Source organism: Mustelus asterias, chromosome 5 (genome assembly GCF_964213995.1).
Source record: "Mustelus asterias chromosome 5, sMusAst1.hap1.1, whole genome shotgun sequence".
Lineage (NCBI taxonomy): Eukaryota > Metazoa > Chordata > Chondrichthyes > Carcharhiniformes > Triakidae > Mustelus > Mustelus asterias.
In genome coordinates, this window is record NC_135805.1 from 73,614,578 (window position 1) to 73,758,756 (window position 144,179).

At 41.9% G+C, this 144,179-nt stretch overlaps 2 protein-coding genes across 2 annotated transcripts in view; both read left to right on the top strand.

Moving 5' to 3' along the window:
- Positions 1 to 5,041: 5,041 nt before the first annotated feature.
- rnf217 (ring finger protein 217) lies at positions 5,042 to 117,182 on the top strand. Its single transcript, XM_078212809.1, has 6 exons — positions 5,042 to 5,734; positions 65,061 to 65,294; positions 75,165 to 75,329; positions 84,929 to 85,130; positions 95,665 to 95,736; positions 116,887 to 117,182. Exons 1-6 carry the CDS (start codon positions 5,132 to 5,134, stop codon positions 116,958 to 116,960), a joined length of 1,350 nt encoding a protein of 449 aa, XP_078068935.1. The 5' UTR covers positions 5,042 to 5,131; the 3' UTR covers positions 116,961 to 117,182.
- A 17,708-nt stretch (positions 117,183 to 134,890) lies between these two features.
- LOC144494121 (uncharacterized) overlaps positions 134,891 to 144,179 on the top strand; it is a 13,322-nt gene continuing 4,033 nt past the window's right edge. Inside the window, exons 1-2 of the mRNA XM_078213710.1 lie at positions 134,891 to 134,963; positions 137,518 to 137,632. Of these exons, the coding sequence (XP_078069836.1) occupies positions 134,910 to 134,963; positions 137,518 to 137,632 (169 nt within the window). The 5' untranslated portion in view covers positions 134,891 to 134,909. The remainder of the gene's footprint in view (positions 134,964 to 137,517; positions 137,633 to 144,179) is intronic.

Genomic DNA, 144,179 nt, shown 5'->3' on the forward strand with positions numbered 1-144,179 from the left:
TTGCTTTCTTGAATTTCCATCGAGGTTTCCTTGTATTTTTGATGAGTGATCATTTCAGACCAATAAGGATAAGTAATGATCAGTGATGACTGTGTGGAATGTCATCAGGAGCCTTGCATGAATGATACTAATGTGATCAAGCAGATGTCATGGGAGGTAACCTTCCACTGAGTGGAAGATACAATGCTGCTTGACATCATGGAGTTAGATGCCCAACTTTGTAACCAACTGCTATTTTTATTTTTTGGCAGGTACAGGTTTCAGGACCAAGCTGCTCCCCATCCCACATTTTCACTTGTTAGTAGATGGGCCTAAGTCTTGCTCTCAAGATGCACTTATCATGATGATGGCTTTCTGTGCTTTTGTTATCATGAAAGACAGTACGAATCTGAGGTAGGAAGTGTGTTTGTTGAAGAGGTCCATGCTACAGAAGTACAGTGCAAATATAGGTTATATTGCCTTTAATTTTGTTGAATAAACGAAGCTTACTTTTTTAAAAATTTAGAAGCATTGGCTGAAATTCTGTGAAGTAACAGTAAAAATGCCAACATCTGGTGTAATGGCTTAGGCACGGCAGAAGTACACATCTACATTAGTGATCCCCTTTCCTAGTACCTTAAAAATTTATTGTGTCTAGGAGGTCACAAATACAGCTTGCAAGCAGACTCAAGGGCACTCATAAGGCAATGAATGGGCTTCATTGATCTTTTTCATCAACTTGTGGTAGAATGTATTGGGGGTTGGCGGTGGACCAGGGGCTGGGGGGTGGAGCGGGGGATGGTTGTGCGTAGCTATTACATCATCCACCGTTATTCAACAACTGTTGAGCGTCTATATTTTCCCTTTCAAAAAAAGTGTAATACAGGAAATAATAATAGTGAGTACATTACAAGTCAATATCAGCATCAGCAGCTGTGAGACAGAACTTTCCTTCCTAGTTTTTAACTTCAATTTGACATTTTATAAAAGATCCTCATAGAAATTAATCCTGAAAGTCTGTGGGAGTTAAGTACGGGTTGTCCTGTTCTTAATAAAACAATTGGCCTTTGTTAATTGAATTATCAGTTCCAGAAATGTAACAGTTCACAAAATGCCATTGCTTCAATGAGTTCATATTCCAATTTGCATTTTCACAGGGCTGTCCCTTGATTCCATCCACCTAGTCACCACTACACTTAAACAAGCTAGATCTTACATAGTTTGGTTCCAGTGTAGAATGAAAGGGTCTTGAAAGCAAGGGCAGTTAATCACACACTACCCTGACTTCTCCTTCATGGTCTGAGAGTCTGAGGATTTTTATTTTGGATTTTGTCACCTGAACCTGAATTAAAAATTCTTCTGTCTGCCACAACAATTCAAGCAGGTTTTGATTTGATTTGATTTATTATTGTCACATGTATTGGTATACAGTGGAAAGTATTGTTTCTTGCATGCTTACAGACAAAGCATACCACACATAGAGAAGGAAAGGAGAGAGTGCAGAATGTGTGTTACAGTTATTGTTAGGGTGTAGAGAAAGATCAACTTAATACGAGGTAGGTCCATTCAAAAATCTGATGGCAGCAGGGTAGAAGCTGTCCTTGAGTCGGTTGGTACATGCTCTTGGACTTTTGTATCTTTTTCCTGATGGAAAAAGGTGGAAGAGAGTATGTTTGGGGTGCGTGGGATCCTTGATTATGCTAGTTGCTTTTCCGAGGGAGCGAGAAGTGTAAACAGAGTCAATGGATGGGAGGCTGGTTTGTGTGATGGACTGGGCTTCATTCATCACCCTTTGTAGTTTTTTGCGGTCTTAGACAGAGCAGGAGCCATACCAAGCTGTGATACAACCGGAAAGAATGCTTTTTATGGTGCATCTGTAAAAGCTGGTGAGGGTCGTAGCAGACATGCCAAATTTCCTTAGCCTCCTGAGAGAGTAGAGGCATTGGTAGTCTTTCTTAACTATAGCATTGGCATGGAGGGACCAGGAAAGATTGTTGGTGATCTGGACGCCTAGAAATTTGAAGCTCTCGACCATTTCCACTTTGGCTCCATTAATGGTCCATAGACATAAGAACATAAGAACATAAGATATAGGAGCAGGAGTAGGCCATCTAGCCCCTCTAGCCTGCCCCGCCATTCAATAAGATCATGGCTGATCTGAAGTGGATCAGTTCCACTTACCCACCTGATCCCTATAACCCCTAATTCCCTTACCGATCAGGAATCCATCTATCCGTGATTTAAACATATTCAACGAGGTAGCCTCCACCACTTCAGTGGGCAGAGAATTCCAGAGATTCACCACCCTCTGAGAGAAGAAGTTCCTCCTCAACTCTGTCCTAAACTGACCCCCCTTTATTTTGAGGCTGTGCCCTCTAGCTTTAGCTTCCTTTTTAAGTGGAAAGAATCTCTCCACCTCTACCCTATCCAGCCCCTTCATTATCTTATAGGTCTCTATAAGATCCCCCCTCAGCCTTCTAAATTCCAATGAGTACAAACCCAATCTGCTCAGTCTCTCCTCATAATCAACACCCCTCATCTCTGGTATCAACCTGGTGAACCTTCTCTGCACTCCCTCCAAGGCCAATATATCCTTCCGCAAATAAGGGGACCAATACTGCACACAGTATTCCAGCTGCGGCCTCACCAATGCCCTGTACAGATGCAGCAAGACATCTCTGCTTTTATATTCTATCCCCCTTGCGATATAGGCCAACATCCCATTTGCCTTCTTGATCACCTGTTGCACCTGCAGACTGGGTTTTTGCATCTCATGCACAAGGACCCCCAGGTTCCTTTACACAGTAGCATGTTGCAATTTTTTTCCATTTAGATAATAATCCAATTTGCTATTATTTCCTCCAAAGTGAATATCCTCGCATTTGTCAACGTTATACTCCATCTGCCAGATCCTCGCCCACTCACTCAGCCTGTCCAAATCTCTCTGCAGACCTTCTACGCCCTCCACACGATTCACTTTTCCACTTATCTTTGTGTCGTCTGCAAACTTTGTTACCCTACACTCAGTCCCCTCCTCCAGATCGTCTATATAAATGGTAAATATTTGGTGCCCCAGTACCGATCCCTGCGGCACGCCACTAGTTACCATCTGCCAACCAGAAAAGCACCCATTTATTTCAACTCTCTGCTTCCTGTCGGATAGCCAATCCCCAATCCACGCTAACACCCTACCCCCAACTCCGTGTGACCCAATCTTCTTCAGCAACCTTTTGTGAGGCACCTTATCAAACGCCAGACAGGGGCTCCTGTCCTCCACTATGCTTCCTGAAGTTGATAACTATCTCCTTCATTTTGTTGACATTGAGGAAGAGATTATTGTCGTCCCACCAGTTCACCAATTCTCTATCTCTTTCCTGTACTCCGTCTCATCATTGTTTGAAATCCAACCCACTACGGTGGTGTCATCAACAAACTTGAAAATTTAGTTGGAGGAATTTGGCCACACAGTAACAGGTGTATAGGAGTGTAGTAAGGGGCTGAGAACACAGCCTTGTGGGGCACTGCTGTTAAGGATGATTGTGGAGGTGGTGTTGTTGCCTATTCTTACTGATTGCAGTCTGTGGGTTATCAACCTCATGACACCAGCATCACCAATCAAAGGGTTTCTGGCTGGATGTTTTCCCCCAGAAGAATGTGACATGTGCTCAAGACTACTGTATGCAACATTGACCTACTTTTCCTTGTCATTTTGTGGATTTCTCTGCTGCATGCCTGTTTCACCAGAGAAAGTCATAAATATCGACCATCAACATATCGACTATCATGGGAGAGCTCCTGGGCTTGGTTAAATTTGCAGTGATCTGTCTTATGACTTTGGTATTGGCTGGGCAGTGACTTTTGGGCCACTTACTTACATTTTGATTTCCACTCAATCTGATGGCTTTAGGGTTCTTAACTTGCAGTGACCAGGGGTACTCTGGGGTGACCAGGGCAGCACGGTAGCATAGTGGTTAGCACTGCTGCTTCACAGCTCCAGGGACCTGGGTTCGATTCCCGGCTTGGGTCACTGTCTGTGTGGAGTTTGCACATTCTCCTCGTGTCTGAGTGGGTTTCCTCCGGGTGCTCCGGTTTCCTCCCACAGTCCAAAGATGTGCGGGTTAGGTTGATTGGCTATGCTAAAAAAAATTGCCCTTTGTGTTCTGAGATGCATAGGTTAGAGGGATTAGTGGGTAAATATGTAGGGATATGAGGGTAAGGCCTGGGTGGGTTTGTGGTCGATGCAGACTCGATGGGCCGAATGGCCTCTTTCTGTACTGTAGGGTTTCTATGATTCTATGATTTCTTCACCTTACCTCAGAATTCTGACTTAGTTTATCAATAGATAGTTTAAGCAATCAGTCCAAAGATGTGTGGGTTAGGTTGATTGGCCATGCTAAATTGCCCATTAGTGTCCTGGGATGTGTAGGTTAGAGGGATTAGTGGGGTAAATGTGTGGGGGAGTGGGGGTAAGGCCAAGGTAGGATTGTTGTCGTGCAGACTCGATGGGCTGAATGGCCTCCTTCTGCACTGTAGGGTTTCTATGATTCTAAGAATATTATCATGTATCCATTAATATTTGTTTGGAGAGATCCTAATTCTATCCCCCATCAGCTGCAAAATAATTGTGGTGCTCCTTTTAAAAAATGCTGGTGGCAATATATCAAAGTGGATACCCGCTGTATCCGTTCAACGAACGCCACCACATCGTTCCTTCCAGAGATTTTGTTCGAGCAGGTTTACCCTGATAATTACGGTAAGTGAAAGCTGGGCCTGTCTATCAGGGTAAATACAGTAAGCGCTGAACTCGACACAGCTGAAATGAAACCGACTTTGTTGTGAAAGTATGAATCTGGGAGATACATAACCTGAGCGCTAAGTTGAAGAGAGCTCCGGATGTTTTGGACTTGTCTTTAAACCGACCTTTTGCAAATCGGGCATGGAACAGAAGTGCCGTGAAAGCATGTAGTTACAGGAAAGGGAGAGGCGACATTGCCGAGATGTTACATGTTAAAACAAAATAGCAGCACAGTCCTCCCTCTCTGACACACACAGAGAGAGAGAAAAACACACACATGAAGTGTGAGTGGATTGTGTAAAGAGAGAGTAGGACCCGGAAGCAGATGCAGGACTGGTGTTGTTTGGAGCTGTGCCTATGGGATTGAAGTCGGGAATGGAAGATGAGAATGTGAGAGATGGGGGGGACACGCTTGCGTGCAGCGAGGATGAGGACGCGGCGGGCGGGAGCGGGCAGGCGATGGAACGTGGTCCGGATGGAACGGGGAGGGAGAATGTTGCGGGCGGCCAGCAGGACAATGGGGAACGTTCCAGCTGCCTGGCGCCAGCTGCCCCGCAGCAGCAACAGCCGGGCTCGGAATGCTCGCAGCACGTCTACTGCACCGTCTACTGTGTGGAGAACGAGAATTACCAGCGCTCGGCGCTGCCAGACCAGACCGGGGGGCAACGGGTGGATGAGCCCCCTGACTCGGGCCGGGCCACACCGACTGCCTCGAGTGGACAGACGGGTCGAGATGCCACCCCGTCCCCGGCGGGTTTCGGACTCCCCACCCGGGAACCTTTTACTATCTCCCGGCAGATCGACCTGAATTCGGTGGTGGGGACCCCTTACCCCGGAGAGTATAGGCATTTTATTATTTTGACTTGCCGAGTTTGCCTGGATGACAAACCCATCCGACCACTTCCATGTTGCAAGAAGGCTGTGTGCGAGGAGTGCTTGAAGAGATATCTTAGCAATCAGGTAATTCCCATCCGTCACGCTTGGCAGAGCAGTAACTTTAGGTGTTCCCTTTAGCGCAGACAATGCAAGAAACCATAACCCGACAGGGACTGATACTGAAACCTTGATTGCTACATGAAGTTTCACAACTCGCATTCATAATTCATGCAGGCTATCTTATGTTCTTGTTCACTGTTAACAGGATTTAAATTCGATTGTTGACCTTTGGGAGCACTTTTGATTTCTGACACGATATAAATGTTTTTGTTTGGAACCTCTAATAGCGAAAAACAGCAGTGCTTCCTCTTTTTTTTTTACGGTTGGGAATGTTATGAAACTTATTCAGGGCATCTGTAATCAACAAACGTTAGCTGACGTTCTGCGACTCGTTAATGTTTATCAGCTTAAATTGAATTGGGGAAGTCTTTTATGTACGCAATTACTGAGGTCTGTCAGGGATCAGTGCGTTTACTTCAAAAAAAGGCAGCGTAATCTTCGTGTTTCTCATATATTACAGATTAACTTCAAATAAAATTAGGATGCATTTTTAAACTCAATATCTGACTTGAACGAGCTTGTTTCCTCAGAACGCTGAATTTGGGATAAGAAAAGGGGAAGTCAGACTTTTTTTGAGATGAGGATACTTATTAGGATATGGAATACATTTGAGTTCAAATCAAAGTTATGTTTGGAACGAATTGGATAAATCGTTGAAGAAATATATTAAAGGGTTCGGTGAAAAAAGAGCAGAAAGATAGACTCAAGTGCATAATTCTAATGGAGAGCAGGCATCATGATGTTTTAAGATCCTGAAACTAGACCCCAGTCTATGAGTCAAAGGTGAAACATTAAACTTGAGCGACGCAAGCAGTCTGCTTATAATTGCAATGGTTTACTTTTGATTTGTATGGATGGTATCCTCTTTCACATTCATCATCTTTGTTTTTCATTTTAACCTATGATTTATTTTATTTGCTGTCCAAAAAAATACTTTCAAAGATAAAGGTCAGAAAACATAATCAGCCCATTTAAACTAATGTGTTGGCTGTGGTCCTCTGAAGATAAATGACCATGCATTTGTAGTTAATTGATTGCATATCTGTCAAAAGAATGTTTATCATCCGAATGCCTCGATATAAACCAGTTGGTTGCAGGTCATAGACTGTAAGTGGATTTGATGTGTAAAAATGGGAATTATAGCTCTTACAGAAAAATGGGAATTATAGCTCTTACAGAAAAATGGGAATTATAGCTCTTGCAGAAAATTTTATTTTGTTAAGATTTAAATACTTTATTATAGAGTGGTTGGAGTATAGAAGGTGGCTGTTCAGCCCATCGTGTCTGTGCTGGCTCTCTGAGAACAACTTGGCTAGTTCCAGTCTGCTGCCTTTTCCCCTTTAGCCTTACCAGTGTTTTCACTTTAAATTTCCTTTTTTGAAAGCCATGATTGAATGTGCCTCCACTATTCTCTCAGGCAGTCCATTCTGAATCTTGACCACTTGCTGCATAAAAGGGTTTTTTCTCATTTCACCTCTGGTCCATTTGCCAATCACGTTTATAATTAGTATCTTCTGGTTATTAACCCTTCCACCAATGGAAATAGTTTCTCCCTATCTACTATGTCCAGACTCTTCACAATTTTGAATGCTTCTATCAAATCGCCCCTCGGCCCTGTCTTTAAGGTGCGTGATCTTAATTTTTCTAATCTATCTATATAACTGAAGTTCCCCATTCCCAGAACCATTCTTGTAAATCTTTTCTGCAACCTGTCCAGTGCCTTCACATACTTCCTAAAAGTGTGATGAATAGACCTGGATGCGATAATCCAGTTGAGGCCAAACCAGAGTTTTATACAGGTTTATCATCCCTTCCTTGCTTTTGTATTCCATGCCTATTTATAAAACCTAGGATTCCGAATGCTTTATTAACAAGCTTCTCAACCTGTCCTGCCACCTTCAACAATTGATGCATAATGCTCCCAGGTCCCTCGGCTCCTGCACCCTGTTTAACATTGTATGCTTTATATTATATTGCCCCTCCTTGTTCTTCTACCAAAATCTATTGCATCACATTTCTAAATTGCAATTCAAATTAATGTCTGTATCTCAGCATCAAAAGGGCTCCACTACATTTTGAAAATAATAGGGACCTTTGATTTTCTTTATTTATCCTGTCAATCTAATTATTCAAATAATGTTTTACCTTGTTTTGGCAGTAATATGATTTACTGTAACCTGTTCTTCAGTTTTATTGATTTGTAAAATTGAGATGTGTCGAGCACAAACTGTTAGATTGGTAACATGGAAAAATCATATTCATTTTTTGTGATTTTGTAATATGCTCCACTGGAAACTAATTCAATAAGTCATGGTGTTCGGGTAAGAAATATTTGGTCAGTAAGGCTCTACCGTAAGCATCAGGCCAAAGGAACAACCCTGGTTCAATGAAGAATGTAGAAGAGCTTTCTAAGAACAGCATCAGGCATACTTAAGATTCTCGCCTAAGGATGCCACAACGCCAAACTATATGCATGCTAAACAGCAGAAGTAGTATTCCATAGATGGGGTTAAACGATCTCACAACCAAAGAATCAGATCAAAACTCTGACAACTGAATCTGGCAGGACTAGTGTAGTGGAGAAATGAACAACTAACTGGAGGAGGAGGCTCGACAAACAACCCCATCCTCCATGATGAGGAAGCACAGCACAAGGCTATTTGAGATCCCTCAGATGCTGAAGCTCTGACTGAGAAGTGCCCAATGACTCTTGTGCCACATAGATGCCAGGCAATGACCCTTTCCAACAAGAGAATCTAACCATCTTCTTCCTTTGAAATTCAGTAGCAATCCCATTCACTGTCTCGGTGCAGCTTGAGTTGATAAGTGGCAAATAACAGTTGCATACACCAATGCCTGGCAATGACCACCTCCAACCACACAGAATCTAACTACCTCCCAATGAATTGCATTCTGGCATTACAATTAACCAGAAACTGAACTGGATTAGCCATATAAATACTGTGCCTATAAAAGCAGGCCAAGGACTGGGAATTCTGAAGATGTAACTTGCCTCTTGAGCCCCCAAAGCCTGCCCACCCTTGTGCAAGGCCCAAGTCAGGAGTGTGATGGAGTGAGTACTCTCCCACTTGTCTAGATGAGTGCAGCTCCAACAACACTCCGAAGGCTTGACTCCAGGACAAAGCAACCTGCCTGATTAGCACCCCATCCATCACCTTCAGCATTGATTCCCTCCATTACCGTTACAGTAATATGTACCATTTACAAAGTGCACTGTAGTAACTCAACAAGTCTTCTTTAACAACATCTTGCAAATTTACAGCTTTTACGAAGAAGGGCAAGGGCAACAGATACCTGGGAACACCACTATCTGCAATTCTCCAGTGACACACCTTCCTGACTTGGAATTGTATCACTGTTCCTTCACTGTAGTTGGGTCAAGATCCTGGAACTCCCTCCTTACCAGCACTATGGGAGTACCTACATCACATGGACTGTCGCAGTTCAAGAAAATTACATGTCACCACCTGATTGGCAATAAATTTAAAAACGGATGTAGCGATTCAGGAAGTTGACTCACCATCACCTTCTCAAAGGCAGTTGGGGATGGGCAATGAATGTTGGCCTTGTCAGTGAGGCTCATATCTACTCCACAAATTCCAAATCGGTAAAGTTTTGAAGAGGATGTAAGATGTAGCAATGAAGCGAGCAAAATTCTGGTTATTGTCTAGTCAGTGGTGTTGGGAAAAGTCGGTAAATATAAAAATTCATGAGACAAGCTGGATGGTGCAATGGGTTAGCCCATATCTATGCACTCTGGAATGAGTTAGTATCTTCTGGCTGTAAGAATCCTATCGAAGTGAGTTTAAAAATACCTATTCCAGTTCCTAGTACATGTAGATTTGACAACACGCAACTCAACCTAAACTGGCAAACATACTCAAAAGGTAGGAGGCATTCTTCTGAGTTTGGAGTTGAGACATTGTTGTCAAGAGTTTTATTCTGGTCACCGTGCTATATCTGATAAGAGAGTAATGTTAAAACTAACTGCCAGAAATGGAAGAAATGTCTTTTGCCCTTTCAATCCAAAGCTGGTACCGGAACTGAGAGGCTATACTTGTCAAGAAAGACTGAATAGGCTGGGACTCTTTTCACCAGAAAGGAGAAGGTTGAGGGGTGACGTAATAGAGGTCTTTACAATCATGAAGGAGTTTGATAAAGTAGACAGGTAACTGATGTGTCCATTCATGGGGGAATCAAAAAGAAGGTTCATAAATATAAGATAAATCCAATAAGGAATTCGGATGAAGCATCTTTTACTCAAAGTGTGGTAAGAATAAGGAATGTATTGCCACAAGGAAATGAGGTTGAGACCAATAGCATTGATACATTTATTGATACGTTTTGATGCTGAAATCAGCACATGCATCACAGAAGTGGCAGTTATTAAGTGCAAGCTGAGTAAGGAGAATAGGACAACAACCTGACTGCGAATCTATCAACTGTGCGTCCTCAGCACACACCATCTGCGCTGGTAGACATGACCACCACATGTTAGGCAGGAGAAAAGGCTGAACAGTTTCCACCTTTTGCTGTCTCAGATGTATTTTTGGCATCCCTTGGTAGGATAAGGTCATGTACTCCGACATCTTTTGAGTGTGCCAATTCCATCATCATACACTCATTACTAGGCCAACGACATCGTCATTGGCTCAAACACATCCATCAGATGGATGATAACTGTATACTAAAGACTTTCTGTATGGTAAAATGACCACTGCGTCATGGCTTCCTGGATGTCCATACCTCCGCTGCAAGAACACAGACTGAGCTGTGACGAAGGCGAACATTGACAACTGGGAGACAGTCACTGAGGGTCATGACCTCTGGAGACTGTTTTGAAGAGCATTAAAAATACCGAAGTCTGAAAATACATACCAACCAACTGAAGAACAGCTTCTTCCCTATAGCCATCAGACTTTTGAAGGGTCCAATCTCACATTTAAGTTGATCTTTCTCGTCACCCTGTTGGTAACTGCAACATTATATCCTGCATTCTATCCTTTTCTTCTCCCCTACATACTCTATGAATGGTATGTTTTTGGCTGCAGCAATATGTTTCACTGTATCCCAATACATGCAACAATAACAAATCAATCAAATTATTGGGTGAGATCACTGATTTTGTATGTGTTTGCGTAAGCATGTACATGAGTTTATGCTACCAGGATAAGAGACTGTACTACATATGGGGCCACCTGCCCTGGGGGTTTTGATCAGGTAGCACATATCAGAAGTAGGCCAGCCAGCATAGCAAATGTTTGTCTTGCAGTTAAATTTGTAACTTTGAATGTTGTTCATTCGGTTTGAGATGTAACAACAAGCAGAAAAGGATAGTTCAGCTGGCTGAGAAGAAGGCCCAAAGAAAACAAAGATCAGCAAATCTTGCACCTATGACAAATGCAGCAGAGAATACCATGCCGGTGTGGGGCTACCGAGCCGCGCCAGGCGATGCTTAACCCTGAGTTGAAAACCGTGGCATACATACAGAAGACTGCTGTATTTAAGGAAAAGCTACAAAAGGGCCAACAAAAGCAGTAGAAATACTGAGTGGATTAGGTAAAGTCGAGTGGAATGAAGTTTTTATGGTGACTAAATATAGACACAGACCATGTGTGCCACATGATCTGTTTTTTTTAATGTAAGTTCTACATAGTTCACCTTTTTTAATTTTAGTTATTATGGGGGCAATTTTCCAACCTCGCCATGGCTTGCGCAGATCGCGTCGATCCAGGAAAATAGCATGCGGGCCTAAAAATCGGTTTCGTACCTGGCACCAAACAGTTTACAATCATCCCGCTCCCTTTCTAATGGTGCAAACCTCTGATCAGGAGTCTGATTTAACATATTTAAAACAGCATTTAAATATGCTTAGCCTATTAGACGCTGGATTCTCCCAGCTCCCCAGTTCTTCTACCTTGAGGTACGGTGCCAGAATGACGAGAATCACCACTGGCATAGCGGAGACCAAGTGTGTTGACCATGCCGGGGGTCTCAGAGGCCGTTGAAGCCTTCGGGTCGGTTGGGGGCATGGCTGGACAGTGCCCACCAGGCTCTGCCAGTGTGCCAAGGGCAGTGCCAAAGGGGTGGGGCTTGATTGGGAATGGGTCTATGATTGGGAGGGGGGGCGCACTTAATGATGGAGGAACATGTCAGGGGTCAGGCAGGGAGACTCATGGGGAGACCCCCAGTGCTGCAATCTGTGTTGGGGAGGGGTTGGGGGGAACATGCGCCAATGAGGTGGGGGATGTCAAGGGGATCTCCCAGTGCACTGTGATTGGGGCGTCCTTGCAAAACAGCAGCCGATTTTGGTCTGGAGCGCACATGATGCTCTGGAATGGATTTCTGCAGTATTCTCTTCTCTTCTCTTCCTTCCCCCCCCCCCCCCCCTCTACTCTTCCGGGGACCATATCCCTCTATTCCCATCCAATTCATGTATTTGTCAAGATGCCCCTTAAAAGTCGCTTTCGTATCTGCTTCCACTGCCTCCCCAGGCAGCGAGTTCCAGGCATTTAGTACATAGAAGAATTGTATCAGTGGAAAATTGCAGTCCAATAAGTTATCCAAGTTCTAAGTGAATAGTAATTGTTTTTATGCAAAAAACAAATGCCCCCACATTGGCAACCCATTTGTTACTGTGCTGCCAAGCAGCTGCAATCTGTCACTTACAGGCATTGATCTGAATGACAGTCCAGCTGTCTGTACTCGGCTTTAAAAGAGAACTCTGGAATTTGATGAGAATGAATGAATTATTATTTATGTGACGTTAATGATTAAAGTACTCAAGTTAGAAATGATTGGTTATTCTTTTCTCTCACTTGATTTAAATGAAAAAGACTGAACAGTTTTCTCTCTTCTGTCTGCCTCCATTTGATTTATCCTTCGGAGAAGAGACTGAATTTATAATTTAGATTCCAGAAAAGTGATCTGTTGCTCTGATAGTTATATATGACCTCAAAAGCTCACTGTGGAACGCCAGCTAATAAGTTATTAACTAATGTGTTGTTCCAAAATTCCCAAATTCATTTACAAGGTCTTTTGCAGCAGGACTTTTTGATTTTTCACAAGATTGTGTCAAAGTTTCAATCTCTTTGCCAGGATCACAGCAGAATTCCAGAATGTGCGACCTGTAGCCCAGTGACATTTTATTTAAAGTTCAGTAGCAAGTAACTTCAGAAACCTAGCAACATGACATCCGTTTTCTACATTGATGATCTGGTGGCACCAGCTTGTACTGCCTCATTCATATTCTCCAATTTGCTCAGAAAAGGGTGTGAACATAAATCCAGCAATTGAGGGTCAGTCAGTTTAGTATCTGTGGTGGGAAAGCTTTTGGAAATAATGGTGTGGAATAAAATTAATAGTCAAGTAGATTTATTATGGAAAACCAGCATGGATTGGTTAAGGGAAAATAATGTTGACCAAACTTGCTGAGTTTTTTTAATGACTTAATGGAGAGGATTGATGGGGGTAATGATCTTGATGTGGTATATTTGAACTTCCAGAATGCATTTGACAAAGTGTTGCTCAGCAGATTCGTGAACAAAGTTAGAGTCCATGGAATAAAAGGGACAGTGGCAACATGGATGCTAAATTAGCTGAGTGACAGGAAATAGTGTAGTGGTGACCAGCTAGTTCCGATGAGTCATTTTGGATTTAATGTCAACTCTCTTCCTCTGCAAGGAGATGCTGCAAGACCAGCTGAGTTCTTCCAGCACTTTCTGCTTTTATTTATAGTGGATGAAGGTTTATAGTGGAGTTCCTCAGGCTTCAGGGTTAGGACAACTGCTCTTCCTGATGTAAATTAATGACTTAGACCTTGGTATACAGGGTGCAATTTCAAAGATCATATACTTTCTTCACCCTATAGAGGGTGGTGGGGGCCTGGAATGCGCTGCCAGGCAAGGTGGTGGAGGCGGACACACTGGGAACGTTTAAGACTTATTTAGATAGCCATATGAACGGAGTGGGAATGGAGGATACAAAAGAATGGTCTAGTTTGTACCAGGGAGCGGCATGGGCTTGGAGGGCCGAAGGGCCTGTTCCTGTGCTATATTGTTCTTTGTTCTTTATAGTAGACAGGCTTTGGGGAGTCAGGTGATGAGTTTCTCTCTGCAGAATTCACAGCCTCTAACCTGCTTAATATTGTAGCCATAGTATTTATATAGTTGGTCTTCAATTTCTGGTCAATGGAATGCCCAGGATGTTGCTAATGGGGCTTCAGTGATGGTAGTGCCGTTGAATGTCAAGGCGAGATGGTTTGATTCTCTCTTGTTGGAGATGGTCATTGCCTGGCAACTTGTGTGGCATGAATGATACTGGATTCTCTAATGCTTAACAAGTGCCGTTTTTTTGATCTGCAGAGATAAATATGCACACAAGTCAAACTGAGAAAAGACCAGTTCCTCTATCAAAGCACACTCTTGTGACAGGTTAACTCTTTTTTGTCGTAACATCTAGTTCTATTTGAAAACCAGGGTGTTTTGCCCCTTCATTGTTAAATTATTCCATAATGTTTATCACTCTCCCCTCTCTCTCTCTCTCTTCCTCTCTCTCTCTCTTCTCCCCCCCCCCCCCCCCCTTAACTTTTTCCTCATTTCCATTTGTGGCTAATCACTTCCTTTCTTGACATAAAATTTGTTTTTACATCATAGGACAATTCGATGAACTCATGGCCCCATTGGAGAGCCTCATTCACTGGGAATGCAAATTAGGAATTCAGGAGCACATGCTCTACGTGTGTGCATCCTAATTAATTAATTTGCATTGACTTTATAAAATTACCCTATTTAACATTTTACATAGTTGGAGGGAGTTACACTTTAATGTTTTTCCAAGCAGCCGGAAATCTGGGGGGAAAAAAGAGCTCTGATCTTTTTTTCCCAGATCTCCAGCTTTATATCTGGGATCAGTCTTGTTGTTCTTGTCCTGCATCCCTTCTGATTTGCCTTTTTGTGGCACGATGGCCATAACTGAATCCAGTATCCTAAATGTCCTCTAACTAATAACAAGAAGCAAAAATGGAGAACTCCCATTTATAGAGTGAATTTCACAACTTCAGGACATTCTAAAAGACACTCATGAAGTGTCATGAGCTTTAAGGGTAGTCACTATTTTAATGTCAGAAAAGTATTGAGGACTACCCTCCATTGGAGACTTGTGCTCTAATGTACTTTTCTAGCTTTGATTGCCCTGCTACATAGTCTGGATATTTGAAAGTGGCATGACTATTACTATCCCCAGAACGCTTCTAACACAGAATTATCACTCTGATTTTTCTTTTTACCTTTTTGTATAATATCAGTGTTTACATTCCCGTGTGTCTACTTAATTGCATAACTGATTGAAAATGCTCTGCCTCAGAGGTAATGTTTTCCTTAGTTTGTTCTTCTGGCAGACCAGAAAACCACTGATGCGTTGCATTGATTTACTAATTATGATGTACTATTTTCATCATCACTGTCTAGCCGATAATGTCACATGGTGGTTTGCTTCTAGAGTGTTGAATCTACTCCATTTTCATTCCGTTGAACCTTGTTTCCTATGTTTTTAAAACCAAGTTATTATCCAGCCCCATATTCTTCCCTGGATATCAACAATTGTTGTTTTAATTGGGACTATATCACGTGATAAATTAATCAAAGTTTTCTGAAAGTGCAGATCAGATGTATGAAAAATTTTTTAAAACTGCAGAAGTTGAAAAATTGTAATGAAGGTAGAAAATACTATAAATGTACAATTCTGTCAGCAACTTTAAAAAAGCAAAAGAAATGTTATGTTGAGCCCCCTCTTCAGTCTAATCTGGAAAACTAGCCTTGAGGAGAATGGTGTAAAAGTTCAAAAAGATGTTAACAGGAAATGGATAGACAAGTTGCAGATGAAATTTAAGGCAGAGAAGTGTGAAGTATTTCATTTTTGTAAGAAGAATGCAGAGAGACAATTTGGGTGAAATTCTAAAGGAGATGCAGGAGCAGTGGAAGCTGGGTGCATAGATCATGGAAGATAACAGGAAGGTCGAGAGTGCGGTCAATGAAGCATGTAGCACCCTAGACTTTTATAATTAGAGGCATAGAGTGCGAATCAAGAAATTATGTTAAACCTGTATAAAACGCTGGTTTGGCCTGAAGTGTGTCCAGTTCTTGGCATCACATTTTAGGAAGGATATAAGAGCAATAGAGAGGGTGCAAATAGATTCACTAGAATAGTTCCAAGAATGAGGAACTTGTCCTCTTTGGAGAGGAGAAGGTTGAGAGGAGATTTGATAGAAGTGTTCAAAATCGTGAGGAGTCTGGGCAGAGTGGTTGGGACAAAGCTGTTCCCAGTGCTCGAAGGATCAAGAACCATAGGGCACAGATTTAAAGTAATTGGCAAAAGACATGAGGCAAGATTTTTTCACTCAGCGAGTGGTTAGAATCTAGAATGCACTGCCTGAGGGTGTGGTGGACGTAGAGTTAATTGAGGCTTTCAAAAGGGAATTGGATCATTGCTTGAAAAGGAAAAAATTCGTAGGGCTACGGGGAAAAGATAGGGCGAGGCATTAGGTAAATTTCTCCTACAGAGAGGGCCATGACTGGCTGAATGCTCTCCTGTTTTGCAACCATCTATAGAAACTAGGAGCACCAGTAGGCCATTCAACCCTTCAAGCCTGCTCTGTCAAGGATACAGCCATGGCTGACCCTTGATCTCAATGCCATATTCCTGTTTTCTCCCCATAACCTTTGATGCAATTAAAATCTTTTTTTATAAAACTATCTCTTTTTGAATGCATTCAGTGACTTGGCCTCCATAACCTTCTGTGGTAGAGAATTCCACAGGTTCACTTCCCTTTGAGTAAAGAAATATTTCCTTACTTTAGTCCTAAATGGTCTACCCCGTATCCTGAGATTGTTCTCCTAATTCTTGATTTCCCCAACCAGGGAAAACATCCTAGTCTGCCCAGACCTGTTAGAATTTTATGCATTTCAATCAGATCTCCTCTCATCCTTCAAAACTCTGGTTCAACTAGGCCTGTATTCACTAATCATTCCTCGTAGGACAATCCCGCCAATCCAATATTAGCCTCGTGAACATCTGCACTCTATGACCAGTATATCCTTTCCTAGATAGGGCAGCCAAAATTGCACACAGTATTCCAGATGTGGTCTCACCAAGGCCATGTATAACTGAGGTAAGACATCTACTTCTGAACTCGAATCATCTTGCAATAAAGGCCAACATGCCATTTGCCTTCCTAAATGCTTGCAACACCTGCCTCTTTACTTTCATTGACTGGTATACAAGGACATCCAGATCCCTTTGTACATCCACACTTCCCAATATATCAGCATTTAAATAATCCTTTCAGCTTTTCACATTTGCTCTGCCCAAGACCGCAAGGAACTACAAAAGGTCGTGAATGTAGCCCAATCCATCACAGAAACCAGCCTCCCATCCATTAACTCTGTCTACACTTCCTGCTGCCTCGGCAAAGCAGCCAGCATAATTAAGGACCCCACACACCCCAGACATTCTCTCTTCCACCTTCTTCCTTCAGGAAAAAGATACAAAAGTCTGAGGTCACGTACCAACCAACTCAAGAACAGCTTCTTCCCTGCTGCTGTCAGACTTTTGAATGGACTTGCCTTGCATTAAGTTGACCTTTCTCTACACTCTAGCTATGACTGTAACACTACATTCTGTACTCTCTCGCTTCCTTCTCTATGAACGGTATGTTTTGTCTGTATAACGCGCAAGAAACAATACTTTTCACTATGTTAATAAATGTGACAATAATAAATCAAGTCAAAATGTTTAAGTTGGCATTTAGCTGCATCTGCCATGTGTTTGACCACTCACTTAACTTGTCCAAATCAACTTGAAGCCTCCTTGCACCCTCTTCACAACTCAATTCCCCCCAATTTTGGATTATCAGCAAATTTGGAAATGTTACATTTGGTTCCCTCATCCAGGCTATATATCTATATATTGTAAACAGCTGGAGCCCAAGCACTGATCCTTATGGTACCCCATTAGTCACTGCCTGCTACTCCAAAAAAAATGATATTACCCCCCAATCTGTGTTTCCTGTCTGTCAACCAATTCTCAATCCCATGTGCTTTAATTTTGCCCACTGACCTCTTGTGAGAGACCTTATCAAAAAGCCTTCTGAAAGTCCAAATACATCTCATGCATTGGTTCACCCTTATCTATTCTGCTAGTTACATCCTCAGAATAAACTCTTGTAGATTTGTTAAGCATGATTTGCCTTTCACGAATCCATGCTGGCTTTGTCCAATCCTGTTAATGCTTTCCAAATGTCCTGTTATCATGTCATTTAGACTGTAGCATCTTTCCCACTACTGACGTCAGGTTAATTATTATTCTATAATGACGAAAACATTTTGTGAGCAGCAAAGGGATGTTAAAGTGCTGGAGGTTGACAAGTCCTGCCCTAGATTATGTGCATAAGTCCTGTAGTGACAGGACTTGATTCTCATCATTTATGAATAATATTTAGCGTGGAATCTAACCTCTTTACGCCCCGCTGCAGGTGTGTGTGTGTTTTATTTAGCGATATTAGAATATATATATTAGAGAACATACTGATGAATATATTTTTTAAAGAATGGAAGAGCAATTGTTTTCCTGCATCAGCTTATAATTGCGATAAAGCTGTCAAATTCCCTTAATTTACATTCCCTATCGGAGCTGTGACCAGATTTGTAAGTTTTATTTAGATAAGTTAAAGTTTTAAAGTATTTATTAAATCCACCTACCCCATTTGGTTCCATAATCCTTTGATTTTTGTTAGGCAATGGTACTATCTGTCTCAGTCATGAAATTTGTAATTGGCCTGGCCTCGCCTCAACAGGTTTTGAGAGAAGAGTTCCAGATTTCTACTGCCCTTTGTGTGGAGAAGTGCTTCTTGACATCAGCACTGATGGCCCAACTCTAATTTTAAGGTTATGCCCCTTTGCTCTGGACTCCCCACCAGAGGAAGTAGATTTTCTGTATCTACCGTATCAACTCCTTTAACAATCATAAATGGTTCAATTGGGTAACCACTTAATCTTCTATATTCAAGTGGAATATAAATTCAATCTAGGCAACCTATCCACATAATTTAACTCTTTTGGCCCTAATAGCCCCCTGATAAATCTGTGCTGTGCTGTTCTTGAAATCTTCTGGATGCAGCCTAACCAGAGCTGTATACAACCCGTTCGCTTAATTTCTACCCCTTGTACTCCAGCCTCATTGAGGTAAAGGTAACATTCATTAGCCTTTTAATTTTTTGTACTGTCCACTAGCTTTTAGTGATTTCTGAACTTGGATCCCTCAATCTCTCTGCTCCTGCACAGTTCCCAGATCCTGACCATTGAAAAATAATAACTCTGGTTTATCTTTCTTGGGTCAAAATGGATCACCTCACATTTGCCTATAGTGAACTCCATCTATCACAATTTTACCCACTTTCATCTATTTTATCAGAAAACTTTGTTATATGGCTTTATCTACCTTCATTTGAGTCCTTTATAAATAGAGTAAAAGCTGGGTCCTTGATGGGGGGTATTTAAGGGCATGTGGTGGTTGGCATTAGTCATTACATCCTGCCAATTTGACTACATAGCCTTGTTGATATGGTGGTTAGAAAGCGTAAGGGATACTTGCCTTTTGTAAATGGGGGAATTAAATACAGGAACAAGAAGTCATGTTAAATTCTTACAAATCCTGGTTGGACGTCCATTGGTCATAAATTTGAAATTTAATAATCAGCAAAAGAACTAGTAGTGAAGTGAGAAATTTCTTTTGCATTCCAACTTTTGGCAACTTTCTTAAAGGCTGTTGGAATCTGATTCGATAGGAACTTTTAAAAGGCAATTGGACATGTACTTGAAGGAGACTGAATTGGGGAGTTCTTGAGAAAAGCACTGTGCTGTCGAACTAACTTAGACAGCTCTTTCAAAGATTTGATACAGGCATGACCAGTTGAATGATCACCTGTGCTGTAAGCTTCCAGGGCTTTAATAGACTGTCAATTTCAGAATGCGAATGTTACCATGTTGTATTGGTTGAGATGCCCTCATCTTTATGAGTGAATTCTTATAAAGGATGCCTTGAACACCATTATTATCCCATATCCTTTTGTTCCATATACATACACTTTTCCACTTTTATATTTGAGGTAAGCTTTTCCATTAACTATTACAAAGTCTCTACATTGTTGATAGATTTGCACCATCTGTGTAAAAGAGGAAAATGCAGCTTTTTCATGTAGTTCAAATACTCCTTTTACTATCTTCCCTTTTACTGGGTCATCTATTTTGAAATTAAGAATATGTTGTTACAATATCTTTGGAATATGAGCTTGTGCTGAACAGCATGGCTATCTTGAATGCATGCTCCTTTTGAAAATTGGAAAGAACAGCACAAGCTGTTGACTCCCAGATGTTTTAGTTTCTCATGTGTCATCATTTGAGGAATTCGTTCATCTTCAAAGTTCTGAGCAATAACATACCAGTCAGGATATCAGATGAGGAAAGTGATCATTTGAGACATGCTTAATCAACTCTTCAAACAATAAGGCTCCAGTGAGGTGGAGTCAAATGCCTTAAATGTTGCTTGGCAACGTTTAAGGCACTTCAGCCCTCCACCTCACTGGAACCTATTGGATCTGGATATTGCCTGTCAGTTAGCTTCAGCACATCTGCAACTACAAACTAGTCACCTCCGGACCTTGTGCAACTTGGTGCTGCTGCTCGAGGAAGAAGCCATTTCCAGAGGCGATTAGCTGTTAATCTTTGGTTCTTAAGGACCTTTGAATTCATTTAGAAGTTACTTGCTAAAATCTGATTTTGCTTGTGTTCATTTCCCTTCACAGTGTGGCCTGGGTGATCCAAAATGCTTCTGATCAAGGGTATATAAACAACGGAGAGAAATTATTGGTCCTGGTGCTTCTCCTGTTACTGCGCCCACTGACCACATTATGTAACAAATAATTGAATTTAAATCCGTTTGATAACTCTGTTCTGAAATTTCATTTTCTTCGTGCAGACAATACCAATTTTGTTATAATTGAATATACTATGTTAAAGAGAATGTATGTGCATTAAATAGCAATGATTGAGCAATCTTCCCGTCAAAATACACTGCACCATATTCATTTTCATGCTCTGTGTAAAAGTCTTTCCGGAAATCATTTGACCAGCTAAATCTTTCCCTTTCCATCATCTGACTCAGAAGATAGTGAATGACTGTCCATCTCTCATACCTCTGTAGTTTGGAGTTAAGAGCCATCCTTCCATGCAGAGACGCACATACCACAGAATCTGAAAAGTGGGTAACCTATTACTGCACAGATGGAGGCCATTTGACCAATTGGGTCTGGACAGGCTTTTTCTCAAATGTATGTCCTCGTGCTCTCAACCCATGAGCCATTGAAAACCATAGTTTTCTCTATCTAAACCGTACGTGATTTTAAAGTACATCTATCAAATCTCCTCTTAACCTTTTCTGCTCTAAGGAGAACAACCTCAGCTTCTCTCGCTGTAATCTCTCATCCCTTTCAAAAGCACAACCGGCAAAGAGACCAAACTATATCTACCAAAACAAATTAGGAGTAGTAAGAGGAGTTGCAAGAAAAAGCAAACCTAAGGATTGGGAGCAGTTTAGATTTCAGCAGTGGAGGACAAGAGATTGATTTAGATGGGGAAAAATAAAGTATATGGGTAAACGTACAAGGAACATAGAAGTGAAATGTAAAATCTATCAGTTATGTAAAAACAAAAAGATGAGTGAAGACAAATATAGGTCTGTTACAGTTTAAAACAGGAGAATTGATAATGGCAGAGCAATTAAACAATAACCTTAGTTCTGTCTTTACAGAAGAAGAGACAAATAACTTCCCAGAAACGCTAGGAAATCAAGGGTCTAGTGAGATGGAGATATTGAAGGAAATTAGTAATCGTAAAGATGTAGTGCTGGAGAAATTAATGGGACTGAAAGCTGATAAATCCCCAGGGCCTGATCATCTACATCCTAGTGTACTTAAGGAGGTGATCATGGAACTAGTGAATGCGTTGGTTGTCATCATCCAAAATTCTGGAATAGTCCTAGGAGATTGGAGAGTGGCAAATGTAACCCCACTATTTGAAAAAATGGAGGGAGGGAGGAAATGGAGAATTGCAGACTGGTTAGCCAAACCTCAGAAGTAGGGAAAATGCTAGAGTCTAAAGGTGTGATAACAGGACACTTAGAAAATATCAACAGGATTAGATAAAGTCAACATGGATTTATGAAAGACAGATCATGTTTGACAAACCTACTGGAGTTTTTTTTTAGGATTAAACTAGTAGAATAGATGAGAGAACCAGTGAATATGATGTATTTGTATTTTCAGAAAGCCTTTGATAAACTTCCACATAAGAGATTAGTGTACATACTAATATGTACACTAATACAGTGTACCGTATTGCTGGATAGTACAGTAGCATGGATTGAGAATTGGTTAGCGACAGAAACAGAGGAAGAATTAATGGATCTTTTTTGGAGTGGAAGGTAGTGACTAGTGGGGTACCACAGAGATCAGTGCTTGGGCCCCAGCTATTCATAATATAAATCAATGATTTGGTTATTAGTTAAATAGTGATAGAGATTGGGAAATGTTGATGTACAACACCAGACACTGAAAGCCAGCGTGTAGGTGCAGCGAACATAAAGAAGGCAAATGGTGTGTTGGCCTTCATTGCAAGAGGACAGGAGTAAAGATGTCTTACTGCAGCTGTACTTCGGTTTTACAGGGCGTTGGTGTGACCACAGCTGGATTATTGCATGCAGTTTTGGTCTCAACTAAGAAAGGGTATACTTTCTATAGAGGGAGTGTAGCAAAGGTTCATCAGACTGATATCTGGGATGGTAGGATTGTCATTTTGAGGAGAGATTGGGTCAACTAAGCCTGTATTCACTGTAGTTTAGAAGAATGAGAAGGGATCTCATTGTAATATATAAACTTCTTACTGGCTGGACAGACTGGATGCAAGGGTGATGTTTCCTCTGGCTGGGGGAATCTAGAACAAGGGGTCACAGTCACAGGTTACGGGATAAGTATTCACACAGAGGGTGGTGAAACCTGTGGAATTATCTACCACAAGGTGTCATGGGGTGGGAGAGGGTTGGAGTATGATGTTGAGATAGAGGATCAGTCACTATCACACTGACTGATGGAGCAGGCTGGAAGGGCCAAACAGCTTACTCCTATTTTCTATGGTTCTACGGGACCGTTCTAGTAAATCTCTACTGTAACCTCTCCAAAATTTTCACTTCAGTCTTGAAGTTTGGTGCTCAGAGTGGGTTGAACTGGTGTTTTCTATCGTTGGAATGACTTCCTGACTTTTGCACTCCATTCACCCCACTCCCTCTAAACTGCTGACTACCTGACTTCCTTTTCTGGTCCCCAATCCAACTGAAGTAGTTTAAAAAGTGCACTGTTCTTTCCGTATTCAAAACTCCTTCCCGAAAGAAAACTCTGCTCTTCTGTCCTCACAGATTCCCTCTGTATCTCCGATGTCCCTTTTCTCTGAACTTGTTGCTTCCCTTGTCCATCCTTCGTTCAAGTCTGTTTTCGAATCTCTGTCAGGGTTTTGCCACCACCACAACACAAACTGTTCCTGACATCTTCTGTGAATGTGACCAAGTGGCATCATCTAGCCTTGGTCTTACTGCAGCTTTTGGACATTGTCCCACCAGTACATCCTTTCTCTAATTTGTTTTCAGTACCATCCAGCTCAGTGAGATTTCCCTCACTTGGTCGCAGTTTTATTTATTTGATTGTAGTCAGAGCCTCTCCAACAATGTTCTTCTCTACATGCTAACTTTCACATGTATGTTGATACAGTTCACCTAGCTCTACTCTCTCAACCAACTCTCACAACAACTCTATTGCCTGTGTAATGCTGAAACTGAAACATGTCAGTCAAGCGCAGCTCCCCACATTATGGTGCTCTGCCGCTCACACTCACTTATCGTTGACTGAGCAAATGAGTGGGAGGTGGGCAAAATAAGAATTCGCTTTGGAATGACGATGCACGGCGTCAGCTTTTTATACAAGAAAAGAAGGACTTGAGCCTGGGCTTCCCCTAACCCCCAGGCCCTGTTATTTTAATAGTGTACACATCCCCTGCCCCCCATACCCTCTTTTAAACCCTGTACACAAGCATTGCTGATTTTGTACAAATATGGGTACGATTCTACAACAAAATGTCACAGTATTGTTAAAGCTGTGTGCCCACAGAAGGCTAATTGTAAATGGTCTCACAAAAGCAGCAGATAATTTGAACTTGGGTATGTGTTATTTATGGCATTAATATGCCGTAAACTCTGTTCTTTGTGGCTCAGTGGTACCATTCTTGTCTCTGAGTTAGACACGTCTTTAAGTTCTTCTCCAGGGACTTGAGCACATGATAATGTTTGGACAGAGAAAAAAGATGGATTGAAACCCCCAATTCTCTTTTCCTTCTGTCTGTAATCCGTACAGTTTAATTTTGACAAGGCTGATGTGTGTTCCCAAACCCTGTCAGTGTGTGGTCAATTTAAAAATCACCAGCAGCAGAATTGCATGGATTTAGGTATTATTTATTCTCATATTCACCCTGAAAGGACTATGGCTACGTAAGTGGCACAAAAAATGCCCAAGAAAGATACAATTTAGAAGATAGTACTCTTCTACAAGTATTAAAATCAAAATAGTTATCAGTTCATGTGTCTTAGTCCAGTGAAGGGGGCAGCATTTCCCACTCTGGAATTGAAATTAAGTTCAGGTGTCTGATGATTAACTGCAGGGTTCCTTCAAAATAAAGACTGTTCAGCAGGTTGTGCAGACATGTCCTGATGACTATTGTGAGCAGAGATCTAATTTCTTACAAATGATCCTGCAACTGTTCAAAATCGGTTGGAGAAGGCCTTTAAAATCAAAGGATTAGGCAAGATGACACATCCTCTTGTTGCAATTGTGATGTTAGCACTGGTGGTCTGTGGATTGCCTGATGTCTCTTTTCTGCGCAAAAGGATACCAAATTCAGATGAAAATTTTGAGCATATGCTGAATGGCCATTGGTACACAACGGAAGGCAAGTGATAGACTTTCTTAGTGAAGGAGTTTTAATCATGCAGTCAAAAAACATTGATTTGTAGATATTGGGGAATGTTTACAGCCATGAAGCCAAAATTTACAACCTGGTTTCAACCGTGGCTCAGTTGGAAACACTTATTTGCTTCTGTGTCAGCAGGTTATAGGTTCTTGAGCACAGCAATCTCAGCTGATGCGCTGGTACAATACTGAGGGAGTGCTGCTCTATCAAAGCTGCTGTCAGGTCCCATTACCTGGAAGTAGAAAGTCCCATGCCACTAATTTGAAGAAGAGCAGGAGAGTTATCTCTGGTACAAAAACAGAAAATGCTGGAAAATCTCAGTAGGTCGGATAGCATAGAGAGAAAATAGAGCTAACGTTTCGAGTCTGGATGTCCCTTCGTCATCTCTGACAAAGGGTCATCCAGATGCAAAACATTGGCTCTATTCTCTCTCCACAGATACCGTCTGACCTGCTGGGACTTGTCGTCATTTTCTGCTTTTGTTTCCGATTCCAGCGTCCGCAGTATTTTGCTTTTATCTCAGAGTTATCTCTGGTGTCATGGTAATATTTATCCCTCAATCACCATCACTAAAACAGATTATCTGGTCATTATCGCATTTGTGGGAGTTTGTTGTGTGCAAATTGACTGCCATATTTATTTACATTGAAACAGTAGCCGGTACTTAATGGACTGCAAAGCATTTTGAGATGCCTTGTCGTCATAAAAGGCACAATATAATCTTCCTGGTATAAAATGGTGATTGGGGCTTCAGAACCAGTGCTGACAGGGTAGATTTTGTATATCACTGATCCTGGTGCTGAACCTTGTGATGGGAGCAGAACCCGTGGTGTCATGCATTAGAGCTCTAGTTGCTCTTTAACAAGTGGTTAATGGGTAGAATTGGGGAGTCATGAAGGGCAGAGGGTTATTAAAATTGGCCCAATTGTATGTAAAGTGCTTGCAATGTTTGAGAGCTATGAGCAGCTGTCGTATACAAATTATTGTTCAGTTAAATATGCGTCATTGCTTTTGTGTTGCTGTCAATGCCCTGGAACCTGCCCTGAAATGTAAACGGGCAGGTTCTACAGGATCAGCAGCCAAGATAGGTTTCACAGCACCAACAGTTAAGACAGATAAGACAGTTCTGAAGCAATTCCTTGAAATACGAATGAGATATTGGTCACCATTGTTGTTTATCCAGGGCTGTAATAATTTTTAATTCAAATATAGGGGCGGCACGGTAGCACAGTGGTTAGCACTGCTGCTTCACAGCTCCAGGGACCTGGGTTCGATTCCCGGCTTGGGTCACTGTCTGTGTGGAGTTTGCACATTCTCCTCGTGTCTGCGTGGGTTTCCTCCGGGTGCTCCGGTTTCCTCCCACAGTCCAAAGATGTGCGGGGTAGGTTGATTGGCCATGCTAAAAATTGCCCCTTAGTGTCTTGGGATGCGTAGATTAGAGGGATTAGCGGGTAAAATATGTAGGGATATGGGGGTAGGGCCTGGGTGGGATTGTGGTCGGTGCAGACTCGATGGGCCGAATGGCCTCTTTCTGTACTGTAGGGATTCTATTCTATGATAGCTCAGGGAAACAAACATACTGCACCCTTGTTCTGAATTTAAGCTCATAAACTGACTATGGAGATCAGCGATTTTTAAAAAAAAATTCTTTTAACATTTAACACAGTTGACCACATCCTCCTCCTCCTCCCAACACCTTTCCATTGTTATTCAGCTGGGTGGAACTGCAGTCACTTGTTTCCATTCTTGCTTTTCCAAATGTAACCAGAGATTTACCTGCCATGTATTCTCTTCCCGCACTCTTGCCTCTTGTGTCCCTGAAGGATCTATCCTTGTCCCAACCTATTTCTCATCTGCATGGTGCCCCTCGCTGACCTTATTGGAGAACATGCCAGTTTTCACATGTATGCTGACAGTCTCAGCTCTACTTCACCACCACCTCTCTCAACCTCCTGAATTGTCAGACTGCTCAGCCAATGACCAGTACCGGAGGAGCAAAAATTTCCTCCAGCTTCATTTTGTGAAGACCAAAGCCAATAAGGTTGAACCAGACTGTTCATAACCTTGGTGTCATACTTGACCCCACAATGAACTTCTGACCATGTATCTGCACCAACACAAATACTGCCTATTTCTGCCTCAACTTATTTGCTGTGGAAACCCTCTTCGTGCCTTTCTAATGTCTAACCCAGTTATTCTAACACTCCCCTGGCAGGTGTCCCATAAGAACATAAGAAATAGGAGCAGGAGTAGGCCATCTAGCCCCTCGAGCCTGCCCCGCCATTCAATAAGATCATGGCTGATCTGAAGTGGATCAGTTCCACTTACCCGCCTGATCCCTATAACCCCTAATTCCCTTACCAATCAGGAATCCATCTATCCGTGATTTAAACATATTCAACGAGGTAGCCTCCACCACTTCAGTGGGCAGAGAATTCCAGAGATTCACCACCCTCTGAGAGAAGAAGTTCGTCCTCAACTCTGTCCTAAACTGACCCCCCTTTATTTTGAGGCTGTGCCCTCTAGTTCTAGTTTCCTTTCTAAGTGGAAAGAATCTCTCCATCTCTACCCTATCCAGCCCCTTCATTATCTTATAGGTCTCTATAAGATCCCCCCTCAGCCTTCTAAATTCCAACGAGTACAAACCCAATCTGCTCAGTCTCTCCTCATAATCAACACCCCTCATCTCTGGTATCAACCTGGTGAACCTTCTCTGCACTCCCTCCAAGGCCAATATATCTTTCCGCAAATAAGGGGACCAATACTGCACACAGTATTCCAGCTGCGGCCTCACCAATGCCCTGTACAGATGCAGCAAGACATCTCTGCTTTTTACCTTATGGTTTACCTTCTGTGAGCATGAGATTATCTCTGCTGCCTGTATCCAAACTAACACTGAGTTCTTCCATGAGCTCACTGATCTACATTAGCTGCTGGTTAAGTTGCACCTCTATTTTAGTATCCCACCCTTCTTTTCAAATTCCTTCATGTCTCTGCCTCTCCCTATCTTCTTCACCCTCACAACCCTCTGAGGTAACCTCTAGTTCTGACCCTTTGAAAATCTCAATTTTAATTTCTCCACCATTACTGGCTGTGTCTTTAGCTCCTTGGGCCCTAAGCACTAAATACCCTCTTTGCCCCTCCACTTTGCTTCCTTTCTTTCAAAATGCTCCTTAAAACCTTTCACTTTGACCAAGTTTTTGGCCATCTGCCCCAAGATCTCCTTGTGTAATTCTGTCGTATTTTGTTTTATAATGCTCCGTTCTGTTGTATAATAATCTAGTATGTAATTACAAGTAGTTTTTCTAGCTCTTCAACCTTTTTTTTTTGTCTTGTCCATTTCTCCTCTCTTCGTTAAGAATTGTTTTTACTTTTCATGGAATGTGTGTATCAATGGCTAGGCCAGCATTTATTGCCCATCCCTAATTGCTCTCAAGAAGGTGGTGGTGAGCTGCCTTCTTGAAATACTGCAGTCCATGTGATGTAGGTACACCCACAGTGCTGTTAGGAAAGGAGTTCCAGGATTTTAACCCAGTCACAGTGAAGGAATGGAAAGATGGTGTGTGGCTTGGAGGGGCAGGTCGTGGTGTTCGCGTGCTGTCCTTATCCTTCTAGGTGGTAGAGGTCACAGGTTTGGAAGTTTTGGCGGTAGAGCCTTGGTGAGTTGCTACAGTGCATTTTGTAATTTGTACACACTGTTGCCACTGTGGGTCAGTGGTGGAAGAGTGGATGTTGAAAGTGGTGGATGGGATGCCAAAGAAGTGGGCTGCATTGTCCTAGATGGTGTTGACCTTGTGACGTTGGAGCTGTGCATCATTACACATGTTGTGGAGTTGGACTGGGTAGGCACAGTAAGGAGTCTCTCAACACCAGGTTAAAGTCCAACAGGTTTATTTAGTAGCACGAGCCTTTGGAGCGCTGCCCCTTCAGGTGAGTGCAGGATTTGTTTCACAAACAGGGCATCATATAGACACAAACTTAATTACAAGATAATGGTTAGAATGCAAGTCTTAATAGGTAATCAAGTCTTTACAGGTGCAGACAATGTGAGTGGAGAGAGGGTTAAGCACAGGTTAAACACAGGTTAAATAGGTGTGAATTGTCTCCAGCCAGGACAGTTAGTGAGATCCAACTACGACAACAGATGAATGGACACCGCTGGACAGTCACCAGGCAGGAGTGTTCCCTTCCTGTTGGGGAACACTTCAGCAGTCAAGGGCATTCAGCCTCTGATCTTCGGGTAAGCATTCTCCAAGGCTGCCTTCATGACACAGGACAACGCAGAATTGCTTAGGAGAAACTAATAGCCAAGTTCCGCACACATGAGGACGGCCTCAACCGGGATCTTGGGTTCATGTCACACTATCTGTAACCCCCATGACTTGCCTGGGCTTGCAAAATCTCACTAACTGTCCTGGCTGGAGACAATTCACACCTCTTTAACCTGTGCTTAACGCTCTCTCCACTCACATTGTCTGCACCTGTAAAGACTTGATTACCTGTTAAGACTCGCATTCCAACCATTATCTTGCAATTGAGTTTGAATGCCCTGTTTATGAAACAAATCCTGCACTCACCTGATGAAGGGGCACCATCAATACACAGTAATCTGTAACAGCTGGCTAATTTCTCCTTCCTAACACGGACACTAAGGCAAACTGTAGAACTGCCACTGTTACCTCAGCTGAAATCAGCAACTCTACATAGACCAGCAACATGTTGGTCAATATAACTCAGCTGTTTCATTATTAATCTTGTTGAGATATTGCAGAGCCCCTATCTGATCCCGAGTATTGTCAATATAGTAATATGTGATTACTTTAAATGCCATGTTGAGTATCTGTCTTTGTACATGTTATCTTGATTTCACTGCAGAAACCAGTCATTCCTTTTAACAACAAAACTGATGCCAATTTTCTTATTGATTTTCCTGACTGAGCATTTTTTTTCTTGCTGTTCTTTCTTCGAGTAAAGCCGAACAGTGGTCAAATGGCTCCTGATTGTCTCTGGGTTAATACTGGCATGACTGATCTTGACATCTGAATTGTTGATGGTAGTTGTACCAGGGAGCATTTTGGGGCCAAATTCAGTTATTTTCTAGAAGCCATGGCCTTTTGTTTTTGCGCTGTGCTTACTGAGACTTTCAGCCCTAGTAATTTATTATTCAGACTTTTTATAATTATTTCCCTATATTTCGAGAGAGAATTTGGACAGAAATTTGTTACTATAAATGAGATATTGGTCACCATCATTGTTTATCCAGGGCTGTAATAATTAAATAGCATTGCCGTAGAAACTTAACAAGCAGTTTCATTGGAGCGCAGGAATCAACAGAGTTCATTCCCGTACCATTCCTCATTGCTGGTGTCGGAACGAGTAGGACAATGTTTTTAGAAAAAATTCTTGGCTCTGCCAGTCACTTGTTTGAGGTACTTCATTATTGTAAAATTGTACAGTTTAAACACAAATGATTTACAAGAATGGTTTCGGGATGAGGAACTTCAATTAAGATGATAGATTGGAGAAGTTAGGGCTGGTGTCACAGAATCCCTGCAGTGCAGAAGGAGGCCATTCAACCCATCGAATCTGTACTGACTCTCTGACATAGAGTCCTTGGAGGAAAGAAGATTGGGGAGATTTGATAAGAGGTACTCAAAATCATTGAGGATCTAGATGGAGTAAATAAGGAGAAACTGTTTCAGTTGGTGGAAGGGTTGAAAACCAGAGGACACTAGTTTAATATGAAAGGCAGACGACCTAAAGGTGACATGAGGAAAAACCTGTTTTATGCAACAAGTGGATTTGATCTGGAGTGCATTACTTGAGATTGTGACAGAGGCAGATTCAATCATGGCTTTCAAAGAACAAAGAACAGTACAGCACAGGAAGCAGGCCCTTCGGCCCTCCGAGCCTGTGCCGCTCATTGGTCCAACACAATTCGTTTGTATCCCTCCATTCCCAGACTGCTCATGCGACTATCCAGGCAAGTCTTAAATGATACCAGCGTGTCTGCCTCCACCACCCTACTTGGCAGCGCATTCCAGGCCCCCACCACTCTGTGTAAAAAAAAAACGTCCCTCTGATATCTGAGTTATACCTCTCACCTTGAGCCCGTGACCCCTCATGATCGTCACCTCTGACCTGGGAAAAAGCTTCCCACTGTTCACCCTATCTATACCCTTCATAATTTTGTACACCTCTATTAGGTCTCCCCTCATTCTCCGTCTTTCCAAGGAGAACAAGCCCAGTTTACCCAATCTCTCCTCATAGCTAAGACCCTCCATACCAGGCAACATCCTGGTAAACCTTCTCTGCACTCTCTGTAAAGCCTCCACGTCCTTCTGGTAGTGCGGTGACCAGAACTGGACGCAGTACTCCAAATGTGGCCTAACCAGCGTTCTATACAGCTGCAACATCAGACTCCAGCTTTTATACTCTATACCCCATCCTATACCATATGCCTTCTTCACCACCTTCTCCATCTGTGCTGCCACCTTCAAGGATTTGTGGACTTGCACACCTAGGTCCCTCTGTGTTTCTATACTCTTGATGGCTCTGCCATTTATTGTATAACTCCCCCCTACATTAGTTCTTCCAAAATGCATCACTTTGAATTTATCTGGATTAAATTCCATCTGCCATTTCTCCGCCCAATTTTCCCGCCTATCTATATCCTGCTGTATTGTCCGCTATCCGCAAGTCCAGCCATCTTCGTGTCATCCGCAAACTTGCTGATAACACCAGTTACACCTTCTTCCAAATCATTTATATATATCACAAATAGCAGAGGTCCCAGTACAGAGCCCTGCGGAACACCACTGGTCACAGACCTCCAGCCGGAAAAAGACCCTTCAACCGCTACCCTCTGTCTCCTGTGGCCAAGCCAGTTTTCTACCCACCTAGCCACCTCTCCTTGTATCCCATGAGCTTTAACCTTCTTAACCAACCTGCCATGAGGGACTTTGTCAAATGCCTTACTGAAATCCATACAGACGACATCCACGGCCCTTCCTTCGTCAACCGTTTTTGTCACTTCCTCAAAAAACTCCACCAAATTTGTAAGGCACGACCTCCCTCTTACAAAACCATACTGTCTGTCACTAATGAGATTGTTCCGTTCTAAATGCGCATACATCCTGTCTCTAAGAATCCTCTCCAACAAGTTCCCCACTACGGACGTCAAGCTCACTGGCCTATAATTACCCGGATTATCCCTGCTACTCTTCTTAAATAACGGTACCACATTCGCTATCCTCCAATCCTCAGGGACCTCACCTGTGTCCAATGAAGAGACAAAGATTTCCGTCAGAGGCCCAGCAATTACATCTCTTGTCTCCCTGAGCAGTCTAGGATAGATGCCAACAGGTCCTGGGGATTTGTCAGTTTTAATGTTACCGAAAAAACCTAACACTTCCTCCCTTGTAATGGAGATTCTCTCTAACGGGTCAACACCTCCCTCTAAGACACTCCCAGTCAACAAGTCCTTTGTGAATACCAATGCAAAGTATTCATTTAGGATCTCCCCTATTCCCTTGGGTTCTAAGCATAATTCCACTCCTTTGTCCCTGAGAGGTCTGACTTTTTCCCTGACAACTCTTTTTTGTTCCTAACATATGAATAGAATGCCTTAGGATTCTCCTTAATCCTGTCTGCCAAGAACATTTTGTGACCTCTTTTGGCCCTTCTAACTCCCCGTTTGAGTTCTTTCCTACTCTCTCTGTATTCCTCCAGAGCTCCATCTGTTTTCAGTTGCCTGGACCTAACGTACGCCTCTCTTTTCTTTTTGACCAGATCTTCAATTTCCCTGGTTATCCACGGCTCTCGAATCCTACCTTTCCTATCCTTCATTTTTACAGGCACATGTCTGTCCTGCAGCCTTATCAACTGTTCCTTAAAAGACTCCCACATGCCCAGATGTGGACTTACCCCCGAACAGCCTCTCCCAGTCAATGGCCACCAATTCCTGCCTAATCCGGCTATAGTTAGCCTTCCTCCAATTTAGCACCCTACCCTTAGGACAACACTCGTCCTTGTCCATTACTATCCTAAAGTTAACAGAGTTGTGGTCACTATTTGCCACATGTTCCCCTACCGAAACTTTGACAACCTGACCGGGCTCATTTCCCAGAACTAGATCCAGTATAGCCCCCTCTCTAGTTGGGCTATCTACATACTGTTCCAAGGAACCTTCCAGTACGCATTTTAGAAATTCCTCTCCGTCCAGACCCCCAGCCCTAAGCACTTTCCAGTTTATACCAGGGAAATTGAAGTCTCCCACTACAACAACCCTATTTTTTCTGCACGTATCCAGCATCTCCTGACATATCCATTCCTCCACTTCCTGTGGGCTGTTGGGTGGCCTGTAGTATACCCCCAGCATAGTGATTGCACCTTTCCTGTTTCTGAGCTCCACCCACAGCGACTCATTACATGACCCCTCTAAATTGACCACCCTCTGCACCGCTGAAATATGCTCCCTAACTAATACCGCTACTCCCCCACCTTTTTTCAAAAGGGAAATGGATCTCTTAAATCGGCCTCGCAGGTAGAGGAGGTGGTTAAGAAGGTGTATGTATGGTGTGCTGGCCTTCATCAATCGAGGGATTGAGTTTAGGAGTCGGGAGATAATGATGCAGCTTTATAAGACCCTCGTCAGACCGCACTTGGAGTACTGTGCTCAGTTCTGGTCGCCTCATTACAGGAAGGATGTGGAAATGATTGAAAGGGTGCAGGGAAGATTTACAAGGATGTTGCCTGGAATGGTTGGCATGCCTTAGGATAGGTTGAGGGAGCTCGGTCTTTTCTCCTTGGAGAGACGAAAGATGAGAGGTGACCTGATAGAGGTGTACAAGATGTTGAGAGGTATAGATTGGGTGGATTCTCGGAGGCTTTTTCCCAGGGCTGAAATGGCTGCTACGAGAGGACACGGGTTTAAGGTGCTGGGGAGTAGGTACAGAGGAGATGTCAGGGGTAAGTTTTTCACTCGGAGGGTGGTGGGTGAGTGGAATCGGCTACCATCAGTGGTGGTGGAGGCAAACTCGATCGGGTCTTTTAAGAGACTTCTGGATGAGTACATGGGACTTAATAGGATTGAGGGTTATAGGTAAGCCTATACATAAGCCTAGGTAGGTAGGGACATGACCGGCGCAACTTGTGGGCCGAAGGGCCTGTTTGTGCTGTATTTTTTCTATGTTCTATCTAACTAGAGAAGATTTGTAGAGCTACAAGGGAAAGGCGCGGGAGTAGGACTAACTGAGTTAGACTTTCAGAGAGCCGGTTTAGACGCAGGGTCGGTGGCTTTCTGTGCTGTAAGCATTCAATGATTCTTAACAACTTATCATTAAACACATCAATCCCCTGGTTGGTACTTGAGTACATGTGCAGTACTGAGTGGCGACCACAGAGCCTTCTGCTGAATGACTAATTAGCATAATTAAACAAAGAAGAAATCTACAGAAGTTGCTTTTATTTTAAATAAAGCTTTGGTTTTCATCAAATCCCTTTAGTGCAGAAGGAGGCCATTCAGCCCATTGAGACTGCTCCGACTCTGACAGGAGTGTCTTACCCAGACTCCCTACCCTGCCCTATCTCCATAACCCCTCACATTCGCCATGGCTAATCCACCTAACCGACACATCTTTGGACTGTCGGAGGAAACTGGAGCACCCAGAGGAAACCCTCGCAGACGGGGGAAAATGTGCAAACTCCACATAGATGGTCACCTGAGGCTGGAATTGAACCTGAGTCCCTGGCACTGTGAGGCAGCAGTGCTAACCACTTTGCCACCGTGCCCCCTACAATGTATTTATGCATGTGTTTTGGCTCCTCTGCAGGAAGCATAGTAGTGTTTCCAAACATTTGTCCAGAGTTAAGGTTTAGGGATAAAGAATAACATTTTAGGTTATTTTATTGAATTGCAAGCAAGGGGGTTTATATTTGAGGGAAGTAGTGGCTGCTGCCTCATTTGGATTTAAGTCACCAGCCCTATTCACTACCTTTGTTAAAAGAAAGTGTGTTTCGGGGTGCATTTACACCAAGTTTAATGTTGGACTAAATCATTTTCCATTTCACTGCAACCCCGTATGGTAGGGGATTGTCAACTAAACTGCCCCTTCTAGACCACAATATCACAGATCACCCTTCACAGTCACCTACATACCCACCAGAATCCTACCAAACCACCCCAGATGATGGGCATGATCATCTGCACCTCAAAGGATGACTGACCAACTAAAACATAAACACAGACTTTGTAGTTCAGGTAAACTCTACATTTCTCATTGTCTCAAACCACTTGTGTTGGGTATACAGGCAGTTCACCTTCACTAGTAAGGACAAGTTAATACTTTTAGTAATGTCATCAATGCATTTTGCATTGATGAATTGATGACATTAACCTTCAGGAGAATTACTTAAATGGCCTGGACAATTCGTATTTAGTCTTTGAACAAGCAGATACCTTGTGTTGCAAGCTTGGTGTTTGTTGCCTGTCAGATTTATTGTGCGATAAAGAAATGATTTTCCAGGACAACAATGCAATGTGTCAGGTGAAACAAAGGTATGTCTGCACATTTGAACAGTACATTTTGCCTGAATGATGTGCTCTCTTTCAAGATGCTCCACCAAATTTGTATCACCATGCCGACAAAGTAAAATCTGGCCAGTCCTGAGACCAGAATTTTTTTTAACCTGTCTCTGGGTTCTGTGCACTGGTAAAATATAGTTACAACTTGGTCCCCTTCACATGAGCACTGACCTTGGCTTCCAAAAGGATCTTCATTCTTGGTGAGACCTATTGAAGGAGCATCTCCAAAGCTGCCTCCAAGTCCTTCCTATGGCCATTTCTACTACCCAGTAGCACACCATATTTAAGGGTGACCAACGTGCAAACATTCTGAGTTAAGGCTGAAATTGGTTTTGGCCATGGTGAAAAGCTCTTGTGGATATGTTCAGTTTATTGACATGAATAGAACTTGCTCTTTTTAACTCTTTCCAGAAGCCCCATTTCCCGTAAGAAATTGTGTCAGAGTGTCCAAATCTAAAACTGTATTTTGTGAGCCGTTTGCAGGGCAATGTTGGTAGTGATGTGGAATATGCCATCAGCCCAACCTCTTATTTTCAGACAGGGTGATCCAGAAGGGTAGGATAAGAGGAAGCCTGGAAGGAAAGGAAAGTTCATTCTCAAAAACTATTAGCAGAAGAAAGGAAAACTAGATTAATTTTGTGTTACTATCCTAGTATTGTCAAATCTTTTAAATTATTTTCCACTGGTTTTATTTCTGATTTTCAAAAAAATGAGAGATTTTGAAACAATTACTTCCGCTGATCTCTTGCGTTGACAGAAAATGTAAGCATTCTAATTATTACCAATGGTCAAATAAAGAGAGAGGGCAGAATTTTCCTTAAGTGGTCAGAAGTCCTGACAGCAGCTGGAAATGCATGCTGGCAACTTGCATGACTGGCTGGTGGGACATCCCAATTTTTCCAGACAGCAGCTCATGAATTAACTGCCACTGGTGTTGCCATTCTGTTAGAGGATGGCTGCTTGCCCCTGAGAGCTGCTGACCCAATCAGAGAATTAGCAGCACCACCAGGAATCGTGACCACTGCTGACGAAGGGAGGGCTCTTCAGCCTACACCAAGTTGGTAGGCCACAGAAACTTTACAGAACCTTCCTGAGTAAATTGCTGGGGTTGAGGGCCTGCCTTTCCTGCTCCTGCCCCCGTTGTGCAATCATCCCATTATTTTATTCGCTGTTCATCATTTGTTATTCTTCAGCTACTGAAACAGTCCGTCTACATGTGGAGCAAGACAAATAAGAAGAGAAAATGCTGGATAAATGCTGCAGGTCTGACAGCATCTATGGGGAGAAAAACTGTAAAAGTTTTGAGCCCATACAACTTCTTGAGAACTGATGAGGGATAGAATTGGACTGAATTGTATAGGTGAAGAGGTGGGTGGAGGACGTGGGGCCAAGGTCAGGGATAAGTTGGAGCTAAGGAGTGATTGACAAAGGTGTCATGGGCACAAGACCAAGGGAGTGTTCATGGTGACATTAAGGTCGAGAGAAGTGCTAATAGCGGCCTAAAGGTAAGATAGCAAAATGTTTTAATGGAAGACTAAAGGTCAGTGCTCAGTGAAAGCAAGACGGAAGAACAAGTGACAGAAGGCCAGTGGGGTTGGGGGAGTGTTGGAATTGGGACAAACCAAGGAAACAAAAGAGGGATCTAGATGGAGGGGAACATTTACAGTCGAAAGTTGTTGAACTCAAATGTTGAGCCCAGATGGTTGTAATGTGCTGAATCGGAAAATGGGGTGGTGTTACTTTGGTTTGCATTGAGCTTGACTGCAGCTTTGCAGCAGGCCAAGGATGGGCATGTCGGCATGACAACAAGGTGTTGAGTTGAAATGGCAAGCGACTGGAAGGTTGAGGTCATGTTCGCAGATGGAGCGGTCACCCAGTTTGCATTTAGACTCCCCAATGTAGAGGAGACTGCATTGGGTGCAGTGGATACAATAGACCAACTGGAATGAGTTACAGGTACCATTCTTCCAGATTAGGTGCCTCTGCCACATCTGTTCCAATTATGTCATTTTCGAAAATCGTGCTTCTGACATGTCTGCCTTTTTCATGCACCAAGGTTCCCCCACTTCACTGTGGTTGACCGCTTTGCATTAACTCTGTTAACATTAGTTCTGTTAACCTTAAGTCTACTTCTTTTTCCATGGATGCTGCCAGACCGACCTGCTGAGTTTTTCCCAGCATTTCCTGTTTTTATTTCAGATTTCCAGCATCTGGAGTATTTTGCTTTAATTGGAGCAAGATTTGGACAATGTTGGACTGATGAGTTGCAAATATCGTTTGCGCCAGGCAATGACTATCTTAAGAGAGAACCTAACCAATCTCCTCTTGACGTTTAGCATTGCTGAATCACCCACTATCAACATCCTAGGGGTTACCATTGACCAGAAACTGAACTGAATAAGCCACATAAATATTGTGGCTACAGGAGCAGGTCAGAGGGTGGTAATTCTGTGGAGAGTAACTCTCGTCCTAACTTTGCTAAGCCTATCCTCCATCTGCCTACAAGACACAATTCAGTACTATCCTCTTGTCCGGATGAGTGCAGCTCCAGCAACACACAAGAAGCTTGACACCATTCATGACAAAGCAGCTCATTTGATTGACACCCCATCCACTGCAATAATCATTGACATTGTTGGCAACACACAGTGGCAGCAGTGTGTACTTTCTATACAAAATTCAGTGCAACAACTCACTAAGACTCCTTCACCAACACCTTCCAAACCCATGACCCCTACCACCTTGAAGGACCAGAGCAGCAGATGTATGGGAACGCCACCTGTTCCCCTCCAAGCCATACACCATCCTGACTTGGAGCTATATCGCTGTTCCTTCACTGTTGCTAGGTCAGAATTTTGGCAGTCCCTTCCCAGTAACACAGTGGGTGTTCCTATAAGACATTGAATGCAGCAACAATTCAAGAAGGCAGCACACTACCACCTTTCTGAGGGCAATTGGGGATGGGTAATAAATACTGGCCTGAACAGTGACGCCCACATTCCACAAACAACTTTTTAAAAAGCCAAGGCTGCTGCTGGAAGGCTAGTGGCATTCCCATCTGGCAGGGAGTGTGGGTGGTCAATGTACTATTGGCAAAATGCACTGGCCTGGTAAAATGGCCCTCTGGACAATTGTGGTTGCTACCCACCTCCGAGTGGCAGGAAACCTGTCCAAAACCAGTCCCACTATTTATCATTAAAATTTTCTGGCAGGACACAATTGAGGAATTAATGTGGCATGACCACCCATCCCAACCCATGCAAGCCAACAAAATCTCTGCTGAGTCTTTCTTCATTTAATCTGTTGGGCTTTTTTGTATAAAGCAAACTGAGTTGACTGTATGAGCAAGCAAGGCAATACTGATTTACAAATCTGTGAATCAGTTAAGAAACACTAAATTCACTCTTTACAGATGATTCCTTAGAAAATCACTATACTGGTGCTGCTAGATTTTGTAACATGTAGAAGTTACAGTAGGGCAATAGACCAATTGGCCCAAACAGTACTTTTTCAGTGTTTGCAAACCTCCCAAGGAAGCAAATAACTGCTGTTATATCATCATGACCCTTTTTCTTCATACATTGTCCAATCTAATTTTGAATATTGGTGTTTTTTTCTCCTGTGTACTGTTCTCAATCTCTTTTATACCTAACCTATCTAAAGACTTTTTACTCTTAAACCCTTAACTCCGAGAAGCAATCTGTTCCATCTACCTTGTTCCAGCGTTTTGTAGTTTCCAACACCTCTACCATGTCAAATACAATTCTGCTTTTACCCTTATCGTTATCAGACCGTGGCCTGGCCAGCCACCCTTCCTCTTCCTCTGCTGGCATAGATGTGGCATATTCCAGTAAGCTAAAATTTACCTTCAGTCTTTAGTTGTCAGATCTCGTGTTCATGTACCATGTCCCAACTTGGGCTGTCACAATGATGCCGCTCAACCCCAGCTAACTCGCCTGTTCTCTCACCCACTACTTGTAAATATCAAGTAGCTACTTCCATTTGATGTGTCTTGCATACCATCTTACCATGCATTCTCAGTTTTCAGAACGTGTGGGATAAAAGTTAAATGTACTGGTAAAGAATATTTATAAAGGCTACTCATTTATAGTTTTAATATGATGATGAGCTATTAAATTCAATCTCAAGTGCTGTTAAAATCTCAATACAGGTACATTTATTAGTAAATGAAATTTGGCTTATTCACTCACTATCAATCAGTAGCCCAAATTTTGTTGTTCCCTCCTTGGGTTAAATACCTCTGTTATTACAAATCACCAACCCTCTGACTCACCATGAGTAAGGCCACAGTATATCTAACAATGTGTTTATTTTGCATGTTTTGTCTATCACATTCCATTTCTTCATGAAAAAAAAACAGTTCTAATTTAAAAGCTTTCACTGAAATTTTCTATTTTCAAAAACAATTTTCTTATTTCTCAACTTTATCTCTTTCTTTCTTCCTCAAATTGGGTCAGTCTGCGCTACCTGTACGTACCTAAGAGTTCTGGTGCTGTCTTGAGCTGATTTTTAGCTGTTGTGTGGATAAACTTTGCACCATATTCCACCCTCTGAAGAACCTTTTCTGTTTGGTGCACTTCCCAGATAGGTCAGTTAAGATCTGTAATTAAAACTGTATGGGGTATTAACAGGGGAAGCTAAATTTTTACCAGTTGACTACCCAAGCATTGCTTCAACATTACCAATCTTTTTGGCCTCCAAACATGGCCTCAACATTTCCTCGTCATAATACATTTGATTCCAACAATATATTTTATAGTTAAATGAGACTTTTTGATAATAAAAGCTAACTTTTTTTGTTAGGAATTGAAAAGATTTCAGTAATTAGTGCCCAATATTTTTTTTTATTCACTCCTGGGACATGGGTGTCACTGGCTGGGCCCAGCATTTATTGCCCATCCCTAGTTGCCCTTGTTCAGAGGGTAGTTGAGAGTCAACCACATTGGCCACATGTAGGCCAGATCAGGCAAGGGTGGCAGATTTTCTTCCCTAAAGGACATTAGTGAACCAGATGGGTTTTTCCAGCAATCGGCAATGGTTTCACGGTCATCAGTAGATTCTTAATTCCAGATAATTTTTTTATTGAATTCGCGTTCCACCATCTGCCGTGGCGGGATTCGAACCTGGGTCCCCAGAACATCAGCTGAGTTTCTGGATTAATAGTCTAGCGATAATACCACTAAGTCATTGCCTGTATTATTGCTAGATATTTGTAATTTTTAAATAATTGCATTGATCCTGGTGTGATATGCAGACCATAAAAATTGTGATTATTCCTCTGCATCCCCATTTATGTTTTACTGTTTTGATTAACACTTAACAGTTGTCTTGACTCCACCTATGGTCAGTAAAAGCTGGTCTTACTTTCTCTGGCTTGGTTTACTGTTTACTCTAACTCAGTGAGGGCTTGTAATAGCATATAATTCATGTGTTGTTATATCCTGTTCACCTGACATTGCCTGATGATTCACTTGAATGTTTTTTTTTCTCAGCAGTGTCCTTTTTGATGTTGATGAAACTGTTCTATTTATACTTTTGGGTCACTTCTAAGTATGTAGACAGAATATATAATTCCAATTGGCAGTAGTCTGTAGGTACGAGAATGTTTTCAAGTTTTGAAATACTTATTTTCAAAGTTGTTGATGCATAATCACAAGAAAGGAAGATAGAAAAAATGTCTTTGCAAGGAGGTGGTTTAGAATTTGCAATTTTCTGCCGCAGACTATTGTTGAGAGGGCATAAATTATTTGATAAGATAATTAGTTACTTGAGGAATATTTAAATGTATGGGGAATAACTGATTCACTAATGTCCTTTAGAGAAGGAAACCTGCTGTCCTTCCCTGGTCTGACTTGCATGTGACTCCAGAGCCACAGCAATGTGGTTGACTTTCAAATGCCCTCTGAAATGGGCTAGCCAAGTGCAACTAGGGGTGGGCAATAAATGCCAGCCAGCCAGTGACACACTTGTCCCATGAATGATTAAAAAAAAGCATCTTTTGGTGAAATTGGATACGGTGGTTCAATTGGAGAAAAACACCAGAGCAGACTTAATGGGGACAAATAGCTTGACACTTTGCTATAATATTGAGATTCTGTGAGCAGAGTGCTGTAATAGAACAGCTGTGAAATCTCTTTGCTCAGGAATATCTTGCAAACATTGAGATGTTCTAAGTGACTTTTAAAACATCAGTACAGCTCCAAGGACTCTGGTTCTAACTTCTCAAAGGCAATGACAGCTACCATGTTGTTCATGTTATATTTGTTGCTATACATGCTAGTAGCTCAACAAATATAGAAACATGAACTCCTGGTGTTTGGGAACGCCAGTTTGAAAACTTGTGCTAGACTGGGAAATAGAAGAATGTATGAGCCTCTGAAATTTGAATTTAAAATGTTAAGCTTCTGATTAAAATTTAAGTTCATGTTACCACCAGTGTCTGTCCCACTACTCGATTAATCATAACCGGGTTTTTTGGACTTTTATAAGGATGAAGGTATTAATTCAATGTCTGTACTTCACAATTTATGTGCTGATTGCAAAGAATGCGTGTGATAGAATTTCTTTAATTTAAACACAAAATAATTAGTTTTTATTCTTCTAAAACCCACCGCAGGTAAAGATATAAAGATATTGAAAAAGGTAAACGCACACGAGCGTGCAAAATTATAAGTTCTACTGTGGAAAGTTAGCATTTTGGCCAAATTAAGATTCAACGATAAAAGGTCAAAATAGAGAGTTTACTGGTTGAGTCCTTTTGGTTTTTGTGGCTGAGGCAAACTTAGAACATAGAACATAACAGCGCAGTACAGGCCCTTCGGCCCTCGATGTTGCGCCGACCAGTGGTACCAATCTAAAGCCCCTCTAATCTACATTATTCCAATATCATCCATATGTTTATCCAATAACACTTGAACGCTCTCAACGTTGACGAGTCCACTACTGCTGCAGGCAGGGCATTCCACGCCCTTACTACTCTCTGAGTAAAGAACCTACCTCTAACATCTGTCCTATATCTCTCACCCCTCAATTTAAAGCTATGTCCCATCGTGCTAGCCAACACCATCCGAGGAAAAAGGCTCTCACTAAAATTCCAGTGGGGTTGAGGCTGATGTAAACTGCAGTTTCTGGAGACTGTCTCTTTTGAACCGTAATCTGTCTTTTCAAAACGTCAAAGATATTGGGTGGAATTTTATGAGATTTTTTTCTAAGTGTCTAGCTAGTCTGAAAATGGGAGAGTTCCAGATCCGTTTTTTGGGCGAGTTTTCACTCCAATCTTATGCACTCTGTCTCTGAAAAGATGGGCGAGTCAGTTTCTATCCAGAGAGGCTGTGGGTGGGGCTTAACCTGCCAGACAGCCTGTAGAGGGCGATATTGCGCATGTGCAGACCTTTTTATGCCGCACATGTGCATTATCAGTGGCAGAGAGAGAGCTGTCAGGCCCCTTGCTACTGCAGGCAGCCTCAACTAGCTCCGCCCCCCCCCCCCAAAATCGCCAGGGGGTGGGGGGGCACGGCCTGAGTTGCAGCCCTTGCCGCCCAGACCAATCACGGCCCTCACCTCCCTCCTCCACCGATTGCAGACAGAGCGGCAGAGGGCCCTCCATCCCCCATTGGCCCCACCCTTGGCACTACCCCCCTATTGGCCCTGCCCAGTGAGCATTGCCCATTCTCTAGGGTGGCACTCCCAATCTGGCACTGCCCCCAAGGGGCACCCCTCCCATGCACTTGGCCCCCCCCCCCCAGGGAGCTTTGTGTTGGCCTCACTGGTTCCACCAACGTGGCCAACACAACTGTTCCCTATTCATGGGGCACAGGTGTTTTCCTTGCTGGAGAGAACCTTTCCCGGCGAAACCATAAAGGCAAGTGAGCACAGACGATTGAGCGCCGGGCTCAATAATCACATGGAAATCAACATTTACATAAATTTAAATAAATTAATCAGCCTCTTGCTCATTTCCAGCGAGAGGCTGACCATGCCGGAAATCCGGATGTCGTAAGAGTGAGAGAAATTAAATTTGAAATAAACTTTTTTTGAGCAAGTTCTTCCAATTAGTAACCCTCCTGAGTCTACCCTACTCTTTTTCATTTTAGTCATACTGAAACTCCAGTACATCTGATTTCCCATCAGAACCTCCTTGAATGAACAGAATGAGTAACAACAATGCTTTGAAATTCTCAGAACTTGTCCATCTACATTTTAACTCCTGAATTATTTTTCTGTCATTGCAAATTGTGCAGCAATAAAATCTGCTGCTTGATTATATGAATCTAGTCATGTGAGAAAGATTATCATCATGTATTGTAAACCAAAGCATCTCTGTGTAGTGTGTCATATAATTAGTTGGTGACATCACCAGAAGCATTTGGGAGATTTGCCCTCTTCCTTTCTGGACTAACTGGTTAAGTAACCCATCATGTGGCAACCTCCACGTCCTCTTATCACTACTGGTAAAGCGAGCAGACCACTTTAGTAAACTACAGTGAAAGACAAAACTGGCAATGAGGTGGTTCTCCAGCTCCAGTATAGTTATCCAGTAGAAATAGTCAGAATAAACACTTCAGACCATGAGTCAAGGATCAATCTTTCAGGAGACCACTCCAACATTAATTGAATGTGGTGAATTTTACCGAAATGGGTGTTTAGCCTTGCTAAAGGTGTATATTAATTTACAAATTGATAAGAAGTACTCCAAACCATTCCTTAAGTCTCTTTACACATCGGAAACACATCAACGGTAATACTGGTTGATTAAAACAGTCGGTGGGCTCAAAGTCTCCTAGAAAATGAGCAAAGGTGTGAAAATAAGGCAGTAGGTTGTTTAAAAACAATTTCACTTTCCGGGGCTGGGGAGTTTTTTCCAGCTGCGTGCCTTCACGTGGGGGGGCTGCAATGTCATGTCCTCAAACTCAGTGAGACAGAGAGTAAGAAATGTGCTTTAGGAGTGCTCAAAAAGGAAAATGAATAATGAGATTTGTAACCAAGATTAGTCAGAATTAAAGCTGACATCTCCTGGTTTTAGCACAGATTGGTGTTTGCAAAAAAAAAAATTTAAGTCCAGGAAGAAAAGTTTTAAAGAAACAACAACAGTAATAATACAAATTAAATTGGAATAGAATAAATTGAAGGAGAAGAAAAGTTAAAGTACTGTAACTATGCTGGTGAGAAAAAGTGACACTAAGGAATCATTCAATGAGAATGTGGAACCACAGAGTACCTATGAAGAGATTTCAATATTACCTTGCTGCAAACAGAATACTGGATGGAATTAAAGTAGCAACTTTCCTGAGTGTAATAGGATGGAAAAGCTTCACTCTATTACAAAGTCTTGTCCGTCCTGCCAAACTTGATACAAAAACTGACGAGGAATTGACTAAAACCCTTGATGAATACTTCGCGCCCAAACCTTTAATCAAAGGATAGAGATTCAGATTTCATCAACGGAGCCAAGAAGAGGGTGAAAATATTCCACAATTTGCAGCCGTACTACAGAAACTATGCTAAAGAGTTCTGAGTTTGGCCCAAATAGAGTTTGGCTCACAAATAGAGAAAGCTTGCTGACAGTGTGAGAGGGAGGATAGGTGATAGAGAAGGGAAGAGCTCAGACCGAAGGTTTGAGATGTGTCTATTTTAACGCAAGGAGTGTTGTGAACAAAGTGGATGAGCTTTGAGCATGGATCACTACTTGGAAATATGATGTGGTGGCCATCACAGAGACTTGGATGACTCAGGGACAAGACTGGTTACTTCAAGTGCCGGGTTTCAGAAGGGACAGGGAGGGAGGCAAAAGAGGTGGGGGAGTGGCACTGTTGATCAGAGATAGTGTCACGGCTGCAGGGGACACCATGGAGAGATTGTCTACGGAGGTTACGAACAGGAAGGGGTCAATAACTTCACTGGGTGTTTTCTATAGGCCGCCCAATAGTAACAGGGATGTTGAGGAGCAGATAGGGAAACAGATCCTGGAAAAGTGTAATAATAACAGAGTTGTCGTAATGGGAGATTTTAATTTCCAAGATATTGATTGGAATCTCCCTAGAGTAAGGGGTGTAGATGGGGAGGAGTTTGTTAGGTGTATTCAGGAGGGTTTCTTGACACCATATGTAGATAAGCCTACAAGAAGAGAGGCTGTACTTGATTTGGGTATTGGGAAATGAACCTGGTCAGGTGTCAGATCTCTCAGTGGGAGAGCATTTTGGAGATAGTGATCATAATTCTATCTCCTTTACATTAGCATTGGAGAGAGATAGGATCAGACAAGTTAGAAAAGTGCTTAATTGGAGTAAGGGGAGTTATGAGGCTATCAGGCAGGAAATTGGAGGCTTAAATTGGAAAGAGGTTGTCTCAGGGAAATGTACGGAAAAAATGTGGCAAATTTTCAGGGAATATTTGTCTGGAGTTGTGCATAGCAATGTTCCAATGAGACAGGGAAGTTATGGTAGGTTACAGGAACCGTGGTGTACAAAGGCTGTAATGAATCTAGTCAAGAAGAAAAGAAAAGCTTACAAAAGGTTCAGGGAGCTAGGTAATGTTAGAGATCTAGAAGAGTATACGGCTAATAGGAAGGATCTTAAGGAAATTAGGAGAGCCGGAAGGGGTCATGAGAAGGCCTTGGCAGACAGGATTAAGGAAAACCCCAAGGCATTCTATCAGTATGTGAAGAGCAAGAGGATAAGACGTGAAAGAATAGGACCTATCAAGTGTGACGGTGGGAAAGTTTGTATGGGACCGGAAGAAATAGCAGAGGTACTTAATGAATACTTTACTTCAGTATTCACTATGGAAAAGGATCTTGGTGGTTGTAGTGCAGACTTGCAGCGGACTGAAAAGCTTGAGCATGTAGATATTAAGAAAGAGGATGTGTTGGAGCTTTTGGAAAGCATCAAGTTAGATAAGTCGCCGGAACCGGATGAGATGTACCCCAGGCTACTGTGGGAGGTGAGGGAGGAGATTGCTGAGCCTCTGGCGATGATCTTTGCATCATCAATGGAGACGGGAGAGGTTTTGGAGGATTGCGGATGTTGTTCCTTTAAACTAGTGAGTCTAACCTCAGTGGTTGGTAAGTTGATGGAGAAGATCCTGAGAGGCAGGATTTATGAACAATTGGAGAGGTATCATATGATTAAGAATAGTCAGCATGGCTTTGTCAAACGCAGATCATGCCTTCGGAGCCTGGTTGAATTTTTTGAGGATGTGACTAAACACATTGATGAAGGAAGAGCAGTAGATGTAGTATATATGGACTTCAGCAAGGCATTTGATAAGGTGCCCCATGCAAGGCTTATTGAGAAAGTGAGGGGGCATGGGATCCAAGGAGACATTGCTTTGTGGATTCAGAACTGGCTTGCCCACAGAAGGCAAAGAGTGGTTATAGATGGGTCATATTCTGAATGGAGGTCGGTCACCAGTGGAGTGCCCCAGGGATCTGTTCTGGGACCCATACTCTTTTTGTGATTTAAAAAAAAAAATGGCCTGGATGAGGAAGTGGAGGGATGGGTTGGTAAGTTTGCTGATGACACAAAGGTTGGAGGTGTTGTGGATAGTGTGGAGGGATGTCAGAAGTTGCAGCGAGACATTGATAGGATGCAAGACTGGGCAGAGAAGTGGCAGATGGAGTTCAACCCAGATAAGTGTGAGGTGGTTCATTTTGGCAGGTCAAATAAGCTGGCGGAATATAATAATGGTAGGACTCTTGGCAGTGTGGAAGATCAGAAGGATCTTGGGGTCCGAGTTCATAGGACGCTCAAAGCAGCTGTGCAGGTTGAGGCTGTGGTTAAGAAGGTGTACTGGCCTTCATCAATCGAGGAATTGAGTTTAGGAGTCGTGAGATAATGTTGCAGCTATATAAGACCCTGGTCAGACCACACTTGGAGTACTGTGCTCAGTTCTGGTCACCTCATTACAGGAAGGATGTGGAAGCCATAGAAAGGGTTGCGAGGAGATTTACAAGGATGTTGCCTGGGTTGGGGGGCATGCCTTATGAGGATAGGTTGAGTGAGCTTGGCCTTTTCTCCTTGGAGAGACGAAGGATGAGGGGTGACCTGATAAAGATGCATAAGATGTTGAGAGATATTGATCGAGTGGACAGTCAGAGGCTTTTTCCTAGGGCTGAAATGATTGCCACAAGAGGACACAGGTTTAAGGTGCTGGGGAGTAGGTACAGAGGAGATGTCAGGGGTAAGTTTTTCACTCAGAGGGTGGTGGGCGCGTGGAATGGGCTGCCGGCAACAGTGGTGGAGGCAGATTCGATCGGGTCTTTTAAGAGACTTTTAGATAAGTACATGGAACTTAGTATGGTAGGGGGTTATAGGTAAGCCTAGTAATTGCTAAGGTAGGGACATGTTCGGCACAGCTTTGTGGGCTTTATTGTGCTGCAGTTTTTCTATGTTTCTAACCCTCAAAGATGTTCTGAGACAGACTTCTTGGTGGACTCTAAAACAATTCAATTCAATTGCTCCCTGAAAGTGCTGTTGAGATTGCAGTGTCCATTGAATTGGCTAAAGAAGCTTCCCAAATCAGAACTAGCACCAAAATACATGAATACTCAAAAGAAAACCTCTCAACACGCACACATGCCATAGGAGTGTCTAGGTGGGGCACTCTCCACAGGAATGTTGTGTTGAGAAAATAAATGTCGTAATTGTGGCAAGAAATGGCAAACAACAAAGATGTGTTGGACCAGACAGAATCCTCAAACCTCATAGAAGGGTAAATGCAAGAAAGCACCCAAATCGAGACATCGTCTTGAAGGTTCCCAGAAAGATCCGATGTCTACGGAACTCAAAGAACTAAAACACAGTGTATTTTTGATGCAAGGCAACACACAGATTTTGGGTCTATCCAAAACTGAATGGGAATGAAATTGAATGGAAGTAGATACGGGGAGCCACTGCATCTCTTTCTTCTGAAAATCTATGTCAACAAAATCTCAAGAATGTACCATCAAAGCAGTCTAATATAATCCTGAGAACTTGCACGGAAGAGGTGGTTCTCGTGAAGAAATCTGGAAAATTGCCGTTATATGATGTGAAGGAAATTTTTCTGCACTTTTCGGAAGAGTGTAGTTGAGCACAATCAAACTAAATTGGCAAGCAATTAATCAATTGGTTGATGGAAAGAACACATTACAGGAACCATATTTGAAAATAATTGAGGGGAAGTTGATGTGCAACTTAAGATAAAACCTGATGGCTCTCCAAAACGCTCCAAGGCAAGAACTGTGCCTTCGGCTATCAAGTCAAAAATTGAAATGGAACCAAACGTGGAGTGATCGGGGTTGTAACCACGAGTGATTGGCCAACTTCAGTCGTCCCTGTCATTAAACTAAACTAGATGGCTCTATAAGAATTTGCAGTGGCAATTAAACCCAGTACTTTGTGTCAACCAGTATCCTATTCCACTGACCTTTTGATGATCTTTGGTCCATACAAAGGAATACCATCTAGCTGCGAGTCATTTGAAGAAATTTTATCAATGCAAAATTATGAGATAAAATTCAGAAACTCTGAGCAACATGCGAGTGCCGATGCTCTATGCTGTCTACCAATTTGAGACAAAGCTGAATCACAGGAGAGCTTTGTGAACATCTTGTGCTTTTCCCAGGTTGATGGGGCACCTATTACAGCTTCTCAAGTGCGAAGACGCACTTGGTCAGATCTGATGATGTGGAAGACCATGGACATAATCTTGAAAAGGATAGCATTGTATAAAGAGAGGAGGAATCCGGAATCCAAGCCATACCGAACAAGGGAACTTGAGTTAGTGGTACAAAATGGAGTACTGTTATGGGGGATCAATGTAATCATGCCTACATACTTGTGGAGTCGTATATGAAGGACATCCAGGGATCGTACGCATGAAAGAACTCAGAGTTATTTCTGGTGGTCAGGACTAGACTCTTCAATTGAAGAAAAAGTAGGACAGTGCCAGGTTGTGCTTCTCACCTCTTCAATCACTTCACCCATGGGATTGGCTCAGACAACCTTGGCAAAGAATTCAAATTGACTTTGCAGGACCAATTTAGGAGTACATGTTTCTCCTCATAGTGAATACACATTCCAAGTGGCCTGAAATCATGATGATGAAGTTGATGACTACTGAAAAGACAATCGAACGACTCGGCAAAGTATTTGCACGATTTGGCAGTCCAGAGCAATTAGTTAGTGATAACAGAACTCCGTTTACATCAAGGGACTTCATGAACTATCTCAGAAACCATAGCATATAATATATGAGAACTGCATATCTCACACTTCCACTAATGGATTGACAGAGAGGTTGTTACAGTCATTTAAAGAAAGCAATTATAGCATCGAAGATGAAGGACTGATAGCCCAAAGAGTAAACAACTTTCTCTCATTCTACAGAAACATAGCCCATGCGACAACCCAAAACTTGCTGGAAAAGTTGTTTTTAAAGAGGAAGTTGAGAACCAAATTTGATTTGCTTTTGCCACCTACCACTTCTGCCATAGTAGAGCAACAACAAAACCAAGTTACTCGCATGAACAGACATCAAAACCAAGAAGCTTTGATCAAGGAGAACGTTTTGCTGAAAAACTGCTTTTTCAAGTGACAAGTGGGCACCTGCTACAATACTCACAAAATTCTTATCTGATACAAACTGATGGTGAGAGTTTGGAGGAGGCGCACAGATCAAATCCTCACTTCAAAAAGAGCCCTGAACCTACGATCACGATTGAATCGAATGCAGATGCGAAACCACATGAACCAACAGCATCTGTAGAAGCTGAAGAAGAACCAACTTTATCAGATGTGCCTGAGTCAAATGGTGAAACTACTGAGAGCATGAAAGCAAAAACTCCTATTTACAACCTGGAAATTATCCCTCTTGTGTTCCTGATGCTTATGGCAAAATTATTTCTTTTGAAAGGAGTGGAGATGATGAAGTAAATCAAGGAGCATTGATTATGGGATATCAAGCTTGAGTTTTCAAGGCTCACAGATTATAGGAAATAAAGCTTGGGAATTAAAGTTTCAAAAATAGACGCCCTGAATAAGAATTTAATGGAGTAGGAGGCACTTCCAAATAAAGATTTTTATTAAATTAAAACTAATAATGAAAAGCATTTAATTTTGTATCATGCATACCTGGGTTTCTTGATTTTTGTTGCAAGTATCCATTTCAATTCATGAATACGAGCATTTAGCTTTGAGCGCAATCAGAAATTTGTGCCCAAAATGAAATTGGAATAGCACTGGTTAGGTTACACTTTATGCATGTGACTTTTGAAAAAACTTGACTGTAAGCTTAAATTCCTTCATGAACCAAGGCAGTCATGCAGCATATTGGAATATGATTTTTCCATTCCTTGATTTAAAAGGAGTGAAGTTTTATTAATGCAGCTAAAAGTGTGTTTATTGCCAAAAATGAGCATTTTAAGCGTACAGTCCACCATTGTTGCATAACCAGTTTTTAAAATCTCAAAAAATGGCTTTTAAAACTATTCTGAATCACTTAATACTTTGTGTGCACAAAGGCACAAGTTATACCTTTGAAAAAAAACTTTTAAAATTATATTTTTTGTATTGCCTGTTACAACCTGTGCATCAAAGAAATGGGTACAATTTGAGCACAAACCAATACAATCAGCAGAATCTTGCAATTTTGATCTGGCTGGCATGGCTAGTTCTGTGGATTTGGGTATGATTCGGGTGAATTAGATCTTCAACGAGTGTAAAAGATTACAGAAAATACAAGCATAAATGGCTTGGGGTGTAACTCACCTACATAAATTTCTCAACCTTTTGTGCTGGTTTGGCCAATATCGCACAGATTGTGTTGAAATCTAGGGGAGGAAACCAGCGGAAATAACCCTTGTCACGTAATTTTAATTAGGTTGGTAAATCCATCCAATAGAAGAATTAGTAATACAGAATATGTAACATCTACTGCTATTTGGTCTTTTTGTATTATGATCCAAGCAACTTTCTAATCAAAAACCTATCCAATTACTCATTTTGTAGTGCTGTATGATGCAAACTATTCAATGTTGTACTAATACTGTGTTCTCAGGATCAGTACAGCTGTGATTATTTTACAAAATAGGGAAGTCCAAATCACAGCTTTATGCGCATTAACTGTGTGGAAATTAAATTGAATATTTTTGTTGCAAACCTTAAAACCGCTACAAACAATACAAGAGTAAGGTACTGCGGATGCTGGGAATCCGATTTAAAAACATCATAAATGCTAGAAATACTCAGCAGGTTGGATGGCAGCATGCATTCAGAGAAAAACAGAAGTAATGTTTCAGATCTGGCTTCTGTCAAAGGGTCACCAACGAAAATGTTAACTCAGTTTCTTACTCCACGCATTCAGCCAGACCGACTTGAGTGTTTCCACCGTTTGCTGTTTTTTTTTGTTTGTCAAATAAGCCTTCTTCAAAAGTTCACCATTTTGCTCCACACTCATTACCATTGATCAAAAAATCCCAATGTATGTGTTACATATATAAACTGAATTGGCAAGTCAAGTAATTTATATTGCTCTGAAGAGTGCTAAAAACGAATGGCTCAATGTAATATTTCAAAATCATGTTTTTTTGAAAATATAATTATTGAAAGTATTAGGTATTCTATTTTCCCTTCTTATTCCCCCCATACTCCAATTATGTAAATAAAAATGGAGAGGAATTTGTATTTTCCAATAGCATTATAGTTGGCTTCAGTGTTTCATTTTGATTGGAAGGGTACATTATTCCCCACACCCACTCTCTCAAATGTGTTGAGCTGATGCAAAATTAAGATGAGTGTGTACTTGGCCTGGCTGATGGCACAGGGTCTTTATCTGATCCCTCTGGACCTTTGTCACACTGAGTGCATATAACAAAACCATATTCTCCATGTACCAGACCTGGTATTCATCTAATATATTTGTGATGACTCCTGAGGCCCTTGAGTTAAATTGTCTCCATGAAACCAGGCCAGGCTAAGGTATTCTTTCCCAACAGTGTCAGTTACCATAGTAATTAAAAGGCAAATATTTGAATGCTGCTTTCCGAAGCCTTCACTTTGCCCTATGCTTCTAATCATTGACTCAGATTTAATACAGTTGTGACCATGAAAACTTCAGTAATTTATCCAGCATCCAGAAAAATCATTTTTTCAATGAAGCTGAGAGAACCTCAGCAGTGCTCTTAAATTAGAATCAACAAATTAACTTGCATAACTTAGACATGTTTCGGTTATGATTGGATTTACTCATCAGAAATTTCTTATGGAAATGCAATATTTCAAGCCAATTCCTTGCCAGATTTAATTCCCATGATAGTTTTCCAAATAGGTACAGCAACATACTGCTCTTTAAATTTCTGTGTATTAATAAACAGTTGAAATGTGGGCGGCACGGTAGCACAGTGGTTAGCACTGCTGCGTCACAGCTCCAGGGTCCTGGGTTCGATTCCCGGCTCGGGTCACTGTGTGTGGAGTTTGCACATTCTCCTCGTGTCTGCGTGGGTTTCCTCTGGGTGCTCCGGTTTCCTCCCACAGTCCAAAGATGTGCGGGTTAGGTTGATTGGCCAGGTTAAAAATTGCCCCTTAGAGTCCTGAGATGCGTAGGTTAGAGGGATTAGTGGGTAAAAATATGTGGGGGTAGGGCCTGGGTGGGATTGTGGTCGGTGCAGACTCGATGGGCCGAATGGCCTCCTTCTGCACTGTAGGGTTTCTATGCAATTTCATAGAATCATAGAATCAAAACACTGCACTCCGACACATTGAAATAGTAATTTAGGCTCAATTTTCATGAGACATCGGGAAAGAAATTGTGTTTCCTTAATAAATCAACAAATTAATACCACATAAACTATGGATGTAATTCTCCCATCTGGGATTAAGTCCTGTGGCAGGGGCTAGAATGTGGAATGTTTTTCATGCGAGCGCTGGCACGATACCACACCATAGCTTCCAATCCGAAACTCACTAATTATGCACCCGAGCATTTAGCACTGTTCTGTTGTGGGGAAGGCATGATAGCATGAGTCCTGCCATCAGATCAGGGTGCTATATTAATAAGGTACCCAATATCAAGAAAGAAGATGGACCTCCTGGAGAAGAAGATGGACCCCAGGAACATTTTGAAGCTGGACAATGGATATCCACTGAACAGAATTAGAGCTTTACAGCATGGAAACAGGGCCTTCGGCCCAACTTGTCCATGCTGCCCCTTTTTTAACCCCCTAAGCTAGTCCCAATTGACTGCGCTTGGCCCATATCCCTCTAAACACATCTCATCCTTGTAACTATCTAAACGCTTTTTAAAAGACAAAATTGTACCCCTCTACTACTACCTCTAGTCACTCACCACCCTCTGTGAAAAAATTGCCCCTCTGGTCCCTTTTGCGTATCTCCCCTCTCACCTTAAATCTATCCCCTCTAGTTTTAGAGTCCCCTACCTTTGGGAAAAGAAATTGACTATCCAGCTGATGTACGCCCCTCATTATTTTATTGACCTCTATAAGATCACCCCTAAGCCTCCTACGGTCCAGAGAAAAAAGTCCCAGTCTATCCAGCCTCCTTATAACTCAAACTATCAAGTCCCGGTAGCATCCTCGTAAATTTTTTCTGCACTCTTTCTTGTTCAATATCCTTTCTATAACAGGGTGACCAGAGCTGTACACAGTATTCCAAGTGTGGCCTGAACAATGTCTTGTACAACTTCAACAAGACGTCCCAATTCCTGTATTCAATGTTTTGACCAATGAAACCAAGCATGCCGCCTTCACCACTCTGTCCACCTGTGACTCCACTTTCAAGGGGCTATGAACCTGTACCCCTAGATCTCTCTGTTCCATAATCTCCCAATGCCCTACCAATAACCCTGGTTCAATCGACCAAAATACATCACCTCGCATTTATCTAAATTAAACTCCAACTCCCATTCGTCAGTCCACTGGCCCAATTGATCAAGATCCCATTGCAATCCTAGATAACCTTCTTCACTGTCCACTATGCCACCAATCTTGGTGTCATCTGCAAACTTACTAACCATGCCCCCTATATTCTCATCCAGATCATTAATATAAATGACAAATAACAGTGGACCCAGCACTGATCCCTGAGGCACTCCGCTGGTCACAGGTCTCCAGTTTGAAAAACAACCCTCTACAACCACCCTCTGTCTTATGTCATCAAGCCAATTTTGTATCCATTTGGCTACCCCACCCTGGATCCCGTGAGATTTAACCTTCTGCAACAACCTACTATGTAGTACCTTGTCAAAGGCCTTGCTAAAGTCCATGAAGACAAAATTAACTGCCCTCATCTACCTTCTTGGTTACCCCTTCAAAAAACTCAATCAAATTCTGGATTCTGGAAGATCTACCTGTGATGTTCTGGAGTCCAGGTTTGTTGGTGGTTTCCATTCAACTCCATAGGCAGTCCGGGGCATTGTTCAAGTGAGTCCGAACTTCTACATGCCACATTGTTTCAGATGTGTTGTGGACCGTCAGGTTGGGAGATGCCCGTGTCAGCCATTTCGCAGGATTTGCGCATGCACAAATCCCACCGCCAGAGAGCATATGCGGTCGAGACCACACTGGAAACCCCGGAGTATTTCACTCTCCGGCGGGGTTTAGAGTAGCTCCCCACATTTGGGGAACTGGCGGGAGACCCCACTGGAGTGAAGGGGGGGCAATCGGGGGGGCCCCCCCAGGGAGTCGGGTGGGGGGGTTGTGTCCCCTGGGCATGGGCACCCTGGCAGTGCCGGCCTGTGCCCCTGGCACTGCCCAAGACGCAATGTGCCCATGCTTAGGTGGCACCTTGGCATTGCCCACTGGGCATGGGGCAGTGCCAAGGGACAGGCCTATTGTGGGCGGGGATTAGGGGCGATCTGTGAGTGGGGGTCCCGCTGCCATTCTACATGGGCCGGGGGGGTCCCGCTGCCAATCTGCATGGACGGGGGTGGGTCCCGCTGCCACTCTGCATGGACGGGGGGTCCCGCTGCCACTCTGCATGGGGATCGGTCGGGGATGGAGGGAGGCCAACGATCGGGGTGGCTGAGGTGGGGGAGTGGTGGTCTGCCTCCCGAGGGGAGAGAGGGGTGGGGGAGCTGGCCTGGGAATGGTCGGGGGGGAGCACAGTCAGGTGAGGGGGTTGGAAGTGCAGCACTGAGGGGGTCTCAGGCTGGCCAGTTATCGAGCAAAACTGCAGGCTGTCAGATTGGGACCACTGTGCACGCGCAGAGTTCCAGAACTGTCAAACTCCGGTGTGAATAGGCCCTCCCCCCTAGCTTTTAATGATATTCATGATTGTGACCTCTACATTGCACAGAGTGTGGGAGATTTGAGTCTGAATTCTCACTGAAAAAACAGTTGTGATTTACACCAGTTTTCTGCAAATTCAGCATTTAGAATTTTTTTGGGAGAATCAGGCCTTTTGTGTCTGGAAGTGTCAAAACATGCTGGGGTTTCAGTGGCAAATGGATTGAGGTTGGGGCAGGAGTTGGCAACGTTAGAGAGAAATGTAGGCAGTGAAGCAGTTATGAAGGCCAGGTGCGGCTCTATATTGAGCAGGAGGCTGTGCTTACAGATAGTGAACACAGTAAGAGTTTTAACAACACCAGGTTAAAGTCCAACAGGTTTATTTGGTAGCAAACACCATTAGCTTTCGGAGCGCTGCCCCTTCGTCAGATGGAGTGGAAATGTGAAAATGGAGTGGAAACATTTCCACTCCATCTGACGAAGGAGCAGCGCTCCGAAAGCTAATGGTGTTTGCTACCAAATAAACCTGTTGGACTTTAACCTGGTGTTGTTAAAACTCTTACTGTGTTTACCCCAGTCCAACGCCGGCATCTCCACATCTTGCAGATAGTGGCCAAGAGAAGGATGGAATCGGTGGAAGTGAGCGTGGTTTGTGGCAGGGGCTGAGTTAGTGACTTCTGTCTTCAAAATGTTTAGCTGGATGAGTTGAAATAAGGTGAGGTTTTTTTTTACTTGAGTTGTAACAAAATCCTGGATAAAAATTCTAAATTTCACAGAAACAGCCTTTATCATAGCCAACCACCTGACTCTGCGGTAGTTTTCAGAATAAACTATTCCAGGAACAGAAGTTTACTGAACCCCTCTCATCAGATATTCATTGAACCAAATAACTTAGTGTTGCTATTGTAAAATTCAGTTAGTGCTGCATTTCTTCCATGGTGATACAGTCACTGTTGGAACTGCTCAAAATTGGACGGGGGTGGTTGGGTTATTCATTCACGGAATGTGTGCATCGCTGGCAAAACCATCTCTAATTACCCTTGAACTGAGTGACTTGCTGGGCCATTTCAGAGGGCAGTTAAGAGACAACCACATTGCTGTGGGTGAGGAGATGACCTTGGTGGGAGTGGAGGATGGGGTGGGAGAATGATTGCCTCTGGCCCTTGGGCATGTATGTTCCCCTCTCTCTTTGCTTGGCACTGACCCGAGTAGCTGAAGCTGCTGGGTTTCGCAGCCGGCAACGCCCAATGCCGGCATCTCCACATCAGGGTTTCCCAGGTGGCAGGCCCTTCCCCTCTTGTAGCAAATACCAGCTTGTGGTGGGATGAGGCTCTTAAGTGGCCGGTAATTGATCTCAACAGACCCAAGAGTAAACGAGCCACAGGCCATCTCTCTGCCTCTTGTAAAATTTTAGACAGGTCGGGGGTGGGCGTATAGATGAAAACAAGGCCACCTGCTGGATTTTGCACGCTTCCCCAGCCAGTTAGCGGCCTAGGCAGTTTAGGGCATGACCACCAATAATGGAGCGATAATTTCACAGATGCTTGGAATTAGAGGAGTGCATATATCTCCAAGATTTATGGAGCTGATTTGGATTACAGATTGGAAAAGGTGAGGCCATGGAGGGATTTGCAAACAAGAATTAAAATTTTTAAAGCTCGGCATTATTTGGAGCCAGCATAGGTCAGCAAGCACAGGGGTAATGGGTAAATGGGATTTGTTGTGAGCTTGGACAAGGCAGCAGAGTTTTGGATGACTTCAAAGTTTACAGTGGTTCCTTGACTTGTTTGATTCTATCGTAAAATCTTTGACAGGTAACCACAAATGAATACTGGAAAATCGTAAGAATGTGGGGTTATAAACTTTTAAAATTTGATTTTGTTACTAATTTGCTGATCGAAATTTATTTACTGGCAGGTTACTTGGCAAAAAGTGCAATGCTGTTTTGTCTGTCTGCTTTGTCCCCGTTACATTTAGACTTGAGTTTGTGGTACTTCACCACCAAAGTCCAGCAAGTGTGTATATCAATGATGTAGTTGTTTGTTATTGGTGGCGCTGGCACTCTGTGGCAGGAGTGCTAACCATTGTGTCACCACTTTTTAACTTTCACAAATATCCCCTTTCCATTATTTTGCCCTCCAACCACCCATAAATTCCCTTTTCAGTAAAAACACATAAAATATTCCAGTAACGTTTTGATTTTTATTTCAGCATTGCCTTTTCTTGAATTGAGTCTGCTCAGAGTAGAATTTACTTTATTTGTGTTTTTGAGAATTAAGCTAGCACTGTCAAGATTCTTAAAGTATGCTGTAAAATTAGACCAGGGAAAGAATCCCATCAAAGAAGGCTTTTTAAAAAAAATTTTAGCAGGCCATGTTGGCTTCTTTATGCCTCATGTTATTACTGGCAGGAATTTCATGTTTGTAAGCACTTCCAACCATGGATGTGAACTGCTCAGGAACCAACTGATCTTTTGAAGTATTTTGATCTACTTGCGTACCATAGAGGGATCACATTCTGTGTTTGTTGTTTTTGGAAATGTGTTCCTCTTGCATGTTCCTGTGACTCTGAATTTAGTTTAAAATAGAAGCTCGTTCTGAGACACATTGTTAATCTTGTCTTTCTCTTTCAAATATTGACTTGCCTAATCTGCACTTCCAACATTCTCTGCTATAATTTCTGCTTTCTGACCTTTGTCCTTTATTTTTGAAAAAAAGCTGTCTGTTTGGACCTGCAGATTTGTATGAAAAACAATTGTTTTATTTGTTGATGGTGTGTGGGTATCACTGACCATTTTTGCCCAGCCTTAATTGCCCTCAAGAAGACAGTAGTAAGCCATCTTCTAGAACCGCTATAGTCTGTATGGTGAAGGTACACAGTAAGAAGTCTCACAATACCAAGTTAAAGTCCAACAGGTTTATTTGGTAGCACAAGCCACTAGCTTTCGGAGCGCTGCTCCTTCATCAGGTGACTCACCTGAGGAAAGAGTGCAGAGGAGACTTACCAGGATGCTGCCTGGTTTGGAGGGTAGGTCTTATGAGGAAAGGTTGAGGGAGCTGGGGCTGTTCTCTCTGGAGCGGAGGAGGCTGAGGGGAGACTTAATAGAGGTTTATAAAATGATGAAGGGGATAGATAGAGTGAACGTTCAAAGACTATTTCCTTGGGTGGATGGAGCTATTACAAGGGGGCATAACTATAGGGTTCGTGGTGGGAGATATAGGAAGGATATCAGAGGTAGGTTCTTTACACAGAGAGTGGTTGGGGTGTGGAATGGACTGCCTGCAGTGATAGTGGAGTCAGACACTTTAGGAACATTTAAGCGGTTATTGGATAGGCACATGGAGCACACCAGGATGATGGGGAGTGGGATAGCTTGATCTTGGTTTCAGATAAAGCTCGGCACAACATCGTGGGCCGAAGGGCCTGTTCTGTGCTGTACTGTTCTATGTATGCTTTTGGAGGGGAACTTGCAGGTGGTGGTGTTCCCATGCACCTGCTGTCACTAACTTCTTAGGTGTTAGAAATTGTGATTTTTGGGAGGTGGTGTCAAAGAAGCCCCTGGCTAGTTGCAGCAGTGCATCTTGTAGAGGTTACACAATGAACCACAGTGCATTGGTAGTGAGAGAGATGGAGTTGGGCTGCCAGTCAAGCAGATTGCTTTGTCCTGGATGTGTTGAGCTTTGTGGTTTGTTGGAGCTGTGCTCATCTGGATTATGCTGATTTGTGTGTTGTAGATGGCAAAAAGGCTTTGGGGAAGGCTGAAGCTGATTTCACCTTTCACACTCTCTGACCTGCACTGGGCTGGTTAAATTTCTGGTCACTGGTGACCATGAGGATGTTGATGGGTGACTCAGTGATATTAATACCACTGGGCATCAAGGGGAGGTTATTGTCATGTATTAATATTGATTCTTGATAGCTGCACTAAGCACTGTGTATTAATATGTTCATGGATTTACCGCCACCTGCAAGTTCCCCTCCAAAAACATACATCATCTTGATTTTCAAATATATAGCTTGGGTAACTGCCAGAATGAAGAAGCAGCCATGTAGTGAACACCACCTTGTAAATAAAGCTCTGCTATTTTAATCGTCTATGCTCCCTAGCGTCAATTCTTCAATGTACAGCTTAACAATTGGTGTCGGGGACTTCAAACAGCACTTGGTAGCCACTCAGGAGGAGGGAAATTACCAAAAAGTCAGGAAAAGAAGACTTGGAAGAGAAGTTCTTCACATGCGCTCCGGAAATAACTAGTGAGATGGACATGAATCACAATCCTCCACAGAGCAGTTAGAGAGCTGGGTGTGTTTAAAAAGACGTTGAAGCTCGGGTTGTTTCCTTGTTTAAAAGAAAAATCAAAAGTAGCTGCTGGCAACGCATTGCAAAGTGTGCATATGGGGAACTTCTATTAACAGGAAGATGGTGGGGTTTTCGGCATTGTGGGACCCTTGGATGAAAATGTGGTGTGATGGGGCTCCTATACTGAATGTTTTAACTATTTTGTACAGGCAAGCAAAACACCTGAAGATATTAGGGTGCCCAGTTTCCTGAACGTGATGGGAGAAAATCGTTTGATCTCCACGAAAAACGTTTGATCTACCTTTACTAAACAGACTATATTAATTCTAGAAGATGGCTTCTTGAGGGCAATTAAGGCTGGGCAAAAATGGTCAGTGATACTCGCACACCATCAACAAATAAAACAATTGTTTTTCATACAAATTTGCAGGTCATTGGAGAAGCCAGGCACTAAAACATGAACAAATCATAGATATTTGCAAGCACATTTTTCGCTGAAGTCTTTGGTGATTGCAGAGCACTTCAGATTCCACAAAAATCGAGAAGAGGAAGAATCAGTTGTGCAATTTGTGGCTGTTACAAAGACTTGTAGAATTAAAAGTCTAATGAAGACCATGAAAACATTGATTGTCATAAAAATCCTAATGCCCTTTAGGGGAAGGAAATCTGCTTACCCGGTCTGGTCTACATGTGACTCCAGATCCACAGCGCACAGCTATGTGGTTGACTCTCAAATACGCTCTGAGGGCAGTTAGGGGTAGGAATTTGGCTTATTGAAACCTCAAAAAATGAAATCATATAACAGAAACAACAAGGACAGAGAGAACCACCAAGAATAAGGAGTTTTGGCAAAGAGTTACTCCACAGGAAAAACTTTTTTACTTTGAGGTTGATGGGTGTCTGGAATTCGCTGCCTGAGTTGGTGGTGGAGGCAGAGACTCTGGACTTATTTAAAAAGTAGCTGGATCTGCACCTTAATGTTGTAAGCTGTAGGGTAATGGGCCACATGCAAGAAGACGGGTTTAGAAAAGGCAAGAGATGTCTTTGGGATGGCATGGACAAGATAGGCTGAATGGCCCTCTTTTATGCTGTATCATTTCTATGGCTCTAAGGGTAGAAGTGGGTTCCTGCCATGATCCTTGCACAGACTGGACCTGTCTCGTATGCTGTCCAAACCAGAGATGATATCACCTGAAGGAAGCAAACGGACCAGCTATTGGTACGGAGAACCGATCCACCGGAAATGGAACTTGCTGAAAATCCGGGCTCAACTGTATAAAGTCCTCACCAAAACCTTCCTGTAACCTTAACACTGACAGACACTTGTTGAGGAAAGCAGCATCTCACCTGTAGACCAAACACAATGTCAAACCCTCGTTACAACGTCAAAGTTGGTCAAACCAACCAAAGAACAAAGAAAATTACAGCATAGGAACAGGCCCTTCGGCCCTCCAAGCCTGCACTGACCATGCTGCCCGACTTAACTGAAACCCCCTACCCTTCCGGGGACCATATCCCTCTATTCCCATCTTAGTCATGTACTTGTCAAGACACCCCTTAAAAGTCACTACCGTATCTGCTTCCACTACCTCCCCCGGCAACGAGTTCCAGGCACCCACTACTCTGTGCAAAAAATCTGCCTCGTACATCTCCTTTAAACCTTGCCCCTCACACCTTAAACCTATGCCCCCTAGTAATTGACTCTTCCACCCTGGGAAAAAGCTTCTGACTATCCACTCTGTCTATGCCTCTCATAATCTTGTAGACTTCTATCAGGTCTCCCCTCAACCTCTGTCGCTCCAGTGAGAACAAACCAAGTTTCTCCAACCTCTCCTCATAGCTAATGCCCTCCGTACCAGGCAACATCGTGGTAAATCTTTTCTGTAACCCTCTCCAAAGCCTCCACATCCTCTGGTAGTGTGGCGGCCAGAATTGAACATTATATTCCAAGTGCGGCCTAACTAAGGTTCTATAAAGCTGCAACATGATTTGCCAATTTTTAAACTCAATACCCCGGCCGATGAAGGCAAGCATGCCGTATGCCTTCTTGACTACCTTCTCCACCTGCATTGCCACTTTCAGTGACTTGTGTACCTGTACACCCAGATCCCTTTGCCTATCAATACTCCTAAGGGTTCTGCCATTTACTGTATATTTCCTATCTGTATTAGACCTTCCAAAATGCATTACCTCACATTTGTCTGGATTAAACTCCATCTGCCATCTCTCTGCCCAAGACTCTAACTGATCTATATCCTGCTGTATCCTCTGATGGTCCTCATCGCTATCTGCAAATCCACCAACCTTGTGTCGTTCGCAAACTTACTAATCAATCCAGTCACATTTTCCTCCAAATCATTTTTATTTTTATATATATATATCTCAGCAAAGGTCCCAGCACTGATCCCTGAGGAACACCACTTGTAAGTCCCCAGTCCAATGCCAGCATCTCCACATCATGAACACCACTTGTCACAGCTCTCCATTCAGAAACGCACCCTTCCACTGCTACTCTGTCTTTAACTGAGCCAGTTTTGTATCCACCTTGCCAGCTCACCTCTGATCCCATGCGACTTCACCTTCTGCACCAGTCTGCCATGAGAGACCTTGTCAAAGGCCTTACTGACGTCCATGTCTACAACATCCACTGCCCTACCCTCATCGAGCATCTTCATCACTTCCTCGAAAAACTCGATCAAGTTCGTGAGACACGACCTCCCCTTCACAAAACCATGTTGCCTCTCTCTAATACGTCCACTTATTTCCAAGTGGAAATAAATCCTGTCTCAAAGAATCCTCTCCAATAATTGCCCTACCACTGATGTAAGGCTCACTGGCCTGTAATTACCTGGATTATTCTTGCTACCCTTCTTAAACAAAGGAACAACATTGGCTGTTCCCCAATCCTCTGGGATCTCCCCTGTAGCCAGTGAGGATACAAAGATTTCTCTCAAGGCCCCAGCAATTTCCTCCCTTGCCTCTCTGTGAACCACTGATGCCATTCGTCCAAAGATGAAAATGCCAGAGGTTGCGCCCAGTGCAAAGAAGAAGACACCAGAGATTCGCCGTCAACCCATTCCGCAAGCAGCAACCTCCAGGCTCTCTGACTTATAACTTGTTGTTTATTGATTATTGTTCATGTTGTACTTGTTTGAATTTGTTGAAAACATTCAATTTAAAGAGGGAAGGAAATGTTATGTGTTACTATTGATTCTTGGCAGCTGCATTCTGTACTGCGTATTAATATATTCATTTATTCAGAAGTGATGTCACAGGTTGCTCGGTGGGGGGGAAACTGCTATAGTGAAGAAGCAGTCGTGCAGTGAAGACCACCCTATAAATAAAGCGCCGTCATTTGTAACCCTCCGTGCTTCTTAGTGTCAATTCTTCAATGTTCAACAGTTATTAGACATTCTTTCTCGTTGGAGCTCGCCATGACCTAGCATGAATGTGATTTAGCATTCATCAGCCTAAGCCTCAATGTTGGCCAGGTCTTGCTGCATGTGGACATGGATGATTTCATTATCTAAGGAATTGCGTTGGAAAAAAATATACATTAAATTTATCAATTAGACTTGATTTTATATTTAATACAATTTATGCATTTGATTTAAAGTTGCTTTCCTCACCAAGGGCATCATCATACTACTCTTTCAGAACTGTGGATAGTTTGGAGGGATGTCAGAAGTTGCAGCGAGACATAGATAGAATTCAAGACTGGGCGGAGAAGTGGCAGATGGACTTCAACTCGGATAAGTGTGTAGTGATCCATTTTGGCAGATCCAATGGGATGAAGCAGCAGTATAATATGAAGGGTACCATTCTTAGCAGTGTAGAGGATCAGAAGGACCTTGGGGTCCGGGTCCATAGGACTCTTAAATCGGCCTCGCAGGTGGAGGATGCGGTCAAGAAGGCGTACGGCGTACTAGCCTTCATTAATCGAGGGATTGAGTTTAGGAGTCGGGAGATAATGCTGCAGCTTTATAGGACCCTGGTTAGACCCCACTTGGAGTACTGCGCGCAGTTCTGGTCACCTCATTACAGGAAAGATGTTGAAGCCATTGAAAGGGTGCAGAGGAGATTTACAAGGATGTTGCCTGGATTGGGGGGCATGCCTTATGAGAATAGGTTGAGGGAGCTTGGTCTCTTCTCCCTGGAGAGACGAAGGATGAGAGGTGACCTGATAGAGGTTTACAAGATGTTGAGAGGTCTGGATAGGGTAGACTCTCAGAGGCTATTTCCAAGGGCTGAAATGGTTGCTACGAGAGGACACAGGTTTAAGGTGCTGGGGGGTAGGTACAGAGGAGATGTCAGGGGTAAGTTTTTCACTCAGAGGGTGGTGGGTGAGTGGAATCGGCTGACGTCGGTGGTGGTGGAGGCAAACTCGTTGGGGTCTTTTAAGAGACTTCTGGATGAGTACATGGGATTTAATGGGATTGAGGGCTATAGATAGGCCTAGAGGTAGGGATATGATCAGCGCAACTTGTGGGCCGAAGGGCCTGTTTGTGCTGTGGTTTTCTATGTTCTATGTTCTAACTCTCTCAGACCATTGTCTGTTCAGTGACCAAGAACTATATTACTAACTTTGCTAATATTACTAACCTGAAAAAAACAGTTCAGCATGTTCTTTTATGTATGCATTTACATGAGCTCATTATCTGCATCAAAGGGTATTTTAAAGCCAACAAGATCTGATGGGAATGTCAACTTTAATATTAAAAATCTGTTTAATGTGTTCCCAGACGGCGCATTGTAGCAAGCTTTGCTTTGTGCTGGTTACAGTCAAGCTATAATGTCCCAGTTTGCCTGTCACTATTTTACCTGCCACTATTTTACCTGTCACTATTCAAGTTGACTGACCTGTCACTTTATAATCAAGTGGGTGCTGCAAGGATAATTTCATTTGCTATCAGTACAAATTGTGTAGCATTACAGGCCTACCGTTTTCAGCCATTTACTTTCTTACAGTGCTGAGCTCTGTTTATAAATATATCCTTTCAATCCAATGTCTTATCTACGTGCAGGTGCAGCTGGGAAGAGCAGAGATAAAATGCCCCATTACAGAATGCAGCAAATACCTGGAGGAAAGCACTGTCATCTCCAATCTGCCTCGTGACGATATTGTCAAGTACAGTTACTTCCTGGAGCTCAGCAGGGTGGATTCCAGCACTAAACCGTGTCCACAGTGCAAGCATTTCACTACTTTCAGACGGAAGAGCAACATTCCAACCCCTACAAAAACAGAGAACAAGTTCAAAGTGAGCACCATTCTCTCAAATTCTGCCCTAGCTCTTTATAGGATTAGAATCAAGAGTTTAGTGATTAAATAGAAGAGCTCTGCTGTAGATTGCTGGTAAGTTCAGCCAAAATGTTTTGGCAAAACTATTTTAAGAATAAAGTTCAACTGATGGGTGAAGCTTGATTTGGTGTGTTCGAGGAATGGTTCCGAATAAGAGTGTAAAGGGCTGGATTCTTAAATGTAATACCCTGCGTTTGAAACTGTAAATTCTTTCGTGGCCATTTCCTTCGAAAGAATAGTGGTGCTTGAGAAATTTTTAATGGTTTCCGGAAGGGTGTTTGGCAAATAAGTGAAAAGGCTGGTTGGCAATCAAGAAATTTCTTCATTTGAGTCAAACTAGAGCTTCTATGGTGATATCTCCATGCTAGAGCATGTTGCCTTCCTGACTGAAGGGTATATTCTAGTACAACTTTTGCGGAAAAGAAATTGTTGCAAATGAAAAAATAGTTATCCAAGAGGTGGATTTTTGGTTCAGCTTCAGCTAAAGCAATCAAGAAAGAAGTCCAATAACACAGTTCAATAAGCTAAAAAGAACTATGGTCAGATTTATTTATTACAAGGGAAATCATGTATATTTTTTCAACAGATGTTTAATTTGAAAATCTGATGTGCTTCTCAACGGAAGAAAATTGGCAATAAATTAGACCAGAATGCAAAAAGAAGTTTTGGGAGCAGGTAGAGATCATTTGGCCAAAGAGCCAGGAGTCTCATCAGGTAAATGAATTGGTACTGCAAGGATAATTTCATTTGCTATCAGTACAAGTTGTGTAGTGTAGCAGGCCTATCAAATGAAATTAGTCTTGTGAGTCTTGGGGCCGGATTTTTAGAGTTGGGTTAACTCCGGAGATCTGTTTTTAAAGATTTCAAGATTCCTAGTGCCTGCAGTTTCTGCAAGCATTGGATAAAGGTACAGGTAGTAAACTCTTGCACCTGTGCTCCTAAAATGGCCAGTAATTGTGGAGCGGAAATCTTGTACACAATGGTCATGGTTCCCCTCCCCACACCTCCAGCCACTCTGCAGATTTTGTGGAATTGGGCCAGTTTCTCGATGACACGTAAGAACATAAGAAATAGGAGCAAGAGTGGGCCATCTAGCCCCTCGAGCCTGCCCCGCCATTCAATAAGATCATGGCTGATCTGAAGTGGATCAGTTCCACTTACCCGCCTGATCCCTATAACCCCTAATTCCCTTACCGATCAGGAATCCATCTATCCATGATTTAAACATATTCAACGAGGTAGCCTCCACCACTTCAGTGGACAGAGAATTCCAGAGATTCACCACCCTCTGAGAGAAGAAGTTCGTCCTCAACTCTGTCCTAAACTGACCCCCCTTTATTTTGAGGCTGTGCCCTCTAGTTCTAGTTTCCTTTCTAAGTGGAAAGAATCTCTCCATCTCTACCCTATCCAGCCCCTTCATTATCTTATAGGTCTCTATAAGATCTCCCCTCAGCCTTCTAAATTCCAACGAGTACAAACCCAATCTGCTCAGTCCCTCATAATATCTCCGGCTTGGGTCACTGTCTGTGTGGAGTTTGCACATTCTCCTCGTGTCTGCGTGGGTTTCCTCCGGGTGCTCCGGTTTCCTCCCACAGTCCAAAGATGTGCGGGGTAAGTTGATTAGCCACGCTAAAAATTGCCCCTTAGTGTCCTGAGATGCGTAGGTTAGAGGGATTAGCGGGTAAAATATGTAGGGATGGGGGTAGGGCCTGGGTGGGATTGTGGTCAGCGCAGACTCGATGGGCTGAATGGCCTCTTTCTGTACTGTAGGGTTTCTATGATGACATCTATGATAATCAACACCCCGCATCTCTGGTATCAACCTGGTGAACCTTCTCTGCACTCCCTCCAAGGCCAATATATCCTTCCCGCAAATAAGGGGACCAATACTGCACACAGTATTCCAGCTGCAGCCTCACCAATGCCCTGTACAGATGCAGCAAGACATCTCTGCTTTTATATTCTATCCCCCTTGCAATATAGGCCAACATCCCATTTGCCTTCTTGATCACCTGTTGCACCTGCAGACTGGGTTTTTGCGTCTCATGCACAAGGACCCCCAGGTCCCTCTGCACAGCAGCATGTTGTAATTTCTTTCCATTTAGATAATCCAATTTGCTATTATTTCTTCCAAAGTGAATAACCTCGCATTTGTTAACGTTATACTCCACGTCTCACAACATTCATGAACCCTGGTCAATGCATCTTTATTGTGTCTTGCACTGGACCCAGTTGCAGATTGGCTTCCATCTTATTTGGCGAGACCGTCTTATGTTGCAAAGTTGTGAAGCTTGCAGGAGTCGGTGATTCTTGGAGTCTCGCTAAACTGTCACTACAGATATGTGAGAGCCCCAACAGTTCTGTCTTAACAGACTTGGGTTAGTATTGGTTATTCTCCCTGAATGAGTCTGGAACCAATTATGGTCACACCCGATATCCTTGTCACTACCCACCAGCATCCCTCCCTGGAAATGTTAACTGTTTCTCTCTCCACAGATGCTGCCAAATCTGCTGAGTTTATCCAGCATTTTCTGTTTTTATTTTAGATTTCCAGCATCTGCAGTATTTTGCTTTTATTTATGCAGACGCACGTGTGTGTACGCAAAAAACTTACTGATGCTCCTCGGGGTAAGTTGAAATGATGATTGGTCCCACCCCCCCACAAACTCCCTGGATCATCCTAGCCTGAGTATACTAGTCATAATGTGGAGATGCCGGCGTTGGACTGGGGTAAACAGTAAAAAGTCTAACAACACCAGGTTAAAGTCCAACAGGTTTATTTGGTAGCAAAAGCCACGAGCTTTCAGAACTGGCTGTCCCTTCGTCAGGTGGGTGGGAGTTCTGATCACAAACAGGGCACAAAGACACAAACTCAATTTACATGAATAATGATTGGAATGTGAGTCTTTAGAGTCTTAAAGGTACAGACAATGTGAGTGGAGGGAGCATTAAGCACAGGTTAAAGAGATGTGTATTGTCTCCAGACAGGCCAGGTAGTGAGATTTTGCAAGCCCAAGCAGGTTGTGGGGGTTACAGATAGTGTGACATGAACCCAATATCCTGGTTGAGGCCGTCCTCGTGTGCGGAACCTGGCTATCAGTCTCTGCTCAGTGACTCTGCGCTGTCGTGTGTCATGAAGGCCGCCTTGGAGAACGCTTACCTGGAGATCAGAGGCTGAATGCCCGTGACCGCTGAAGTGCCCCCCAACAGGAAGAGAACGGTCTTGCCTGGTAATTGTCGAGCGGTGTTCATTCATCCGTTGTCATAGCGTCTGCATGGTTTCCCCAGTGTTAGACTTCTTACTGTACTAGTCATAACCATAGCAGTCTACTACTGCTCTGAGTAAGAACTGATTCAGCACGGAGCATGTATCTGTACGGCTCAGTACACACTGCACAATGTAGTTATTGACAGCCATTAGGGAAGTTCCAAAGTCTATAAAAGGGTTGGGTGACCAAATAAGTGGAACACTTTGGGATTTAATCAATGCAGTAGCAGGGAAAATTAACATGCTGATTGTAAAATTCAGATACAATTGTTCCCCAATTTAATTAAAATGGGTTGATTTCTCTAAAATAGTGCAAAAAAGAATTCTAGACACATGCATTAATCAGGAGAGTATCAGAGGAAATTAAGCTCCATTAAGCAAGTAAGTATTTTAAATTTTCGAAGTAGTTATTCTCATAGTTGACTTACAGGCCTAGATTTCCCCTAGGCCCTCCCGGCAATTTTCCGTGGATTTAGACATCTCTCCCCTGCGCCCACTTACAATTGTGTGCACTTTCATCCATTTCCTGTTATTTTAAAGGTGCTGGTTCTCTGGGCGGGGGGGGAGGACTGAGATTTGTCTTTTTCACCAAGGCCTGTACATTAGAGTCGGCCTGGCCTAACACCACTAAATTCCACTCCCATTCTGGCATGTCTCCTTGATAACAGCCGTGAAGCCCACTTTCGAAATTCTAATGACCCTAAGGCTGGAAATGTGTCTGTTTCAGAGCACGTCTCCATAACGGGTGGAAATTTTGTCTGCCTATCCCCAATAAAGATGTTCAATTTTGAGTATGTAAAATTTTGAAAACTAGCTGAAATTCAGTAGTGTTACCTCATGCTGTTTGCTAGATTAGTTGAGGATAATGCTGCCAATTATGTTAAAAAGATTAAATGATTGCTTGACTTGCAGGAATGTCTGTCTAGTTTTTAAAAAATTATTTTCATTGATTTTTCAAAAACAGATGAGTGGTGGGCAACCAAAGAACAGTACGATGACACAGCTCCTCCCACTTCCCAGCCAAAAACTGTGCAAAACAGAAAAAAAACACAATTTAAATTAACAGTAATTAATTCTTTAAAGTAACAAACATAAGGCTGCCATTTATGATAAAATTTCACAGTGGATGTTCGTATGGTATATTTAATCTTCTCCAAAGAAAAAAGACATTAAGTCTTCTAACCAGGATTAAGCAGTGGGTGGCTTGGGGGAACCTCCAAGTTGATGTAATCCACCTATGGGGCTATCAATGAAGTAAATGCAATGACGTCTGCCTTAATCTTAGTGAGACGGGACACTAAATATATCCATCAAAGGACATGGTTGCATGTCAAAATCTAGAATTTTGGTGAGTGTCAAAGGAGGATGACATTCAATTTTCCAATTCTTGTTCCAGTTTTCTTTTCATATATGTTCCACAAAAGGACCATTTTGAGGGTCTCCAATAGTACTGATGGGCGAAGGATCAGATTTATTTCTTTTCATAAAAACATCTATACTGGTGGATATAGATTTGCAAAAATCTTTGTCAGACAGTAAGATTGTGTTAAATCTCCAAGGAGACAGCTTTAGTTTTGGCCTAAACGTCAGGTCGCAGGAGTATGGCACGTGGTCTGATATAACAATGGTAGAATTGTCAGCTGTTTTAACTATGGGAAGAAGATCTCTCGAAGAAAAAGTAGTCAATGTGTAAGTAAGCATGGTAGAAATGAGAGAAGTACAAAAAATCCATTGTGGCTGGGTGAAGGAAACACAAAGGGGCAACATAACCCATTTGAGTCATAAGTATGGAGAGATGTCTGGACGTGCCAGAAGAGGAGAAAGACTTTGGACTATGACACAGTGTAGATCCTCTCCAAAAATAAAATGTGGCTGTCTAGATTCGGAAGGGAGGATAGAAGCGATGTAATCAATTTAGTATCATCCTAGTTAGGGGCATAAACATTCACCAACACTACAGGGGTTTGTAAAAGTGTGCGACTAGCTATTTTATAATGTCCTCCAGGATCTGAAATCATGTCTAAGGAGAGGGCTATATTCTTTTGTTAATCAAGATTGTCATTCCCCCCCAGCTTTACCATTAAAGTTGGAATGAAACACCTGGTCAACCCATGCTTTCCATAATCTGGTGTGATCATTAGCATGAGGGTGTGTCTCCTGAAGGAATGCAATACCAGTGTTAAGGTTCTTGAGATATGAAAACATTTGGAATGTCTTACTGGGCTATCCAATCCCCTGACACTCCATGTAACTGGTCTGATTGAGAGCCCTGTGCCACCCTGACCACCTGAGCCAGTCATACATGTAGGAAGATTTTACAAACGGAACAATAAAATGAATGGAAAAGAAAACGACTTCAAGAGGATCCAGTATACCACGAGAATGGCCAAGTACAAGAATGTTCTTGGTTACTGTCAGCATAAATAATCCCCCCCACCCGCATCCATCCCTAAAGCAATCACCACACTCCCAAACCATCGGAACAAAAACCAAACGGTGTGGTAATAAAGCATTAACTAAATAAAATGTAAATCAAATTCTAAGCTCATCATTATAAAGAAGATGAACAGCAGCTATTCCCTCTTGCATAGCACCCATTAACTAACTAAACCTCGTTCGTGAGACATGACTGAAAAATATGAACTACTTTATGCGTATGCCATTGAAAAGTTGCTTATTATAGCCGCATAGTAAGAGCTCTAATGCATTCAAACGTGGCCTTAGTTTTGAGCATCTTAAGTGGCCAATACAAGTGGCTAAGCAAATGATAACCCAAAACAACACCAAAAACTTATCAATCTCATGGCTAGCTCAGTAATTAAACTAATCTAACATTTTAACATAATTTGGGGTAGCCAAATATCTTGACCCCAGCTGAAAGAATCAGCCAAGTTGGCGATATGCAGCATTGAATTGCCATGGTAATATAAATCTTAAAAGTCCAATGCTGTCATTCCTAATAGCTGGAGTACGGTCTGGGATGAGAAACTGGTCCACCGATCCACATTCAACAGGTCCATCTTTAGTGACCCTGAGTGCAAACAACAATGACCAGGAATTGAAAAGACATAGTTTCCAATCAGTACTCAAGTAAATTCTACCAAGGCACCCAGCGGTTAACCAGTCAAGAATTAAGTATATGCTACTGAAGGAAAGACTCCATCTTGCCTGTTGTGTCAAAGAAGTGATCTTCCATAGAATCCCTATAGTGTAGAAGGAGGCCATTCAGCCCATCCAGACTGCATTGATTCTCCCAAAGAGCATTTTACCCAACCCCCTCACTTCTCCACCCCCTCCCCCCGCCCCCATCCTCATAACTCCATACATTTAGTATGGCTAATCCACCTAACGTACACAACTTTGGACAGTGGGAGGAAACCCATGCAGACACTGGGAAAATGTGCAAATTCCACAAGACAGTCACCCAAGGCTGAAACCTGGGTCCCTGGCGCTGTGAAGCAGCAGTGCTAGCCCCTGTGCTACCCAGCTTATTCCTTTCTTATACAGCGTGGACTTGATGTTGATAAATGCTGCACGCCTCCTTGCCAGATCTGCACTCCTGTCCTGGTAAAACCTGTTTAGGTGGTCTTGATAATTGACATCGCGGTGCTCCCTTGCCCACTGAAAAACAAGCTTCTTTGTCGCGATAGAACCATACTGCAATGGCTCGCAGGGGACCCGCCTGGGCATGGTTTACGTCAAAGGGACAGTGAGATCTGTCTAGCTCTGGGGGATTTGGGGAAAGTCTCCTCGACCACCACCTTTTGAGTAAATCGACATAAACTGAGTTGGGGTTCAGCCCTCGGTCTTTTCTGGTCGTCCAACGATGCGTAGGTTTTGTCATTATGACTGGTTTTCCAAGTCACTGACTTTGACCTGCAGCAACACGTTCACCTTAATTACCACAGTCAGCTTGGACTCCAGCATTTAGACCCTGTCGCTGTGGTCCGAGGGCTGTCTTGATGTCGGTAAGGGTGTTGGCATGAGGATTAGCAGATAGACGAATGGTGTTGGAGGAGGACCAAATTGGACCCAACAGTTCTTCCAATGAATTTTTCAGCCCCAGAGCTGAACTTTGTCGGGATTTGTCGAGCTCAGTGACAAGAATTTTGCCTCTGGTTTCAGTCATCAAAGGCTTGAGGGAGCTGGTTACCATTTTAACTGAAGCCGTCTCGGCAGGCGTGCCCTTCTCATTTGATTGTTTTTTTTCCCGCCTGTGTGCTTTAAATTCCGAGGCATATTTCAATAAACTTGGTACCTGAGTATTTAGGTTAGTTTTTGCAGTAGCAAATAAAAAATACATCGCCATAGTAAAAAGTAGTGTGAAAACAATCGTCTGGAGAAACACCGTGTACGCTTCCTCTACATTGCTCAACCAGAAGTTAGGAATGTCTAGTTAAGGATAGTTCAGTGTTCAAGTAAAGGAAGGGTTTCTGAAGTGTAATGGCTGATGTGGTATTCCTTTGGAAAGTACAGGATCATAGAATCCCTAAGGAAGCAGGCCCATCAAGCCTGCTTCCACAATTCCACCCAGGCCCTATTCCCGTAACCCCACATATTTACCCTAGCTAGTCCCCTGACACTAGGGTCAATTTAGTATGGCCAGTCAATCTAAGCTGCACATGTTTGGACTGTGGGAGGAAACTGGAGCATCCGGAGGAAACCCACGCAGACTTGGGGAGAACTTGCAAACTCCACACAGTGACCCGAAGCCGGAATTGAACCTGGGTCCCTGGTGCTGCGAGGCAGCAATGCTAGCCACTGTGCCGCAGGACCTCTTGCCAGTTGCAAAAACTATTGCCTTCTAATCACCACTGTTTTTAAATATCTATCCAAGTTTCCAACAAAGGTTTCTGTTCTGTCTATTTTTTCTACCCTCTGTGTGCTAGCTCTTTATGAGCTTTTGGATTTGTTCCTTTGGAATCTCAAAGTACATTATTAAAGCTTGATTTACCTATTCTCTTAAGATTCTTACTGTTGGAGCAATATGCCCTCCTAATCATCATCTCCAGAGTAAGCAATCTCAATCTCTACAATTTATTTTCATAGCTTAGTCAATATAAGACATTTATCCATTTGGTTCTTCTTTTCTTTGACACCTAGGCCAGGCTTTCTTCGCTGTGGTATGACTACCAGAATTGTATGCACTTTATCTTTCTGCCTGGGTAGTCCAAGATTTAGCTAGCTTTTCATTGTGCACAACAGCTACTTTCATTAAAAATAAGCATGTTTGCCCAATGAAATCTTGCTGTAATGCATTGTCAATTTGAAGCAGTGCTTCAGTAAACTATTTGGGAATGCATAGAGCTCTTTTGGTTGAAAGGATCATTCTGTACACTGCACTTCAAGTGGGGATGTCAGTGGTCCTAGTGAGTAACGACTCATCAGTGACCTGTATCTAAGTCATGACAATTACAGAAAATGATATTGAATGGAACTAAGTCAGTTTTAGTTCCGTTCAGAAGCTTGCCTTCTAATCCATGCCTTCCAACCTTGTGGACCAACTGGGGGTTCATGGGGCATCACATTTAAAATAAACAACAAAAATGTCTAGAAACTAAAGTAAGAAAACGGATTACTCAGCTCATCTGCCATCCTAATACCCTAATGTTGTATATTTTCCTTTCAATTAGCCAGCTATCTATCCTGTTCTTAATTGTCGGCACAGTCTCTACTTCACACTGTAACTCTGGTATTGCAATTAACCGTGTCTAATTCTCCGTGGACCAAAGTTTTTCCTGCTATTTTTCTCTAACCCATTATTTTAAATGTTGTTGTCGAAGCTGATCCATTCCCCTGCACACACTCCATCACTGCATAATCCCCTCTGCTCATGGGAGCACTCCCAAATCTGAATATAATCAGGTGGAATTTTCTCATGTTTTAACTAAGTGTCAACTCGGGCGGGTGATGCAGTGTGCTGCCCGCCGGCTTTACCTGCCATATCATTTGAAACTTAGTTTTATAAAATGTTGGAGGCGGGTCCCACGACGTCACGCTGGTACTCTGAATGAGCCCGCGCCACCAGCAACCTCAACTTTCAAGAGATCGGGGTGCCTTTTTAAAGAAAATGTGACGTCATGTGGGTGTGTGGGGGAGAGAGGGAGAATCCCTATGTCGAGGGACGACACATTGGGGAGGCACGATAAGTATGTAGTACTGGGATTCTCAACCTTTCATAGTGAGAACCCCATTTGGTCACTGGGGACAATCGAGTGGGGAAATCCTGCTTGGGTGAAAGATGTTTTGGGACTCCCCCTCAATTGTTTGTCCCACTGCCATTCCCACATGCCGAAAATGAGGATGGAATGCTCCCCCCATTATGTTTTCGTGTGTTCCGACTGACTTTTTTTAAACTGTAAAGTCCCCCCTTCCGAGTTATGTCAGGACCAGATTTAGAGGATACTAAGAGCTTGATATGCCAGGCAGAGCAGATTTAATGTTCATTTTAAAGGTCATGCTTGTAGCTCTGATTCTTCCTTGGGAAACGTTTTGAAATCTTCCCTTCTCCCTTCCTTACAGTGTGATTGTTCTAATATATTGTGTGCCTTGATCTTGCAGATTCAGTGTCCAGTTTGCCAATTTGTTTGGTGCTTTAAGTGCCACGCCCCTTGGCATGATGGCTTAAACTGTAAAGAATATAGAAAGGGGGATAAGCTGTTACGTCACTGGGCCAGTGAAGTTGAACATGGGCAAAGAAATGCTCAGAAATGCCCAAAATGCAAGGTGAGTTTAAAACTAGACTAATTCTCCATGTGTTGTATGAACTGTGCACAAAATATTGGGTCATTTTTCAAATTGTCTGCAGTTCATTAACTGTGCACCATGGTTTTGTAGAGTGAAGGAGTGACATCTTAGCCTGAAGTTTCTGCTCTGTTGTGCTTTTTTCGGTGCAACTGACCCAAAGGATCACAATTTTATGTACAAATGACATCTAGCTTCTCAGCATATGCCCTATCAAGCCCTCTCAAAATTTTGTATTGAAATGTGTTCACCTCTCCTTCCAAGTTCCAGAGAGAGTGAAGGCACATGCTACTCAGTCTCTCTCCATGAAAACCCCATTCATCTCAAGAATCGATCTAGTGAACTGAGGTAAGTATATCTTTCCTTGGGTAAGGAAACAAGATCAAGTCTGCTACACCATTTAATAAGATCTGAAAGGAACCTCAAATCTATTTCCCACTTACCCTATATACCCCAATTGCCCCTTATAACCTATCACCCCTGTCCTTTACTTACCGAGAATCAATCCACCTTTGCCTTAAATATATTCAAAGATTTTGCTTCTACTGCTTTTTCAGGAAGAGAATTCCAAAGACTCACGACCCTCTAGGAGAAAATGTTTGCCTCGTCTCTGTTTTAAATGGATGACCCTAAGGGGAGGTGATGGCCTAGTGGTATTTATTGCTAGCCTATTAATCTAGAAACTCAGCTCATGTTCTGGGGACCTAGTTTTGAATCCCACCATGGCAGATGGTTGAATTTAAATTCAATAAAAAATATCTGGAATTAAGGATTAAATGATGATTATTAAACCATTGTCGATTGTTGTGAAAACCCACCTGGTTCACTAATGTCCTTAAAGGAAGGAAATCTGCTGTCCTTATCTAGTCTGGCCTACATGTGACTCTAGAGCCACAGCAATGTGGTTGACTCTCAACTGCCCTCCAAGCGCAAGTAGGGTTGGGCAATAATTGCTGGCTAATCAGTGACGCTCATGCTCCACGAATGAATTTTTTAAAAAATGCCTTTTGCAATCCATGCACTAAGACACACACGTCCCTCTGAAAACTCCGACCACTTAGATAATATGTCACTCTTATTCTTCCTGCCAAAATGGACAATTTCACAATTTTCCCACTTCCTATTCCATTTGCCATATCTTTGACCATTCATTTGACCTATACGTATTTTTTGGAGCCTCTTTGTCCTTTTCACAACTTGCTTTCATGCTATCTTTGTGTCATCAGTAAATTTAGCAGCCATCCATCCATTCATCCAAGTCATTTTTGTAAACTGTTGAGATCCCAGCACTGATCCCTGTGCCACACCACTCGTTACATCTTGCCAACATGAAAAAGACCCATTTATGCCAATTCTCTGCTTTCTGGTAGCCAATGTGTTAACCCCATAACATGAGTTTTTATTTTCCACAATAACCTGTGATGTGGCACCTTATCAAATACCTTCTAGAAATCTTGGTACAGTACATCCACCAGCTCCCCTTCCTCAAGGTACTTCGTCAAAAAACTCCAATAACACTATATCCCTTTCACAAATTATGTGGACGCTGCCTAATTTCCTTGAACTTATCCAAGTCCCTTGCTATAACCTCTCTAATAATAGTTTCTAACATTTTCCCTATGACAAATATTAAGCTAACAGGCCTGTCGTTTTCCAGTTTTTATATCCCTCCATTTTTGAATAATGAAATTATGATTGCCATCTTCCAGTTTTCCCGAATCTAGGGAATTTTGGAAAATTAAAACTAATTAATCAATTATCTCACCTGTCACTTCTTTTAAGACTCTAGGATGAAGTCCATCAGGACCCGAGATCTTATCGGCCCACAGCTCCAACAATTTACTCAGTACCACTTCTCTGTTAATTGTAATTTTCCTGAGTTCCCCCTTCCCTTCCATTTCCTGATTTATAGCTGCTTCTAGGATGTTACTTGTATCTTAACATAAGAACTAGGAGCAGGAGTAGGCCATCTGGCCCCTCGAGCTTGCTCCACCATTCAATAAGATCATGGCTGATCTTTTCATGGACTCGGCTCCACTTACCCGCCTGCTCACCATAACCCTTAATTCCTTTTCTGTTCAAAAATTTATCTATCCTTACCTTAAAAACATTCAATGAGGTAGCCTCAACTGCTTCACTGGGCAGGGCATTCCACAGATTCACAACCCTTTGTATGAAGAAGTTCCTCCTCAACTCAGTCCTAAATCTGCTTCCCCTTATTTTGAGGCTATGCCGTCTAGTTCTAGTTTCATCCGCCAGTGGAAACAACTTCCCTGCTTCTATCTTATCTATTCCCTTCATAATCTTGTATGTTTCTATAAGATCTCCCCTCATTCTTCTGAATTCCAATGAGTATAGCCCCAGTCTACTCCGTCTCTCCTCATAAGCCAACCCTCTCAACTCCGGAATCAACCTAGTGAATCTCCTCTGCACCCCCTCCAGTGCCAGTATATCCTTTCTCAAGTAAGGATAATCAGTCTTCGCTATCTTGTATAGTGAAGACTGATGGTAAATACCTGTTCCATTAATCTGCCATTTTCTTGTTTTGCATTATCAATCCTCCAGATTCACTTTCTGTAGGAGCAACACTCACTTTGGTAATTTGTTTTTTTTTAAAGTAGTTGTTTTATATTTCTGGTTAGCTTTCTCTTGTACTCTACTTCTTCCCTCCATATTAATCGTTTAGTCATCCTTTGCTGTTCCTTTATATTCTGTCCAATATTCTGACCTTCCACTTAATTTTGCACAGTTATATGCTTTTCCTTAAAGTTTGATACTACCTTTAACCTTGCTAGTTAACCATGGATCCGTCCCTTGGACTTTTTTCTTGCCTGTTGGAATGTATCTATTCTGTGTATTCAGAAAGACCCCTTGAATGGCTGTCACTGCATCTCCATTAACCTATCCCTTAACTTAATTTGCCACATTAGTCAGTTCTACTTGCATGCCTTCATAATTGCCCTTATTTAACTTTAAAAACATAGTCTCAGACCCACTCCTCTCTCCCTCAAACTAATGTAAAATGTAATATTGTCATTGTGGCAATCTTCATTATGAAATCATTAATCCGATCTCATTGCCCAATAGCGGGTCTAGTATAGTCGGCTCCCTGGTTGGTTTAAGAACATGCTATTCTAAGAATCTGTCCTGGAAAAACATTCTATGAACTCCTCATCTAGGTTACCTTTGCTCATCTGACTTTTCCTATTTATATGGAGATTAAAATCTCCCATGATTATCGCCGTGCCTTTCTGACAAGCTCCGATTATTTCTTCCTTTTATGATTCCTCCAATCATATGGTTATTAATAGAAAGCTTGTACACAACTCTCATTAGCGACTTCTTCTTACCTTTACCAGTTCTCATCTCTACCCAAACCATTTCCATATCCTGGTTTCCTGAACTTAAGTCATCCTGCTATATTGGGTGACACCAAAATTAGCTAACATCTTTTCCTCTCTTCCTGTCCTAAATATATTGTACCCTTCAATATTCCGATCTTAAACCACGTCCTCCTGCAACCATGTCTCTATAATGGCTATCAAATTGTTTACCATGGATCCGCCCCTTGGACTTTTTCTCTTGCCTGTTGGAATGTATCTATTCTGTGTATGATTCCTCATACTCATTTCTGTGTCTGCTCTCAGTTCATCTGCTTTGTTTTGAATGTTTTTTGCATTCTAATACAGAGCCTTTTACCCTTTTGTTAACATCTAATCTCATCTGTTAATTTACTGTTAGATTTGTACTCTCTCTATTCCTTTCCTGTCATTGTCTGTTTTTCATTTCCCATTGTTAGAGTCCTGGACCAGATCCCCAAGGCAAATTATGATGCCAAACTAAACCCCAACAATTTTTCTATTTTGACATAAACGTGAGGAAAGGATGCTTTGCTGCAGGAATGCTTCAATTGATTAAGATGGGATTGTTTATAGTAAAACAAACTCTATTTAAGAACACTGTTTAAATATAACTCTAACAAATAAAGCAACTTGACTATTAACAGTTGAACAATATTTAAAAATGAAAAGGAAACAACTTTAATTTCTAATTTATCACTGTTCCAGTTCCAAATAAACAATATTCCTCTTAGACTTAAAGGCCACATTAAATATAGTTAACAACCACAAATATACTTGCTATTAAGTGAATATTTTTCGTCGGTATTCACGCTGGAGAGGGACAGTGTTGTTGAGGGGAGTACTGAGATGCAGGCTGTTGGACTGGATGGGATTGAGGTTCATAAGGATGAGGTGTTAGCAATTCTGGAAAGGGTAAAAATAGATAAGTCCCCTGGGCCGGATGGGATTTATCCTAGGATTCTCTGGGAGGCTAGAGAGGAGATTGCAGAGCCTTGGGCTTTGATCTTTGTGTCGTCATTGTCTACAGGAACAGTGTCAGAAGACTGGAGGATAGCAAATGTTGTCCCCTTGTTCAAGAAGGGGAGTAGGGACAACCCTGGTAATTATAGACCAGTGAGCCTTGCTTCTGTTGTGGGCAAAGTATTGGAAAGGATTGTAAGAGATAGGATTTATAATCACCTAGAAAGGAATAATTTAATTAGGGATAGTCAGCATGGTTTTGTGAAGGGTAGGTCATGCCTCACAAACCTTATTGAGTTCTTTGAGAAGGTGACCAAAGAGGTGGATGAGGGTAAAGCAGTTGATGTGGTGTATATGGATTTCAGCAAAGCGTTTGATAAGGTTCCCGATGGTAAGCTTTTGCAGAAAATACGGACACATGGGATTGAGGGTGGATCAGGAATTGGCTAGCTGTAAGTAGAGGGTGGTGGTTGATGGGAAATATTCATCCTGGAGTTCAGTTACTAGTGGTGTACCGCAAGGATCTGTTTTGGGGCCACTGCTGTTTGTCATTTTTATTAATGACCTGGATGAGGGTGTGGAAGGATGGATTAGTAAATTTGCGGGTGACACTAAAGTCGGTGGAGTTGTAGACAGTGCGGAGGGAAGTGGCAGGTTACAGAGGGACATAGATAAGCTGCAGAGCTGGGCTGAGAGGTGGCAAATGGAGTTTAATGTGGAAAAGTGTGAGGTGATTCACTTTGGAAGGAGTAACAGGAATACAGAGTACTGGGCTAATGGTAAGATACTTGGTAGTGTGGATGAACAGAGGGATCTGGGTGTCCATGTGCATAGATCCCTGAAAGTTGGCACCCAGGTTGATAGGGCTGTTAAGAAGGCGTACGGTGTGTTAATTTTTATTGGTAGAGGGATTGAGTTTCGGAGCCAGGAGGTCATGCTGCAACTGTACAAAACTCTGGTGCGGCTGCATTTGGAGTATTGCGTACAGTTCTGGTCGCCGTATAATAGGAAAGATGTGGAAATGTTGGGAAGGGTGCAGAGGAGATTTACCAGGATGTTGCCTGGTATGGTGGGAAAATCGTATGAGGAAAGGCTGAGGGGTTTGAAGTTGTTTTCGTTAGAGAGAAGAAGGTTAAGAGGTGACTTAATAGAGGCATACAAGATGATCAGAGGATTAGATAGGGTGGATAGTGAGAGCCTTTTTCCTCGGATGGTGATAGCTGGCACGAGGGGACATAGCTTTAAATTGAGGTGTGAGAGATATAGGACAGATGTTACTCAGATGTTATTCAGAGTAGTAAGGGCGTGGAATGCCCTGCCTGCAGCAGTAGTGGACTCATCACCATTAAGAGCATTCAAATGGTTATTGGATAAACATATGGATGATATTGGAATAGTGTAGATTAGAGGGGCTTTAGATTGATTCCACTGGTCGGCGCAACATTGAGGGCCGAAGGGCCTGTACTGCGCTGTAATGTTCTATGTTCTATTGTTTGTGTAGACAGCCTTGGAGTTTTCAGAGAGATACAGAACTTTGAAAATCCATCAAAATTCTCCTAACTTCAACCAGAACAGCCAAACTCCAACTCCTTTCTACAAAAGATTTTCTTCTACACCCACAAATCACACCATCACATTACACTGTAAACACTCTAATTGGAAATCCCATGGGAACTTAAGTAAACAAAAGTCCATTAACTCTACTTAACCACATGCAGGGTTGAAATGAGTAATTATCCTGCTTTCCCAAAATCTGAGCTCCGTCCCTTCAGACATACCTGTAACATAAAGCTAAATTTTAAAACATTCCCCTTAAACACAAAAAAGCAATATATATATATATATATATATATATATCCATATCAATTGCACTACTATCATCATCGCATAATAATACCTTTCTCTTTTGCCGTGTCTCTATTCGTTTGAGATACCACATCTTCCCAAACTTGATCCCTTGTCCCCACTATCTAGTTTTAAATCCTCTCTACTTCCCAAGTTATGTGGCTCACAAAAACACCACTCTCAGCACAGTTCAGGTGTCGACGTCCCAAAGGTACTGATCCACTTTCCCCAGTATTGGTATCTGTACTCTACAAACTGGAACCTACTTCTCCCACACCAATCTTTGAACCATGTCGTCTTCTCCTTTTAATCTGATTTGCCCAATACCAGTTTGCAAGTGACTCAGCTAATAATCCAAAGACTATGACCATTTGAGATTCTGTTTCTTAATTTGTTATCTCATTCCTCATACTGGTCCTGCTCATGTCATTGGTACCTATATAGACCATGATGAATGAATGGGTCCTTCCCCCTCCGACTGCAAGTTCCTTTCCAGCCCCAAGCAGATGTCCCAGTCCCTGGTCCTGGTCAGGCAATACGGCTGTCTGAACTCTCATCCTTTGCTGCAGAGAATGGTGTCAATCCTTCTGACTATACTGGCCCCTACTACCAATACATTATTTGTAACTTCCCCTGCTTGAATGGTTTCCTATACCACGTTGCCATGGCCGGTTAGCTCATTCACCCTGCAGTACCACCCATTCAAGCATTCTCTAAAAACCTCAAATCTGTTGGACAATTGCAAGGGCTGGGACTCCTGCCCTCTGGGCCCCCTTACCTGCCTCACACTTGCAGTCTCACAATCCTAAACATGACTACTGACCAAATCAGAAGACCCTATTCTAAGGTGTGTGACCACTTCCTGGAATAAAATGTCCAGATAACTTCCCCTCACTAATGTGCAACAATGTCTGTAGCTTGGCCTCCGGCTCAATAGCTCGGAGCCTAATTTCCTGCAGCCGCAAACGCACAGATGTGTTTGTCTTGGATCACACTGGTATCCAGAACCTCCCACATCCTGCAATTGCAGCACATCACCTGCCTTGCCATTTCTAATGTGTGTTAATTAATTAATAATTGCTAATTAATTTATAATTAGTAAGGCCTACACCTCTCAATAGGTTTTGGCACTGCCAGTAAACTTTACAATACTGGTAAAACAATAGAGAACTGATAAAAGTCTGCACCAATGTGGAAATCAAATACTACAGTCATAGAGGTTTACATCATGGAAACAGGCCCTTTGGCCCAACTTGTCCATGCCGCCCATGCCATGAAGGCTGAAATAAGTACAAGAAAAGGCACCTCCTCCCTGCCCTTCACCGAACCTTGTACTTTACTTTTTTCAGTAAACCCTACTTAAAGCACCTATTTCCCCCCGTGCACCAAATTTCCAAATATATTCACTTTGCCTCTGTCTCACTCGGGCCAAAGTCTCCCCTCACTAACTGTGCACCTCTTACTATACCATAAATGCACAGTAGCTACTGTGTGTACCATCTACAAGATGATACACACTGACATGGCACTGATACTTGACATTCAAAGGCATTGCCATTGCTAAATTTCCTAATACTAACATCCTGGGGGTTACCATTGACCAGACACTGAACTGGACTAACCATATAAACACTGTGGCGACAAGAGCAGGTCAGAGGTTCAGAATCCTGTGGCGAGTAACTCTCCTCCTGACTCAGCAAAATCTGTCCACCATCTACAAGGCATAAGTCAGGAGTGTGATGGAATAATCTCCACTTGCATGGATGAGTGCAGCTCCAACATCACTCAAGAAGCTTGACACAATTGAGGGCAAAGCAGTCCACATAATTAGACTCCTTCCACAAACATTCACACTCCACCACCAACGAACAGTGGCAACAGTATGTACCATCTACAAAATAACTGCAGCAACTCACCAGGGCTCAGTCAGCACCTTCCAAACCCATGACTGCTACCATCTAGAAGAACAAGCACAGCAGACACGTGGGAACATCATCACCAGGAAGTTCCCCTCCAAATCATTCACCATCTTCTAACTCAAATATATTGCCATTCCTTCACTCTCACTGGGTCAAAATCCTGGAACTCCCTAACAGTAATGTGGGTATACTTGCACCACATGGATTGCAGCAGTTCCAGAAGGCTGCTCACTACCAGCTTCAAGGGCAATTAGGGATGGGCAATTAATCTTGGCCTAGCCGGTGCCACCCACATCCCATAAATGAATAAACAAAAAATGCACTACAGTAATTCACCAAGCTTCTCGTCAGCACTGTCCAAACCTGTGACTTCTACCAAGAACAAGGGCAGCAGGCACATAGAAAAACAACCACCTGCAAGTTCCCCTCCAATTAATATGCCGTCCTGCCTTGGAACTTGTATCTTTGTTTCTTCACTGTCGCTGAGTCAAGATCCTGGAATTCTCTCGCTGGCAGCACCTTCGGTGTACCTACACCACATGGAATTCCAGCGCTTCAGTAAGAGGCTCACCACCATCTTCTCGAGGGAAATTGGAAATGAGCAACAAATGCGGGTCTTGCCAGTGGCGCTGACATCCAAGAACTTGTATTAAAAAGAAACTGTACTACAGGTGTGGCTCGCCAAAGCACTGTACAATTGCAGCTAGATTTCCATTCTCCAACCACCTTTCAATAAAAGGTAACATACCCAATACCTTCCTAATTATTTGCTGCATCTGGATGTAAACTTTATGTTTCATATCAGAAAACAGCCAGAGCCCCTCTGAACGCCTACATTTAATAATTTCTCATCCTTTAAAAATATTCTGATTTCCTATTTTCCTATAAAAATGGATAACATTAAATTTCTCCGCGTTATACTCCATTTGCTGCCATCTTTCCCACTCGCATAAGTAGTTTAGAATCTTTTTCAGACTGTTGTTTCCTCTTCAAATTTAAAGGATAAGTAAAGCACTTTTCTGAGTAAAACTGCAGCCAAAGTGAAGACTTCTCCTTACCCCACCCTCCCGACCGCCCCACCCTCCCGACCGCCCCCCCCCCCCCCCCCCAATTTCATACCTTAATATGTTGCACATTTACAGTCCTGAGCGATGATTTAGAGCACCCTTATTAATTTATTTAAAGCTGCACTCCCTCAGTAAGCTTGCTTACCACCAGCTGTCCTTTGGCTGCTGAATGAAACACTTTTACCTGTTTAGCAGAGCCATCTCTCTTGGAGATATTGCTGCATGCATCCAAAATCTTTCAGTGGTATAGGGAGAGATTTTAAAGTTGCTTGTCCAACTCTAATGGCTTTAATAAACTGACCAAACTGATGCGTTACATGGATTTGAGAGCTGTAGACATATAGTCTAACTCCTTAAACAGGTTTCTATGATTCTTGTTTAAAATTGTGCCCTAATGCATGCTGCTAATTTTTTTTTTGCAATAAAAGATTCATATCCAGAGGACAGAAGGCTGCGATCACATGAACTGCTCGCAGTGCAACACTAACTTTTGCTACCGTTGTGGGGAAATGTATCGGCAGCTTCGTTTCTTTGGTGACCATACTTCAAACCTCAGTATTTTTGGATGCAAGTATCGCTACCTCCCTGACAGGCCACATTTACGAAGATTAGTCCGGGGTTCTGTGTGCGGTAAGCAAAAAATCTTAATTGTTTTAGGCTCTAGAGAAAGGGAAGGAAATTTCCTTTCTGTATTTAGTACATCTTTAAAAATAAATCGTAAACTCAATCTTTTAGGTTTAGATTTTGTTCTAAGGGCACTACTCCTGTAGTGCACAGTTAATCAATAGAACGTTAACCGAGGTTGCATCTTCTGATGCCAGCTCATTTTATATGATGTTCATTGGTATAATGCTAATCTGCCTAATCTGTCATGGTACATAATCTCATTGATTTGCTTCTTGTTGGAGTCTTGACTGGTACATCTTTCTCTTCTTTGGACATAGTCATTATTGAATGCTTAAACAATTGGCATGCAAGAGCATACTGATATTTACTATGACTTACTTGGAGTTCATCCTGTATAGGACTGAAGGAACTGTGGCAGCAAGTCACCTCCACTGCTCCCAGTCCAATACACTGAAACTCATAATCAATAAATACTTAGCAATGAACCACTGGTGGACAGATACTGTTATAAGGGGTGATTTTTCTTGAACAAAAGACAACACCAAGGATGCGAACAGTTTAGTTTAGTCTTGAACAATTGCCAGGGAAAGGGATAGCATCAGTGACTAGAGAACTGTGTTTGTAATGAGGAACTGAAGGCAATGGAACCTTCCCAGTTGAACTCTGTCATTTGGTGCCCAAGGGCTTGATGTAGGAGAGAGACAGTAGAATGGGATTGGGTCCCAAAATCTGATTGTGTCAGTTATTCTCTTCAAATTTATTTCTTAGTTCATAAATTATATTGTTATGAGTAATTTGTGTTGGAGTTTGCAACCTTGGTGTCACATTTAACCGTGAGGTGAGCTTCGATCCGCATATCCGTGCTATCACTAAGACTACCAATTTCCATGTATGTAACATAATCCACCATGACCCTGTCTCAGTTCATGGTGCTGAAACCCTCATCTATACCTTTATTACTTATAGACTTACTTATTCCAATGCATCTCTGGTTGGCCTACTAAATTCTATCCTCCCGTAAACTTGAGGTCATCCAAATATCAGACACCCTTGTATTTGCACCAAGCCCTATCCACCCATTCCTCCAGTGCTCGCTGACTGACATTGGCTCTTGGTTAAGCAATGCATTGATTTTTAAATTATCATCTGTGTTTTCAAATCATTTTGCACCCTCATACTCCCCATCTCTGTAATCTTCTTCAGCCCACAACCTTGCAAGATATCTGGGCTTCCCTAATTCTGGCTCATCGAGTATCCCTGATTTTAAAGATCGATCTTTGATGGCCTTCAGCTACCTTGGTCCAAAGTTCTGAAATTCTCTCCCTATCACTCTTTCTTTCCTTTAAAGAATCTCCTTAAAGCATACCTCCTTGATCAAGCTTTTATCCACCTGCCCTAAGAACAACTTATGTAGCTCAGTGTCAAATTTTGTTTTACAGTACTCCTGTGAAACACCATGAATTGTTTTATTATGATAAAGGTGCTATATAAATCCAAGCTGTTATTGTTATAAAAAGTCAGGTGTTTATTGACGTTGATTAATTGGATTTGTTGGTATAGTCCTGTAAAGCCTAAACTCTTGATAAGGGAAAATAAATAAATACACCATTTGGTTGTGGGGTAATTTAATAGAAAAACATTCACAATATTTAATTATTGGACTGTGCCTTAGCTCAATTAATTTTGCACTACCTGTAAACATAAAATACAGACTGTATGTAGGTATGTAAATGTCTGGGATTTCATTCTAATCTTGTTCGGTGTTTTTTTTTTGTTTTTATACTTTTCCAATTCAATCAAATCAAGTCCAATTCCGAGTCTCAACAAGTTGAGACATTTCCGATCCAGGCTGACAAGACAGGGCATGCAATCCTCTACCCTGTCTTGGGCCTGATCTACATGAGCCAAGCTGATTGGAGTAGGTGGAGATTTCCTCCTCCAAGGCTTGATCTCATTTGCATCTTAGCCAAAAGGCCGAAATGCCGCTTTTAAAAACTGCTTCATATGAAAATGAAGCTTAAATGCAACCCAATGACCTCAACCAAGTGCAGCATCCGCATAACTACACTTGATCTTAGCCAAAAGTGTTGAGTTACTGAAACAAGGTTTTTGCTAATTCTGCAGATGCAATTTATAGAGAACTTGATCATTTATATCTTTTCTGCTAGCCTTGAGTATTTTGTATATCTAAGTGAACACATGAGTTGGAACTAATAGTAGAAGCCATGTAATTTTGATAAACTAAAAATATATTTTATGTCATTGAAAGCAATAATCTATTATAAGCCAGCACTGCTGCTGTGTTTGTTTTGCTGCAAAGCGATTTCAGATGCATTAAAGAGGTAGTACAAGTGTAGTGTTAACAGCAACGCACCAAGAAAACACATGCTGAATATAATGATGCAGTGTTTTTTCAGTGAGGCCTTAACGTGCCCGCAGCATGACCAACTTCTGTACCTCAAATTGCTCATCTGAAAATTGATCAAAATCAATGAACTATCAACTAGTCAGCCTGTGCTAAGCACTTTACATAACACCAGGATACTGGAGATTTGATTTCCCCTCATAGTCCATTTCAGCCATCAGATATATAACCTAACCTGACCTTAGCAACAGTCATATGTGAAGAGGCTGGAGCTCAGCAACAACACAGTCTAAGGCCAGTGTCAGCTCCTGGAATCAGATGTACATCCAAAAAGCAGCATGCAGATGACATTGTCAGTGAAAAGCGCTCTGCATTTGCAGTTTTCATAGAGTAGTTACAACACAGAGGGGGACTATTTGGCTAACTGTGTCAGTGTTGGCACTCTGAAGAAGAAATTCATCTAGTGCCACTCCCTGTTTTTTGTTCCCTCGCAATCCTGCAAATTTTTCCCTTTCACAGAGTGATCCAATTCCATTCTTAAAAATCTCTATTGACTGTTTCTCTACCACACTCCAAGGCAGTGCATCCTAGATAATAATAATCATTCACTGCATGGAAAATTTATTTCTCACGTAGCGATTGCTTCTTTCGTCTATTAGCTTAAATCTATCCCCTCTGGTACTTGATCCTTTTAACATTGAGCGCTTTCTCCCTATGCACCCTATCCAGATCCTTTATGATTTTGAATACCTCCATAAAATCTCCTGTCAACCTTCACTTCTCCAATCTTTCCGCTTGACTGGCTCAAGATATGAGGAATTCATTCTTGTGAATCTTTTCATAGGATCAATCATAGAAACCCTACAGTGTAGAAAGAGGCCATTCGGCCCATCGAGTCTACACCGACCACAATCCCACCCAGGCCCTACCCCCATATCCCTACATATTTACCCGCTAATCCCTCTAACCTACGCATCTCAAGACACTAAGGGGCAATTTTAGCACAGCCAATCAACCTAACCCGCACATCTTTGGACTGCACCCACTCTGATACCTTCATGTCCTCTTCGTAGTGTGGTTCTCAGAACGAGACACAATAATCCATTTGAAACTGAATCAGTGTTTTATACAATTTCAACCTAACTTCCTATTGGTAATGCCAAGGTTGCCATTTGCTTTATTAACCATTCTCTCAACCTGCCATCTTCAATGATTTTATGCACATATACACCCAGGTACCTCTGCTCTGGTACCCTCTTTAGAATCGTACCCTACTCTTTATTTTATATTGTCTCTCTGCATTCTTCCTACCAAAATGAAATATCTCTCACTTCTCTGCATTAAATTTCATCTGCCACTGTCCACTCATTCCACCAACATATCTATGTTCCTTCTGGGTTCTACACTATCCTCCTCATGGTTCACTATACTTCAAATATCTGCAAATTTTGAAATTGTGCCCTGTACACCAAGGTCCAGGCCAATGATATACATCAGGAAGAGCAGTGTCCTTCCTTGTGCCCAAAAAAACACTGTTCACTAGCTACTCTGTTCCCTGTCGCTGCCACTGCCAATTTGGTATCCATGTTTTTCTTTTACTTCATGAGCTCTAACTTTGATCCCAAGCTTGTTATATGGCACTTCACCAAATGCCTTTTGGAAGTCCATGTAAACCACATCAGTAGCATTACCTTCATCAACCCTCTCTATCATCTCATCAAAAAGTTCCAGCAAATTAGTTAAACATGATTTGCCCGTAACAAATCCATGATGGCTTTCCTTGCCCAAGTTGCTATTAATTTTGTTCCAAATTATTGTGTAAAAGCTTTCCCACACCAAGGTTAAACTGACCTGTAATTGCTGGATTTATCCTTGATCCCCTTTTTTTGAGCAAAGGTGTAATATTTGCAGTTCTCCCTGAGTCTAAGAAAGATTGAAAAATTATGTCCAGTGCCTCTGTAATTTCCACTTCCTTCCTTCAGTATTGTTAGATGCATTGCATCTAGTCGTGGAGTCGCATGTAGGCCAGACCAGGTGAGGATGACAAATTAGTGAACCAGATGGATTTTTAATGACAATTGACAATTGTTTTAAGATAATATTAGACTTTTAGTTCCAGATTTTTATTGAATTCAAATTTCACATCCTGCCATAATGGGATTTGAACCCAAGTCCCCGGAACATTATCTCGAGTCTCTGGATTGCTCGTCTAGTGACAATATCACTATGCCATTCCATCCTGTGACTGTCTCCACGCTGTTCCTGGGGGTGGTGGGCCTGGAACAAAAATCCAACAAGTCGAGGCACTTTCTCCCTACTCTCCATGCCCGATTCGAGAGCAAAACAGCTCCTTCCAATATCCCTTCCTGCCCTTCTTTGATCCAGGTCTCTCATCACCGCAGGATCATATTTCCACATGGCTATCTGCACCTGGAACTCAGCAATCTTATTCACTACAAACTGCACATTCACATGCATGCACTGTAACCCCCATTTAGACTTCATTACTTTTCCTCTTGTGCTGAACCCACCTAATACTGTACCTTACTATTTCCTACTTTGATACAATATGTCTCTCCCAATATTCGTTGCAACTTTTGTGTTTAGTATTATGTTCTAGTTCCCATACCTCTGCCAAGATAGCTTAAAGCCTCCCCAATTGCACTAGCAAGGAAATTGATCCTGGATCAATTTAGGTGCAACAACAGTCCTGTACAATTTACATCTCCTGAAAAACTGACCCTAATGCCCCAGGAATCCAAAACTCTCCTCTCTTCACCTTTGCCCCAGCCACACATTCAACTGCTCTATCCTCCAATTTACATACTCGCTTGTGCATAGTACCAGCTCCAGAGATTATTACTTTTGTGGTCCTGATTGCTAATTTCCTACCTAGCTCCCTAAATTCTGACTGCAGCATCTCTAGCTTCTTTCTACCTATGTCATTGCTACCATGTGGATCACAACTGCTAGCACCCCTCTGAGTACTCTAAAAGCTGTTTGATGACCTTCTTGGCCCTAGCACCAGGGAGGCAAGATACCACCCTGGACTTAGGCCTGCGGCTACAGAAACATCTGTCTGTTTTCTTTTCTTCATAGTACTTGCAACACTGGCTGGTCCAGGCATTGACACTGTGATCTTCCAAGTTCTGGGAAGGTTCATTCACTCTGTTCAGCACTTTTTAGTGTTATTGTGTCATCCACTGCATATCTGCATGTGTCCAATTCACCAGTAGTTAGCAAAAACAGGAGAGGCAGATCAGTTTTACCAGTCATTTGGCAATATAAGGTCTCAATGATTGCATTCACATGAACATTCGTGTGCCTGCTGTCAGTATCCTCCCTTTTATCAACAGAAAATATTTCTGCACTCAACAGTCAGATGCATGTGACTGCTGGCAAAAGAATGTGTAAGTTGATGCTCAGTATCTAGGGAATTCTAACAATGCACATAACTTGAGGAAATTAACAGCTCCCTCAATGTTCAAGAGGAAAGATAGAATAAAGGCAAAATACTGTAGGTGCTGGAATGTGAAACAAAAACAGAAAATGCATCTGTGTAGAGAGAATAGAGCCAATGTTTTGAGTCCCGAAAGGTTGGCTCTATTCTCTCTCCACTATGAGATGCTGTCAGACCTGCTGAAGTTCTTCAGCATTTTCTGTTTTTGGAAAGATGGAATGCTAGGTTGGCTTCTGGGTGATATGAATTATAAACATGGGTTACTGTTTTCGCTAAGCTCCTCAGCAAGAAAGAATCTTGCTCTTTCTTGTCGTGAATCATATTTGCTAACCAGAAATATATTGGGACAGGATTTTGGTCGACTAAGTTAATAATTACATTTAGGCCAACAGTGTTTTCTTTCTTGCATGACAACAGTTGTTACACTTCAAAAAGTACTGTAGTTAATTTGTTGTCAAGCACTTTGGCATGTCCTATGTTGTGAAAAGCACTATACAATTGCAAGTCTTTTTTTAAATTTGAGACAGAATATGCTGTGTTTCTGTGGTTCTGCTTAGAAAATAAAATCCTATAAGACTAGTAACAACAGGTCCCATGTGTGTTGACTGATCATGTTTTTTGGCTTAATAATTCTTCAAAACCGTGGTGGGAAATATGGGAAAGACTAAGCAAACAAGACAACCAAAAGGGATTTTGACATGATTCAATTACTCTTCAAAGTTTCCTCATCTCCTATCCTTCAAACCTCCTTTAAAACCTCCACAGAGCAACCAAAATCTGATTAACTGCTGTTCATTCTTTTCTTGTATGCTTCCAAAAAACAGTGACCACACTTCCAAAAGATAGGCAATACACTTTCATGAAATTAATCTCTTGTCAATCTAACGATTTTCTTTTGAGAGTGAGACAAAAGCGCTTGCTGGAGGTAAGCCAGTGGAATGTGTTTTTTGATATAGAAACTTAGAACCATAGAAAATTACAGCTCAGAAAAAGGCCCTTCGGCCCTTCTTGTCTGTGCTGGACCATTTTTTGCCTAGTCCCACTGACCTGCACTTGGACCATATCCCTCCACATCACTCTCATCCATGAACCCGTCCAAGTTTTTCTTAAATGTTAAAAGCATTTACCACTTTATCCGGCAGCTCATTCCACACTCCCACCACACTCTGCGTGAAGAAGCCCCCCCTAATATTCCCTTTAAACTTTTCTCCTTTCACCCTTAACCCATGCCCTCTGGTTTTTTTCTCCCCTAGCCTCAGTGGAAAAAGCCTGCTTGCATTCACTCTATCTCTCCCCATCAAAATCTTATACACCTCTATCAAATCTCCCCTCATTCTTCTACGCTCCAGGGAATAAAGTCCCAACCTATTCAATCTCTCTCTGTAACTCAGCTTCTCAAGTCCTGGCAACATCTTGTGAATCTTCTCTGCACTCTTTCAACCTTATTTACATCCTTCCTGTAACTAGGTGACCAAAACTGTACACAATTGTGAGATATTCCACTGAGATAATAAATTACTGGGGTTTCCCCACTTAGGTACTCTCATTTGCAAGGGAGAGCTGAAGAGGAAATCCTGGTTTTTCAGTCCATTAATATAAATGATATTTGTGTTTTCCAGACTAGTACCCCCTGTGAGTGCCACTCTTGAGCGGGAATGGTGAATATGCAATCCTGTCTTGTGTTCAGTGTGTCAGGTTTCCATGCAGCTTGCATCATTCGCTGTTTGAGGGCTGGCAGTAGGCTTCTACTTCCACACCTTCTGTAGCGCTGCACTAAGTTGGCAAAAAGTACATTAGAATTACCGGGGGTCTCCTACCCTCCAGTTTTTCCTCTGTGGTCATGAGAAATCCTATGAGCTGATGCTGTGTAGATTATTGCAATTTCCAGATGATGAAGTGCAAGAGGCCAAAGCTACTGAGGTTTCAGTTGCATTTACATTCATAATTTCTTTCTGAAAATGCAGAAATTGCAAAACAAATTCAAGGAGTTGAGCAAAGGTCCAGCATACTTTACCTGGCTAGGCTTTAATGTGTGATTACATGAAGGATTGCAGAATTTAACGAGTAAAACACCCATACAATTCAGCAAAAATGGATATCAGCTTAACTCTATTGATAGCACTGTTGTAGCTGAATCAGAAGATTATGGGTCTGAGCTGCTTCAGTGCAGTACTGAATTAACGTTGAACGGTTAGAGTTGCTGTCTTTTGGATAAAATGTTAATCTGAAGCAGTGTCCAGTTCGATGTTGAAGCTCTCTGCACATTTTTTTTAAAGGCAGGCTTTCCCCTCAATCAGCACAACCAAAATCCGATTAACTGGTTATCCATTCTTTTCTTGTATGCCTCCAAAAAACTGTGACTACATTTCCAAAAGATGAAATTAATCTCTTGCCAATCTAATGGTTTTATTTTGAGGATGAGACAAAAGAGCTTGCTGGAGGTAAGCCAGTGGATATGGTGTTTTTTTTGATACAGAAACTTGTAGCACGCAAGGAAGTACAAGCTCTTTGAAAGAACAGCCATGCTTGGTCTCAAGGCCTTGCTATGACCCCGCCTTTTGTCTGTAGCCCCATAGGTTCCTCATTCTAAAGTTACTCGTCAACTCTCTCTTTGAAAATGACTTTTGGACTCCTCTTCCGTCACCTTTTCAGGTAGAGCATTCAAGACGCTGACACTTCCTTTCTGAAGGGGAAAATTTTCCACAACTCCCCTCTTGATACTTTGCCAATTATTTTTAATCCATGACCCCTGGATCTAACTGTACTTGGATTTCAGTAAGCTGTTGAGATAGTTCTTCTGGAAAGGCTGGTACTAAAAATAAGGAAAGCGGGAAACATTGGAAATATGTTACAATGAATAAGTAAATGGTTGGCAGGAGGGATATAAACAGAAAATGCTGGAAGTACTTAGGTCAGGCAGCACCTCTAGAGAAAGAAAATAGAGTTCATGTTTCAGTTCGATGACCTTTCTAAAGAACTTGACAGCAGGATTTTGAATATGCTTAGGATTAGGCAGACGAGTGGCAGATCAAATGTGAAATATTTCACACGGACAATCTAAGAAAGGGCTTTTATTTAAGTGGAAAACAAAAGCATTCAGAGGGTCCTAATTAATTGATGGTATCTCAACAGGGCTCAGTGGCAGGGAATAAAGTAAATCAGTTCTTGTGATGTAGTAAATCAAATATTGAACTGAATATAGTGAGGTAATTCTGTCACTTTATAAATTATTTGCCTTGTGGTGATACTGTGCTATTGATATATTTTGTTTCTGTAGAGTGATTAAAGTTCAGTGTTTTTTCTCAAAGCACTTGGCATGTTTGGGGGGAACTCAGCAGATGCTGGGAAGTAGGATGATTGCTCATTTTAACCCTGGTGTGTTTACTTAGAATGTAGCTAATTGCTTTTGGTTTATAAGTAGTGAGGAAACCAGGGGTTTCTTTGATTGAAGTAATGGAAGGTGAGTTCGGTAGACAGTGTCATATAGTCATGTGATACTAGAAGTGGGTATGTTTGTAGCAGAGAATAGTTTTTTTCTGTGTTCAGTTACTGAAGGGGGCTGTTTAAAGATAGAAGCCTACAAACTGCTTTCTCTCCCTCCCTCTCTCTCTCTCCTTGAAAGGTCACTTGAAACCTTCACGGCTGTTACCACAATTTAAAGCAAGTATGCCTGAGTTTGCTAACTGTTTTTCAGTGAGGTTTGATTATGTGGGAAGACTGTTGCTTGCTTGGAACTGAAATAGTGATCATTTAGAAATTAGAATTGTTTCCTTTCATTTTAAGTATTGTTAAATACAAACAGAAAATGAAACCTTAAATTCACTAGGAAGGAAATAAAAACTGCAAAACACATGACCTGTCGACCAGTCTTCCTCTTAACAATGCAGGGTCATAAGAAATCCCAAAGTGAAAATAAACAAAACCCATTTAAGCCACTGAAGGAGTAATAAAAGGACTTCTAGCAGATGGCCCGGCAGCAATGAAATCAAAACTGCTTATAGCTGCAGTGAGCAGGATTTTTTTTTAATCTTAAAAGGTACATTAACATCTCAAATTGCCCAGGTTGAAATCCTGGTTGGCACTGAGTTAGTTAATAACAGTAACATTGGGTAGTTTGTTAGTCCTAATTGCTGTCCCACCACTGGGAAACGGATAAGTGAGGATTGAAAGAGCTTAGTCCCAATCCTCTCTCTCAACCTTTTCTCCCAAATGACCTGCAGAAACTTACCACCCAGGCTAACCTGTTTAAAAATAAATTGACTCAAGTATGGCATAGTGCGATGAGAAGAATAGAAGAGAAGAGATAAAGGATAAAATAAGAAATAGCACTGGCTTAATTTTGTGTAGGCAACTAAGAGGACATGCTTGCATTAATTCTTGCAGGTCCCACAGATGAAACATTCTCTTCCCTCTCCGGCACAATTTACAGAATACAGCTTTTTTTTAAAAAAGAGGCAGAAACCACTTTTCATATTTGAAATATCATTTTACTGCAGAGATTATGCAAGGTATATTTTAACTGCCACTATCTTTGATATATGAACTGAAATGTAATGCCAAGACCACTGTGCATTTGTGTGTGTGCACCCATGTTCTAATAGTATAGGTCCTTTGCAATTTTAAATAGGTTTGTGTCATATTTCTTGAGTGATCAAGGGAAGGAAGGATATGCCTTTACAAAAACTTTTCTAATGACTGTTCTTGTTTTACAGCTGGAAAGTTACTTATTGTTCCCTTGATGCTGGTGTTGGTGGTGGTACTAGGAGCCGTAACATTTGTAGTAGGTAAGGCATAGAGCTTTTATTTTGTAATTTTATTGATGCAGTTAATAAATTAATATTTTTATAAATTATCTGGAAGTTGATTGAAACACTTTGAGTTCAGATCAGAGATTTTGTGACAATTATTGTAACAATAATTATTGTGCAAGTTCAATGTGTTTCACTCACTCATTTATTCATTTCAGGACACTTATCAGCTTTATGGTTTCTGAATTGGAGATTATTATTGTTATTTAGACATTTGTGGAAGTTGTTGTTGCAAATGCTTATTAAGCAGCATTTTGGTAGTTTCGAAAGGTGCAAACGGAACTCGGAAAGAAATTTTGTCTGGGCCCATTTCAGTATGTGGCAAAACAGGCTGCTGATATCCTAAATTTGAGCCTTAACCATATCTATGTTTTTGACTTGAACCACTGGCACCTCCACAGAGGGCCCAAATCATGAGTAGATTGTCTGTTACACCTAGAAATATGCCTGTTACACCCAGAAAATGTCCAGAACGCATTAAAATTTGTACCCCTCTGTGTCCAGACAATTAAAGGATGATGTATTGCTCTGAAAGTAATGTCATTTCAATTGAATAAAATGCCAAGTCATCATTAGATAACATACTGCCTTTATGTTTTGTTAATACTGGTGAGGAGGTTGGTGATATTATTTTGAACAATTACTGGTTTATCCTGTCCTTATTTATGTTTTCCTTAAAACTATTCTACATATTTTGTGAAAGCTTGAACAATATTTCCACTGTAAACCACGGGTAACTGCATAGCAGATATTGAAGATATCGATTTAATTCTTGCATTTGGGCATGATTTGGGACCCAAGCCTTTGTTTTATGACACCAGGAACTTTGTATAGCCAGGCTTCAATAAAACCCAATTCTTTTTTTTTAAAAAGAGACAGAAAAATGGGAAGAAGTGGCATTGATTCCTTAATGTTTTCACAACCAACACTAGTTTTGGAGTAAGTGCAAACAGGAAATTCTAAGGTTTAAGGAGTGACTTCCTGCTATTAACAGCAAGTTTCAAGTCTGATCGTGTTTTAAAAGGAGTTTTTTTTTAAATGATAGACTTCATGGCCTACATCACCAGAATGGCTTGTTTTCTCAATTTGTAGTCAATTATGGAAATCTAAACCAGAGAACAAAGGTATCAGTAAACAATAGCATCGTGTATGGGCTTGACTGAGAGAAATTAAAAGAGCAAAACGAAGTAGTGTTGACTTCCTCCTATCTTTTAGCTTACTCTCTCCACAACTAGCCATTAAACTAGTGGGAATGCAGATGACTGAGCTGCTTCAATATTTTTTGTCTGTGCTGTATTTACAGTATTGCTGTAAGTGTGATAGTAATGGTGTCAGGTTTTTGTTATGCCTCTGTCAGAAAAATGAGGTGGGACTGTTCACTGATGATTGCTGTGTTCAGTTCCACTTATAATTCCTCAAGTAACATAACAGTCTGTGCCTGCATGCAGCAAAATCTGGTCAACATTCAGGCTTGGGCTAAGTGGAAAGTAACATCTATGACTCCTATGTACCAAGCAATGACCAAGTTGAACAAACAAGAGCCTTTTTAAAACTATGATGGGATGTGAGCATCGCTGGCTGGGTCAGCATTTCTTGCCCATCCCTAATTGGCGTTGAGAAGATTTCACCACCTTAAATCATTGCAGTCCGTACAGTGTCGGTAACACCCACAATGCTGTTTGAGGCAGAATGCCAGGTTTTAACCCAGTGACGATGAAGGAACGGTGATACAGTTCCTAGTTAGGATTATGTGTGGCTTGGAGGTGATGAGGTGCCACTGCCTTTACCCTTCCAGGAGGTAGATGTTGTGTATTTGTGGGGTGTTGTAAAAGAAGCCTTAACGAGTTGCTGCAGTACACCTTGTAGATGGTACATACTGCTGCCATTGTGTGCCAGTTGTGAATCGGATGCCAATCAAATAGGTTGCTTTGCTCTTGAATATTAAATCTGCATTCAGCCATCCAGTAAGGAGTATTCCATCACCACTCCTGACTTGTGTCTTATGGAAAGGCTCTGGGAAATTGAGAGGCAAGTTACTGGATGTAGCATACCCAACTTCCTACCTGCTCTTTTAGTCACAGCATTTTGTGTGGCCGCTCCAGTCAAGTTTTCAAGTCAACAAGTACCTTGATGTTGATGATGTTGGGGGATTCATCAATGGTAATTGAATATTAAACGGAGGTGGTTAAACACTCTGGGTGGAGATGGTCATCCTATGGCACTTGTGTGTGTGAATTCACCACCACTCTGTAACATTAATTGGCTTTGCCACAGCCAAGTCTTTCATAATGGTGATCAGCATTGACTGGAAACCCAGTTGGACCAGCCACATTAATGCTTTTGCCATGAGAGGTTAAAGACTGGATATTGTGTGGGGATTGACTCGCTGCCTGACTCCCCAAAGCGCCTCCACCACCTATAATTTGCTACTCCGTATTTTGATGGAATATTCACCACTTTCCTGAATGGATACAGCTACATGAGTCATGGCAAATGTGCACAAGCATGTCATGTTTTAATCACGATAAGTTGGCTCCGAGATTGTTCAAGGGAGGGTGGAGTAATTTACTCACCTGATGGGATCGTTTAATTACAATAGCCATCCATAAATAGGATTCTGGCTGTCTGATTGCAAATATCAAATCTCATAATAGATTGAAGAGCTATCGGATGTCATCCACTGGATGTCAATGAATTTAGAAAGCAAGTACTAAGTCATACAGTCAGAAGTTGCCACTTTGCATTGAAAATCTATTTAGTTGATCACAATCGGCACAAAGCAGTAGATAGAAAGTCAAACACAGCTTCTGACCCTGTTCACCCATAGATACTTCTGTATGGACTTCAGGTGAAGAATATTGAATATATTTGGCTGTTCATCTGTAAATGTTCCCCAGGAACAAATAGGATTTTTTTTTGCAGTTTACTCGGGAAATAAATATGCAGGATAATTAAAACTTTTTAGACTAGATTTTCTGGTCCAGGTATAGTTTACATCTGAATGGCTGGAAACAGATGAAGATCTCATCTGATGTTTAGTGTCCAGTTTGGCTAGTTCATAATCATACTTGTTCACAGCTTAACATACAATTCTGGGTATATGCCATTGTTGACATCCCTGAACAAGAGGATGATGTCTACTCAGCATTGCAGAATTTCCCTATGGCTCTTCATGTGGCTGAACAGACCAATTCTCGATCCACAGGGAATATGCAAAGAGCTAATCAAATGTCATGTCCAGAACATTCCTTTCATTTTATTCATTGGGACATGGGCATTGCTGGCTGGCCATCCCTAGTTGCCCTTGGGAAGGTGCTGATGAGCTGCCTTCTTGAATCGCTGCAGTCAATGTTCTGTGGGTTGACCCACAATGCCGTTAGGGAGGGAATTCCAGGATTTTGACCCAGCGACTGTGAAGGAACAACGATATATTTCCAAGCCAAGATGTTGAGTGACTTGGAGGTGAACTTGCAGGTGGTGGTGTTCCCATTGATCTGCTGCCCATGTCCTTCTAGATGGAAGTGGTTGTGGGTTTGGAAGGTGCTGTCTAAGGATCTTTGGTGAATTGCTGCAGTGCATCTTGTAGACAGTACATACGTCTGCTACTGAGCATCGGTGGTGGAGGGATTTAATGTTTGTAGATGTGGTACCAATCAAGCGGGCTGCTTTGTCCTGGAAGGTGTCAAGCTTCTTGAGTGTTGTTGGAGCTGCACCCATCCAGGCAAGTGGGGAATATTCCATCACACTCCTGGCTTGTGTCTTGTAGATGGTGGATAGGCTTTGGGGAGTCAGGAGGTGAGTTACTTGCCATGGTATTCCTAACCTCTAGCCTGCTCTTGTAGCCACTGTGTTTATGTGGTGAGTCCAGTTGAGTTTCTGGTCAATGGTAACCCCAAGGATGTTGACAGTGGGGATTCAGTGCTGATTACACCGTTGAATGTCAAGGGACGTTGGTTAGAGTGTCTCTTATTGGTGATGGTCATTGCCTGGCATTTGTGTGGCGCGAATGTTAGTTGTCACTTGTCAGCCCAAGCCTATTGTCCAGATCTTGTTGCATTTGAACATGGACTGCTTCAGTATCTGAGGACTCACGAATAGTGCTGAACACTGTACAATCATCGGCGAACATCCTCACTTCTGACCTTGTCATGGAGGGAAGGTCATTGATGAAGCAGCTGAAGATTGTTGGGCCCAGGGCACTACCCTGAATGACTCCTGCAGAGATGTCCTGGAACTGAGGTGACTGACCAACCACAACCATCTTCCTATCTACCAGGCATGACTCCAACCAGCAAAGAGTTTGCCCCCTGATACCCATTGATTCCAGTTTCGCTCGGGATCCTTGATGCCACACTCGGTCAAATGCGGCCTTGATGTCAAGGGCTGTCACTCTCGCCTCACCTCTGGAATTCAGCTCTTTTGTCCATGTTTGAATCAAGGCTGTACTGAGGTCAGGAGCTGTGCGATCATGGCGAAACCCAAACTGGGCGTCACTGAGCAGGTTATTGTTGAGCAGGTGCTGCTTGATAGCACTGTTGATGACCCCTTCCATCATTTTACTGATGATCGAGAGTAGACTGAATGGGCGGTAATTGGCCGGGTTGGATTTGTCGTGCTTTTTGTGTACAGGACATACCTGGGCAATTTTCCACATTGTCGGGTTAATACCGGTGTTGTAACTGTACTGGAAGAGCTTGGCTAGGGGAGCAGCAAGTTCTGGAGCACAAGTCTTCAGTCCTATTGCCGGAATGTTATTAGGGCCCATTGCCTTTGCAGTATCCAGTGCCTGCATCCGTTTCTTCTAACGTGAATCGAATTGGCTGGAAACTGGCATCTGAGATGCTGGGGATCATTGGAGGAGGCCAAAATCGATCATCCACTCGGCACTTCTGGCTGAAGATTGTTGCAAATACGTCAGCCTTATCTTTTGCATTGATGTGCTGGGCTCCTCCATCATTGAGGATGGGGATATTTGTGGAGCCTCCTCCTCCAGTGAGTTGTTTAATTGTCCACCACCATTCTCGACTGGACGTGGAAGGTGTGCAGAGCTTAGATTTGATCCGTTGGTTGTGGAATCGCTTAGCGCTGTTCGGCATGCAAGTAGTTCTGTTTTGTTGCTTCACCAGGTTGATACCTCATTTTTAGGCATGCCTGGCATGCCCTCCTGCACTCTCCATTGAACCAGGGTTGATCCCCTGGCTTGATGGTAATCGTTAAGTGGGGGATATCCTGGGCCATGAGGTTGCAGATTGTGGTTGGAGTACAATTCCGCTGCTGTTGATGGCCCACAGCACCTCATGGATGCCCAGTCTTGAGTTGCTAGATTGGTTCAAAGTCTGTCCATTTCGCACCTTGATAGTGCCACACAACACGATGGAGGTTATTCTCAATGTGAAGGCGGGACTTCGTCTCCACAAGGACTGTGCGGTGGTCACTCTTACCTATACTGTCATGGACAGATGCATCTGCAGCCGGCGGATTGGTAAGGATGAGGTCAAGTATGTTATTTCCTCTTGTTGGTTCCCTCACCACCTGCTGCAGACCCAGCCTAGCAGTTATATCCTTTAGGGCTTGATCAGTAGAGCTGCTGCTGAGTCACTCTTGGTAGTGGACATTGAAATCCCCCATCCAGAGTACATTTTGCGCCTTTGCCACCCTCAGTGCTTCCTCCAAGTGTTGTTCAACATGGAGGAATCCTGATTCATCAGCTGAAGGAGGACGGTACATGGTAACCAGTAAGAGGTTTCCTTGCCCATGTTTAACCTGAAGCCATGAGACTTCATGGTGTCTGGAGTCGATGTTAAGGACTCCCAGGGCAACTCCCTCCCGATTGTATACCACTGTGCCGCCATCTCTGCTGGGTCTGTCCTGCCGGTGGGACAGGACATATCCAGGGATGGTAATGGTGGTGTCTGGGGTGTTATCTGTAAGGTATGATTCCTAGAGAATGACTATGTCAGGCTGTTGCTTGGCTAGTCTGTGAGACAGTTCTCCCAATTTTGGCACTAGCCCCCAGATGTTAGTAAGGATATAAGTTAGGAGCCCATGGTGTTGATGGTAAGATCCTGGCATGGATAGAGGATTGGCTGACTGCCAGAAGGCAGAGAGTGTGGATAAAGGGGTCTTTTTCAGGATGGCAGCCGGTGACTAGTGGTGTGCCTCGGGGGTTGGTGCTGGGACCACAACGTTTCACAATATACGTTAACAATTTGGAAGGAGGAACTGAAGGCACTGTTGCTAAGTTTGCAGATGGTACAAAGATATGTAGAGGGACAGGTAGTATCGAGGAAGCAGAGGGGCTGCAGAAGGACTTGGACAGGTTAGGAGAGTGGACAAAAAAGTGGCAGATGGAATACAATGTGCAAAAGTGTGAGGTTATGCACTTTGAAGGAGGTATAGACTATTTTCTAAATGGGAAAATGCTTAGGAAATCTGGAAAACAAAGGGACTTGGGAATCCTTGCTCAAGATTCTCTTAAGGTTAACGTGCAGGTTCAGTCAGCAGTTAGGAAGGCAAATGCAATGTTAGCATCCATGTCGAGAGGGCTAGAATACAAGATCAGGGATGTACTTCTGAGGCTGTACAAGGCTCTCGTCAGACCTCATTTGGAGTATTGTGAGCAGTTTTGGGCCCCGTATCTAAGGAAGAATGTGCTGGCCTGATCCCTGCAATGAAGAGCTTGTCGTATGAGGAATGGTTGAGGACTCTGAGTCTGTACTCGTTGGAGTTTAGAAGAATGAGGGGGGATCTTATTTAAACTTACTGGAAACTGCGAGGCCTGGATAGAGTGGACATGGAGAGGATGTTTCCACTAGTAGGAAAAACTAGAACCAGAGGGCACAACCTCAGACTAAAGGGATGGTCCTTTAAAACAGAGATGAGGAGAAATTTCTTCAGCCAGAATGGTGAATCTGTGGAACTCTTTGCCGCAGAAGGCTGTGGAGGCCAGGTCATTGAGTGTCTTTAAGACAGAGATAAATAGGTTCTTGATTAATAATAGAATTGGGGTTATGGGGAAAACGCAGGAGAATGGGGATGAGAAAAATATCAGCCATGATTGAGTGGCGGAGCAGACTCAATGGGCCAAATGGCCTAATTCTGCTCCCATGTCTTATGATCATAAGGAGGACTTTGCAGGGTCGACAAGGCTGTTTATCTTGCCGCTGTCTTTTCCGGTGCCTAGGTCGATGCCAGGTGGTCCATCTGGTTTCTTTTCTTTGTTGAGACTTCTTGTTTGTGTAAAAAGTGCCAGGATAGCAGATCAATATTTCTTGGTCTTGACAGATCCTCAAAAAGCAGTTCAACCTATTTCAAGCCAAGTTTAAAAGAAGAGAAGTCTGATTAAAAGTGTGAACCAGAGTTTACAAGCAAATGCTGAAAAGCCTAGCATTCGGTCAGCAAGACGCTTAGCCAGGGGATCTCACTACTGTCTAAGGACCTCACCTAGTACTTTGATATCAACAACACTAAACAAACTATGGATGCAATTTCCACTTTATGTGGAAATCCTTTATTAACCCACTAAAGCAATAGTATGTACTTGCATCACTAGTTTATTTTATTTTACTAGTTTAGTAAGACCTGCGTGCAGGAGTTCGTCCCTGGGAGGTCAGCCCATTGAACAAATTCTTCCACACAACTTCCAGTGATTGACCAAGTCACACTTTCTGTCTGCAGCCCCAATGCCCTTGGGGCTGTTACTTTATACCTCTTTCTGACCTGGTCTCTTGGCAGATAAGGTGATGTCTTAAATCAAGTCATCTGACTGGATTATCAATTCTGCCCTGCACATGGTCATTTCTTGAGGGTGTTTCCAGGTACCTGCCTGAAATGGATTTGATTTCTGTATCTTGGTCAGGCAGGAAGAAAGCCATTCACACGTACTCAAGAGGCAGTTGTCAAGGTCATTTTCTGTAATCGGAGTGTCTGCTGGTTAACCATCACTCCAGTGGTATGCCCTGAACTGTGCGTGCATACCTGTCCGTGTCCAGTTGTTTTCTTAAAAAGTTCCATTTAAGTCTTCAGCTCAAAACCTTTATTCAATATCCTCCGCACTCCATGTTCCTACATCTGGTTCTGAGCTCAGGACATTGGTCAACTTCATAACTGGTTACGTTTTAACACTATTATAAAGCTAAAACCAATTTTAAACATACAAAGGAAGAAAACATGACAGAAATGCACAAGATATCAGAATGCCTTAAGTGTCTTTTAGGCCACCGATGTGGAAGTAATGCCTGATGAGATGGTCGCAAGAACGCTGGCACTATTGATCGAGTAAGAAGTCTCACAACACCAGGTTAAAGTCCAACAGGTTTATTTGGTAGCAAATAATTTGCTACCAAATAAACCTGTTGGACTTTAACCTGGCGTTGTGAGACCTCTTACTGTGCTTACCCCAGTCCAACGCCGGCATCTCCACATCATGACTATTGATCGACGCAGCAGCTTGCCTGGCAGGAAGCTGATGCAGCTGCGTTGACCCAGCAGCTGGTGAAATAACTCTACACCTGGTTTGATGTTGACTGAAGGCCTGAAAGTACAGTTCCCCATTATTTCTGCCAGCTAGGTACTGTATCAAGATCTGCAGATGTATTTGGTAGCACAGCCGCTATTCTTTGACTCTCCTAGCTGGTAGCACAAGTTTGGTGATTTTTCTTGCTCTTGCTGAGGAAATAGTCATTCTTGCGTGGCAACAACACATAGTGGTATTGTTATTCAACGCTGCAGTATGTTGGAGCATGAATGTGTATAGTCCTTGGCAGGATACTGTGCCAACGTTGTAATAAAAAGTCCATGAGCAACACTGGTCTGGTATTTCTGTTTGTGGATGTGCTTGGTCAGGAAAGCTGTTATTGTCTGTTTGTGCAGCCAACCTAATTTGCAGCCATTAGTTTCCAGTTGTTCTTTTAGTTTCATTTTAATTTTTTGGTCCATTTTATTTGATAGAACTGTATCAAACAATGCTTTTTTTCCTGAAATAAAGAGGAAAACTTTAAGGAAATACAGTGTGTCAGTCAACATCTGTAAAGAGAAGACAAGTTATAGCATTTCAGATGTGTATCCTCCATGTCTCTGAACTGGCTGCAGATTTCCCCCTCTATCTCATCTTTACTGTTTGGTAACTGGTAATACATATCAACAACTGTGCTATCTCCCTTCCTATTCCTTAAATCTGTCCACTTGGTTCTGTCTTAGCACAACCATAGAATATCTCTTTTTTCAGACATCAAGACAGAATCCTTGATTATTATTGTCACCCTTTTATTGCTCCTTAAGCCGCATTTTCATTAATCTACTGTTATCATAACACTCATTATCTTTTAATGTTTCTTAGTCTGCAGTTTTGTTTTGAATGCTTTGTGCAACCATTTAATTGTGATTCCAATTTTTCTAACTTTGAAATTCCTTCTCATTCTGATCTTCGCAGTGCTGTACCATTCTCTATACATCCTTTATTTAAATGATCTTTGTCATTGCTAGAGCACGTAATGCAAGACCAAGTATAGATTGTTGGTCCCAGTCAAATATATGGTCTGCAAATAGTTTTCTCATTTTGGCTCAGTGCTGAATGCTCAACTCGCCACCAACTTCTCAAGGGCACTTATGAATCGGCAACAAACACTGGTTCTGCCATTGATGCTCACACCCCATGAATGAATATTTTAAAAATGTTGAGAGCCAGATAGACATGGGTTCAAGGCCCCCTACAGCGGCTTGAGCACATAACCAAGCCTGACACTTCAAAGCATTACTGATGCTGACCTTTTGGATAAGAAGTTCAGCTGAACCCCCGCTTACTGCTTCATGTATATGTGAATCATTCCATGAATTCTTAGTGTTCCTGGCCAATATTTAATCCTGGACTAACACGTAAAACAAAGATTTAAAGTTTTATTTCATCATGTTTGGAAGTTGTGATATTATTATTGTTTCCTACATTACATAATTGAATACACTTCAAAAGTACTTAATGGGTTGTAAAACACATTGGGATGCCCTGAGGTTGTGGAGAGCTCTATGAAGATGCACATTTTTCTTCAGTTTTTTTAATGTGTTGATGGGGACAATTGTACTTGAGTTACAGGAAAATCTCTCATTTGTAAAATTACCCCTTTCCAGAGGAATAGAAACAAATATTCTACGGGGAACGTGAAAACAAATGATTAAAATATATTGTTTTAAGTACTGAGCACCAGGAGTGGAACTGAAGAAGAGATTGACAGCAGAGCCATTACAAATTCTGGGTGAACAGATCCTCTTTTAAAGAGGAACCATAGTTAAATGTTAGGTTCTATAGTAAAGGACACTATCGAGATTGAAAAGTCTAGGGGGAAGTCCAGACAAATCATTAAGTGATAATTAAATGTGGGTTTTAAAAATCTGAAGATTATGCAAAGAAGGGAGACAGGCAAAGAGTTTTGAAGTTGTGACAGGAGTGGGCTAGTCAACAGTTTCTGTGCTATCTCGCAAAAGAATAATTTTGCAATTGCGCCATCTACTGCAAGAGAAATTGTGCTTTCCCTAGTCTTGTATAATCAGTGACAAAACTTGGTTCTTTATTATGTATTGATTTTTAAAATATTTTCTAAGGATAATTGTACAAGCACCATTTCCTGAAATAATTTTCCCTATTATGTTAAAGTGGTACTGCCTTTGTGCGTATATTTGGCAAACCCCTTTTTAATTTTTTTTCCAAATGCACAACATAAAATTTTAGCTTGTGTTGAAATGGATCATAATCCCTGTTGATATAATGGCCTTTTTTTTTGCCTACTTTCCCCTCCAAATAAAAGAAAATTAGCAAACACTTCCATAAAAGCAGTAATCATTTTAATGATAAGCATTGTGAATGACGATACAATTACAGAAAGTAATTGCAGTACAGTTGTCAGGCATCATTTTTTCTACTCTTTCCTGTGCCCCTTCTAAAGCTTCTGCAGGTGCAAAGATCAAAATGACAGAGTACTCCTTATGAGGCCTCACCTGTACAATCTTTCTAATGAGCCCCCAGTTTTCAATTGTACCTACCAGGATTCTCTTAAGTTCTGACACTATCCTTGAGCCTTTAGGTAGTAGTCATTGATCAGTCACAAATCTTCATCTCTTCCAGCTACATTTAACGTTAACTAAATGTAGGTGAATTTCCCTGACTTCCCCCATTCAGGATTTAGTAACTAATTCAGAAAAAAACGGCATAAGGCTTTTTAGATATGACCTCTGCTTCCTGAAGCCATGTTGGGCCTACCCTATCAAGCCCAAGTATTCTGAATTATCAATCATGGCATTCCTAATGCAACAGGACTATAGTTTCTAGGTTGTGATTTTAATCCCTTTTGTAAGTAAAGCACCACATATACCTTTCTCCAGCCATTTTCTCGGTGAACTTCCAATTCTAAGTGAACTATTGAAAATAATTCATTCACAGTCATTTCCTTAAGAATCCGATGACATTTGGTCCTGATTGTTTGATGAAGATGGTTCAGCTGTAAATGATGGGCAGAGGATCTCATGGGGCTGCAATGTTGATTATGATCAACTTCCTGTCTCTAGTATTACTCCAGCAGGGTTTTTCCTTTAACCACACCCTCCCCTCCCAGCCTTCAGTTCCCCTGTTGATTTGAGTTTTGTGTTGTCATATTTGGTCAAACACCTGCCTTGACGTCAAGGACACATCCAGCTTTTGTATTATGCAAAAATCAATGTTGCGACGAGGTATGGAGCTGAATGACTCTGATGGAAACTTAACTAAGCTGGTTTCTAATAAATAGCTGCTGCTTCACGGCACTACTGGTGGCTCTTCCATTATTTTATGGATGATTGAGAGGATACTGATCGGAAGACAATTTGATATATTGGTTTTGTGCCCCTACCTTTTGTGGATATGACATGCTGCCAATTTTCCAACTGTTTGATAGCCAAATGGGTAGTTTCATAGCTGTGCTGGAATAGTTTGGCAGGAGGGAAAGAGGCAGCTGGTTGTATCTAGTGTGCAGATATTCAACGCAACAAATATATTGTCAGGACCTATAATCAGTGCACTCAGCTGTTTCTTAATGTCATATCGATGAAGTGAATCAAATTGGCGAAAGATAAGCATCTATAATGGTGCAGTGCTCAATCATTAGATTTTCAAACTTCCAGCCTTGTCCTTTTGCACTCACAATGCTGGGACTGTTTCTGGATCTTCCTCCTCCAGTTGGTTGCTAAACTGCCCACCACAATTCTCAATTGCATATGATACTTTGTCCTGATCTGTTATTTGAGGGAGTGCTTAGCTGTGTCAATGACCTCCTCCTTTTGTTATTTATTATGCTTGGAGCCGGGCTACAACAGATCTATGTCTTATTGTAAGGCAGGGTTTCCCAAACTGGGCTCTGCAGAACCCCATCCATGGCTGCCTTCTCCAGAATCCAGCCTCTGATTGGACCAACTGGAAACAGCACAAAACTTGGTTCAAATTTCCAGATCCGGGTGAGCACAGATGGCGGAGTGATGGGGAGAGCAGGTGGGAGTGGGGGCCAGGTGGGAGTGGGGGCAAGGCAGTCATTGGGCAGCAGTGAGAGCATGGTAAGGGTTGGGGTGCGGAACAAATGGGAATCACTGGCATGTGAGAGAGAGGGTTGAGGGTTTGTCTGTCTGTGTGTACATAAGAGGGAGGTGTAGATGTGTGTGTGTGAGAGAGGGGTGAGTGAACGGTGAGTGAGGGAGGGGAATGTGTGTGTGTCCGATATGAGAACGCAGCTTTCTAGCATCACTCTCCTATTAAAAATGACAAAAAGGTAACAATGTTTTAATTATAATAAATGTACACATAAAATAGAAAAGACTCCTATAAATTTGGTTTATGCATGTTTTTGTGCAATAAATACAATCAGTTTTTTGTAGTTTAACTCTTCAACTCAAGAAGAATGTTTCTTAGGGTCCTGTTAATACTCTTGGGAAGTCAAAAGGATTCCATTGGCAGAAAAGTTTGGGAAACCCTGTTCTAAGGCAAGTCTTTACATGCACTCAATTGAACCAGGAGTGGCCTGCTGGCTCAACAGTGATGGAAGATTTAGGGATTTGCCAGACCATGGAGTACAGACTGTGGTGACATACAAATCCTATTCTGCTGATGGCCCAGAGCATGTCATGGATGGACAATTTAGAACTGCTACATAGGTGTTCACAGGAGGAAGGGCTGAGAAAATCAGCTTCTGTTTATTTGTAATTGATTTTTGTTTTACATTCTTGAACCACTACCACCTGATGCACCCTGATATAAGCCGTTATCTTATCCAGGTGTTAATTTGTTATGATAGAGGAGTAGAGGTAGGAAATAACAGTAAAACCTAATATTGTCCTAGTGTTCGTCACCATCCACCTACTATCAAACATCACTAAATGGTAATGAACAGTGGAAACGCGAGCTTTCAGTGATGGGGTTAAAGCCACTGTAGAGTTTAAAAATAATAATTCTAATGGTAAACTGCGGGTCTGAATTTTCTTGAAGATTCTGAGTGGAGGCCTGTAACTAGTGGTGTGCCACAGGGATCGGTGTTGGGTCCATTGTTGTTTGTCATCTATATCAATGATCTGGATGATGATGTGGTAAATTGGCTCAGCAAGTTTGCTGATGATACAAAGATTGGAGGTGTAGTGGACAGTGAGGAAGGTTTTCAAAGCTTGCAGAGGGATTTAGACCAACTAAAAAAATGGGCTGAAAAATGGCAAATGGAATTTAACGCAGACAAGTGTGAGATATTGCACTTTGGAAGGACAAACCAAAGTAGAACGTACAGGGTAAATGTTAGGACTCTGAAGAGTGCAGTTGAACACAGGGATCTGGGAATACAGGTACAGAATTCTCTAAAAGTGACGTCACAGGTGGATAGGGTCATAAAGAGTGCCTTTGGTGCATTGGCCTTTATAAATCGGAGTATTGAGTATAAAAGTTATGGTAAGGTTATATAAGGCATTGGTGAGGCCGAATTTGGAGTATTGTGTACAGTTTTGGTCACCTAGTTACAGGAAGGATGTAAATAAGGTTGAAAGAGTGCAGAGAAGGTTCACAAGGATGTTGCCGGGACTTGAGAAGCTGAGTTACAGAGAGAGATTGAATAGGTTGGGACTTTATTCCCTGGAGCGTAGAAGTATGAGGGGAGATTTGATAGAGGTGTATAAGATTTTGATGGGTATAGATAGAGTGAATGCAAGCAGGCTTTTTCCACTGAGGCTAGGGGAGAAAAAAACCAGAGGGCATGGGTTAAGGGTGAAAGGAGAAACGTTTAAAGGGAATATTAGGGGGGGCTTCTTCACGCAGAGAGTGGTGGGAGTGTGGAATGAGCTGCCAGATAAAGTGGTAAAAATGCGGGGTCATTTTTAACATTTAAGAAAAACTTGGATGGGTTCATGGATGAGAGGGATGTGGAGGGATATGGTCCAAGTGCAGGTCAGTGGTACTAGGCAAAAAATGGTTCGGCACAGATAAGGGCCAAAAGGCCTGTTTCTGAGCTGTAATTTTCTATGGTTCTATGGGGAAAATATTTGAACTTGTGCAAATTAAATACATTTTAAAAATTCAAGAAAACAGGTTAAAAATGTCTGAATGAAAGTTGTAATGCTGGTCAGATTGTTAAAGCAGCTTTCGGACATTGTTGATGCAGCTCATCCCAAGAGATTTTTATCCTTGTGTCAGTGATAGGATTTGGTACATAGGCTATGTTGCCCAATTTTAAATTACCACGGTTTTGATTTGATTTATTATTGTCACATGCATTAGCATACAGTGAAAAGTATTGTTTCTTGTACGCTATACAGACAAAGCATACCATTCACAGAGAAGGAAACGAGGGAGTGCAGAATGTAATGCTAGGGTCATAGCTAGGGTGTAGAGAAAGATCAACTTAATGCAAGGTAGGTCCATTCAAAAGTCTGACAGCAGCAGATTTAGAAAAGGAAAGGCTAAAATACTACACAGTTTTGAAAAACAACAATTGGGTAATAATTGAATTGAGATGATGAGGATTCGTCCTATAACTGGTCACTACTTTGTTGGTGCTGATATTCTAACATTGAATCATGAATATCACCATTAACATAGTAATTTTTATCAATTTTTGGCTTGATTGAGTCCCAACTAAAATTAATTCTTATTTTAACAGCTAAAGAATATTGCTGAGGTACTTATTGTTACCAAGCATTAAAAGTGCTCTTAAAACAAAAAGGTGAGTTATCGGAAACACTGTGATGTGCTCTGATCTCCTGTAAATCGATTGTGAGCAGGCTGCACTTCCTTTTGGAAGTGGATGAGTCAGAAATTCTCAAGGTCAAGACTGTGCTAAAAATGCGGAGATTTAAATTATTGCTTTTTCATCGATTTTTTTTAAAAACAGGAATTAATTGGGGGAATTTTGTTTCTTGTCAGTAAATGAATATTTTGTACAAAATATGGTTGAACAACTGAATGCTGGAGATCAGATTTTCCCATCAGCATCATTTTAACAGTGGCATTAAACAGTTTAAGCCAAAATAAGTAAATGATTGCTGACATTAAAATATTGGCAGTAGAAAATTCCACCTTAAGTGTCCAAAAGAGAAAAGGCAAAACTAGCCTAATACTTTCAGCACGAACGGGTTACCTATCTGCCATTTTGATTTCAGTTGAAATGGTGTCCGCTGGTGCATTTAACTTCATTATACATTATTTTAATTGGGAATGATCAAAAAATTCCCACTCCAGATTGTCATGTGTGTGCGCTGCCAGAAGGTGCAGAGGTGAGGACAGGATAGTAATGACCCTTTCTGCCAGCCACCACCCACCCCTGACAATGAAATAGTCTGCCAGCGTCTATCTTTTGGCTGAGCCTAAATGTGAAGAATGAATACTCTTGTTGTACTAACAGTGGAATTGTACTTCAGCATAGATCACCAGTCAAGAGGAGGAAGGTGCAGAAATTGAGACACAAAACAATCTTTATTTAAGCAGTTTATTTCCCTGAAATAGAACATCACCATCTTGGATCTGCATTCAAACTTTAGCCTGCTTTGATTATCTACACTTTCAGAGCAGTATGAATACATTCAGGACTAGCTCAGTGTAGTATTGTAGAGGTGCCTGCCTTTGAGCTTTCCAGGATCTTGTAAGAGGTTAAGTACTGGGTGAATGTGGCAGTTTGTTTTTCCATTTAATTGCTTGGAAATCTTCATTTATTGTGTTGCATGATGCTGTCCATTATTTATAGTCATAAGCTACTTGAGGAATGGCGCGTATGGCAGTTTGCTGTCAGTACTGAGAATTCTGCGACCATTCTTTAAATTGCCATTCTTTCTCAGACAACATCCATACCTTAGATTTTGTTGTGAATTATTGTATATATCAGGCTTGCATAGCAAGCAGAACTTCCCAGGGCCCTGCACCAATGACAGAACATCAAATGCAGCAAGTGACCTACTGGTGATGTAGAGCTTCAGAAAATTCTGCCCATTTTGTGAGTAAGCTCTTCAAAGCCTTGGTGACGGGATGTGGTGAATACTAACAATATTGTATGTCCGCAGGTTCTAAGGCTTGTTAATGGGCTTTTTACTGTGACATTTGTGTTAAGGGCCAAGAATCATTAAAAAAATAAAGAGCAACATCGATCTTAAAGTAAAAAGAGCAATTGGGCTGAATCAAGAAGTAGTTCAATTCTATTTTCTTTTAATACCCATAGATTTTAGCAAGAAAGGAAACTTAAAGAAGTTGAGGGGGCTTGTGGTTGGGGTGGTAGAGAGTTCCATAATTTTTGAGTGCATGACCAAACATCAGCTAAATTTGGCAATGATGAAATGAGGCAATTTCAACACAACACAGGAAGGATGAAGAGCATTTGGCTGGCTAATGTGTGTGTGTGTGTGTGTGTGTGTGTGTATATATATATATATATATGTGTGTGTATATATATGCACACACATATAATATAAAATCAAATATTCTTGTAAATTATTATTGTATTTGAGCTTAACAATAATTTCTCTTAGGCAGTGAAAATATGTCCCATGCTCCTGATTATCTGATGTCCCTTAAAATTATTCTAACCAGACTTCTTATGTTGATGGTTACTGATTAAAAGTCTTGTAGGAAGGAATATAAATTTTCAATAGACTATAAATAGAGAAGATAATTATAATGTTTATGTAATGCAATATGTGCCTTGTTTCAGTGAACTAGGTGTGCAAACACACCAGCAGGGTTATCATTAAAGTGTAATTTTAAGTACACAATTGTAAGGGCTTTTAGTCTTGTTGTAGTAACGAATGGAGCAACAGGCACTGGAGGGCAAAACACTTCTCTGTTGTCTCTGCAATGGGAGGATTTTGGGAAACCTCAAATGCCCACATTTAACCATGCCAATTTTTAACAATAATGCCATGTAAGTGCTTATTGTGTCCTATTTATTTTGGCCACATGCCAAATGTCACATTTTTTTATATCTCAAATATTTTTTTTAAAATCGCTGAGGGTAACGAGACAGAAGAATGTCATGAAATTTAATGCAGACAAATGTAATGTGTTACAAAAACAGAAAATGCTGAAAAATCTCAGCAGGTCTGGCAGCATCTGTGGGGGGGAGAATAGAGCCAGCATTTCGAGTCTAGATGTTATGGAATGTTCATAGGAAGAAAAAATAGACAACACGTAGGTCATGAATGATGTTAAAAGATCTTTAGGCTCAACTTTAAAATGTCTTACGAATACAAAATAGCAATTAAGCTAATATCCAAACGATGGAATATGAGTTAGGGAAGATAACTTTATAGTACTTTGGTCAGAACACATGTACGATTTATGCTTCATTTTTCGTGTTAAACTCGGGAAATGTGAATCAGACCATTTCTTGACTTTGGAAACCTCAACCCATCATTTCTGCCCATACCCACCATATTTTCATCTCTGGGCAATGTGGGCAGGTAGAGCTTGGATTTCCCAACTCCTGAGGCATTGTCTGAGGAGTGCAGGTGTTGAGATAGGCTCACCTCGGTTTGCTCAGACATTGGCCCAGCTTTCCACATCGTTCTTATCCCACCTCATACCCCATGCCCCTTGTACTCCCAATGTACCCATGCCCCACTGTGACCACATGTGTTCTCTATATCCACTCACCCTGTACACAATATGTACAGTCCTCAGCAGCCATGTAATAGGTAAGTCCATGAAATGGGCATGAGTAAAAGTAAACTTCTAACAATTTAATAGAGCTGTCACTTGAAAACACAACCATTCATTCTGGGGGAAAAAACTTAAATCCCCTCACGTAGTTGTTTAGTTGTAAAAACAAATAAAACCATCTATTCATTAAAGACAGGTGCTCCTTTATTAAGAATTAAGAATTCTTAAAACTGTCAATCAGAATACTTACACAACTCATTGTTGAAGCTCTGACGAAGAGTCATCCAGACTTGAAACAATAGCTCAGTTCTCTCTCCACAGGTCTGCTGAGATTTTCCAGCATTTTCTGTTTTTTTTGTCTGTTGAGATAAGTGGTTCATAAGCTTTTGAAACTCAATCAAGCATTCATAATTGGCTCTGCTGTCATACAAACCATTACTGCTCCAGACAGTGGAGCCTTTTGAAACTGGAAAAACAGATAGCTATGTTTTTTTCTAAGCTATGCCCTATATCCTGTCGATCAAAGCAGTCCACGAACAGATTGTTTTTTTTCTTACCTGAATGAAAGCTGCAGGCTTTTTTCAAGTTTAAAGTACTTTAGACATTTAAATCATTTCAGATCATGACAAAGTTTTCTGTTTTCTTCAGTTGTGAATCCATAATAACACACACTGAATGGAAAAAGTACTCTAATGCATCTCAACACTTAGACAACGCTGAAATGTAATGGGCAGTTTACCTTTATAGGACCAAGCCCTATGATCAATCACTGCAGTAAAAATGCATCTAATGTATAATACAATATCTAATAAAGACATTTAAAGTTGTTAAAACATTTTACACTCACTTGTCAGAATGTTCTGACTCCTTGGTAGACTTGCCCCAAGATTCCCAAACTTTCAAATAAGTCTGGTTTCCAAAACCTGTAAGAATTGATCAGAATAATTGGGGGGAGGGGAAGAGAGACGAGAAAAGCACATTTCTCATAAGGCTATCAAGGGCAACCCTGACTTCAGAGGAGGTGCATGTGGAATTATGCCCTGACTCTAACCTGACCTGTTCCTGCCTATGAGAAGATTGTGCAAGTCCATATATATGTGAGAAATTTAGATTTTCTGTGAAAAATGTGAAGTGTTGGCAATTCCAAACCCATTCCCAACTCCAGGAAGACATTAAAATCCAACACTTCGTCTGGTTCTCATTGCCCAAAAACATTCAAGTGCAGGAGGATGTGCGAAGAAGCGCCAAAAGGCTGATAAATGATGGACAAAATTTTAAGGATCATGGGTTATCCTGCTCCACCGTCCAAGACTTCACAGCCATTTAATGCCCCAAGGGTAGGTTATCAGCTTTGTCATCCCAGCAGCATCATTGGGAACTGAGGCCACTGCCGTGACTCCAAGCAGTCTCCAGATTCGAAGCCCCAGGGCCAAGTTGGAGGTAAGTGGGTTTCATGGAGAGTGGCCGGACGGCAAAGTTGTGTGAAGAGGGGGCACCCAGAGATCAGCCCATTGAGGGAGAGGAGGTCTGAAGTGTGCCCAATAAAGGAAGGGGGCAGGTTATATTGGTGCTACCCTCTTTTCCCACCAAAGGTCCAAGCAGGGTGACCTGCTGGCTTCCCCTGTCTCTGACTTCCACCTGCCTCAAAGTTGAGGCCAGGGTGGAGAACAACCCTTAATTGGCCACTTAAGGGTCCTGATGGAGGCATGGGCAGGTGGGCTACTCCTGGTCTCTCCCAAAAAGCTGAGGACAGGTTCGGGGAGTTGGCAAACCTGCGGTGGGGGCTGTAGAACTCTGCTATGAGAAGAGACTAGATAAACCTGGACTCTATAGTTTAGATAGAAAATAACTAAAAGATCATCTTAGTGATCTATGTAAGACTATTACAGGTATTGAAAAATTTAACCATGATTGTTACTTTTAACTGCCATAACAGAATAAATGTTGCAGGTTCTGAAGAAGATGCATTTTTTTTGAACCGATATCAAGAAATTCTTGTTCATGAAAAAGTGGTCAACGTGTGGGATAAGCTACCTGGTAAAATAATGAAAGCAAAAATCCTGGAATCATTTGAAATAATGAAAAGCTACATTGCTATTTTGCTTGAGGAGTCCTTTAGATGGGCTAAATGGCCTTGCACGTCCCCAATGATGTTGTGATAAATCCCACAAAATGTGAACTGCGCTTCAGAGCATCTTTTTTAAAACTATTTTATAAAGAAGCAACCTGCAAATGTGTTATGTGTTAAATTGAATTTGGTGACTTTGAGGGAATGAACGCAAAGGCCTTTTTATTTTGTTTACCAGACTCCAAATAGCAAGCTAATAAATGCCACAAATCCAAAGTAAATGTTTTACAAAACAACTTTGTATTTTGCCGTGCCAGGTGGTAACTTCTGTACATTAACTGGCAGCAGGGTGGGATTTTCCAGCCCCGCCCACCGCCAGGATCATCTGATCCTGCTGAAAGTCAAAGACCTTTGGCTGGCCTGCCACATCTCTCATGGTAGATACCACAATGGTAGGGCCAGAAAATTCCAGCCACAGAAAAGGTGACCTGAACCATATCTAGTTTTACAGCGGAAGTATCTTAGATGGAGGAGGACAGTAACAAAATTATCTTCCTATATTTTTATTGCATTGATTTATTCACATTTTTCCACATTTTAGATTACGTACCTCACCTCATCGAAGCATAACAATAATCAAATAATATTTTGAGTATTCCATTCACAGGGCGTAGTAAAAATAATACTGTAATCCACTGTAAGAAGTTAGTTTCCAAATATATTGCATTTTACTTTTTGTTCCTTCTCCTTCATTCTCTAGTTATTAATTCACTAATAGCACTGTGTAGATTTAAATAGTGACCAAACAGGCATTTTTATCATGGAACTTTATGAACAATCAGAGCTATTGGTTCTAAGAATAAGTTCCATAACTTTATTAGTAAACAGTTATTTTTCGCTAATGCAATTTTCTTTTCTTTTTTGATAGGCTTGTTTATCTTTCCTGTCTATTACATTTGTAAGAAGCAGAGGAAAAGATCACAGACTGGTATGTTTACGTGAAAAAAGAAACGCACCTTGTTTACATTGGTAACGACGGATGTGTCAAGGTCCTCACAAAACTCTGCAGTGAGAAGCAATAGCACGTAACTAGCATCAAGATACTGAACAACCATGAAACTGGGAATGATGTCACAAAGTATTTCTTGGCCATATTACTAAGTAATACACCATTCCCAGAATAACTTCCAAAGAGCTGGCTTTAAGCACTGTGATGTACAACTCAAGAAAGAAAAAAACTGATCTGGGGTAAAGATAACACTGCTGGAGATAGGGCTGTTTTTCCATTTTGCACATGTTAGCAGTACTAAGCTATAATCATGGATGATGTGGACCTCTGGCAATGTTTGCACTCCTTGCATTGTCCTAACACTGTCTTAAAACCTCAATTACAGAAGCGAACTTTTCTCTGCACTATGTGATATTCCTCTTCCCTTCTCAATGAAAATTCTCATCTCAAGGGATATTTCTGCGCTATACATGTCACTTCATTAAGATTACATCTAATTGGAAATTTTATTCACAACTTTTCTGGCAATTAATATCTGCAGAGGCGGAAACTGTAATTCAGCTCAGACTGGGGTATTTCACACTAATTCCCAAGTTGACTCTGCCACTTAGCAAAAGTAACCAGACCTGATCTTTAAAATTTTGGAGTCACAGTCAAAGCAGGAGTTTGTATTTTAGCCAAAATAATGCATTCGGTAGATTTTGTCTTCAACAAATTCTGCCTCATGTTTTATTTCAAAAGTGGAAAATTTGGAATCTGATCAAAACTATTGGGTTGCTGCAGTGTGAACATGCATAACAAATTCAGATAATGCACAAGCAAACTTTTTTTCTTGTTCGTTGCCAATTTGGATGACTGATGTCAACAAATTTTAAAGGGATAAGTGTCCTTTTAATGGGGCACTAAGAAAGTGAAAGTTCTATAAACACATATTAAAGAAAATTAAAATTTGGTCTTGGGTTCTGACAATTGACCAAGTCCCTCTAGTGCGCATCAATCATGGAGGTCTCAAGTGTGCTGATGGACATGATGTGTGCTCCCTCTTCAGCGACACCTGAGTGGGGAGGCAGACATTCAGGCTGAGCAACACCCTCAACTGCACACTGCCTGGACCTGTGGATGGCCACCTTGGATCTTGCAACAGCAATCTTTTTAATTTGCATCTAAATCAGTACCAGTTCAAATGACGAGCAAGGATCTTCCCACTGAGCTTCACTGTTGATTTCCAATTGTGATTAAATGCAAGAATAATGGAAGTAAAGGATATCCCAAGATCAGATCTGGCAATCACATTTTGCTTGCTTGAATTTGACTTAATAACATTAAATAATGCCATCTTAAAGTAACTTCTAGTGCCTTATTAGGATTGTTTTGTGAGAGGAGAGCCTTTCTGCTGCTAATAGCCATGCTATAGATAAGATATGGTTCAATCCATTGCAGTGATATACAATAGGCCACTTGAAAGTGTAAGCATAGTTTAAAGAAAAAGAATCTGAACATTGACTAGTATTGCAGAGAGCTACAAAGAAGTTTTGTGGGACAGTTTTGTGGTTTTGCTGGAAATGTTTCTTCATAGTGGGTAATTTTACATGATCACAAACATATTGATCATTCAATATCTTCCTACATTAGAGTTTATTGTTTGAAGAATTGAATTTCCATATACTGCTCATTAGAACTTGCAAAAATGTAGGCGAAAGACCATAAATAGCCCATTTGTTATTGACCTTTAATCCTGGAATATATCCCACTCAATAATACTCAATACTTAAGATTCCCAATAGTATCACATTGATTTTTCTTGTGATTAATTATAATCCTACAATATCTATATTAATATACCTTCAACACGAAAATGTGTTGTTTCCTGCCATATTGTGTTCTATCTGCATTTTTTTTAAATCTCGGCAAACCAATCTTTTTAATTGGACCAGAATCCTTTGAATGCAGTTTCTCCTGTACATTTCTCACTTGACCAGCAAATTCAATATTAGAAGAAACACTGTTCTGCAAATCATTTATTTGTAATAACCTTAATGGCAGGGAAAGAAAACAAATCGCTGCAGAGTTCCATTCGTCTCGGAAGCCAAGATAACTTTTTTTAAATTTTAACAAGTATTTGCTTTCAATGAGCAAACTAGTTTTCACTCTGCTGTCTAATAAGCCAGTAATGCCCTGAACCTTGACCTTTAAAAGCTCCACTTGCGTGACCTTTTCGTTTGAAAATCTAAATAGTCCTCTTTTACTATTTCAGTTAATCCCTCCAAAAACAAACCAATGCTTCTGAATCCATGCTGATTATTTATGATCTTTGACAATATCCCATTGAATACTTAAACCTTTCCCGCCATTGTAATTAGGCTAAATTGTCTTTAATTTCTAGGCTTTCAATTTAACCATTTTAAAAAAATATTAGGGTAAAATAACCAGTCTTTGTATTGTATTAATCTCAGCACAGTCAAAACCCGATTGGTTCATAAACTATGCTGATCCAGAATTATGCTGATTCAAAAACAAACACTGAAGTATTTTGTCTTTATATTGTACCAGAGCAAAACCATTAACTATCATTAGTAATTTTCCTTTTAAATCAATTTAAAAGCCTTAATGGGTTCCTTTTCATTTAATTGTGCCAAAAATATGTGCTCAAGTGCTTAAGAAATAAACAATTTCTAAGTTTTATTGGATCTTTTTCAGGATTGATTCTCTTAGATTTGCAAATATTAATTTCCTCAATCAAAAAGCTGGTGATATATGCATAAATGTAAACACTTTTAATTGATATAGATTTTTAGGAAACTTTTGATATTTTCATTTATTTTGTTCTGTGAAATGAGGTTGGTGCTAATAGTCCAGCCTGCACTGTCCTCCTCCATATTTTTATTCTCTGTTCTTGCGCACACAAAATAAAAACAGAAGAATATTAAAATCGTTGCTCAATAACAGATAGTAAATGACTTTAGTCAAGGCATGTTACCCTTTCTAATGATTTACTTCCTCAAGGGGTTTGAACGATCATCAGCTGCCCATAAGGGTGATTTTCACAAATTTGAAATTGATGGGGTAAATTTTCATCTTCACTGCTCAGGTGATAATTTAATGAGCTGAATTCCTGCCTGATTTCCAATCAATGGAATGAAAATTGGGTGATTTCGAAAACATGCCGCCAAAATTCCACCCTTTTACTGAGCATGAAAATTTGGCCAAGTGAGATATTGGACAACAGGGCAAACCATTTTCTTTGATCTTTCACTGTTGGTTTTCGAGATTGTTCCTCTCTCGTTCTTGTACCACTCAGCATATCCTCCTTGCTGATTTTTGTACCTGAGGTGACTTCGTCTGTATCTGTTTGTGAAGTTACTCCTCTTTGCTGATCTATTGCCCACTGTTGCTCTTCCTTAGATTTGTTTCCTTTAATCTGAAACCTCCCCGGATGGCAATCTTGAAGTAATTTCTGCCTCTTTGATGAATCCAATATCATCAACCGAGAACTTGCACAGGATTAGCCACATTAATGCTTTATTCAGAATGAGTTACTGATTGGGCAGGCATCACTCTTGGAGAATGATCTCCCTTGCTTTCAAATTACTAAAGATTTTTCACCTGCATTTTTAGAATAACTTACTATGTTTGGCCACGTGCAGGCAAAGTGGTTGGCTAGAAATGGCAGCCATGACACGAATGTGGGAAATTTCTCCGAGGTTCTCCTGATTTATTGACCACCGTAACTTGGACAGAAAAGTCAGTGGAAATCCCACCCATAAACATGAAATTATGCAGCAAATCGTGAATTGTCAAGCAAATTCTCAGTGAAATTCTTTAGTTGCGATTACTTCTAACCCTAACCTTTCAAACTCTGGCTTTTCTTTTTGTCTGCGAAAGAGTGGCATGTTGGAAGATATCTTGGACTGTGGAGGAAAAAATGTAAAAGTTTAAAGACATTGATAGCTTGAGCAGTCAAGTGGGTATTATATCTATGGAGGAACTAATTTAGCAAAACCACAACCCATGGTAATGTTTTGTACAGCACTTTCTCTTTCAATCAGTACCATTCTGTTTAGATCACTTTTTGTTTGTTCCATTTCTATTTTTGTCTCTATAACAAGATTTTTGATTTGTCTTAAGTGGTTATTAGGGTTACTGCATGAGCAAACTTGGTAACTGGACAGACATGCTGGTTTTGTTAATTAAGTGATTTTAATGTAGGTAACATTTTTCAGATAGCTGAAGTAGAATGAATGATGTATGGTGCCCTTAAAAAGATGGTTTCTGTTTGTAAGTATTAATGGATAATTCATCACCAAAGCGTGTGCCTTTTTATTTGATGTGGCCTCATTAAAATCTTTCTTTTTGCTAATAAAATTACTTAAGTTGCAGATACAGCTACACGGCAAATGTTCCATAACGCAAATCTATAAAGATGTTCATTTTTTAATGCCAAATTAAATTCCTCTTTTCCCCATACCCACCCTCCTCTTCTGCCACAGGAAAGAGCAGGGGAAAACTTGAATCTTGAGGTACTTTGCACTTGTGGGTAAATGTTTATTGATTGATCTTCTGCCAATTGTATGATCCTGCAGGTCAGGGTCTAAAGAAAATTCAGCAGTTTTACTTTTACAATATAGTTCCTCTCTGGATTGTGCTGACAAAATATATTTAAGCTTGTAAACTTTAACTTTATGTTTAATTTTTAAACAGATGTAGTTGTTAATCCAATGGTTGCAGTTTACAGCATCCCCCGCAGACATGTTTGAAGGCAGGGAGGTTCGTAAAATGCAGCACATGGCCTGCCCATCGTGTCCCAGCCAACACTGATCTGTCTCCCATTTTACAACGAACAATGGAGGTGTCGGAGGGCCAGTTCACCCTTGTGCCAATTGAACCCCATAAGTGGCAAGTTAATGGCTTCTTAAGTACCTCATTCCACCTTTGCTACTATTTTACTCCCGCAGAGTAAAGTTGGGTAGCCCAACAGCTTTTACTGAGTAGGTTGGTGTATAGCAGGGGAGGAAGAAAGGGGGTGTTGGTGGCAACATCATTTGGCAGTCACCTGTGCCCATCAGAGGCACCCTCCCCCTGCCCCCCCCCCCCCCGCCCCCCACTGAAGATCATACACCCCTTTAACCTTCCCTCCGAGCTTCTCAAACCCAGCCTTCCTTGTAGCCCCCACTGGTGTCTGCCCTGCCGATACCCTGGACCCAACTTGAAGTCGGGGTCCCTAATCTCCTCTCGTTTGGGGACTGGCAGTAGTCTCAATAGTGGCCACCGCTCAAACTTGGTGCTGCTGGGGCTATAGGACTGCCAGTCAATCAGATTGGCCGACAACTCTCTAATTCAGAACTTCCTCCTCAGATGTGGGTAGAAATCTCACCGTGAGCCAATTAACATCCCTCCAAATGTTTTTTGGTGGGTGTGCTCCCAATCGACTTTTTAATTGATCAGGCTGAGGAATACAGCGCCCTGTAAAATCCAGCCCAATGACGCTTACAACCAATTTCACAAAAACCGCTTGACTGAATCAGATTAGTAAAAATTTACAATAGATAACACATCCTATGTAAATGCATCTGATTAATGACACATCTGCATTCAATAAACTAGAAATAACAGTTTGATTAGATCAAGTGACTTGTGACTAAAACACAAGCAACTACCAGTACTACTTCTGAGAGCTTTTTGTGCAAAAACAATAGCTGAAATAATGTGACTAAGTATATCAAATGTACTATTCTAAAGAAAAATAAACAGAATTACATTGTGTCACGTTTTTAATTTTAAGTCAATAATTGTCTTTTCTCTTTTTGTTTTGATTTATTGGAGCTTTAATTGACAAAATGTAAATTTAGTGGCCTGTAATGACCTCAGAATGGCAATCTCTGTCAAATTGCCACTCTGAATGATCTTCCCCTTGGTGAAATTGCACAACTCCAGTCTCCCCATCCTTCTTCGCTCCGGTTGGGTGAGATGGGAGCAGTGACAGATGGAGTAATGAGAGTGCAGAGAAGCAAGAAGACACAGCAGATTACTGGCGCTTCCATAGATAGCTACTGGATCATATTTGAATATCCAGCCACTGACATTTGTTATGTTGATACAACATAGTTGGGACACTCCAGCACATTCCCTCCCTTAAAATCTTCTTTCAGGACCTCATCTCTTTTCCTACCTTTGTCCTTGGTGCCAATATGAAATACAACCTCTTGACTGTTCCCCCTCCCCCAAAAGAGTGTCCTGCAGCCACTCTCTAGATTCTTGACCTGGCATCTCCCCTAACTATGGAATCACCGACCACTGTAGCGTTTCCACTCTTACTTCTCCCCTCCTGTGCAGCTGGCCTCCCTGTGGTGGTACAAACTTGGCTCTTGTTATGGTCCTCTAGCCATCTCATTCACCAGTATCCAAAATGGAAACGTTGTTAAGAGAGCAAGATAACCTCAGGGGATTCCTGCACTACCTGGCTGTTTCTCTTAGATACTCTGGCAGTTACCCATTTCCCTCTCTGCCTGTGTACTTCTCATCTGTGGTTTGAACATCTCTTCAAATGTGCTATCCACGTAATTCTCAGCCTTGTGGATGCAGCACAGTAACTGTCGCTGCCACTCGAGTTCCGCAAACCGAAGCTCAAGTTTCTGCACCTGGTGATACTCCCTGCCGATGTAGTCATCGAAGGCACTTTGTGCCTGCATAGCATCCCACATCCTGCAAGATGCATATTCCACATGGCTAAGTTGCACTGACATACCTTTAAATACTGACTATAAGGTGTTTACTACAGTATGGTATATAATATCTCAACCATCACTCTCCAATCATCTTCTCCGTGCCGAGTCTGGAATGGTCTATACTTACCAACCAATCAACTTACGGGACTCCTGTGATGTTACTTTTAGATGTTATGTGCAAACACTGTCTCTCTCCAAACTCCTGCTGCTTTATGGGTGCGCTCTCTCTCTCTCTCTCTCTCTCTCTCTCCCCCCCCCCCCCCCCCCCCGACTCCAATCTCTTTATGGGCTTTTTGGTATAGAAAAAGACCATTCACCCTGTTGTCTATGTCAGCTCTCTGCAAGAGTGACATAGCTATTCCCACTTCCCCACCCTTTCACCGTAGCATTTATTTTCTTTTCAAGTGCTTATCCAATTCTGTTTGAAAGCCACAATTAAATCAAGCAGCATATTCCAGAGCTGAACAACTCGTGTTTTTTTTTAAAAAGCCATTGCTCCTTTTGCCAATTACCTTTTATTTGTGACTTTTGGTTCTGGACCCTTCTGCTAATGGGAACTTTGCTCCCTATCTACTCTATCCAGATGCCTTACGATTTTGAACACTTCTTTAAGAACTGGAGTAGACAACTTAGCCCCTTGAGAGTGCTCTGCCATTTTATACAATCTTGGCTTCAACTCCACTTTCCTAACCATTCATCATAGCCCTTCAAATCCTTACTAATTAAAAATCTGTCCATCTATTCTTTAAATGTCCTGGCATTCACCACGCTCTGGGATAGTAAATTCCACAGACTCACGACCCTTCAAAAGGAGTAATTTCTCCTCATCTCTGTTTTAAATCTGCCATCCATTATCCTTAAACTATAACCTCTTGTCTTAGGTTGTCCTATAAGAGGAAACATTCTCTCCATGTCAACTTTCAATCTCCCTTATCATCTTGTACACCTCAATTAGATCTCCAAACCTCAACATTATTTTGGAAGAAGCTGGCATTGTTTTCCATAACCTATCCACGTAACTGAGGTCCTGCATCGCTGGAGCCATTCCGGTTAATCTATTCTGCACCTACTCTAATGTCTTCATGTTCTTTCTAAAGTGTAGTGTTCAGAATTAGATCCAATACTCTTAATTGAGGCCAAACCAGTGTTTTACAAAGGATCTCCATAGCTTCCTTGTTTGTGTACTCTATATCTGTGTTTAAAAAGTCAAGAATCTAGTCATCCTTATTAGTCACTTTCTCAGCCTGCACTGCTTTTTTCAACAATTTATGTACTTCTATCCCCAGATCCTCTGCACCTGCACCATCTTTAGAATTGTACCTTTTATTTCGTATTGTCTCTCCTCATTCTTGCTACAAAAAATGAATCACTCCACACCCTGTTGCATTAAATTTTAATCTGCCACTTCTCTGCCTATTCCACCAGCTTGGCTCTATCCTCTTGAAATTTATCACTAGCCTTCTCGCAGTTCACAATTCTAAGTTTTGTGTAATCTACTAATTTTGACATCGATAGTTGGCCAGTACTGCATATGGCACTCCAGATGAAGTCTGGCCAATGCATTATGCAGCTATGTTGTAGCCACTTTTGATTTATACGTTTTCTGTAAAGGCAAACCCATTTCTTGTTTGCTTCTCCTTCATATATTACCTCTATAAGCATGTTTCTTGGATGCAGAATCTTGAAAATCTCTGACTCATGTTTCAAAGAACAAAGAAAATTACAGCACAGGAACAGGCCCTTCGGCCCTCCAAGCCTGCACCGACCATGCTGCCCGACTTAAGTAAAACCCCCTACCCTTCCAGGGACCATATCCCTCTATTCCCATCTCATTCACGTACTTGTCAAGACGCCCCTTAAAAGTCACTACCTTATCCACTTCCACTACTTCCCCCAGCAACGAGTTCCAGGCACCCACCACTCTGTGTGTAAAACATCTGCCTCGTACATCTCTTTTAAAACTTGCCCCTCACACCTTAAACCTGTGCCCCCTAGTAATTGACTCTTCCACCCTGGGGAAAAAGCTTCTGACTATCCACTCTGTCCATGCCTGTCATAATCTTGTAGACTTCTATCAGGTCTCCCCTCAACCTCCGTCGCTCCAGTGAGATCAAACCAAGTTTCTCCAACCTCTCCTCATAGCTAATGCCCTCCATACCAGGCAACATCCTGGTAAATCTTTTCTGTACCCTCTCCAAAGCCTCAACATTCCTCTGGTAGTGTGGCGACCAGAATTGAACGCTATATTCCAAGTGAGGCTCACGAAGGTTCTATAAAGCGTCAACATGACTTGCCAATTTTTAAACTCAATACCCTGGCCGATGAAGGCAAGCATGCCGTATGCCGCCTTGACTACCTTCTCCACCTGCACTGCCACTTTCAGTGACCTGTGTACCTGTACACCCAGATCCCTTTGCCTATCAATACTCCTAAGGGTTCTGCCATTTACTGTATATTTCCTATCTGTATTAGACCTTCCAAAATGCATTACCTCACATTTGTCCGGATTAAACTCCATCTGCCATCTCTCCGCCCAAGTCTCCAAATGATCTATATCCTGCTGTATCCTTTGATGGTCCTCATCGCTATCCGCAAATCCAACAACCTTTGTCGTTCGCAAACTTACTAATCAATCCAGTTACATTTTCCTCCAAATCATATATATATATATTACAAACAGCAAAGGTTCCAGCACTGATCCCTGAGGAACACCACTTGTCACAGCCCTCCATTCGGAAACGCACCCTTCCACTGCTACCCTCTGTCTTCTTTGACCGAGCCAGTTTTGTATCCACCTTGCCAGCTCACCTCTGATCCCATGCGACTTCACCTTCTGCACCAGTCTGCCATGAGGGACCGTGTCCAAAGGCCTTACTGATGTCCATGTAGACAACATCCACTGCCCTACCCTCATCAATCATCTTCGTCACTTCCTCGAAAAACTCGATCAAGTTCGTGAGACATGACCTCCCCTTCACAAAACCATGTTGCCTCTCTCTAATACGTCCACTTATTTCCAAGTGGGGATAAATCCTGTCTCGAAGAATCCTCTCCAATAATTTCCCTACCACTGATGTAAGGCTCATCGGCCTGTAATTACCTGGATTATTCTTGCTACCCTTCTTAAACAGAGGAACGACATTGGCTATTCTCCAATCCCCTGGGACCTCCCCTGTAGCCAGTGAGGATACAAAGATTTTTCTCAAGGCCCCAGCAATTTCCTCTTTTGCCTCTCTCAGTATTCTGGGGTATATCCCATCCGGCCCTGAGTACAGCTTCACTGCTGGATGCACAGGAACACCGAAGCTTCCCTTATAATCTCAAACATTGTGCACAAACAGTAGATTCATGTTCTCAAAGTACTTCTTGGAATGACAAATAAGATAAATTGCGAAATGGATTTGAAACCAATGTAAGCATTGAGCTTGCAAATAAATCTCATTATGGAAAGAACTGATATAAACAATCCATTACGTATGAAATCAATTACCTGTATTTTTAGTGATTATGCTGACAATTTTCTCCTAATAGCTTTCCTCCTTTTAAGACTGAAGGATAATTTAATTGAATCTAGCATGATTTATAATTGAAGCTATTTCCTTCCATTATTAAAATTTATTTGTCAAACCTGTATTGATCACACAATGAAAACATTAATATTTTACTATTTTAATGGGTATAATCAGCAGTTTTGAAATGTATAACCAATGTCAACCTTTTATCAAATGTCTATATAATATCCAGGTTAAGTTTTAGTCCACACATGCCCAATAGCAAAGCACAACTACATTAGCAAAGCTGTAACAAAGATTAAGTATTCAATAGTTCTGAGAATTCAAAACATTTAACTCAAAATATTATTGCTATGCCTAATTAGAGTTGAGAAGGTCTGTGGAAATAAAAACTAAGAAGTTATAAAAATTCAAAGTATGTTCAAAAAATGGTTCACATTCCAGCTCAAGGGAATGTTGAATTTTTTTTTACATGTTTATGTATAACTAGCATGTCTGTTCAGGACAAGACTTGGGTTGAAACTCATCAGCACAAAATGAGTGACATCTATCGAACATCCTTTTTTTTTACATCTTTCTAGTTCCATATCACAGGCAGCCAATGTAATCATAGAATAGAATCCCGACAGTGCAGAAGGAGGCCATTTGGCCCATCGAGTCTGCACCAAACACAATCCCACCCAGATCCTATTCCTGCAACCCCTCATATTTACCCTGCTAATCCTGGTGACACTAGGGTCAATTTAGCACAGCCAATCAACCTAACCTGCACATCTTTGGACTGTAGAAAGAAACCGGAGCACCCGGAGGAAACCCACGCAGACAGTGACCCGAGGCTGGAATTGAACAGCGTCCCTGGCACTGTGAAGCAACAAGGCTAACCACCCAAGTCGAATTTCTACTTCTTGAATCCTTTAAATGCGTGTCTGTGTAAGGGCTTAAGACTCAGTGCCGAGACTGAATTTGCATCAATGACTTTGATTTGAAACTTGATGGTTAGATTTGCTGATGATCTAAAACTGGAAGATGAAGGAAGAGAGGCAGTTGAAAGACTACAGAATGAGAAAAAAAAATGTTTAGACTACTGTTGTCCTGTCACTAATATCAGAACAATTGTGTCAGGGAAATATATAAAGTTCATATAACATGAACAGGCCTACAGCCTGTGGTGGTTATGGCTCAGCCAGCAAATGGAACAAAGGCTTCTTCAACTTCCGTGTTTATAAATTGACTAGTTTGTTTTTTAACCCCCATCAGATTTACAGGGTGCAATGACAGGAACCAAAGCAAGAGTAAGAGGAAGTGTTACTGACACTTTACAAAAATACTTTGTGACTTGAGGGCTTTGAAGAATCTAATAAGGGAGATAGATGTGCGATGGTAAACATTTGGAGAAGGGTAATCCAAGATACTACAAATTGCACTGAGATTAGAGAGTTCAAATTGGAAGTGTCACCCAGGCTGTGGTGGGCTAAAGTTCTGACTTTTCTTTCAAGCTCATTGCGCAGTTATGCTGGGAAGTCTAGGATTTCTCGGGATGGAGGAATAAGATTGACTTTGATAAAGTCTTCCTCATCCCTAAATATCCCGCAATGTCGGAAAGCGTGTGTGTTACTATGAAAGCGGCATGAAGTTTATCAGCGACATTGGTCATGGGACCTGAAATAAATGGCTAACACTTTCAACAAAGGGAAGGGAAAACATGACATTCGTTAAAATGATAATGATGCAATTAGCAAATATGGAAAAGCATATAAAATTAAAAGATTGAAGAGTGGGAGTTTTATTTGAGTCCTAGCGCTTTGGATATTATCTAAAATCTTGTAGCTTCTGCAACACCAGAGCTAACGAAGCTATTATGGGAAAAAACAGGGAAATAGTTTAACAAAAACAGACGAGCTACAGGACTCGGAGACCGCATTTTCTCCCAGTTATGTAGCGTCTCACTCACACAATGCTCAGTAAGAAACAGCACTATGAGGTTGCGTGAGGAACCGGTGCGATAGCATCAGTTCCTGGGTCAGACGGATGTTTGGTTTCGTCCTGGTAACGGAGCGCTGAGAAAACTGGAAGTCGAGGACAAGTGCAGAAGCTGTGGGTTTGTATTGCCGCTTTATTTTTTAATATAATGCGAAGGAGTGATTGATACATTCATTGCAACAACTGGAGGGACTCGAGTGCGGCGATTCAATGGCAGGCGGTTGTCACACCGCTTGGGCTTTTATCTGTTCTTGCAGATCAGCTTTCAATAAAACTGCAATCCTTTATGTTTTATCACTATTTAAAACAGAGTTGGTTCCACTGTTAATTATTGGTTTAAGATTAATTATCCTTATTTAAATATTTCAGAAGATTAGTACCGTAGTGTTTCTGGCCGAGTTACTGTGAGGATCACCTTGTCAACCGGCCAAACAGTGTCAAGTAAAATACTGACAATCCAAAACAACAGTTTCAAAACTTGCGGATAAGAGTAAATTGGAGGGGGATTGACAGAATACGGGAAGACACCAATAAGGTTGCAGAATGGCATGTAAATGGGAAATGAACTTCATGATGGAAAGTGTGAGGTGGAACATAAACATCAGTCTGGGCCAATTAGCCGAATGGCATGTTTCAGTCCTGGATATCCTGAATCTGCACCTCTGATCTAAAAATTAGTCGTGAAATCACCAGTGGAGCTCTGGATTGTGGTAGCATTACAGTTTGTTGTGAGTCACTGTAAACTGACTTCACAAGCAGAGGATTTGGGGAAACATGCCACAGTCTGCTTAACATACAAAACGCCCTTGCTTACAGGTAGATAGCAAGAAAAACGGTCACAGTGCTTAAGCAGTTAAATACTCCTGGAATTGGCAAGCATATTCAGTTTAACAAAAACTTGTTGCAGTCAAATGAGGAGAGGGAAAAGAAAGGAGCCATTTGACCCTTTCTCACCTGATCATAACAAAGGGAAGTGGTTAGCCAAATCTTATGAAGTTTTTGAGTTGTAACAGTGGATAAGGGAAAATAATGGATGTGATGTATTTGAAAAGCATTCAATCAATAAGGTGCCACACAGCGGGTTATTGCATAGAATTAAAGTTAATGGAATTATTGGGGTAATATATTAGCATCAATAGAGGATTGGTTGATGGGCAGGAAACAAAGTAAGAATAAACAGGTCATTTTCTGGTTGGCTGGCTGTAACCAGTGAGGTCCCTCAAAATTAGTACTTGGGTCTCAGCTATTTACAATCTATATCAATGATTTATCTTATTCCCTTCTCCCTCTGCACTTGCCAGCTTCCCCTTAAATGTGTCTATAAGTTAAACAACTCCTTGTGGTAGGTAGTTCCACATTCTCACCACATTTTGACTAAAGAAGTTTGTTCTTAATTCCCTGCTGGAAATCTTGGTGAGAATTTTATACTGTTGGCCTCTAGTTATGCGCTTCCCCAGAAGAGGTGTTAAAAGCTCTGCTGATGTTAGACGTGAAGTATCCCAAAACCTACAAGGGTAACTTGGAATGGTGATCCTTAAATGTATATTTTGCAATTTAGTATAATGTGAGGAAAGATTTGCAAGCCAGTGAGTAAAGGTTAAGTCTTGTTATAATCATTCAAAGAAAAGAATGTTTATTAAACTGTAAAACATGCAACAAGAAAGGCCACAAAATACAATTAACTATAGTAATGGCTACACACACATTTACATTGAATTAACCCCATTCCACATCTATCCACTTTCTTAAACTCCAAGAATGTCCCTTTACATAAAACAACACCCCATAAAGTTTAACTTTGAGCCAAATCCAGCAAATAGTTACCACACACAGCTGGGCGAGACTATGATCTCCGTTGCTCACCAGCTGTGCTTCTCTCTGCAGTTCCAAATTAATGCCATCACTGATGTATTGTTTATCCCTTTTGATCTTATCCTATTCAAACAACCCACCTCAGAAATCATACTTTATAGCATGTAAGAGCGACATACATTCTTATGTCTCCACTTTGAATGCCCATCTTCTGTAGTTTTACCACCGATGATTCTGTACTCTTTTGCTCTCCATTTCACTTAAATATGTTTACCTTGCTGTGGAGCTAATTTGCATATCAAAACATCCTTCAGACCAGCTGAACCCTAATCAATTCCCTTTTCATTTATATCCTTCTCAAAATAAAGCCTGATCTTCGGTTTACTTTCTTAGTCCAAAGATGTGCGGGTTAGGTTGATTGGCCAGGTTAAAATTGCCCCTGAGATGCGTAGGTTAGAGGGATTCGCGGGTAAATATGTGGGGGTAGGGCCTGGGTGGGATTGTGGTCGGTGCAGACTCGATGGGCCGAATGGCCTCCTTCTGCACTGTAGGGTTTCTATGATTTCTATGATTTAGTAAGTAGCATTAGTAGCCATTCTAACCTGTGGTGCGATTTTTAGTGATAAATACTGTACTCAGAGTTCCTCTACCCCACCTAGACTTGCACCTTTCAAGTAATCCTTTCCTACAAAAGTGTACTACATCACATTTATCATGATTGAACTTCATTAACCATTTACCAATGATTTGCCCATTCTGCAAGTTTATTTGTGTCCTCCTGTAATTTATTGAGGTTCTCCTCAGTATTGATTCCCCCCATCCCCACAGCCAATTTGGCACCTGTTCTAGAAAGGGGGGCAGTGATGGAAGAGCCCCCTCTCTCTTCCCCATCCACCTTTCCCACCCAAGACGCGAGATGGGTGATCTGCCAGGCTTTCTCCTGTCCCTGAGCTCCAACCAGCGGAAATATTGGAGCGGGCATCAAGAGACCTTTAAGGACCTCAATTGAGGCGAGGGTGGGTGAGATGCTTCAGGCCTCATCTGCCCCCCTCACCTCCCACCCCATCCCTCTTAAAATTGCAGGCACATTGGGGTCGGGTGGAAAGATGATGGGATTTTAAAGGCCTGCCTCCTCCCCTCTACCTGCAAACCTGCAGGGGGTTGTAAAATTCTGTCACTAGTTTTATTTCTGTTCCCTAGGAACCTCTCTGTCCATTTCAGGGATTTAGTAGAACTAGTTCAGTATCTTCATAGAATCCTCCAGTCCAGAAGGAGGCCATTCAGCCCATTGAGTCTGCACCGACCACAATCCCACCCAGGCCCTATCCCCATAACCCATGCATTTACCCTAGCTAGTCCCCCTGACATTAAGGGGCAATTTAGCATGGCCAATCCACCTAACCCGCACATTCTTGGACTGTGGGAGGAAACCGGAGCACCCGGAGGAAACCCACACGGACACGGAGAGAATGTGAAAACTCCACACAGACAGTAACCCAAGCTGGGAATCGAACCCGGGTCTCTGGCGCTGTGTGGCAGCAGTGCTAACCACTGTGCTACCGTGCTGCCCACGGTGGCACAGTCGTTCGCATTGATTGACGGTACCCAAAGACATTGTTGTTATATGACTTGGTGATGGTGGTGCTGTTCAAAATCAGAGGTTAATGGCTGCTCTTCCTCTTTGCAATAGTTATTGCCCAGCACTTTCAGTATCATGAGTTTTACCTGCCATTTGTCAGTTCAAGGATGAAAATTATTCAAGTGTCAGTAGAAGCAGCCATGAGCAATTCATTATTATTGAAGGAGTTGTGAATGGAGCTAAACACTGTATAATTGTTGCTCAACAGTTCCACTTCTAACCTTTCTTTTGTTGCTGTTCTGCTTTCTTAGGCTCAGCTGAAAAGGAGCTAACTGCTACTCAACATGAGCACTTTTCCCAAAGAGTTCCAGTAAGATTACAAAAAATAAAGCCTGCTGTTTTGCTAAGTGCTTTTTGAAACCTTATAATAGGGGTGCTCAGTGACTACCTTTTGTGAGGCAGACTAGATAACTCATCATGGACAATATTGCAAAAGTGGGAGTCACAACTTTAAGTGCAACATTAGTCCACATAGGAATCAATATTAAAACTCTTGTTAGGTCCTGTAAGAATTTTATCAGATTAAAATGTTATACCATTCAAGTGGAAATATTTTACATAGCTAAATTCCAACATTGGTAAATGGAATCACTTTTAAAATTAAGTAAGATTAAAAATATAAAAGAAAAATGTAACTTCCTACTTAGAGTACCTCCAGCTTTCCATGGATCTGCTTTTCAAACCTCCTGTTCCCTAATCCCCTGAGTGGCTACAGATTCTACCCCTCCAAGTGTAGCCTACCCCTCCTCCCCAACCTCAGCGCTGCAGCCTCTTTCTGGCCCACCCTCTGCTGACTCTCCCACACTCTGACTCACCCTTTCACTATTTCCCTTTCCTGTACCTGCATTCCCATTTGAAGATTCAGATCCGATCCAAAGCCGGAGCTCCGATCTTGTGGAAGTGCCAGTCTCAGTGGCGCAAAAGTGTCGAGCTGGGGCTGCTACAATCATGTTTTTTTTAAAATGCCGCTTCAAATGGGAACACAGGTCCAGAAGAGGGCTGCAGTGAGACGGGGAGCCAGGGAGTGGGAGGTTTGGCTATTGGATGAATCTGGGAGGCCGCAGCTCTGAGGTCGGAAAGGAGGAAGGCCACAACTCGGAATGAGGAGGGGAGAAGTCATAACTCTGGGAGGGGGAAAGAGAAAGGCCACAACTCGGGGAGTGGAGGCCACAATCTGAAGGTCGGAGAGGGGCGAGATTGCTCCAAAATGGCACCAATCGGATTTCATGGGAAACAACGTTAAAATGAACCTTGCGTCACTCAGCGAAATTACAGGTAACATATCGATGTTAAACCAAACAACTTAAAAATGGGGCAATGTTAAGCGAGGACTTACTGTACAGGCTGGCTTATTTGCATTTATTGTATTTCAAGGGAGAAATTGAGTATTGGAACTGTTATTCTTTCTTTGTCAAAATAATACTGTCTGTTTTTTGTATAATGTGTTGGCATAATTCTGTTGTTACACAAGTTCCTTCCTTTCCTCCTGTAGTTCAGCTGGAAACCATTTGGCGAGTGTTGAAATGGAGTTTATAAAAAATCTCCAGCAACAGATCTATTATCTGGAACTTGAAGCCAACTTTCTATATCCTTTCTACACCAAAATTGCTCAGTAATTATGCATTTATACAAGAGTAATCTTGTGGCACGCACATTTACTTATTTATAGATTGGAAAGTGCCTCAGTAGCTTTAGCTCATGTCCCTGACTTGACTCTCATTCAAACTGCTTTTATTATGCACATTTTGGACTATTTTTGACCATAGCCATGGAACGATTAGATTTAGAGAATGATAGGTGAGCCTTGACAAGCCAGTCCTGATGCCAGAAGGACACTCTAATCATCCAAGCATGCCTGGCATTGCCAGTGTTAGTATACATTAATAACCTGGCTGTATTTAGTGTGAGCCTGGTCACCATCAGGCTTTCATGTGCCATTTTGGATAAACTAAAGAAATTCAGCTGGTGAAATATGGAGAGCTGGACAACGCTAGTCTCTGAACAAGCACAAAATTGTAAAATACCACATAACTTGGACACAATTTATGGTCAGGGCATGGTCATATTCATTGTAAGTTGACACTGCTGCCTCTCTGTTTGATAATTGAGTGACTGGGAATATTTCATCTGATATTATCAGAAAATTTGAAACTATCTAAGACAAACTTTAAGTGAAAGGAACGCAATCTCTCAATGGTGCGCTCAAATTTTTAGTAATTTTTTTTGCTCTTAATATCTTAACCAAAATATACTCGTGATCAAACAAAAAAATCCACCATGCTCCAACCAAAAGTGGAATTGGAAGCCGAGAGAATGTTACAGAAACTACAGGTAACAATTAATGTTTTTTTTTCAGAAAGTAACCAAATTATTTCAATTGCTGTTGCTTAACCCAAATTCAAATGTGGCCATATGAGAAGTGTCTGGAGAGAAGAGGATAAAAATGACCTCTACTTTGATAGAAATATGTCAGGACAGACACCCACCTCCCACCCCATGACCACCCCATCCCCACTCTGGGCCTCATAAATGGCTCAATAAGTTTATCTACTTAGCAAAGACAAACTAAATTTGATCCAGGGTCTGTGCTAAATTGGCTGGGTGCTATAGGGGTGCTATAATTAGCCCAGCAAAGAACTATTACCCCTTTTTCAAAGTATTGAGATATTCACTGTCACTGGGTCAAAATCCTGCTTTTCCCTTCCTAACAGCACTGTGAGCCTACCTACACCTCAGGCACTGCAAGTTTCTGAAATAGAAACTCGAACGAGGAGTAGGCTAGCTGGTCTTTTGAGTCTGCTCCACCATTCATCTTGATCATGGCTGATCATCGAACTCGATATCCTGTCCACCCCTTCCAATATCCCTTTAGCCCCAAGAGCTATATCTAATTTCTTCTTGAAATCAGACAATGTTTTGGCCTCAAGCCTGCCATAACTCTGGGCAAAATGAGCTGGAAAGGTTGGAAGTCAGTTCCAAACTCATAAATTGCCAGATTCCACCTCTAAAGATGCCAGTGGTGCAGTAGGGGGCAGTGTTGATGATAGAAATTCGAATACCAGGAGTTCCTCAGCAGCTTACTGAATGAAAATAGTGCCTCCATCTGTGGTTCCAAACAGGAATCATGACCTCCCTTACCAAAACAAATAAAAGAACGTTTCCCGTAACCTGGAGCTACAATGCTCAAGGCTGGCAGGAGTGCACATAACTGAGCATGGTTTTATAAATTGCAAACTCACATAACAGAGAGCATGGAGTTCAAGGAAAGATTACCCTTCTCATCTACAACTCTCCTTCTAAGCAACACCTTCACCTTTCCAGAATGCAGAAAAGTTATATGAGCCTCCAAATCACACAGCTAGGAATGAACCTACAATGCGTGTCAACAAGATGTGAACAAGCACACTTTTCATTGAGGATGAGACATCACTGATGTCGGTACTCAATTGAGAAGGGATGCACACTGTGCTGATGGGGTTCACACAACATCGACCAGAGGCACATGATGCAAAATCTGCAATAAGTGAGTGGAGGGAACATAGTGTGACATCTGATCGAGCACCAACAGAACTCGGCATACAGAGGAGTCATACACAAAAGGAGATGTGAATTGGATAAAGTTCTATTTACACTGGTGGAAAGCATATGCATGTGGTGAATACTGCACCACCACTGTGCTCCTAATATTTCTTAATCTTCCTAACCCGACCACTAATGCCTTGGTGCATCCACAACAATGAACAATTAAGTGTCAATTTGGCTTCTAATCAAGCCAATTTACCCTGATAATATGTTGCCCACAGCATTAAAGGTTTGGCTAGGGCAGCAAGGGAGGAATGGGAAACTGGATTTTTTTTTTACCTCAAGTGCTTAAAGCGTGGGAAGGAAGGAAGGACTTATAAAATTCTAACAGGGTTCGACAGGGTAGATTCAGAAAGAATGTTCCCAATGGTGGGGGAGTCCAGAACTAGGGGTCATAGTTTGAGGATAAGGATTTTAGAATTGAGGTGAGGAGAAATTTCTTCACCCAGATGGTAGTGAATGTGTGGAATTCACTATCACAGAACGAAGTTGAGGGCCAAAATGTTGTCTGATTTCAAGAAGAAATTAGATATAGATCTTGGGCTAAAGGGATCAAGGGATATGGGAGGAAAGAGGGGATCAGGATATTGAATTTGATGGTCAGCCATGATCAAAATGAATGGCGGAGCAGGGTTGAAGGGCCGAATGGCCTACTCCTGTTTCTAGTTTCTATGACTCTTCGGGGCTGCCCTTTGCCAATCATGGGATTTCCCCATCAACCCCCCCCCCCCCCCCCCCCGCCCGCCCCCCAAGGTTGAAACCCTCCTTCCTTCCTATATGCATACAACCTCCCCCAACTGCCTCACTGTCCCACTCCCTAACCTGCACAAACCCTCCCAGCCCAAGACCCCAGACTTATCTCCTCCGAGGATGCAAGGCTTTGGGGTCCCTACTTCTCCTGCAGTTCCAATAGCGGCCATTAACACTCCTTGGCGCTGCTGGGACTGATGGTGTTGCAGGTCAATCACAATGAGGGGCGGGAGTACCACTCGGTCTTCATTAGTCCACGGCGCTTTAGGGCTGTGGTGCGTGTTGGCTCAATGCCAACATTGTTTCCTGTGGCGGCATGTCATCTGCCCCCAACCCCCTCCCTCTCCCCCCCATATTATTCACCCCTATATCTTTAAAATAGTTCAAAAGCTGTGAAGTATTTTAAAGATATTGGGATTGTGAAATGAGCTTTTGTAAATACAAATGAGTAAAGGCTGTTGATGCAAATATTGGGGAAAAGTACAAAAGTGTTTCATTGGCCAGCACTGTTCTTTTCCTCGAGGCTTTTATCAATATGTTTGTCATTGTGCAGGAGATGTGCTCTCAAGTTGATGGTCTACACTTAGAACTGAAAAGAAAAGAAGCCCATTTAAACATGTTGCAGACTGAAAAAGAGAGACTTGGCAAACAACTTAATCTCTCAGATGGCAAGTTCTGTGATTGGCACATAGTGCACAAACTGAAATTTATTTTTCATATAGATATTTATGTGTATAACCTGTCATTAACATGCGATCTTGTATTTTTGCTTTATGAAAGTTGATTTGTTTACAATACAAACAACTTGGTATTTATACAGTGCCTTTAATTGAGATTCATCACAAGGTGGTTCACAGGAGTGTTATAAAGCAAAATCTAGTTCTGAGTCACGGAGGGAGGAGTGGATATTAAGCACTAATGAAGCAAGTTCTAAAAAACAATGAAGGAGGAGTCCGGGGGCCAGGAGGAATGAGAGCACAGGGAGATATGAAGCGCGGTAGCAGAGGAGTCCCAAGGTGAAGAGAAGCAGCTGCTGAGCAAAAGTAGAATGAGATAGTAAGTGTGGCAGCAGAGCAGGCATGAAATCATGAGGAACAGAAGTTGAGAGCAACTCAAACATTAGAATAAATTGGAAGAATGACATTTGGATCAGTATCGAGAAGAAGGAGAGGCAGAACCTGAGGAAAGAAAATTTGTGATCAAGGTTAAGTATTGAAGTAAGAATCTAAGATAAAAATCTGGAGTAATCAAGCCAGACTTAAAAACTGAGGTTTTATATTTCTGGAGATTTAGATAATAGTTGAAAACTCTGAGGTAATGCTGTGTGGTGAACCACTGTCACTACATGTATGTGCCTGGACACACCCATGCTGCACCTGGCCCGAGACTCCTCCCTTTCCACCTGAGACCCCTCCCTTTCCACCCAGAGTGGGGTATAAAGGTGATGGTCCCTCCTCCTTGCCTCAGTCCAGACCAGGTCAGCCACAAGGGTGTGCTCCTGTTCTCTGTGAATAAAAGCCTATTAGTTTTCCCTCGCTCTCAGAAGTCTTCGCGTCGTAATTGATAGTGCATCACGCAGACCATCTCAGACCTGTCAAATGTGCATCCTGTTCCACATGAGAACTGCAGGATGCTTCCTGTGTCCTGGCCAACTACATCTGCAGAAGGTGTCATCAGATGGACGATCCTGGGCCCCATGGTTTGAAGCTTGAGCAGTAGCAGACATCACTGTGGTACATCAGCAAGGCTACATGGATAGAATTTTTCAGAAGGTGGTTACCCTGCAGCTTAAGTGTGCACAGAGCGAGAATGTACAACTACTAGATAGACAAGGAGGACTAAACAGGTCGTGCAAGGATCCTTTGAGTGCATCTTGCTGTCCAACAGATATTCAGTTCTGAATAATGTTGAGAGTGATGGTCCCTCTGGGGAAAACAGCACCAAAAATGATTTTGCAGCGGAATAGGAAGAAGGACAGAAACATTGTTGTGATAGAGGATTCTACACTGAGAGGAGCAGACAGGTATATCTGCAGTTAGAGACCTGATTCCAGATTAGTAAGTTTTCTCCTTGGTGTCAGGATCAAGGTCATCACTGATTCGTAGAAGGTCACTTGAGGGGATTGGATGATCAGCCAGAGGTCATGGTCAGTATCAGTGCCAATTACAGAGATGGAAAAAGGGATTAACTCCCGCACACTGATTTTAGCAAGCTGAAACATAAATTAAAAAGTAGGAACTCAAATGCAGCAATTTCTGGATTACTCCAGACGCCACGTGCCAGCGCATACAGAAACATGAGAATAGTGCAAATGAATGGGTGGTTGATGAAATGGGCCAGGGGAGAACTGTTATCCCATGTGAATATGTTTGCTGTTGTTAGGAAGGATTTAAACTCGCATGGCAGAGGGATGAGAATGAGTATGAATTCAGAACAGGGAAGCAAAGCTGAAGATAATTCAGAAATTCAGTAAGGGAGTATTGTCGGCAGAGGAAATCAAGGTTGAAGAATAGACAAAGTGATGAATGGCATCTACTTCAATGCAACAGGCTGGATATAATACAGCCCTGTCAGTGAGTTTGAAGGCAGGGAGAAGGCTTGTTAAATCCGGTAGGCAGCCTCACCACTGCTTGCCCACCCGTCCCTGCCCTCATCGCAGTTATATAAGCGGCATGTGTTGCCCACCTGCCAGTGAGCCAACTGAGGCCCATTTAATGCCCACAATGACCTCATCCGACCACCTCCGGGGAAAGCTCCACACCAATGCCCAACCCGGCATGTTTCCCTGTGTGGGCTGGTGGTGGGCCCTTCAATAACGGCCTCTTGCATTAAGCAGAAGACCCCTCCTAAGGATTTACCTCACCCCAGTTTGTCATCTCCCCACTGGCCTCTAAAATCCCCAACCCCCGACCTCCTTGCCAGAAACTGCCAAATTTGGCACCCAGAGAGATACTGAAACATTGATCCAAATCCAGATCCAATGATGCATACTTCTGTATTGGAGAATGTTGGAGAACTATTGGCCTCTGGCCGACAGCTCTCTGAGGTGAAACTTTCTGTTCCTGAGGGGTGAAAATTTTGTCTTCATCCTATTAATGGCCAATTGGCCATTAAATAGCTGTGCAGCAGCTGGTGTTCCCTTCATGCGTTTGCAGGAAACCTGGAGCTTCATATAATTCAGCTCAAGGCTGAATAAGGCAGAAGAGCTAAAGGCGCAGATAGACACATAGAAGAATGATCTTATAGCTGTAACTGAAACATGGCATAAAGAAGGTCAGGAAGGGCAGCTCAACATTCCTGCTTTCAGGGTTTAAATAAGAAAATCACAAAAACAATTTGTAATAATATAGCACTGTTAATGTATTAAAATGTCCAAAGGTACTTCACAGGAACATTATAAAGTAACATTTGACATTGAGCCAGATAAGGAAATATTAGAGCAGATAGCCAAAAACTTGACCAAAAAGAGGTAGGATTAGGGAGCATCTTGGAAAAGAGAAGCAGAGAAACAAAGAGTTTTAGGGAGAGAATTCCAGAACTTGGGGCCTAGCTGAAGGCAATGTCACCAAATGGTGGAACAATTAAAATTTCAGATTCTCCAGAAATAGAGGAGCTCAGATACCTTGATAGGTTGTGAGTCTGGAGGAGCTCACAACTGTGAAGAGGGATGACATGCTAGAAAGTTTATCAAATGGGCCATATAGGTTGACCTGAGGAACACAAAAGAGACAAACACGGTGCTAGGAGAATATAGAAGTCAGCAAATAGAAAAACAAATACATTCTGAGAAGTGCAAAAACTATAGGGCATAATAATGGTCGGGGATTTCAACTACCCAAATATTAACTGGGATAAAATCAGTGAAAGCTGTAGAGGGCAGAATTCTTAAAATACATTTGGGAGAAGATTTTTTAACCAGTATTTAGGAAACCCAACAAGGGAAGAGAAATTTTGGGTTTAGCTTTAGTGAATTAAAGGGTGGAAGGGATTTTCGTGGGCGATCATTTTGGTTGTAACAATAATAATTCAGTTAAGCACATAGACAGGAGTAAAAGATCTAAAATAAAAACAAAATGCTAGAAAAACTCAACAGATCTGGCAGCATCTGTGAAGAAAGAAGTCTAATATGACTCCTCCACAGAAATCTTTATCCAGCATTTCCGGTTTTAATTTCAGATTTTTTAAATTCATTTATGGGACATGAACATTGTTGGCCAGGCCAGCATTTATTGCCCATCCCTCACTACCCTCCATTTCAGAGGGTATTTGAGAATCAACCACATTGCTGTGGATCTGGAGTTACATGTAAGCCAGACCAGGTAAGGACAGCAGATTTCCTTCCTGAAAGGATATTAGTGAATCATGGTGGGTTTTTATGACAATTGACAATGGTTTCACGGTCTTCATTAGACTTTTAATTCCAGATTTTTGTTGAATCCCATTTTCACCATCTGCCATGGCAGGATTTGAACCTGGATCCCCAGATCTTCCCCTGGATCTTTGGATTACTGGTCCATTGACAATACCACTACGCCACTGCCTCCAGCATCCACAGTATTTTGCTTTTACTATCAAATTTACTAAGCTGAATTGTGATTTGGTAAAAGTAGACTGGAAACAGCTATTTGAGAGTAAATCAGTGTCGGAGCAGCGGGGAGGATATCATCAAGTGGGTAAAGAGGGCTAAGAACCTATAGGTTCTCACACTTGGGGTCTGGGACTCTGAAATGTTGCTGCAACTTCAATGTCAAAGAGCACACAGAGTAGGAAATGGCAAAAATAAAGAAAGCTTAGGTCAGGTACTGAGAGCTCAACACTCAAGAAATCCAGAAGGACGATAGACACGGTGGCATAGTGGTTAGCACTGCTGCCTCACAGCACCAGGGACCCGGGTTCAATTTCCGGTTTGGCTCACTGTCTGTGTGGAGTTTGCACATTCTCCCCGTGTCTGCATGGGTTTCCTCTAGGTGCTCCGGTTTCCTCCCACAGTCTGAAAGACATGCTGGTTAGGTGCATTGACCTGGATAGGCGCCGGAGTGTGGCGACTAGGGGAATTTCACAGTAACTTCACTGCAGTGTGAATGCAAGCCTTACTTGTGACTAATAAATAAACTTAAAGTGCAATGGTGAAATTAAAAATGGAATTGGGAAAACAAAGGGAGGGCAGGAAAAATATTGACAAGTAAAATTAAGAAAACCGAAAAGGTAAGTGGTTTGTGGAGGCAGATGAATGACTCCTAATGAATACTTGTTCCCCTCTTCAGAAAAGAGGAGGACAGTATAGATGTTGCATTTAAGGAGGAGTGTGAAACATTGGATAAAATAAACATAGTGAGAGAGAAAATATTAAGGGTTTTTTGAAAATCACTAAAATCAGGAGGCCATGGTGAAATGTACCCCAGTTTGCTAAGAGAAGCAATGGAGGAAATAGTGGAGGTTCTGACCATTATTTTCCAATTCTCCCTGCCTTATGGGCATGGTGCTTGAGGACTGAAGATCTACTGAAGTTGTTTTGTTGTTTAAAAAGGGATAGACTGAAGCCAATCAGCTTAACCTCTGTGGTGATCAGCCATGATCTTATAAAAGGACAGTGTAGGTTCAAGAGGCTGAATACTCTACTCCTGGTCCTTGTTCATATGTTCAGTGACAGTGGTGTGAAGTCAACTTAGGTGAGTGCTGTGTTGCATGTGGTCTAAAGCCCTCATCTCTCTCTCGTGTCTGTTGCTTTAAGACAGTACAACAGAAGAGGATCACCTAACTTGAAGGACCAATGGGAACTGAGAGTGAGTGATCACCCCAGAGGGTGGAGTCCTCTCTTGGGCAGATTGCATATGGAAGCCACATTGTAAGCATGTAAAGACTGAAACAGCTGGGAAGGCTACTCTCAAATAGCTGCTTCCAGTCTAATTTTACCAAATCACAATTCAGCTTAGTAAATTTGATAATAAAAGCAAAATACAATGGATGCTGGAGGCAGTGGCGCAATGGTATTGTCAATGGACCAGTAATCCAAGGATCCAGGGGACGATCTGGGGACTTGGATTCAAATCCTGCCATGGAAGATGGTGAAAATTGAATTCAATAAAAATCTGGAATTAAAAGGCTGCCTCAGGCTGCAAACCCTTGTACCAAGTTTCTCTTTATTAATAAATATCTTCTTGTTCTTAACAAAACCTGAAATCTTTTGACAATGACACAAGTGCCACTACATGCCACTATTAGTGACTAGGTGGATCAATTGGATGGCACAGTCTATCTGTGAGTACCCAATTTAATTGAAGTTTGGAAAAGAGGGATACCTGCCCGAGTGCCTGTTCTGGGCGAATTGAGTTGCTCAGGTAGTGCCAGATCAGGTGGGGGTAGACGAAGTAATGAACCCAGTGTAGCCAGCGAGTCCAGGGGTTTGGAAAGATATAGAAATTAACATGAAGCGAGATTAGCCTTCAGAGCAAGAGAAGTAAAACTTGAGCTAAAGAGAAAGGACAGGAGGGTTTGAAGTAAAAAGAAGATATATCCAGCTAGAAAAGAGCTGTAGCCCAGATTTAAAAAGAAAAAAATCTTAAACTTCTTGATAATAGCAGACACTCTCCAACACCAATGGCCCATAACACTCTCCATTACCAGTGACCATGTACGTGAAGACTCTGCTTATCTCCAGTGCATTGTTGCTGCACATCAGTCTGGAAACTGCTTCCTCCAGCTCTGCAGCCCCCGGTTCTCTGCCTTTCTCAAGTGATTTGCTTTCTATTCTGTAAGAAGAGTTACAAGTGTGCAAAATGGAATATTTTGAGAGGTTGGAAGGACAATAATTGCAGAGGATGACTTTGAGGGATGGGTGTGAGATTGCAATAAGATTAGGGTGAGTGTGAGTACTGGCTGTTCAGATTGAGATACGTTGGAGAGAGGAATGGGGTGGATCTGTGAGATACGTTCATCTTAGGAGTGCTGTGCAAAAGAAGGCTGAGAAAATCTGAGTGAGGGAGTTAGTGTTTGAATATAGTATATCATTCATCCTGATGAGATAATTGAACCGCTTTGTATCTGAGTAAGGGACCACACTCCTTCTCACCTCAGCCACTTCTAGCCACTCCTGTTTAGCTTCAGAGGCAGTGCTCTTTCTCTTCTTCACGCAAAAAAAAATTCTAGTCCCTGGGAGCTGACAGCATGTTCTCCAGGGATGCTGCAGAAATCACTCGAGGGGCTGTCTCTGTTAGC

What these genes read in the sequence shown, in the direction of transcription:
- rnf217 (XM_078212809.1), top strand. Translation starts at nt 5,132, where the DNA reads ATGGGATTGAAGTCGGGAATGGAAGATGAGAATGTGAGAGATGGGGGG. An exon ending in AGAGATATCTTAGCAATCAG is followed by an intron (nt 5,735 to 65,060) that starts GTAATTCCCATC and finishes ATCTACGTGCAG; the next exon opens with GTGCAGCTGGGAAGAGCAGA. An exon ending in AGTCCGGGGTTCTGTGTGCG is followed by an intron (nt 85,131 to 95,664) that starts GTAAGCAAAAAA and finishes CTTGTTTTACAG; the next exon opens with CTGGAAAGTTACTTATTGTT.